The 133,374-nt window shown below is 39.6% G+C and overlaps 1 long non-coding RNA gene and 1 other non-coding gene across 2 annotated transcripts; one reads left to right on the plus strand and one right to left on the minus strand.

Annotated features, from left to right (window-relative positions):
* Window positions 1-2,191: 2,191 nt before the first annotated feature.
* On the minus strand, window positions 2,192-74,632 carry LOC136147929 (uncharacterized). Its single transcript, XR_010659415.1, has 4 exons — window positions 74,552-74,632; window positions 71,451-71,666; window positions 21,792-21,991; window positions 2,192-2,477 (listed from the first exon to the last, which is right to left on the minus strand). It is a non-coding gene; the product is annotated as an uncharacterized lncRNA (long non-coding RNA).
* Window positions 65,908-65,979, plus strand: TRNAC-ACA (transfer RNA cysteine (anticodon ACA)). Its single transcript has one exon. It is a non-coding gene; the product is annotated as a tRNA-Cys (tRNA).
* Window positions 74,633-133,374: the final 58,742 nt, after the last annotated feature.

The raw sequence follows: 133,374 nt of genomic DNA on the forward strand, positions 1-133,374 counted from the left end.
AGTGCATTTTCATGAACCTCACCCTGCCTCATCCTGTTATATCAAGTCATATTTCCAACCTGTCCACAATTGTTGACAGGCTGATGTGCCTACAGAGCACAACATTAAGTATGGTGATGGGGAAGAGGAACACAAAGGATAAAAAATTCACTAAGTTCAAAGCAGTTGGGAAGATCACTTTTTGGAACTGTTGGCAGATGGACAGCGCAATGATCTCTGGATTTTCCAGCAATTGTTTGTTAGGTCCTCAGAGCATCTGAAAAACTCCCTTCCTGACTTTGTTAGGAGCCCTCTGACTCGCTGGACCACAGATCACAGGGTCTGTATTATCCTGGCTCTCTGATGGTTGTGCTCTAGGCTCCTCTCCTCTGCTGTTTAGATAGAACGCATGCTGATGGAGGAGAGGCATGAAACATATGAAGTGGAACAAATGTCAGACTGCTTTCACGTTCCAGATTATTATTCCTGCTTTACAATGGGAACAAGCAGAGACGAGAAAGGGATTTTAAAAAGATGAATCCCTGTAATTTTATTTCACAAGGCAAATTCTTGGCAGCTTCATGTCTTTTCTTTCTTTCTGCGCCCAACTTCCTCTTGTTAAAATTTGACTGAAAAGTCGCTATGACCACCAGTTGAACACTAAAAATTATACAGCCCAGATTCACTCCAAGAATGCCAAACTCTTGTTAAATAAATATGTGAGTGGACTAGGGTTAATATTTACACTGTATTAGTGCTGTCTCTTTGAGTAGCTTGAAAGGATGAGCTGGAGTCTCAAGAATTTGTGAATTACTGTTTTAAAAAGTAGAATTCTTCTAGAATACACTTTAGTTTCAGAATTAAATGACACCTTTCTTCCATGAAAGAAAGTCAACAGGTCAGTCTCCATTCGTTGTTTTCTTACGGATACTGTGGAGATCAAACCAACACATGCAAATGTTTTTTTTTGTCTTGAATCTTTGTCACCTTTCTCAAGCCTGTGTCTCTCACTGCCATTTGACAGAGCCCTGTTCATCCTCCCTCCAATTCTAATTGTAACTAGGAAGAAAATAGAGAAAAGGACAAAGAACTTTCTGTTTCCTGAAAGTTAAGAGCCTGGTTACTTTCAAAGACTCTTATCTTGGCTTTATGATTTTCTTGTCTCAGCAACAACTTTCCTAATAATAATTTGCTGGTAGAAATTCTTGCTAATTCTAGAGTAGATTAGTTGCTTAAGTTGTGTCTGAAAGAAAGAAAGAAAGCTCCAAGCATCCAGATTCTAATTTATCAACCATTATACAAAAAGCAGTAAGAACTACATTCATGAGCTTTGTATTTGCAAATATGTTTTTAAGGTCAATCATACATACCTTATGTAAGATGCAGAATTTACTGCTAAGAGTAATTTGGTTAAAATGCATGCTAAAGTTGGACCTCCCACAGTCCACCACCCACAACACCCATCCCAGGAGGAGTAAGGGTGTGGAATTCAAATTTATGAAGATAAATAAAACATGAATAATTTTAAAAGATCATAATTAAAATTAATAAGTGATTACAGATGTCAATATGTAGAGAACTCTCACCTTAATTAATAGGTTTGATGTTATTTCTCACACCCTATTTTAGAAGAAATATACATATCTGTGGGCTTCCCTGGTGGCTCAGTGGTAAAGAATCCACCTGCAATGCAGGAGACCCGGGTTCGATCCCTGGGTCAGGAAGATTCCCCTGAAGGTGGGCATGGCAACCCACTCTAGTATTCTTGCCTAAAGAATCCCCTGGACTGAGGGGTCACACAGTCCATGGGGTCGCACAGAGTCAGACACAACGGAAGCGACTAGTCACCAGCGGCATACATATCTGTGCCCAAACATACGTACAGATGTAGTTATCAATAAATTACTGATTGAAGAGAAATCAACAGATTCTTCTCCTATGCTGAATTCTATCTCATTTGAAGTCAGTGGCTGACAAAATTTTGAATTCCTTCATGCCCTTGGAAATTTTTTTCTTCTTTGTGCCCCATGTTTTGAAACCATCTATCAATCAAAGGAATGGACTTAATTAAATAGAAATTCATTTTCTCCATTTCTGTTCATCAAGGAATATGTAAGTATCATCAGAGCTTTCATACAGCTCCTTGATAGTAGCTTATCAACATGAGTTGATATAACTGTAGCCCATAGATGAGAGACAAGCTTTATGCAGTTGCTGAAGCAGCTTTATTGTCAGTAGGCTTACGGTTTCCATAAGGTAGTTTTAAAAAATAATGAACACCGCCTGCAGGTCTTCATTACTAACTTCATAAATCCCTGAAGAGCTGAGGACACTGTTGAGAAGTGTTATTACAAAGACAGAAGAGCTGTTTTTCAAGCTTCCCACTCCAATATCCAGGAGCCACAACCCACTCATAAGTAACTATTGATCACAGTGATAGATTATAGCCACACTGTCCATGGAGAGGGATGCACCAAAATCTTGGGGAGAAAGAGGTCCTGTTGAGAGAAGAGAATGTGCAAGTTGAAAAGGTGTCATGAGTGACTCGTACAACCTTCATGTCACCCCCTGAAAACAACTGCTTTTGTTGTTGCCGTTCAGAGTTAAGTCATGTCCAACTCTTTGTGACCCCACGGGCTGCAGCACGCAAGCCTCCTCTGCCCACCACCATCTCCCAGAGTGTGCTCAAATTCACGTCTGCTGAGTCGATGGTGCTAGAAATGATATAATCTCTCAACAGAAAGGTAGTTTATATATTCAGTTATGAAAATTAAACCCTTTTTATGAATCTGCGATGAGGCTAGACTACTATGGGATTTCTCATGACCTGAAACATTTGTTTTTCTGTATTTTAGAACAACGAAATAACAACTTTTTGTCACTTCTGAAGATGAATCACTCTGAGAAGAATGCACGCTGCTCCAGAACAGAGATTGAATTTGGTGGGCAGAACATCTTTCCCATTCTCAGCACTCAAATATTACTCAACACCCTTTAAAAATACAGCAAAAGGGCCTTTGGGTACTGCAGCCAAATTTCACCACAAGTTCCTCGGCATGCTCCTTTCCTTCCAGCTCCTGGGTGGCCTTTTGCTTGGGAGGCAGCTACTTTGAATTTCAGATGCTGAGACACAACAGCGTTAGGACACACACTGAAAACGGGAGGCAAATCTTCTCTCCCCCTTCCCTGTGATTATGAAAAAGGCCTCCCAAAGTTAGCATTCCAAATGAAACTGTAAACTTGAAATCCACCAATCTATTTTGAAAATGGTAGTCTCAGATATACATGAAACTGATTTTGTTGAACTTTGATAATCTGCCAGTGTCTTCATCATATTTTCCAGGGAGCTTATTATTAGCTGTTCTCAAAGTACATGTACACCTTGAATACATTACAGTAATCCCCATAGCTTTATCTTTCAAATGGTTTTGAGCTAGAGCTTTGGCTAATTTTATTTTCCAGTGGAAGTCTAACCCTGCCAAAGACTCAAAGTTGGAAGTATTCCCAAAACCAACCTTATTTATTTTCAATACATTATCTTACTCAGCAGAGTTTTGATAAACATAAGACTTGTACAGGGTTTTAAGCTTGTAGCTTATGAAATAAGTTTCAGGTAGTCCATACTTTGCATTCAAGAGGATAAGAAAGATATAGCATAAATGGAGCTAAAACCATGCAGAAGGTAGCATAATTAAGCTGACTTCCAAATTGAACAAGTAATTAAGTTTAAATCTGAATAACAAAAGGGCTGTTATTGAAATGTTCTATGTCCACTGAACCTTTTTTACATTGGTATCCCCTGCATAGACAACATAATTATACAGAAATGCATTAGAATAATAGACTACAGGACACATATGGCACTGAAACTTCTTCATTAATCTGAAGCTGCTTTCGCACATGAGTAAACTGCTAAAACACTAGATAGTTAAATAATGGCAGATTGAGGACTTTGAGTTTGATTTCTTTCCATTTCTTTCCAATATCTAATTCCACATGAAGGTCCAAAATGCTTTTGATCTTTGATCAAAAAGTATGAGAACTGGAATTTGAAGTAGTAAATCTGGACTGGGAAGAACGTAGAAATTAATGATATAAACCGAGAACTATTTATTGTATGTGCTGTGCTTGTACTACTGTGTAACTTGTCAGCCTCCTCAGTCTGGGAAAAGGTGTTGAATTAAAGCTCATTAAAACAAAATATCAATTATCTATTGTCAATAAAAGACTGAGCCCATGTGTTATGGAATTAAAACTGACATTGCCCACTCTGAATCTACCCTCCAAAGAATGACACTTCATTAAAATATAAAAAAGAGTAAACCTAAAATACACTTTAAAGGACCCAGTACTAACTGCATTGTGCTGAAATTTTTTTTTTTTTAATTGTTGGAGTATAATTGTTTTACAATGTTGTGCTAGCTTCTGCTGTAGGACAGAGTGAATCAGCTATATGTTTGCACAGATCCCTTCCTCTAGAGTCTCCCTCCCACCCCCACCATTCCACTCCTCTAGGTCATAATAGAGCACCAAGCTAAGCTCACTGTGCTATATAGCAGCTTCCTACAAGCTAACTATTTTACACATGGTGGTGTTGAAATTGGGCTTTATTAATATCCTCTATGAGTTCCCTGAGGACCCTAACAACAGCTTATTTACTATTAACATTCACAGATCGTTGTAACTCAACAATCTTAGATCCACATAATATTAAGTATAAAAATTTGTGTTCAATTGAACTGCATTCTTTTGTTTCTAAATGGCTGCACTGGACTAGACATAGATCAGACGCATGCATTCCAATGCAGAAATGATCAGAAAAGCAAATCGAAAGGGGATCCGTTGCCATTTTCTGAGGACAGTGATGGCTCACAGGGAGTGGAATTAACTGCCCAGTAAACCTGCTCGAGTACAGACGTGACATTGAAAAGTGGCTTCACAGGCACGGATCACGTTTCCCAGCCTCCACTGCAGGTAGCTGGGAGAAGATGTTTAACCCCCACTGGATTTCTCTGTGTGTGAGAAATAGCATCTCCTGCGCTGAGCAACTGAATTTTGGTGCTTTCAATTATTGCAGCAGCTACTCTGAATCTAATAGAAACCACAAAATATAGCTGTGCCTACTGGTCTTTTTAATGAAACTTTGTACACAAACATTGTTTTCTCCTGGATACCTGAGCTGGTAAGGTTAACAGTATGTTGCTGAGGAGTTGCAACACTGCTTTTGAAGGACTGTATTATGCAACAGGATTTGCTACTTTTGGCTGAATTCACTATATCAAAGTGACTCCTCTGACTTTTCTCCTGGGGGCAGATCTTTGAAGTGCTTATTCCAATCTTTAAAAAAACATCATTATTTTTCTCTTCAATCAAGCACAGGTAGCTGTCTCCTCACTTTCCTCTCTTTCTCCTCTTTCATTCTCCTTCTGTCACCTACCCCTACTTGGATTCTCTAAACACTTATGGAAATGTCTTTTTCTAACCAAAAGCCCTAATTTTAAAAAAAGAAAATTTATTTATTTCAATTGGAGGCTAATTGCTTTACAATATTTTGGTGGTTTTGGCCATACATTGACATGAATCAGTCACGGGTGCACATGTCCCCCCCCATCCTGAACCCCACCTCCCAGCTCCTTCCCCACCCCATCCCTCTGGGTTGTCCCAGAGCACCAGCAAAAGCCCTAATTTTGACCACATTTTTTGTAATCATTGTTTTCTGTATCTGATGAATTATTGACAATTGAAGAAGCAAGAATTAGCTTGGATTTTACTTATGATTATGCTGAATTCCCCACTACATTTAAAACATAGGGGAATTTTTTTTAATTAAAAAATAAAACATAGGGAATGCAGGCCTGTCAATGATATCACCTATTGGAAAATATTACTGGGGTGCTGATCCTTTAATGAGACAGTAAGTAGGCCGCCTTTGGAAACTGGAGTCATTCTTTGATGTTATAAAGATGTACAAATCAAATTTCCTTTGTACATATTCAGCACAAGTTCAGATTTATGCCTTTAATAAAGCACAGCAGTGATCTGGTTGCATATCTGAACACTGACAATGTGCAATAGAATTTTCCCTGTGGGTGCTATTTGCCTGCAAGCCATAAGAGGAAAAGGCCGCATGGTCCCCATAGAATAAAAACATTTTCCAAAATCCTGCTGGGTAAGTCAACAGTGAAATGGACTTCTAATGAGGAATTGCGTCCTTAGAAATTCTGTGATCATTTTATCTGTAAACATTTGTTGTTGGCTAAGTGCTATCACACTTCAAAAAATGATAATATCTTTACTCTTTGAAGGAAATCTGGTTCCCTTTATACTCTGAAACTCTACCCAGTAATTCCCATCTAGCTCTTCTAATCAATGAGCTGTGCTTAGCACACACAGCTATGGTGCTAGTAGTGGGATCTAAGGCCCTGAACATCTCATGGTAGATGATAAGATTCTGGGTAATTTAGGGAAATCTTGCCTTTCTAGTTCTATCCTTCATGACACAAGCTTCCCTCCACTTTAGCGCACAGACACATGTGCACACTGCTCTCCAGCTCTGTGAGTTGTTAGCACTTACTGAATATATTCTTATATAGAATTGTGTTAGTTCCAGGTTGACTGTCCTTTCCTCCAGAAAGCTTTCTCTCACGGGCTTTGTATTCTGAGAAGAAGAATGATACAGAGGTTGCTCTGCCAGGAGATTTTTAGAGTCCTCTTAAGATCGATATATGATGGCAAAAAGGAGAAAAAAACAAGATTGGACAGAAGGGGAATTAAGTGTGTGTGTGTGTGTGTGTGTGTGTGTGTGTGTGTTCAGTAGCTCAGTCCTGTCCAACTCTTTGCAATCCCGTGGACTCTAGCCCGCCTGTCTCCTCTGTCCATGGGATCCTCCAGGCAAGGATACTGGAGTGGGTTGCCATCTCCTACTTTAGGGGATCTTCCTGACCCAGGGATTGAATCCACATTTCTTGTGTCTCCTGCACTGACAGGCAGGTTCTTTACCACTGAACCACCTGGGAAACCCAAAGGGAAGTATAGCTATGATAAAATGTCAGCAGAAACCTGAGCTGACTCCAGGGGGAGTTTTGAAGCTGACCTTTAAGTACTGCCCTGAGCTGGGAAAGGAGGTCAGGAATTTGTAGCTCAGGTCCACCAGGCACTGGCCACAGAGCACTCAAGGCAGGAGGCATAACCTTAAGTGAGACAGCTTTCAGCAGTCAAGGCAGTGTATGAGGGGTGTGTGATGCCTGGAGGACTCTCAGCAATTGATGGGACCCATAACTCCTTTTGGAAGGGTGATCAGGGAGCACATCATGACATTCACCACACACTTTCTCTTGCTCCACTCATATCCACTTCTTTAAATGAAAATACTTCATCCCAAACTTCATGGAATGCAGCTAAATCGCCATATAGAGAAAACTGTATAGTCTTAGATAAATAAGCTGAGACTCCAGAATAAGAAGTTGGAAGATAAAAAATAATTTCAAACAAAGAGAAGAGAAGATGGAAAACAAATGGAAACAAATATATAATGGAGAGGTTCTACAGCATCACAAGTCATTGAAAAAGCTGTTAAATTAGGTTGATTGAAAGAGAAAGAAATAACCAATTTCATCATGAAAAAAGCTGACATTATTACAGATTTTATAGAAAAGAAAGAGATAAATTGTAAGAGATTTATTGTAAGAGATAAATTCTTAAAACATTTTAAATAACTTGTAAAACATTTTAATATTGAATTACTCAGGTCAGTAATTTGAAACTTTCTACCACAAAAACTCCACATCCAGGTTGTTTCATTGCTGAGTTCTACTGAACACTGAGAATATATCTAATGTACATAGACTTTTCTCAGGAATTAAAAAAGTGTTGTAATTCTCAACTGATATTAATAATTAGCATTGCCTATATAGAAAATCCAAGTAATGTCAGTAAAAGAGAAGACAGTGACAGACAATCTCACTCAAAAGCAAAGATACAAAAGGTTTATAAGCAAAGATACAAAAATTTCCAAAGTTCTCAACTCAGAAGCAGCAATATTCAAAGTAATACTATATCATGACAAAAGTGGGTGTTATGTTCATCATAAATTTGGTTTACCATTGGAAAATCAGTCAATAGGAATTTTTTATGATAAATAACCAGTAAAGATATAATTCATAACTTCTAAACTAGTTGAAGCAAATGAGAGAATTTTTTGAATCTTGATATATTAAAGAGGACAGAAAAGGGTGGAGGAAGGGAAAAGCATTGGAATAAAAGAACACACAAAATAAAATTGTGGAAGTCATTTAAAATATATCAGTAGTCATTCGTTATACAAAAGCACTAACTTGCCAGGTAAAACAGAAAATTTGTCAGATTAGAAAAACTGACAAATCAAGAAATAGTAGTACCAGCATATAGTTTAAGTGTGTAGAATAGCAATAAGAACTGAAAATAAAAGCCTCTAGTTGTTGTCTTTGAACAGCTGAACTAGAACTGAGAAGCAATGGAACAAGCAATTTCCTTCCAGTTTAATTTTTTTTACTAAGTGCTTGGGAATATCTATATGTCACTACTAATATTTATGAATACTTAAGTATCATCTACTGCCGGATATTTCAACTCTTCTCATTTTAAAAGATGTTTAAAATTTGTTGTCTTCTTTTTAATGAGTTTGAGTTTTAGTCCTTCTCTATTGCCTTATAACTATGGAAACAAATTCTCCAGGGAGATTTAGAAGAAGCAAAGTTATATTCTGGCTTTCAGCATATTTTGAAATTAAATTTCCTATAATAAATTGTTGTTTTCTGGGCATACACACTGAGGAAACCAGATCTGAAAGAGACACATGCACCCCAATGTTCATCGCAGCACTGTTTATAATAGCCAGGGCATGGAAGCAACCTAGATGCCCATCAGCAGATGAATGGATAAGGAAGCTGTGGTACATATACACCATGGGATATTACTCAGCCATTAAAAAGAATTCATTTGAATCAGTTCTAATGAGATGGATGAAACTGGAGCCCATTATATAGAGTGAAGTAAGCCAGAAAGATAAAGAACATTACAGCATACTAACACATATATACGGAATTTAGAAAGATGGTAACGATGGCCCTATATGCAGGGCAGAAGAAGAGACACAGAAGTACAGAACAGACTTTTGAACTCTGTGGGAGAAGGTAAGGGTGGCATGTTTCAAAAGAACAGCATGTATATTATCTATGGTGAAACAGATCACCAACCCAGGTGGGATGCATGAGTCAAGTGCTCGGGCCTGGTGGGCTGGGAAGACCCAGAGGAATCAGGAGGAGAGGGAGATGGGAGGGGGTATCGGGAGGGGAATACGTATAACTCTATGGCTGATTCATGTCAATGAATGACAAAACCCACTGGAAAAAAAAATAACTAAATAAAATTTTTTAAAAAAAAAAAGAAAGGAAAAAAAAAAGTTTTCCTTATTTGCTGACCAGGATCATATGTCAAAGACACTGAAGTTTCTCTGGTAATTTCAGAGACTCAAGCAAAAACACAGGTTAAGGGTCTCATTCTAAGTAAGCCCAATGATAATCACTGAAGCCTTATATTTAAGTGAGTAGTTATAAATTAATTGGGTTATCTAAACATCCCATAAGAAACTTTCCAAGAAGTAGGATATAAAATGCAGAATATGAGCAGAGGGAGGATTATGTATAAAACATATACGTTTACCAGTAATTTTTCCTGAATTGTGGGCAATTGGTCAGAGAGACCTGATAAAGGAACTTTTATATTATCTTTATTTAGAAAAAAAAGTGTATATTTCTATCAATAGAACATGTTATAGATGAACTATGACACATTTTAAGCAATGATAAATAGTAAACACATATAATGCTTTCTACATGCCATATCCTCTGAGCCGAGTGATTTTATACATAATTCATTATGTATAATTATACCCATTTTATAAATTATACCCATTTTATAAATGAGTAAACTGAGAGGAGGTGTTAATAATTTTTTTCAAATTCACCCAGGTGGTAAGAGGTGAAGCCAGGTTTGAACCCAGGACTACAGCTGCAAAGTCTGTGCTCTTAGCCACTGTGGTATAAAGATAACACATAAACATTATGGAAAGCTAGAAAAGTAAAAGAAAAAGTCACCCATAATCTCTTATATAACTATTGTATATTTTGTAGTCTTTCTGTCTTTTCTATATTCATGATTTTGTAACATGATTATTATAGTACACATTCTGCACTTGGTTTTCAGCAGTTAACATATCTGAACTATTTTCAATGTTTTGTTTAATTATAATCCAGTTTGAAATTGAAAGTGTTAGTCGCTCGGTTGTGTCCAGCTCTTTGCAACCCCATGGACTATAGCCCACCAGGCTTCTCTGTCCATGGAATTCTTCAAGCAAGAATACAGGAGTGGCTAGTCATTCCCTTCTCCAGGGGATCTTCCTGACCCAGGGATCGAACCTTTGTCTCCTGTGTTGTAGGCTAATTCTTTACCATCTGAGTAAGTTTATACATTCATATTATTCAATCCTATGGATGAAATGAGGCTTTCCTGGTGGCTCAGATGGTAAAGAATCTGCCCGCAGTGAGGGAGACCTGGGTTCGATCCCTGGATTGGGAAGATCTCCTGGAGGAGGGCATGGCAACTCACTCCAGTATTCTTGCCCGGAGAATCCCCATGGACAGAGGAGCCTGGTGGGCTACAGTCCATGGGGTTGCAAAGAGTCGGACACGACTGAGTGACTAAGCACACATGGATGAAATCGTTGGACATCAGGTTGGATCCAGTACTTTCCTACTGTGTGTATATAAACCTACCTTCCGCATCTTTATGGATGCAGATTTTGCCATGCTTCTAATTATTTCACTAGGAAATATATGCAGATGTGGAATTGTTGAGTAATTAAGTGCAAATTCTATAATCTACCTTTAAAAAAATCTAAAATGTTTCGAATTTTTCTTAAGCACTCTGTGTTGCTAGGTTGTTAATTCTTAAAATCACTGATAACTAAATCCCACCATTTCCATTCTCCCTTGCAAATAGGTTACTGTCAATTTCCCAATAGCTCTGCATGGAGCTCACAGATTAGAAATCCCAATTTATAAACTTATTAAAAATTACTGATCTGAACATTTTTGAGTCTAGTAATAATGTTATCAAGTTACTTTATTTTTGGCACATAGACAGAAGAATACAATTTCTGCCAGCACAACAGAATCCTTTTGTTTTCCCAGGGAAGGTTGAAACTGATTATTTTTATCATTTTAGGAAGATTCTGTGGAGAGGTTGCCTAGCCATGGCTGGACCAAGCAAAGGTACTTTGAAACTATACCATTTTAATTGTATTTGCTCTATTCTAAAAGCTGAAAAGCTAGAACTCCAAAAACCTAGGTATGTTAACCAGGTGTTTTTTTGTTTTTTTTTTTAATGTTCTGAATTACTGAACACATACTCACACAATAAACACCTTTTTGCTCTAGATCTAGTATTTTGTGAAATTATAGGAAGACAATGTTAGAATTGGAAAAGAACTTAGAAATATTCATTTTGTCCGCTCATTTTATAGATGAAGAAAACGAAGCTCAGTAAGTTTAAAACTTTTTTTGTGTGTGGTCAGATTTACATGGGGGATTAATGGCAAAGTTAGGCTAGAACTGAATCTTCTTATTCCTGTTTCCCCTCTGTGTCTACTTTTGATATTGGAGAAATGATACAGTTAAGTTCAAAAGGATTAAATCTGGAAAAAAAGAAAAGGCCTTTAATCACAGAACTCAGGCCCTATTTATATCAAGAATATAGGATATTAAACAAACTCTTCAGTGGAGGAGAAAAGGTAGGTTAACAAATTGTTGATGTGTCCTGGTCATCATGTGGCCAAGATCACATGGCCATAATGTTAATTTAGGTCACAGATTATGGTAAGGATGATCTAGTATACAGTTAGTGTAACGGTCTTTCTCAAATTAAACTGTTTTTAAGTAATATTTTCTTCTCAAGGGAATGATTCATTAATGTAGGCATAGCTAGTCTTAATTACTTAAAGTTAGATAATACTGTCTGATGTGAAGACCTGTCTGAAAGTGTAAAGAGCCTGTGCCGTCAGCGTGATAAACTGCTGCTCGGTGTAACCTGGGGGCCGATAACATAGGCTTCACCTGGGAGCTTTTCAAAAGCACAAACATCAGCTCCACCTCGGCCAACTGCAAGTAGGGTACAAGAATTCGTGCTTTCACAAGCTCTCCGGGTGATTCTCATACATGCTAAAATTTAAGAAGCATTGTTCTAGTAAGTGTCATTTCAACCTTTTTTGCACACTGGGATGACATCGGAAACTTTAAAAATATTTATGCCAGATTCCCATCCCAGATTCATATTTAGTTGCTCTGGTGTGTAGCCTGGGTATTATCCTGGTTAGAATCAACACTCCAACAATTCATTTACAGCATTTGTGTTGCTTCTTCCTGATAAAATTAATGAAAATAGATGTCAACCTACCCAGCTCCACCAAGGTTTAGAACAGGTGTCTGCAAAGTGACTGGATACAAGTAACCACTGGAAGATAGGTGTAAAGCATTAGAACCTTTCTTAGTATTAGAAAATTTTATTGATAATATAATAACACTGTAAAATTAATAAATATCTTTACAAATATAGAGGATACATACTAAATAGCCTTAATTATCAAAGCCTTAATTATCAAATAGCCTTAATTATCATGATATATCTATATCATGATATAGAATGATGGTTTTCAAACTTCAGTATGCACAAAAATTACCTAGAGAGCTTCTGGAAATACAGATAAATTCAAATATCTTGAGTTTGAGTCCAGAAATCTAACACTATAAGCTATACCCCAGATGATTCTTATGTAAATATTCCATAGACTACTCTTTAAGAAACACTCATTTAGAGCCAGGCTTTGTTTCAATTAGAATAAAAATGGAGAGAGTTCTCTGGAAAGACAGAACACACATTCAGGGCCTCAAGGGTCATAGAACTCCAGTGGGATCATCATATTTAAAGACATGAACCTCAGTGCTGAAGGAAATCAGCAATTCAAAGGGGATAGTTTCCTGGGGCTAGCCCTGGTTACATAGATGGCTAAGTAACCAGAAATATCAATGAAGAGATTGACAATGAGAAATATAACTCTTAGGCAGACTATAGTGGTTCTTACTGGTTGTATTATAGCCCTGCAGAAAACCAGTAGCGTGAAAAATTGAGTATAAATTTGCTTCTTTAGCCTAGAATCAGAGTAGGGAGAAATAATTATAGTGTAAAGTTTTAACAGTTTCTACCTTCAAATATGATAGGTGATATACTGCCAAGAATATGGGAATAATAAAATCAAATATAAATTATATATAAACAGCAATTAAAACATAGAGATTGTCAAATTGTACATAAACAAATCCAAGTATATGCTTCCTACAGGAAACAACTTACAAATTAGAAAAATATGCAATAAGATGTAATGCATGTTAATACTAATTTAAAAAACCTGGAGTTAGACTGTTTTGGAACACTAGATTGCTATATGCAAAAAATGAGCCTATATCTTTATCAAACACCATATACATATAACTGAAAATGAATTATAGATGTAAATATAATGGATTAAATTTTTAATCTTCCAAAATACAGAAAACAAATCTTCATGATCTTGAAGCAGGAAAAGAGTTGACAGAATATAAAAAGTATGAAGTATTTTTAAATGTTAACTTATATCATTAAATTAAATATTTTTCCTCCTCAAGATACATTATTAAGAAGATGAAAAGATGAACCACAGACTTATTTTCTGTGAAAATATTTTCAAAATCTATATCTGATAAAGATTTTATGTTTTAAATATACATAGAATTATTAAAAGTTAATAACTGAAAGACATACAACCCAGTTTTTATTTTATTTTTTAATTTATTTATTTTAGTTGGAGGCTAATTACTTTACAATATTGTATTGGTTTTGCCATACATTGACATGAATCTGCCACAGGTGTACATGTGTTCCCCATCCTGAACCCCCCTCCTAACTCCCTCCTCATCCCATCTCTCTGGGTCATCCCAGTGCACCAGCCCCGAGCACCCTGTATCATGCATCAAACCTGGACTGGCGATCTGTTTCACATATGATAATATACATGTTTCAATGCTGTTCTCTCAAATCATCCCACCCTCGCCTTCTCCCACGGAGTCCAAAAGTCTGTTCTTTATATCTCTGTCTCTTTTGCTGTCTCGCATACAGGGTCATCGTTACCATCTTTCTAAATTCCATATATATGTGTTAATATACTTTATTGGTGTTTTTCTTTCTGACTTACTTCATTCTGTATAATAGGCTCCAGTTTCATCCATCTCATTAGAACTGATTCAAATGCATTCTTTTTAATAGCTGAGTAATATTCCATCGTGTATATGTACCACAACTTTCTTATCCATTCATCTGCCAATGGACATCTAGGTTGCTTCCATGTCCTGGCTATTGTAAACAGTGCTGTGATGAATGTTGGGGTACACGTGTCTCTTTCGGTTCTGGTTTCCTCAGTGTGTATGCCCAGCAGTGGGATTGCTCCACACTGTTCTCCATAGTGGCTGTACTAGTTTGCATTCCCACCAACAATCACTAGTCACTGTTTAGTAGCTAAGTTGTATATGACTCTTTGCGATCCCATGAATGGCAGCATGCCAGGCTTCCCTGTCTCCTAGAGTTTGCCCAAACACATCTCCATAGAGTTGGTGATGCCATTCAACCATCTCATCCTCTGTTGCCCCCTTCTCCTTCTGCCCTCAATCTTTCCCAGCATCAGGGTCTTTTCAAATGAATTGACTCTTCATATCAGGTGGCCAAAATATTGGAGCTTCAGCTTTGGCATCAGCTCTTCCAATAAGTATTCAGGGTTGATTTCCTTTAGGATGGACTGGTTTGATCTCCTTGCTCTCCAAGGGACTCTCAAGAGTCTTTTGCAGAACCACAATTCAAAAACATCAATTCGTAGGGTGCTCAGCCTTCTTTATGGTCCAGCTCTCACATCTGTATATGACGACTGGAAAAACCATAGATTTGACTATACACACCTTTGCCAGCAAGTGATATCTCTGCTTTCTAATATGCTGCCTAGGTTTGTCATAGCTTTTCTTCCAAGGAGCAAGCATCTTTAAGTTTCATGGCTGCAGTCACCATCTGCAGTGATTTTAGAGACCAATAAAATAAAGTCTGTCACTGTTTCCACTTTTCCCCCACATATTTGCTATGAAGTGACAGGACTGGATGCCATGATCTTCATTTTTTGAATGCTGAGGTTCAAGTCAGCTTCTTCACTCTCTTCTTACCCTGATCAAGAGGCTTGTTAGTTCCTCTTTGCTTGTAGCTGTGAGAGTGGTATTATCTGCATATCTGAAGTTGCTGATACTTCTCCCAGCAATCTTGATTCCCGTTTGTGATTCATTCAATCTGGCATTTCACATGAGGTACTCTGCATGGAAGTTAAATAAGCAGGGTGACAATATACAGCCTTGTTGTACTCCTTTCCCAATTTTGAACCAGTCCTTTGTTCCATGTCTGGTTCTAACAGTTGCTTCTTGACCTACATACAGGTTTCTCAGGAGACAGGTAAGGTGGACTGGTACTCTCATCTCTTTAAGAATTTTCCAGTTTGTTGTGATTCACTCAAAGGCTTTAGTGTAATGAAGCAAAAGGAGATGTTTTTCTGGAATTCCCTTGCTTTTTCTATGATCCAGCAGATGTTGGCAATTTGTCACTAGTCATTAGGGAAATACAAATGAAACCACAACAAGATATGTGATACACAATATAATAGCTGAAATTTAGAAAATTAACAATACCAAGTACTATGGGCAAAGATGTGCAGCAACTTATATTCTCATATATCACTGGTTAAAAGGGAAAATGGAACAACAACTTTAGAAAACAGTCCAGCAGTTTCATATAAAATTAAATATATATTATATGACCCAGAATTCTACTCTGAGTTATTTCCCTCCCCATGAAAATAACCATACATTAAACCAAGACTTGTCATGGACATTCATACTAGCTTTACTCATAATAGCCAAACACTGGATATAATTCAAACTTGTCAAATACTGATGGAAAAGCAAACTGTGCCATATCCATAGAATGGATTACCACCCAGATGTAGAAAGACAAAAATTATTGGGTTGGCCCAAAAGTTCATTTGTCTTTTTCCATAATATATTACTTACATAGGCAGCAGCATGAATTAATCTGAAAAGCATTTAGAATTCTAAATAAAATAAAGGAGACATAGAAAATTGTTTGATTTAATTCATATGAAATTCTAGAAAATGACAAAGCAGTAGTGACAAAAATATGTCACTGATGGACAGGAGCTGGGGCTGAGGACCTGACTATAAGATGCACAGAGGAACCTGCTGAGTGATGAAATGTTTTATACCTTGATTTGGCAGTGGGCAGTTTCATAATAGTATACATTTTCCAAAACTCATCAAATGGTACAATAAAATGGGTGAGTTTTATCACATGTAGATTATACTTCAGTGCAATGTAAAAGAAAAAAATCTAAAAAAATAGTTGGCATGAGACTGGCCATTTCTTATGTGCCTTTCTTCTGGCCATAGACATTATTTCATGAACTGTTCCTTTTATCTGAGACAATCTAATGAATATTGGTCCTGCCTTTATGTCACTGTGAGGGGGAGCCAGCCTGAAAAGGAAGCCATAGTCTAAGATTTCACACTTAATCCTTATAACTATCCTAAGAGATAGGTATTATTATCCCACTTTATAGATAAGAAAAATGAGGGTTAGAGAGACTCGTTTTCCCAGAGTCATGTAACTAGCAAGTGGCAAAGCATGGTCTCTGCCTCAGTTCAGTTCAGTTCAGTCGCTCAGTCATGTCTGACTCTCTGCAACCCCATGGACAGCACACCAGGCCTCTCTGTCCATCATCACCTCCCGGAGCTTACTCAAACTCATGTCCATCAAGTCGGTGATGCCATCTAACCATCTCATCCTCTGTCATCCCCTTCTCCTCCTGCCCCCAATCCCTCCCAGCATCAGGGTCTTTTCAAAAGAGTCAGCTCTTTGCATCAGGTGGCCAAAGTATTGGAGTTTCAGCTTCAACATCAGTCCCTCCAATGAACACTCAGGACTGATTTCCATTAGGATTGACTGGCTGAATCTCCTTGCAGTCCAAGGGACTCTCAAGAGTCTTTTCCAATACCACAGTTCAACAGCATCAATTCTTCTGTGCTCAGCTTTCTTTATAGTCCAACTCTCACATCCATACATGACTGCTGGAAAAACCAATACCTTGACTAGACAGACCTTTTGGCAAAGCAATGTCTCTGCTTTTTAATAAGCTGTCTAGGTTGGTCACAACTTTCCTTCCAAGGAGTATGCATCTTTTAATTTCATGACTGCAGTCACCTTCTGCAGTGATTTTGGAGCCCAGAAAAATAAAGTCAGCCACTGTTTCCACTGTTACCCCATCTATTTGCCATGAAGTGGTGGAACTGGATGCCATGATCTTAGTTTTCTGAATGTTGAGTTTTAAGCCAGTTTTTTCACTCTCCTCTTTCACTTTCATCAAGAGGCTCTTTAGTTCTTCTTCATTCTCTGCCATAAGAGTGGTGTCATCTGTATATCTGAGGTTATTGATATTTTTCCCAGCAATCTTGATTCCTGTCTGTGCTGCATCCAGCCCAGCATTTCTCATGATGTACTCTGCACAGTCAAAGGCTTTGGCATAGTCAATAAAGTGAAAATAGATGTTTTTCTGGAACTCTTTTGCTTTTTCAATGATCCAGTGGATGTTGACAATTTGACCTCTGGTTCCTCTGCCTTTTCTAAAACCAGCTTGAACATCTGGAAGTTCACAGTTCAGATACTGTTGAAGACTGGCTTAGAGAATTTTGAGCATTACTTTACTAGCATGTGAGATGAGTGCAATTGTGCAATAGTTTGAACATTCTTTAGCATTGCCTTTCTTTGGGATTGGAATGAAAACTGAGGTGCCAAATCTCATGCTTATAGCTATTACTCAAGGGAAAAAAGAACACAACATAGATTTATAATTTTAGATTTTTCATATACTATTGAAAATATGTTATTGTGACAGCCAGGACAATATCTGTATTCTCAATGTATATAATTAAAGAGAAAATTTTGAAATCACATGACACTTTGTCCTGAAACGGTACTATACATTGATAGAAATCGTTATTGTTACAGGTCATACATGCATAATTACTAAGCTGTTAAAGATCATTTAAGTTGCATCAATAATAATACAGACTGAGAAAATAGTTGCAATGGAAGTAAAAACAAATCAGGAAAGTGAATTTCTTTGTTTCACATAAGAATCTCATACACATAAACAAGCTCAAACACACAGTCATTTGAGATGCCCTGTATGGATTGTAACATGAAAAAAGTGGAAAAACAGGACCCTCCTCAGGTATGTTGAGGGAAAAAAGGATCACAGTTTGTTATATTTAGCTAAGCCTCCTGACTGAGTTAGTTTACGGCTATATTCTGAGTGGCATAATGATTTGAATGTCATTGTTGTACAAAGGAAAATGCTTTAAGTTTAGCTGTACTGTGGCCATTATGCAAATATGATCCTTCTGTATCTAGCCTAGTCTAGTTTGCAAAATTAGATATGCCTAGCCATGTTTCTGAAGCTCACTAAATCATTCTACAATAAATACAAATCCAGAATTACTGAGAGAGAAAAGCTGGAAAAAATCTAACGTCTGAAGCTGAGAAAGCAAAATATCCAATGTAGAAATACATTTTCTTTAAGAGAATGACAACACTGTAAATAATCACGACCAAAATACACATTACTTAGAATACAATACCCGGGCATATATGTGGACATATGTATTCTGATCAAAAAAACCCAAACCATTGTGTTCCCAAAGCACAGAACTTTTGTTCTTTCACATTTAAAATATTAGCATTGTTAGGAAATTCCTTCTTTAGAAACAAGGAAATCAGAAATTCCTTATTTCAGATTGAAAAACAATTTGCACTTAACCAAAGTCATTCATCTTTATATATTCAATAAAGTATCGCCAGGCTTCAACAGTACGTAAACCGTGAACATCCAGTTGTTCAAGCTGGTTTTAGAAAAGGCAGACGAATCAGAGATCAAATTGCCAACATCCATTGGATCATAGATACAGCAAAAAAATTCCAGAGAAGTGTCTACTTCTGCTTTATTGACTACGCCAAAGCATTTGACTGTGTGGATCACAACAAACTGTGGAAAATTCTTAAAGAGATGAGAATACCAGACCACCTTACCTGCCTCCTGAGAAATCTGTATGCAGGTCAAGAAGTAACATTTAGAACTGGACATGGAACAATAGACTGGTTCCAAATCAGGAAAGGATTACCTCAAGGCTGTATGTTGTTACCACACTTATTTAACTTATAAGTAGAGTACATCATGCAATATGCTGTGCTTCAGTACAGACTGGAATCAAGATTGCTGGGAGAAATATCAATAACCTCAGATATGCAGATGACACCACTCTTATGGCAGAGGGTGAAGAAGAACTAAAGAGCCTCTTGATGAAAATGAAAGAGGAGAGTGAAAAAGTTGGCTTAAAACTCAACATTCAGAAAATTAAAATAATGGCATCTGGTCCTATGACCTCATGGCAAACAGATGGGGTAACAGTGGAAACAGTGGCTGACTTTATTTTTCTGGGCTCCAAAATCACTGCAGATGGTGACTGCAGCTGTGAAATTAAAAGATGCTTGCTCCTTGGAAGAAAAGTTGTGACCAAACTAGATAGCATATTAAAAAACAGAGATATTACTTTGCCAACAAAGGTCCATTTAGTCAAGGCTATGGTTTTTCCAGTAGTCGTGTATGGATGTGAGAGTTGGAATATAAAGAAAGCTGAGTGCTGAAGAACTGATGCTTTTGAACTGTGGTGCTGAAGAAGACTCTTGAGAGTCCCTTGGACAGCAAAGATATCCAACCAGTCAATCCTAAAGAAAATCATTCTTGAATATTCATGGAAGGACTAATACTGAATCTGAAACTCCAATACTTTCACCACATGATGTGAAGAACTGACTCATCGGAAAAGACCCTGATGCTGGGAAAGACTGAGGGCAGAAAGAGAAGACAGTAACAGAGGATGAAATGGTTAGATGGCATCACTGTCTCGATGGACATGAGTTTGAGTAAGCTCTGAGGTGGTGATAGAGAAGCCTGGCGGGCTGCAGTCCATGGGGTCACAAAGAGTTGGACACAACGAGTGACTGAACTGAACTGTATGTATTGCATTTTATGCAGACCCAAATAAAACAGTTATCATTTCTTGAGCACATAGCATATTCCAGGTCTTATTCTAAGTGCTGTATGAATTCATGTAATCCTCATGATTTCCCGTATGAGTTAAATAGTATTATTATTCTCCTTTACAGATGAAGAAACTGAAGTCCAGAGAGGTTAAGCTGTCTGGAGTCACATAGCTTCAGAAGTTAAAGACAGGATTTGAGCCCAGGCAGCCTGGTTACAGACTTCCTTGGTGCCTTAGATGGTAGAGAATCCACCTGCAATGAGGGAGACTTGGATTCGATCCTTGGGTTGGGAAGATACCCTGGAGAAGGCCATGACAGCCCACTCCAGTATTCTTGCCTGGAGAACTCCGTGGACAGAGGAGATTGGCAAGTTACAGTCCATGGGGTCACAAGGAGTTGGACACAACTGAGTGACTAACACATTCACAGGCAAGTTATAGAGATTTCACAGTTTATAACTACTCTGGGCTAATTCTTCCCTAGGTATGAAATGGTGTGTGGTGCGGGTGGCGGGGGAAGGGCGTGCCTTATGGGTAAGTGGGAAGTACTTTGCTATTTCAAAAAATTTTTACATAAAATTTACCACCATAACCGTTTTCAAGTACACAGCTCAGTGGCATTAACTACATGCATACCATTGTGCGACCGTCACCACCCTCCACCTCCAGAAATCTTTTTATCTTGTGAAGCTGAAACTGCATCCATTCAATAACAACTTCTCATTCTTTTCCCCTTCCCTCCAACCCCAGGCACCACCATCCTACTCTCTTTCTATGAATGTGACCGCAGTAGGTACCTCATAGAAATGGAATGGTACAGTATGGTTGTTTTGTGACTGACTTATTTCACTTAGCATGATATCCTCAAGTCTCATCCATGTGAGAGCACGTGTCAAAATTCTTTTCTTTTTAAGGTTGAATAGTATTCCATTGTCTGTATATTCTACATTTTGCTTATCCAATCATCCATTGATGAACACTTGGGTTGCTTCCCCTTTTTGGCTATTATGACTAGTGCTGCCATGAACATGAGTGCACAGATATCTTTGAGCTTCTGTTTTAAGTTCTTTTGTATATATAACCAGAAGTCCGATTGCTGGGTCATATGGCAGTTCTATTTTTAATTATTTTGAGGAACCATGGTATTGTTTTTCATAGCAACTGCACTTATTTTACATTGCCAACTACAGTGCATAAAAGTTTCAATTTCTCTATATCCTTGCCAACACTTGCTATTTACTGGTTGTTTATTAGAAGTCATCTTAATAGGTATAAAGTAGGGTATGTTTTTAAGTTCTTGGAAGTTTCTAGATTCTGCATTTTGAGTTATGACATGTACTGCAGAGAACTCTATTTTGCTTTGAAGGTTTGCCATGACCATGTCCTCTGCTAAGAAAGAGGTAATAGACATCACACACCATAATTTGTGCCAGATGGACCTTCAGGCATGGTGATTTCATGCTTTATATATGTGATCCTGCTCACCTGGCCACAACTGATTGGACCAAAGAATGTCACTTTAGCCACAGGTGGACCAGGTGTTTTGATGCAGAAGAGGTGTTCGCAAAGGGCCTTGAACCATATCTCTTCTCTCAGTTTCCGTCCCACAGTCTGCCTCAGTGACTGTCTCCATTTACAGGATTAAACTCGCAAAACTTGAGGTTCACAGGCTCAGTTGGTCCCTCCTGGCAGGAGAAATAGAAGCAATAGTAATAGAGATGAGGTATTTGAGACACCATAGTAATGGAGCATTTATAGGCACAAGCTCTTAAAATCTGACCAACAACCAGGTCAGCCGAGCTTTTTAGTGATTTTTAGTGATTTTTCATAGACTTCAGCATCCTTTCCCCACAAACTCTGTGATCTCTGATACCCTACGCATGCCTCTCTTCTTTGCAACCTGAAAATGGCCAGTATGGAAGCTTCAAACAAAGAAATAAACATATTCATTACAACAAAAAATGCTTTGAGCTTTATGAAGGCATTCTTTTATTAGATTTACCATTATATCTTTCATTATATTTATTATTATGCATAAGGTCATTCTTGATTTTTAAGTAACTTTAAAAAAACCAATGTAAATTTATGTTTCTGTTTGGTGTTGTTTCAACGCACATCTCAAGATTTCTCTTTTTCATACCTAGGAAAATCAGAAAGAAGTTGCAAGCACAGAGTAACGGAGAAAAAAATGAAAGCAGGATTTGTAACTCTGGATTAGAATTAGCAAAAAGCAAACAGAGCATTTCCAAAATGAATACATCCACAAACACCAGCCACCATACACTTAAATGACCAAGAAAAGCATTTCTTATATTCAATTCTAAGCTCCAACTTTCAAAATATAATTTCAATAAGTCAAATTTTAAACAGAAATACTATCCAGAGATATCCAATAGCCAAGCGTGAACATGATTTGCTGTAACCACTTTTTAAATAGTGTGCCTAAAAGTTAAAATAGAGACACTTCCCCATAAATCAGACATTTCCTCCTGCTGGCACACTTGTGTAATCAGTTGCTGTAGCCCCATCCTCCTAGCTAACTTTCTCCCTTAAAATAAGGGAGTAAACATGCCATTTACTAGTGTAACAACACTAGTGACTGTTACATCCGCTAGTGTAACAACAGCAACAATGAAACAACAACAACTAGTTCTACAATAGCAGTTTTAACTGGTGGCAAGATGAGGGGAGGTCAGAGGTCAAGTTGCACAGATATTTAACTATGCAATGAACATATTGAGCTATTGGGATAAATAGGAACAAATCCATGCTGCCAACCAGAAGTTGCAGTCCACAGCTTGATTTATTAGCAGAGGTAATGTATGTCCCCTCTGGCGCAGTCTGTGAGCCACACTGACAGACAAAACATAGGTAGCCCTTTAATCCCAGTGGGGGATTAAACAAGACCACAGAAAAGTCACAAATCCGTTTCCCAACTAGGCTACAGAAGTAAAACTGTCAGCCTTACCAGGCTCAATGTGATCAAATTTAAGGTTGTGGGAGAGACATGGGAGCAAATATTGATATACAATATTGATATCATACTAACTATGATAACATCCTGGATTTAGTGGTTCTTTCTCATTAAGGAATCAGTAATAATATCAACAACCTTTTGCTGAGTAATTATTGTGCCAGCTGCTTTGTGCATGCATGCTAAGTCACTTCAATTGTGTCCAACTCTGCAACCCTATGGATTGTAGCCCGCCAGGCTCCTCTGTCCATGGGGATTCTCAAGGCAAGAATCCTGGAGCAGGTACCCGCCTCCAGGATATCTTCCCAGCCCAGAGCTCGAATCCCTGTCTCATTCATCTCCTGCACTGGCAGGCAGCTTCTTCACTACTGGCACCACCAGGGAAGATGCTTTGTACACACTCTAATTTAATACCCACAACAATCCTATGAGGTAGGAATTATGTTCTGCATTTAACACATGAAGTTCAGCTATTTGGCCAAAAACACAAAGCTAGTAATTGACAGAATAGGTATTTATGACCCGTCTTACCAAACACCAAAGCTCACATTTTTCTTTTGTATCCCTGTCCTAGTAGGTACTAAATACATAGTAATGAATAAAGAATTTAACGAACATCTGTTGAGTAAAATATGCCAAAATCTCTGGTTACAAAACATTACAGATTCAGTGAAAGATTCAATGTGTATATCTCTAGGACTTGGATTCCTGGCTTGATGTGTGCAAACAGGAATTTAAGAGGCAAATGAATTCCGTCTACCGTTGCTTAGTACATATTACTCTGTTTCCAGCATAGAGCAATTTCTTTACCTCTTTGTCTTACTTTCTTTCTAATAAACTGTTAATTCCCTTGTCTAGACCCCCGGCACTCTTTTCCTAGACAGCAATAACCTCTTTCTCGTTCCTGCCAGTCTGCTAACACCACAGCCAGAATTATTTTCCATGCATGCCACTCTCACATCCCCCTTTAATAAGAAACCCCCAAGGTTTTCAATGGCCCTGCTAATTACATTAATGGGGGCTGTTCCCTGCAAGAACTCACTCCACCCTACCTGTCTGTTCCCTCTGCTGCTATAATCCAGGTGTATTATGCATTCTGTATTATGGAGGGTGGAATATAGGCTCCATCCCAGACAATCCCTCCAGTCCTCTTTATCCTGAGAGGTCACACAAACCGCTCCAAGTCATATTTGTAGCATGGGTTGCCAAAGAAGAAAAGCATTGTTACCAAAAGGCTTTCTTGCCTTTTACAAGAACAGATCTTAGAACAGATCTACTTTACCGTTTACCTGAGAGAATACCTCTTTATAATATTATTGAACTTGGCAATCAGACAGAGGCTGAGAGGCCCTTCCAAAAGGATTTGCTAAATCAGCTTTTCTTCTGAGGTAGACAAGTGATGCTGCATTCTAGCAAGAAGAGCATTCCATTTAAAACAGAAGCTGGCCTTCGGTTTGCCCTACTCACTCTATTATTAGCATCCTTTCTTGTTTTCCAGTTTATACTACTTCAAAGGGAAGGAGCTCCAATTAAGGATGAGGAGATGGTGCTCCTTTGAGCCAGGCAATGCTTTTTTTTTTCTATTCACAGCCACCCCTTGGTCAAACCACGCTGCTCTTGTCATTTATTCTATGTGACTGCCTGTGTGACAGCCAGGGAAGTAACCTCAGATTCACCCAGCAGTTCCCCACTGAAATAACATCATGACAGGGGTTAGGACACTTGCAGTATCTCTCAGGCTCTTTTTTCTGGGACTGCAGTCTGTGAAGCCTCTATAAGCCAGAACTGCCAGGTTCCATATTTGTCACCTTGTGGAAAGGACTTGTCTAAAAAGGAACATAAAGAAGAGCCAAGAGGAGAGAGCCCTGCCAGTATCCTGCGAGCTCTTGAATTCAACCATGCCTGAAAGCAGGATTATTATCCCTTGGACTTTCTAGTGATGCAAGCTAATAAATTCCTATGCTTTTTAGCTTCAGCAAGGTTAGCTGGAATATTTTTGTCACTTGCAAATGCATGAGCTCTAAATAATAAACAGTGTGTAGCTGAGAGGAAAGATGACTGCATGAGGTATATTTCCCAACAGGAAACAGATGGTACTCTCAAATTGGAAAATTTTAGAGGATTTTTTAAAATTAAGGTTCTATTTACAAAACTGTAGGTGGAGTGGATAGGAACCACAAGGGTTCGTTAACTCAGAGTTGGGTAGAGGAGTGCTGTTATCACCTGCAGGCCTACGAGGACAAGGGAAAGACTAGTTACCAGATTATGAAAGAAAAGACTCATGTAGAAAACAGTAACCTTGAAATAAACAGTGATGTGGAGTCAAGAGACACAGCTAGTTCAAAGTGAACTCGCAAGAAAAGAGCCAAGGGAATCAACACATTGACCTCCGTCTAGTTCTGATCTATCTACAATCCCTATTGGCCTTATTAAACTGAACATCAGAGAAGCGTGTGATGTAGCCACACAAATCAATCTCCCTGGGCAGAGGTGGAAATTCAGAAGGTGGAAATTTGATCTCCAGTTTCACATGAGAGTTATTCAGCACAGCCTATATGTTTTGCCTGTTACTCATTCTTGTCCTTCATCCAGTTAAAAAATACATTTTCTCATCTCAGGAGACACATGAAACCCCATTGGCAGATGTATTTGCATGGAGTGATAATAGCTCCATCATACTGTCTTTCAAGGTTCCCACTAAGTGTGATTGTTGTGCAAAGTCTGTCCTTCAGTTGATGCCAGCAAAGCATACGGACCTATCCAAATATCAGACCCATGATTTTGCTTCCACAACTCACTAGTCATTTTGAACTCTCCATGAAGTCATAGACATGAATGAATAAAAGATAGCAAAGCAGTAGAGGCAGGTACAATATTGAGTCTGAGCCACTGACTTCTGCAGTTGATTGAATATGCTTGGGACTAGACTTGTATATACTACTCCCATTTTATAGTATAATATTATTGTTTATGTCCAATGTTAATTTATGTGGATCAAATAATACTTCAGATATAATGGAAATTTCAGATTTCATAGTCATTTTACTTTACATGGTAAAGTATTTAGTGTCTGGTAGCAAGCGAGGAGCTTCTTTTCAAATGGAAAATAGTTGTCAGTAAAGAAGGACGTGGCCTTATTCCAGAGCCCTGGGTATATAGGCTGTTGATCTTCCTATTCAATTTGCCAAAGGCTCAAAGAGCATCTCCATCTGCCATAAATTCTTCCTTTATTTATAGTGTCCCATATTATGAGGCCAGACAGCAGAGCAGCCTGCATTGCCATCTAGACTCACTACACAGTCCATTCTTCCTATAAGTTTTCCCTCTCAAAACTTGTAAGCCTAAATATTACCCATGCATGGTAATAGGATTATACCAAAACAAACGTGTTGCCTGCAAATTCCTAACTGGTTGTAGGTGTAATATCTTTTTTTAAGTGATGAGTTCCATGTAAGGTGTAGCAACTTGTTCCTTACTTCGGTAAAAAGGTCACATTAGGCCTACTGGACCAGTCATATTTCCGACTCTGAAATTTCTTAGTTTTTATTCCTGCCTTTTAGAATGCAGCCTTTTAATGATATCTAGACTGCTTGCTGCTTCTACTTACTAGACTCAGTTAACAATGTCATCTTTATGTAGTAGATGAGTGAGATGTTTAGTGAAATAGCAAGATGATCAAGGTCCACCTAGATTATTTTATAACATAGAGTATGGTCCACATAACACCTGGGCCAGATAGTAACTCTGTACTATATTCCCTGCCATGTAGATGCAACTGCTTCTGATTTTCCTCACTGATTTGAAATGGAATGATAATACAGCTGCAGATAAAATCACCACATGATTATGTTTGCTATTGCTGTTGCTGTTTAGTTGCTAAGTCATGTCCAACTCTTTGTGACCCTCTGAACTGCAGCACATAGGCGTCCCTGTCCTTCACTGTCTCCCTGAGTTTGCTCAAACTCATTCCTGTAGTTAATTATTAGTCTGCATGATATATACCAGCCAAATAGGCATGTTAAATAATACATGGTGAGTATAACTACAGTTTCATTTCTCAAAATTGTGATAGTGACACTAATCTCTATAATACCCCAGGAATGAGATACTGGTTTTGGTTAATCATCTTATTAATGGAGGCAGGGTGCCCATTTCAAGCATTTCTACTAGATCTTTTCTATCATAATATTGCCCACTTCATAGGTAAGGGTACCAATAGAGGGATTTTTTTTCTCTTCTTAAATAAATTAATTATCTTAAACTTTCTAGATAAGGAATTAAAGGTAGTATTTATCTCCAGTCTTCCAAGAACTACTATTAGATGTGAGCCAAGATTGCATCTATTAACTGGCTTCTATGAGCCCCTGCTCACTAAGACACAAAGCTATTTAGTCTTAGGGAATTTGCTTTAGTTTATAGACAATGTCTAATAACCCCCAGAAAGTGTGGGCATTTATCATCTGCTCAAGGCACAGTCACCATAGTAAATGGTTTCAGAGTTCCCAAGGAAGTCTTGGGAAGAGACTTACAGGACTGATAAGTCCATATAACAATATCTTTCCTCAAAGAGACCTGGAGGACTTCCCTGGTGGTCCAGCGCTTAAGACTACCCTTAACTGCAGGGGGTGTGGGTTTGACCCCTGGTGGGCGAATTTCCACATGCAGCATGGTTCAGCACCTGCCCCCAAAAAGGAGGAGAACCTGGACTATTCCTCAGTTAACAGACTTCAGGTGTATGAATCAGTTTAGATTTAGAACCTGGATAGGAAGGCATGAAGTTCACCTCAAAGATTCAAGTTAGGTTTCGGTACTTTGGACCAATAATTTTTCCACTTATATATGTCAAATCACCGATTAATAGAATGGTCTCTATCTTATTACCAGGAACTCCCTCAACAAATAAGTATTGTCACACACCCCTTCGGTCCAAATTCTGTGCTTATCATTCAAATCCTATAGTTTCTTATAACACTCACCTCGCCTCTGACAGTTAATTGCTATTAAACATCCTCTACAAATCTAAGATTTCCACTATTCACACTGAGATCAGTGAACTCCTTACATTGCATCATCCTCTCTGTCATCTCTTTCTTAAAAGGAGCCATCATAGAACTTCTCAAGCATTTGCTGTCCCCACATCAATGCATTTCTTACTCCTTTGGTGAATGGTGGGTCCTTTGGGTCTTCCCAAAGGGTTTGACTAAACAGACATCTGCTGATAGAGATTTGTTGACTCTTAATTTCTCTTCTTTTCTATATGCTCTTTTCTAATGCAGTCAGGTCTTGAATTTCTCAAATTGTGCTATGTTGGAAAATAACTCTCATTATATAGGTCTAGAAGGAATGAGAGTTGGTGAGGATGGATCCTAAGGGAAATCAGTATCAGGTTATGATGCAACTGTCTTAGGTTAAATCACTGAAAATTTTTTATGCAGACTATTCAGAGAGAGGAGATGGAGCAGAGACTACCTCCTCAGGCAAGAGAATTTCAAGAGAATTTAGAGGATCAGAGTCCTCGACTCATGTGAAAAGACCCCCATGCTGTGGAAGATTGAGGGCAGAAGGAGAAGGGGGCGACAGAGAATGGGATGGTTGAATGGCATCACCAACTAAATGGACATGAGTTTGAACAAATTACAAGAGATAGTTAAGGACAGGGAAGTCTGGCATGCTGCAGTCCATGGGGTCACAAAGAGTCAGAAACAAATGAATGACTTAACAACAACAAAGTCCTCAGCCCAACGTCTGCTCAAATGTCCCAGTCCCCTGCCTCAGATTTTCTACCAGCTTCTGTGCAAATAAGAAACCTGGGGACATACTTGAGAATTTGATGGATGCTGCAATCTCCCACCTTTTACAATCACATCGTGGGCTTGTGCCTTAGCCAAATAGCAACAGTGGGAGATGAGGAACTCCTTCAAAGCTTCCATTGAGGCCTTCTTGTTCTCCACACGTGTTATATAAATTTGTATCTCTTAATTTCTTTTTTCCCTAAGTAAGCCCCTGAGGAAAAGAAGTCAACTTATCCCACATGCTTTATAATCTCTGTTGTTGCCATAGTGATCTCCTACTGCAATGCTGTCCATCTGTAAATCATTCTCTGCCACCATCATGACACTCTGAGTAATAGAAATACTTTGGTACCCACTTTCCCCAAGTAGGATGATTATCCTGTGATCCATGAATTTGGGAGAAACTTAATGTCAGAATCCCACTTGGAAGGTCTATTTCCAGTGGCCACTTCCACTACCAATAAATGCAGAATGTAAAACTAATTATTGCATTACTCAGGGTCACAACAGGAAAGAGACAGCACATTCAAATTAGAATAATTCAAAGGAGGCTTATTACAAAAGGACAATTTACTAAAATGAGATTTAGGAAGAACCACAAGTGATAATGTATTTTTCCAGACTCTTGTTACCACCCATAGTCCAAAGGTGGCAATGAGGGGAGAAAGCAGTTAGCAGAATCTAAAAGTTGAAAGACAAATATACGTCACTTTGAGATGATCTAGTGAAGGAGCATTTCAGGAAAAGGCAACAAAAAATACAGAGATGGCATTATGAAGAAAGAACATGTAGCCCTATACCTAGAACAGAGGGTGAGAAATGAGAAATGAGGGCAGAGAGGTGAGGAAAGTTGCACATATTATAGGATATTGTAGGTTATTTAAGGGTTTTGTTTTAAAGTCCGTATATTGGGAAGATTCCAGAAAGTTTGATTCTGATTTACATTTTTAAAGGATCACATAGACCACACAGAATAGTGGTGACCACACAGATCACACAGAATAATCTAGATGGGAATTTCCTGGTGGTCCAGTGGCTGAGACTCTGTCCTCCCAATGCGGGGGGCCCAGGTTCTATCCCCGGTCAGAGAACTAGATCCCACATGCCTAAATTAAGACCTGCAATGAAGGTCCTGCATGCCGCAACTAAGACCCAGCCCAGTCAAAACAATTAGAAAACAATAATATAGTTGAAGGGCAATGTTGGCTTGGACCAGCTCCAAGTAGTGGTGTTAGCACAAAGTGATCAGATTTTAGAAACTTTTTTTTTTTTTTGAAGTAAATCTGATAGGAATTGCTGAGAAGTTGAATAGGGGTTGTGAAAGAAGGGAAAAAGAAGAACCCCATGTTTTTGGCTTGAGTAACTTAAGAATGACAGTGTCATCCATGAAGTTGGAAATGACTTTGAAATGAACAGGTTTAGAAGGGAAAAACAGGAATTCTATTTGGACTTGTTAGGTTTGAGATGCTTTGGAGGCATAAAGTAGGTGACTGGAAATACAGTCTGGAGTTTAGAAAAAAGGTCCAGGCCAGAGATATAAACAGGGGCGTGTGAATACACAGACAATACTTAAAACCTCAATACTAGATGAGATCACCTAGGCAGTGAATATCAATAAAGAACGGGATCATAAATTTGAAATCTGAATCAGTCACCGAGTAAATTTTATTCTAAAGTGATTGTTCTGAGGAGCTTTAATATCATGGAGGGTTGAGAGACTATCCTATCTCTCAGTGGAATTTTGTAACATTCTTATTTAAGGGTGTAAACATCATGGCTAACTTGATAAAGAAGAATATGGTTATGAGAGACATCCAGCTTCTTTAGACTTCCATTTCTTTACTCCCTCAGGTTGCACACATTTAAAATACGCCAGAAATGCCTTAGGAAAGACCTCCCAGGGTTTCCAGAAGATGAACAAGGCACAGCCAGTGCTTGGCTATGGACCTTTTGTAGGAAAACCTTATGCCTGAATTGATACCAGTTTCTCAAGCTTTTCCTCAACAATGCTTTGGAGGTCGCAGAGGGAGAATGAATATGGATCCACCTGCGGAAGTAGCTACAACCACAGCAGGTCCCCTAGGCAAATCCCCCAAGGCCCCAAAGCAGCCGGTGAGAGAGGCCCTCTACAACATCCACCTCAGTACCTTAGACTGTATCCAACTGTGGGAACCTTAACCCTTAAATCCGTCCAACCTCCTCACATGTCTATGTGAAAATTGCTCATGCACAGATTGCTTCAACTTATGTAGTGACATTACTTTGCCAACAAAGGTCCGTCTAGTCAAGGCTATGGTTTTTCCAGTGGTCATGTACGGATGTAAGAGTTGGACTGTGAAGAAAGCTGAGTGCTGAAAACTTGATGCTTTTGAACTGTGATATTGGAGAAGACTCTTGAGAGTCCCTTGGAATGCAAGGAGATCCAACCAGTCCATCCTAAAGGAGATCAGTCCTGGGTGTTCATTGGAAGGACTGATGCTGAAGCTGAAACTCCAATACTTTGTCCACCTCATGCAAAGAATTGACTCATTGGAAAAGACCCTGATGCTGGGAGGGATTGGGGGCAGGAGGAGAAGGGGATGACAGAGGATGAGATGGCTGGATGGCATCACCGACTGGATGGACATGAGTTTGAGTAAACTCTGGGAGTTGGTGATGGACAGGGAGGCCTGGCGTGCTGCAGGTCATGGAGTTGCAAAGAGTCGGACACGATTGAGCAACTGAACTGAACTGAACTGAACTGACGTAGTGACTTCTAGAAATCACAGAGCCCCATGCCACTGCTGTGCTGATATTCACCCCTGACTTGATATTCCTTATTTGAAAGATAATGAAGTATGGATATTAAAAGTCTTGTCAAGAGATGCAGAGCAAGTTAGAAGTTGGTTGTCTTCATTCCACTCCTTGATTTACCACCTGGTCTTTTCACCTCACAAGATAACACAAGATAACTTTAAAACCACGCAATCACCACCAAATGTCAGTTTTACACGGCCTAATATAATTGGGAGCAGTTCTGAAGCCAGTTTTGTTTTGAACCCTTGTTCTTAGTGACCCTATAGCCTTAACATTTTCATATTGCTCTCCCAATTTTAAAAAGATAATGGAGAAAGAGCACAGAAATAAACCCTGGCTGAAAATAAATTTTTTAAATTATATCAAGCAACACACAGCTGTGAAATCATTTGTGAGACAGCTGTCAGGAGATATACCATATATTATTTTGTGACTGTTCAGAAATAATCATTTCTCTCTGGCTGGTCTCACGGGCTGTGGCTCCTAAGAGTATAGGCAACATTGAGCTAGATGACTGCAGGGCTTCTGGGACTGCTTTCTTCCTGTGTGTAACCTCAGGTAAAACTCCGGTTTCCTCGTTAGTACAGCCAGATTGTAACGCTGACTCTGTCTACCGTACAGGTGTTTGTCAAGACCAGGTAAGGTACTGTACTACAATGTGAAAGCACAAAACAGATAAAAATAAAAGTGATAACAGACAATATTAAATAGCACTCTGCATCAGCCACTGCTCTCAGTGCTGGCCTCGCAGCTCCACAGCCGCCTTGCAATACAGGCGAGGTTTATTGGTATTGATCTATTTTGTATCGAATAATGAGAGTGTTAGGAACGGATGACTCATTGCTGTTCTTCTGGATGTTGAAACTACATCAAGATTGTCATACTGAGTGAAGTCAGTCAGAGAAAGACAAGTATCATGTGATACTGCTTATATGTGGAATCTAAAATAAGGGTAAAATGAATCTATGTGCAAAACAGAAATAGAGACACAGACATAAAAAACAAATGCATGATTGCCAAGGGCAGGAGGAGTAAAAGGATAAATTGGAAGGTTGGGATTGACATATACATACTACAATGTATAAAATAGACAGGGATCTAACTGTATAGCATAAAGAATTCTATTCAATACTCTCTAATGACTCATAAGGCAAAATAATCTGAAAAAGAGTAAATATATGTATAACTGATTAATGTTGCAGTATAGCAAAAACTAACACAATATTGTAAATCAGCTATATTCCAATAAAAATGAATTTTAAAAAATTTTAGAAAGAAAGCAATGGATAGCCACTGAAAAATTTTAAGCAGAAACTTAGCATTAAATACAAAAAAATATTTGTGTTCTATTTTTTTAAAAAAACTGCAAGATCACCTACTAAATTTTGACCCAAGCATGCATGCTAAGTTGCTTCAGCATCTGACTCTTTGTAGCCCCGTGGACTGTAGCTCGCCCGGTTCCTCTGTCCATGGGATTCCCCAGACAAGAATACTGAAGTGGGTTGCCATGCCCTTTTCCAGGGGATCTTCCCAACTCAGGGATTGAACCCATGTTTCTTACCATCTCCTGCATTGGCAAGCAGGTACTTTACCACTGGTACCACTGGTACCAAGAGGCCAAGAAATGCATTTGGAGACTCTCATCTACAAGTTGATTGTGACTAGGACTCTGGCCAACCCAGAACTGTGCATGGGGATCTAGCAATATGGTTAAGGTAGAAGCAGGCGGTACAGTGGGTTGTTAGGAAATTAGTTTAGAAGCTTTGTTTACATAACAATCACATTGCATTTGTGTCTAATGAAGAATACATGCATAATATACACATAATGTATGCAATACATATAGGGAATACTGTGTGTAGCATGCTAATTAAATGTAGCCAAATTTTCTTAAAATACTTTTATTCACACTCCACAAGAGGTGAGAAAAATCCCAATTGTCTGTGTCAAAGTAGGGTGAAGTCTATCACTGATTTTAGGGGCATATTATGCTATTTGACCCACTCCCTTCGGGTGACTCCTGGGCTGGACTTTGTTCAGGCAGGTGGTGTACAGGGATGAGCCTTCTGGTGTCCACTTACCCTCTCTGCTTTCTCCCTTCTGATCTCTTTTCTCTTCCCTCTTCTCTCTCTCATCTCCGTTTCTCTCCTCCTCTAGCTTCTCCCCTCTTCAGTTCTTTCTCCCTGCTAGCCTTGCTGTCTCTTAATTTCCCTTTTTTTGTCTCCCTTCCTGCTTTTCTCTCATTCTCTCTCCCTCCCACCACCCTTTGCTCACCTCCATCATGTGGCTTGGGCTTCTGCCTCAACCTGTTAGCCCATCCCGGTTTCCTACTGACCTGACAGCTTTCCTTCCCATTCTACCTAGATTTTGCTAGAGCCTTCCCTGCTCCAACAGCCTGTCTGGCTTCCTCACAGGACTGCATTGTTTAAGTGAAGCCACAGTACAATCCTCCTGTCTGGATTCTCCCTACATTGCCCCACTCCACACGGCACGCTGGGACTGTGTCAGCTTCCCCAAGTCCATCACTTGCCTCCTGGAGGTCCGTTTTACTGACATCTGATCTGGGGGGATGAACTGTGGTGAGAACTCATGACCAGTGAGTGAGAGGCATGGTTCTCAAGGAGACTTTCCAGATTGACAAAGACTTTAGTTAGTAATCAAAGAGCACTGTCATCCAAGGGACATTTATTGAGAATCTAATGATATCTTAGCATGTTAGGTATGCCAAGAGGAATACTTTGGTCCTTATCCTTAGGAACCTGAAAGGCTAGTAGGGTGGGAATGGGATGGGATAGAAGTAGGATCTTATTATAAATATATATACAAATAGGAAATTAGAATCCCACTTCCTATAAAAGAATAAAGGAAGAAAATCTACCTACCCTGTGGACTGGGGAAGCATTTCTAGAAGGATCAACCTGTGACTTGAGTCTTTTAAGATGTGGATGTTTTATTGGCTAAGACATCCTAGGGAGGAGCGCACTATGAGCAGAGTTCTAGAAACAAGAAGAATGTATAAAAAGGAAGCTGTTTGTTGCTAGAGGATGAGTAATCAGAGCAATTCACAAGCAGCTTTGCTAGCTAAGAAGGAGCAAGAGCCAAAGGCCAGGAGGAGAGACTGACTGGGTCAGGTTCTGAGTGGGCTCAAGCCCAACAGGAAACTACAGGGAAGATTCCCAGGGGGCAACGAAGAGGCTTGTGATCACAGGGGCACCCAGGGACCCACCCCAGGCACTTAAGGCTCAGAGGAGCAGAATAATTCCTTATACACCTGCCAAATTTTGTGCTTATTGGTGACAAGTGAGTCCACACCTTTCAGAACTACCTGCCAATCTGCTGAGCTGGGGTCTGAAGAACTGACAATAAATATTCTTCAATTGGCTAAAGAAAAATAGCCAATAGTAGAAAAATGAGATTGGAAGTAGAAGTGATTTCCATATTCTGAAAAGTCTTGCTGACCAACCTTAGAAGCTTTTTTTTTTTCTACAGACAAATGGAAGTTCATTTGCCACTGCGAGCATGCTTGCATTCTAAGTTGTTTCAGCTGTATCTGACTCTTTGCGACCCTATGGACTGTAGCCCGCCAGGCTCCTCTATCCAGGGGATTCTCCAGGCAAGAACAGTGGACTAGGTTGTCATGCCCTTCTCCAGGGGATCTTCCTGACACAGGGATTGAACCTGCTCCTTCTGCAGCTCCTGCACTGCAGGCAGATTCTTTACCACTGAGCCACTGGGGAAGCTTCATTTGTCACTGACATTTCAACAAAATCCCGAGCAGAGCCCTGGATTGAAACTTCTACTAACAATTCTAGTCTAAGAAATGTAGTTTAGGCACATCATACTTCCTTAGGCCAAGCATACATGAAGCTGAATTTTCAATTAAAAAATAAAAGGAGAAATAGTATATTTCATGAGCACTTTCACTATAGGATTTCTTTACTTTGCCAATCACTGTCACCTGCTTGATTTGCAAGCACCTGCTTAGGTGCCATTTTGCAGGAACAGAACTGTAGCATGAAGGAAGGGACCCTGTGCTCAGCCTTCTCCACCTTGTAAATAAGAAAACTACCATTTCCACTTTAAATCTCAGGGCTATTTCTAAATTAAAGGGAATGAAAAATCCAGAGTACCTTGAATTCCTCAATAGAAATGTGCTACAGGAATATGAAGTCCATAAATTTTATGTGTCTCCTTTTCTGCAGCCTGACAGCTGGTCCAGAAGGGAAAAGGTTGGTTTAGACCCAAGTTGCAGTTACCAAGGACAGCAGTGTGATCATCTGACTGGAGGTTACAGAAATCTTGCTAAAGGGGTCAGAAGGCAGCACTGCCCCCATTCATGTAGTTAACAGGATAGCAGCAGCGAATGGCAGCCATGCCTCTTTTGTTGGACTCCTGCTGGAATGCTCATGGAGAATAAGATGATGCTGTAAAAGCTTTATGACTCTGTGATGACGGAGACCATCCTAAGTGTTGGGCTGTTACTCACAGGATTGCTATAACTATGTAAATAAAACACAAGTACTTTATATACCTTATAAAAATAATTATATATTTACATACTTAATCTTTACATTTCTACAAGAAGTAATCTACATGAGAGCCAGACTCAAGTCCATATCATCAGCATTATATCCTAGTTTTCAGTATAATACCTGGTACATAATAGGTTATCAGTGAATATTGGCTGAATGATATCCTAGTGCCCTGCAATGTTATCACCTCCTCCTTCAAGAATGAACAAATGAACGAGATCATTGACTTTTATACAGTAAAATATTAAATCTTATTAAGCACCAGATCTCATTCTGTGCCCAAGTAACACCTGAAGCATAACAGACACCAGGACTAACTGAATGGTTTGACTTCTCCACTTGACTATAAACTCCATGAGATCAGGGATCACTTTTTGCTTGCAGCACTTAGCATGGCTCCCAGAATATGTAACTGCTTTCAACCTCCTGAGTCAACTCAGTCAAACATGGCAGACCTCCAAAAGTTTCAGAAGCAGTGCAGTTTGTAAGAAATAATACCAAAATAAGAATCTCAAGTCCTGGTTTAATTTCAACTCTGGCACCATAAATATAGGCATGTATTGAGACTTTCTGCCCTTCCTGTTTCCTTAACAGTCCAGAATATAATCTCTAAATTTCCCTTCTCTCCATGGCCTCCTGAAATGCCCCTACTAATCAGAATTTGTTTAGGTATCTAGTCGGAGAGACAGAAAGAAAAAGAGATTACATAACTGTTTATGTCCATACTTTGCATCACATTGCAGGCTCTACATTCCAGAAAAATGATTGCCTTTGGTAGAACTTTGTATCATATTAAATATTCTCAAGATTGCTCAGCCTAAATGCCACCCTCTCTGAGCTTCTCATTTAAAGGAGGCCTCCTAGTTTGTTCAGGGCTTCACCACAGGGCCTAGGACAGTGTCAGGGCAGTAACGACATTCAATAAATACATGTTGAATGAGAGGAAAAATGAAATACATAGAGGTGAGAGGGGGAGAAAAAGAGAGAAATGCTTTTGATTCAGGTTCTGAAAACCAGCAAAGAAGCAAATGGAACATATAAAGGGAATGCAGACTATATACTGGTAGTATCGTTTGGGATTTAAAAAAAAAATCCACTACATCACTGACTTGCTTTGCTGACAGTTAATTTTTAAGAAGGCTAAGGCTGAAAAAAGGAATGAAGAAAACCACTGGTAGATATCATTTAAAGCCAAATTTATTAAGTGATATTTAAATTGCAATGTTGTAGCCAGTGAATTTTTACTTCAAGTACAAAAGAAAAAATAATACCCTGAGGCTAGCAGAACTAAAATTTCTCTCCTCTCTTAATAGAAAAGCATTCATCCCAATGCCATTTCTTTAATGCCTCCTGTAGGTTAGATGTCATTTAGCTCTAATCTTGAGAAGTAATTATTATGCCCTCAATTTATAGGTGAAAAACTGAGGCTCAAAAAGACCAAATGACTGGTCTAAGATCATTCAGCTAAGGGCAGCATGAGATTAAAATCCAAAGCTACTGAATTTAAAGTCTAGATATCTTCCTTTATGAAATATAAAAGTATCCTGTCTCCAGGGAATAGAATTTTCTCTCAAACTATAAACCATCCTGTGAGATAGAAAAAGCCTAAAAACCTTATCAAAGTCTTACAAATAGTATTATTGAAAAGTTGCTTTCAGAATTAGATGCTTTCATTTTAATCCTATTTTGCAAGAAAATTCCACTATAACATTTGAAAGCATATTTCCATAGGAAAAAAAGAGACCTAGGCATAATAGAAACATTCTTACTCAAACAGAACTCTTACAAAGTCATGTTCCAGATAAAGTTAATGTATAAAGATAAAACATGCATGTAAACCAAGTCACCCAATTCAAACAAAACACAGAAATTTTGTGTCTGACAATGGTTCAATGGTCTAAATTAGAAAACAAAAGACAAAAGCTCACTGCCTTAAAAGTTACTCTTCTATGAAATCCCCTTGCTGAAATTTCACACGCTGATCTTGGTAGCTGATAGACCTTTGTTTCAAAGCTAATCTAGATATATGGAATTTAAAAAGATGGTAGCGATAACCCTATATGCAAAACAGAAAAAGAGACGCAGATGTACAGAACAGACTTTTAGACTCTGTGGGAGAAGGCGAGGGTGGGATGTTCTGAGAGAATAGCTTTGAAACAAGTATACTATCAAGGGTGAAACAGATCACCAGCCCAGGTTGGATGCAGGAGACAAGTGCTCAGAGCTGGTGCACTGGGAAGACCCAGAGGGATAGGGTGGGAGGGAGGCGGGAGGGGGAATCGGGATGGGGAATACATGTAAATCCATGGCTGATTCATGTCAATGTATGGCAGAAACCACTACAATATTGTAAAGTAATTAGCCTCCAACTAATAAAAATAAACAAAACAAACAAACAAAAAAGCTAATCTAGAAGCTGCTGGCTTCCAAAAATAAACAAGTAGAGCTGGGCTGCAGTGAAAGGAGACAGAAGAAATCCAGAGACTTGATTTTCAAAATAAGTTGAAAGAGGACAAAAGAGAAAATTGATTTCTAGAAATACACAGCCAAGAGCATATGAAATGTAACTGCTAAGAGTCCTCAGGCAATAGCCCAAGTTTGCTTTTTGTTTTATAAATTTATAAAACTGCTGCATTTTAATGCCCAGAGCCAAGTGAAAGTCTTCACTCTTTATTTTTGATGCAGAATAGATGTCCAGAAATGTCCAGCAACTCGTCCAGCGGAACACAGCAAGTCAAAGAGTATTTTGAGCCATTCCATGAAGGTAACTAACATAATATTGGAAAGCAACTATAACCCAATAAAAATAAATAAAGTATCTTGTGATAAGATTTGCTTTTTCAAATTACAAACTATTTCAATTTGCCTAAGCACATTGGGCAAATTAGCACATTAACAAATTAGCAAACTATAAATATTTTTTAATAATTATCTTTCAAATTGTTAACAGAAAATGCTATTTAATAAAAACAGCTTTTTGCCAACCTTTGAACTCTTTGGACTCACGATATTCGGTGATAAATTGAACAGAAAATGAAGCAGTCGAGCTTGTATTGGCAAGGTTAAATGATGGGATATAGAACAATCACCGTTATGCACAGATAGGATGGAAGAGGCTGTGGAGAATTTGAAACAGCTAGGATATTATTAGCAAAATATTTCTTTAATAGAAGTGTGCCAACTGACACAGTATACACAGGGACCAATTTGGAGTGGAAATGAGAGAGGATCAAAGTGCCTTGGGAAATAAGAGACAAGGAGGAGGGACTCAGAGGTGTCTGCCCAGCTGGGCATGTTCCCCAACCTGGCAGGCCTGCACGACCAGCAGAACACGGTTCTGCCAACAGACTTGTCCAGCAAGGGTTACTTCTACAGCTCTCCCAAGCTCCATTTAAAAAAACAAAAACAAAAACAAAAAACTTGAAACCACTATGACAATACTCTTGGGAATGTGAGGCTCCAAGAGTCAAGAAAGCACAGAGCTGAGGTTTCTGCTTCTTCCCTTTCGCTGTGTTTCCTGTACAGACCAGGCCCAGAGACACCGTTGGAAGACCACAGAGTAACCCAATATGCTTTACACGATGTTCCCTACATTTGAAAGGGTTTTTTTATAAACACCGTTGGCAGCATTTTCCATTATTATTTTAATCATTTGCAGTTTCACGTTGGATTTTACCATAAGGCCGTTTTCCATGTTTGTTGCCAGCGACAGGACTTGGTCAGCTGCCACTCGGAACTAGTTCCACACTATCTCTCCCCACTATCTGTAATGTGACCCAGTTTTGGTGAGAGAAAAAGAGTTCCTGATCCTTAATTGCTGCGGCCTGCCAGGAGCTCTTTGCTGGACATGGGAAGTTTCTGACCCTCACCAGAGCCTCACAATGTGTAGGCCAATTGTCTGGTCCTTAAGAGTGTTGGACATAGGGAAAAGTCTCTTGGAAGATCAAATTAAAAGAAAGAGCGCTGCATTTGCTGATTAGTGCTTCAGACTGGGACTGCACACCGCCCAGACACAGCTTCCTGTGCCACTGGGGGTGATTAGGAAGATAGTGGGAGCCGGAGCCTACACAATGGGACTGCCCTGGGGCCCAGTAGCACAACTCACTTGCCTTGTGAATGGGAGGGAGTTAATCTCACTGAGCCTGAATTGTAGCATGTAAATGTGGGAATAAACATTAATAAGCTAATTAGTAAACATTAACCATGTTTGTTAAAAGTATGAAAAAATCCTTTGTGATCTATACTACGACTTACGGAAATGAGTTATCAATGTTACTACGAAAAATCATTTCCTTTTATGAGTGTATACACACACACAAGATACAGAGGGAATAATTTCAGCTAATTAGGTCCTGCAATATATTTTTATTTCCTTAACTTACATAACTTGACTCTTGGTCAAGAGTTGGGCTGGCAGGGTAACGTCTGCAGAATAGAATCTAATTTAAATCAAGATGGGTTGTCTAGACCATCATACGTTTTCAGTGTTGATCCACTTACAAGGCCTTCAGAAATAAATTTTGATGGCATTAAGTCTGACCTCTCTTGTGATGACAGAGTTGGAAACTGAAGATAAGTGCAGGACCAGTTTGGAGAGTCCAGCTCATCTCCTTAATGCTGTTAAATCCATTTAAAAGGGAAAACTTACATAAAAAAAATAATACTATATCATATGATTCCACTTATATGAAGTACCCAAAATAGTCAAATTCATAGAGATGGAAAGTAAAACAGTGGTTACCCAAGGGTACCCAGATGAAGAGTTGTTTAACAGGTACACTTTTTGGTGAAGAGAAACTAAAGAGCCTCTTGATGAGGGTGAAAAAGGAGAGTGAAACAGCTGTACTGAAACTCAATATTCATAAAATTAAGATCATGGCATCTGGTCCCATTACTTTATGGCAGAGAGATGGGGGAAAGGGGGAAACAATGACAGATTTTATTTTCTTAGGCTCCAAAATCACTGTGGATGGTGACTGCAGCCATGAAATTAAAAGATGCTTAATCCTTTGAAGGAAAGCCGTGAAAAACCTAGACAGCATATTGAAAAGTAGAGACATCACTTTGCCGGCAAAGGTCTGCATAGTCAAAGCTATGGTTTATCCAGTAGTCATGTACCGATGTGAGAGTTGGGCCATAAAGAAGGCTTCACACCGAAGAATTGATGCTTTGGAATTGTGGTATTGGAGAAGACTCTTGAGAGTCCCTTGGACTGCAAGGAGATAGAACTAGTCAATCCTAAAGGAAACCAACCCTAAATATTCATTGGAAGAACTGATTCTGAAGTTGAAGCTCCAATACTTTGGCCACCTGATGCGAAGAGCTGACTCATTGCAAAAGACCCTGAGGCTGGGAAAGATTGAAGAAAGGAGGGGAAGGGGGTGACAGAGGATGAGATGGCTGGATGGCATCACCGATTTAATGGACATGAGTTTGAGCAAACTCTAAGAGATAGTGAAGGACAGGGAAGCCTAGTGTGCTGCAGTCCATGGGCTCACAAAGAGTCTGACATAACTTAGTGACTGAACAACAAGGGCTAGTAGATGCGGAGTTGTTTAACAGGTACATAGTTTCAGTTTGGGGAAACGGCAAGATTCTGGAGATAAATGGTGGTAATGATTGCACAACAATGTGAATGTACTAATTAATACTATACACTTAAAATGGCTAAAATGGTGAAGTTTGTTACAAGTATTTGATCACAATAAAAGAACAGGGAAGTTTTATTTTACATATTTGCATCACTTCATTTGAATAGTTGATTTAATGGAGGTTTTTAAGGAATTATTAAATGCACAGAACCAAAAGATGTATATCACATTCTATCACAAATCAGTATGTAAAGGAAAACAGTTATTAGGAGATCTTCCAGTTTCACTTCTGGATTGGCATGAATCCAAAGCAAATTTTTAAAAAGAAAGAGGAAGAGAGTCACACTGATTGAATTGCCCATATTTTATTAACACATGACTTTGCTACATCTAAGTATATTCTGTACCCTGAAAAAGAATGAGGACAATTTTATCAGCTATAATTGAGAGAGAATTCATGGAGAGAAAAGTCATGAATAGGATGAATAAAGCAATATGGGGCCCAGAGCAAAAAGAATACTTATATTATACCACTATATTCACCAGACAGAATTCACTGTGAAAAAGTTTGATATTCACAGTAGAAAGGAAAGCAAAGGGAATTTTTAGGTAGATATAAGGACAGTAAATATGAAGGAAATTTCAAAACCATATGTAAGTGATTAACTTTGTTTCATCTTTACTAGAAATTAGAAGGCAGATAAAAACATAGAAGACATCCTTTTTACTGTTCGAAGAGCTATGACAACTGAACTAAGTTAATACAGTCTGTGTCAAAACAGGATATTTGTGTAATCACAAGTATGGTTTTCTAACTAGAAGGGGAAAAAAACAGAGAAAATTCATTCTAATTAAGTCAATTCCTTGAGAAAGAAGTCCCTCACTATGTCCTGGAAAGCAAGACCATTCCCAACTTGTCATCACAGTAGATTTTGAGAATGACTGGAAATCTCCAATGCCCTCACTAATAAATGGAAGTGTCAGATCATTTCCTCTTGCAAAACAGAGACTCTGGCATAACTGTGATATAAGCAGTTTGTTTATCTTAATGTCAATCACTGCCTTGGAGTATTTTCTTTTTAACAAAAGATGTCTTATCCAAATACTATTGGCTTTTTTTATCTGCAAACCGGACAAGATGTTATAAATGATTTCATCTGAGCTAGCAAGCTCCTAAGGCCTCATGCCAAATTCTAAGAAGTATGACAAAACAGAAGAAAGAAATTGTATCTTTAAGCCGTTGGGGGCTTTAAAGAACCTTTGGAGGACCAAGAGTAACTAAGATGCCCCATGTCCACAGGACATGCATGCTTCGCGGCAGCCTCCCAGGGAGCAGATGGATTTGCTCCAGTTCTTCACAACGTACATGACTCTGCCATCTAATTTTTGTTTCACTAGTTATTTTTTACTGCGGCTTTAGAAACATAGCATCTTGGTCTCAGAGGAGTACAATTTCATTTCTTTTCTAATCTTTTCCCCCCGTTTACACCTTTTTCTGTTTTGTTTTAAAAATAGTTAAGCCATTTCTAGTGCTTTGGTTGTTCTCATGTTCGTTACCTTATACTAGGAATTGGACTTATTGATCCAGTGACTACCCAAAAGCCAGACAAGAAGACCCTAAAAGTTTTATCACTTTTTCATTTTCCTCTGATATTACTAGAGATTGTTTTATACTTCATTAAGAATTTAAAATTCAAAAATTCTTCTATCTTATTTTCTTACTAGTATAACATTGTCTGAAACAATTTCTGTAAATTTAATCATTTTAGTTTTCCTGATTGCTGATTATGTCACTTGGTCAAAACTAGATGTACATTGCCATATCCTAAGATACACACACCCTCATCCACACAAACACATATACATGTCCCTATTCACACACACTACACACCCTTCTTGGCTTGAGTCCTCATCATACTTTCAGGAAATTCTAGCAGGACTTTCCGTTAATACAACTCTAATAATTTATGCCTAACAAAAGACAATGTGTTAATATAAATACACATCTACAAAGCGTTATGAACTCACTTACAGGGCATTCTTCTTCATAAACAACCATATTCTGTTTTAGCATTTGTTGCTGAAATGTATAATAGTAGCAGACACAACACACAAAGCCTAAAGGAATGAGAACATTTGGCCCATGTAAAGAGTAAACAGGTTTTTGAAATACACTATTTTTCAAAGAAATAGCCTGGAATGTGAGAAATGAATGGAAAGAAGCATGGTTATTAATGCATTTTCTTTTTCAAAATCCTGAAAACCAGTCATATGTTCCACATTATGAATATGCAGATGGTCTCAATGCAGTTATTTTTCTCAAATTAAAGCCATCAGGGTAAAATAATGCAGTCATTTAGGAAGCTGATTCAGCTGGGTCTTTCTTCCCTTCTCCAGAAGGGCACCAAAACCTTTACATGTTTATATAATTTGGGTATCCTTGCTGGTAAATGAAAGAGAAGCGAGCAACCCACCAGGAAGGGTGGCTTTATGCCTCTGTGCTTTGTGGGAAATTGTGTGCTTTATGCAGAAAATGCATTTCACAGACAGATTTCTCCCAGATATTTTTGTTCAGACCCTACCTTTGGCATTTTGTAAGCAATAACTTCTCTGAATTCAGCACTCTTGCAGTGTCTGCCTTTGATCCAACAATGATGTTGAAATCAAGCATATCAAGTTAACCTGTCAGCCTTCCTGCTTGTCCCCTTAATGACAGCTCTAAGCTGAGCGTGTCATCTGGGCCTGGCCAAATTGCTCAAGGCAGAAGTCTGACTTCATTATAAGGTGCCTCTCTGATGAAGATGGTGGTTGATGATAGATGACACATATATGAACAAATATTATCCTTGTTCTTCATTTGCAAACAACTCTGACAAAACATTTCTATCCCAGACGCTCTCTCTCCCTCAAACATTAGTTGTGCCTCTGGCACTTTAGCAACAGACCTTTCCAGTTTTCAAAGTGCCATTAGGAAGGTAGCTTTATGGAGAAACGAGCCTTATGAAGGTAAGTTTAAGCTAAAATACATAGTTACCTTGCTTGACATCATCATTATGATGAAACTCTTTTGTCTTAAAACATATATACGTTGTTTTTTAAAAAGTGTATAGGGAAAGGGATGCATGGTGAAGACACCACCCTTATAGAGAGCTACGTGCATGCTAAGTCACTTCTGTCATGTCCATCTCTTTGTGACCCTGTGGGCTCTATCTCTCCAGGCTCCTCCGTCCATAGGATTCTCCAGGCATGAATACTAGGGAGGGTTGCCCTGCCCTCCTCCAGGGGATCTTCCAGATTCGGGATCGAACCCATGTCTCCTATGTCTCCTGCATTGACAGATAAGTTCTTTACCACTAGTGCCCCCTGGGACGCCCATGAAGAGCTATCACAGAACCTAATTTCCTTTCTGCCACCAAACCTATAGAGCTGAACTCCTATTGCTACAGCCTGGGCCACCAGAGTAATTTGGGAGCCATGGAACAGCTCAGTGAGATGTGGCAAGAAAAATACACACCCACTCCTTGGAGGGTGACCTTCTCATGGGAATTTTGAATCCTTTCACACAAAATTTTTTTCATTTAAAATGAAGTGATAGGAATTTCCCTGATGGTCCAGTGGTTAAGACTTCACTTTCCAATGCAGAGGGTATGGTTTCAATCCCAGGTTGGGGAGCTAAGATCTCACAAGCCTCGAGGCCAAAAAACCAAAACATAAAACAGAAGCACCATTGTAACAAATTCAATAAAGACTTTAAAAATTGGTCCATGTAAAAATCTTTAAAAAACAAATAAATAAATGACATGAAATAATAATCCTTACCTTAATTGAGCAAATTTTAAAACTGTGCCAAATGTAAACTTTATCAAATTTTACCCAATCACTGACACAAACACAACTCCAAACTAGAGAGAAGACACAGAGAGAGGTCTGATGTCTGGTGTTTACTTAAAAGTTTCCTTCCAGGAGGCACTCATAGGGAAAGTTTATATCCGGCACAGTGAGGTATTCCCTCCCCTTTTTTAACTCATGTCCATCGGAACATTTCACACATCTGAACCAGAATTATGTATCATGTAAATATCATAAAGTTCATGGGGTAAAATGAAGCTACAAATATTCTAAGTCTACTTGAAAAGGTCATGCTAGCTAAGTCTTCTGAGGGTTCATATGACCATCAGAAGATCCACCTAAACAGATCCTGGTGGGGATACTGGCAATGCCTCTGGGAGGACAGAGAGACTTTGAGACATGTTGTACATCTCTCCTGGTCTCTCACTGCTCTGCTTGTGAAAGACACTAAGCTCTCCCTCCATGTGCACCTTTTTGTACGTCATTCATGACTCTAGAATGAGGATGCTATAGGCCACCGTGGTACTTTGCCAGCTAGATGCCTGCTAAAATCTGCCTTTGGGGAAGATGCCAAGGGGAAGATGGGAAGACTGGGGAAGGGAAAGAGGCTTGCCTCTTTTTGTCTGCTTCCTGAATATCATGAATCCTTCTCCTCTTGGACTTTGGCTTTATTGGCATCACTGAGCAATACCTCTGCAAACCGTCAGTCACAATCCCTTCTAGCAGTAGGAGTCTGAAATTCTAACATTGACACAATCAGCCTCATGATGCCACCTCAGAGATTCTGACCCCACCTTGGCATTCCTTCCAAGACTCTGGTGCGAGGCAGCCAGCACCCATTCTCAGAGACTATGCTCCAGACTCTCAGGGTTTATTCTCTGAACTCAGACACCAGTGCTAAGTAGCATTTACACCTCAAAAATTTTTTGTTTCATAATCTCAGCCTCTTCCCTTTGTTTCCCCATGCCTAAAGGTGGTTGCATCTTCCTGCAGGTGAGATGAATTACATAATTTTTCAAGTCCAGTGAAAAATGAAAATGTTATATGCTTTTTCAAAAATTATTAAGAATTCCAAGATAGCAACAGGAGAGCATTAAACCAAGCATGCATGCTCTATCGCTAAGTCACGGCCAACTCTTTGCAACCCCCTGGATGCTAGCAAACCAAGCATGATGCCCTTCTAAATGAAAGACCTCATGGAAATGTAGTGGTCACACACACATGAAACCAGCCTTATGGACAGGGACTGCATTAGTGTTCATCTGGGGCATTCTTAGTTCACTAATACCAAATTAGCAATTTTTACTTAAATATTTTTGGCTGTGTGGGTCTTTGTTGCTGAGAGGGCTTTTCTCTAGCTGCAGAGAGTAGAGGCTACTCTCTAGTTACAGGACGGTTCCTCCTCATTGCAGGGGCTACTCTTGTTGCAGCTTCACAGGCTCAATAATTGCGGCCCAAGGGCTAAGTTTCTCAGAGGCATGTGGGATCTTCCCAAACCAGGGATTGAACCTGTATCCCTGGCATTGGCAGGTGGATTCTTTACCACTGAGCTACCAGGGAAGCCCAGTCAATTCTTCATGTTAAGTTTTCTCTGTTAAAATAAGCAGTTTAGTTTTTGTCTTGAAATTGGATCATAGTTAAGATCCTATTCTTCTGCTTTTCGCAGTGAAAGGGTGATGGGAGTGGTCTCCACAGTGACAGTAAGGCCTCTTTTACTGTACTCCCTCCTCACAGGAAAGACAATTCAGAATCCACGTTCTAAACTTCATTTTGAGATTCTCCGGAACAATGTTCAGAAGTCCACAGTTCAAACCCTTCCAACACATTTCATTCATGTCAGTTTCCTAGAAATATATCCACCACTGGTGTGAACATTCCGAGTCCCTGAAATATGACAGTACATATAGGTACAAGTGATCTTCCTACATATGGCATCCATTCCCCCAATCATTAATTTAAAAAGGAAAAATATATAATACATGAAACTACTTAGAAGTTTAAATTCCTCAAAGTTCTTGGCAAGTTGAAAAATTAAATCATGCAGCAGTAAGCATTATCTTTAATAATAATTTCCCAATGTAAAACATTGCATCTGCCTCTCTTACCTCTTCTAGGAGCAGAGAGGGAAATTCCTTTGGGCAGCAGAGAATAATAGAAGGGCTATCAACTATTAACTTGAGCTCCCTCAAGGAGAGAGCCCTTTAGTGGAGCATTCTCAACAGAAGACTGCAGATTGGAGCACCCTCAAATCCCAGTTATTAAAAATAAAACATACTTGACTCAGTAGTGGGCAAGAATAGCATCAAATACTCATGCCACATGAGCATTTTGTATGATTGTATGATTGAGTTCAGTTATACTATACTAGCCCACAGCTTTGTCATAGCCCAGGTTTGTGACACCACCCTGCAGCTACCATTATTGAACACTTATTATGTATCAGATCCAGATACATAATAATGGTCAAAATCATCTCATTTTAACATAGATTCTTGTTTAACCTCATAGCAACTCCAAAATTGGTATGGTTACACCTACATGACTTAGGAAGGAACCCAGGCTCAGACTGGCTAAGAAACACTCAGTCAACTTTCATAGAAAGCCCAGGTAATGAAATAAAGGTTATCCTTGACTTCTTCTAGAAATGAAAACAAATTTCTGCCAGGTATTTTTATATTATTTCCAGAGGCATTGTTAGCAAATTATTTTCTGGGAGCAGTTGTTTATCTTTTGAGATGAAATTAATTTAGTAGACCCACTCTTTAAAGTGGTAGCATCAAGGTGAGTAGGTAAGTAGAGACCACCTAATGCTAAATGCTTTTAGGTCATCCGCTGACCTTCCCATAGCTTCTTGGGTCTCACACACAGGAGACAACACTAGAGACTTTCAAGAACTAAGTTAATTATTTACAGTCCAGTTTACCCCTAAATGACATCACATGTCAGATAAAATCTAGAATACCCAGTCCATTATGCAGATATTTTCAACTGTCTGGTTATCTGATATTATGGAGACAGGATATCTGAATATTTATGTGAGGTCTTTGTTTTTTATTTAGGTGTTTGACATTTGCCTTTTTTACCCCTGTGCCTACTTGCCAGGCTCCTTAGTCATGCTATGATTTTATGATGCAAAAAAAAAAAAAAAGAAAATTATATGTATATATACATATATATAATACATATATATAAATTCCATTTCTTCTTACTCTTCTCTTGCCTTGACTGACCCTATGCATGAAGGATCCATAATTCTGTTTCTGTAAATATTAATATTAAAAATAAAAGTAAATATATAATTTGGATATATATCTATGAGTAAGCACAGAAAACATAACTGGAAAGTTTTGGTGGGTGCTAAATTATCTAGTTAAGTGCAGTAGGTAGTCTGCAGACTCCTAAATCTGCAAATCTATTTAAAACCCAAAGAGGAAAAGTCACATGTCCAATCAAGTACAGCAAGCACAATTTGGAGCATTTCTCCACTAAACACACACACTTTAGAAATATAAAAAGGGTAAGGGAAAAAACCTGCAGAGTTTCAAAACTTAGGGAAAAGGTCCATGAAGGTGAGTCTTATTATGAAGACTGATGGCAAGCAATGGGATCATTAAAACTCTCTCAGTACATGCTTGTTGTTTTCCAGAGAGCTGTATATATGATCAATCAGATGCAACTCAGTGTAAGGCTGATTCAGCGAACAATTCTCCCCATCATTCACCCATTAATTGTATATATTTGCACTTCTTTAGTATCAGCAAACCTTGCAATCTAGAATGGCTGTTTGAGATATGCAGTTCTGCTTATACTTTAACAAAACATCAAAGTTGCCTACAGTAAAGCCTATACTGTATTATCAGAACATTTCCTTAATGCGGTGACTGCATTTCTAATCACTCCTTCATATATTCTACTCCCAGTTATGAGCAGGGTCATCAACACTTCTACAGTACTCTTGATATAAGAACTTTCTCATCAGCATTAACACCTATTTTAGAGAAGTATATATGTAGTGTTCTTTGAGGTGCATATGTCTATATTTACTCATGCTCATCTCAACTACATAACTGATACTCAAGAACATACCAAAGAGCTTATCATAGAGAGAGAGGTAGGAAGAGAGAGTCAAAAAAAAAGTTCTAGATTAACAACATTTAGCACTTATATGGTATAACTAGTTCCAGGTACTGTTCTAAACAGTTAAAATATTACCTCATTTAGTCTTTACAGCAACACTAGGAGGTAAATACTATTGTTATCCCCATTGTACAATCAAGGAAATAGAGTTAAAATAACTTGCCCTTGTTCACATAATTGAGGAGTAGTGGAATTGTAGTGGAACTCAGGCAGTCTAACACCAAAGTTCATGCTCTTAATTATAACGTCATATGCTTTTTTGGTTACAAATTAACATGTACTGTTTTGAAAATTTATTTCAGAAGGACAAACAAGGTGAGTGACTAACCTTCTACTAAATTCTATAATCAAGCAAGAACCAAAATGACAGTTTTTAAACCTGCTCCTGACTATTTCTCATATAAACAGAAAGATAGATGATAGATTGACAGGTAGACAGACAGACAGACAGACAGATGATGCTGTGTTAAGTCACTCAGTTGTGTCTGACTCTTTGAGACCCCATAGACTATAACCCTACAGGCTTTTCTGTCCATGGGATTCTTCAAACAAGAATACTGAAGTGGGTTGCCATTTCCTTCTCCAAGACAGATGATAGATAGATAGATAAAATATATAATGTGTATATTTGGATACATAAAATAAACTGTTGATATCTTCATAATTCCTGGGAAAATAAAGTCAGAAACAGTAGTACAGTAAATTTTGATAGAATTTTTAAAATTAAAAAAAATTCTCTAATCAAGAAATTATATATCAATTGGAGATGCAATGCTCAAAAATAATTTCTAAAAACTAAAAACTGAGAATTCAATAAAGAACCACAGAAACAGGCTGAACAACTCAAGCTCTACATACTCAAAATTCAGGCAACATTTTTTATAGGTTCAATTCCTTGAATATCCTCATTATTTACCTGTAAATATAAAATTTCAAAATCTCATTTTTATAACATTACCATAATTGGGATTGTCTCTACTATCCATCTTATGACCCCATCATCACTTGTAATCAAAAAAAGACAAAAAGGCTATTTCTATATATTTTGCACAATTATATTTGACTAACCAGTCAGTCCTAGAGGAAATCAACACTGAATATTCACTGGAAGGACTGATGCTGAAGCTCAAGCTCCAATACTTTGACCATCTGATGTGAAGAGCTGACTCACTGGAAAAGACTCTGATGCTGGGAAAGACTGAAGCCAGGAGGAGAAGGGCGATAACAGAGGATGGCACAGTTGGATGCCATCACCAACTCACTGAACATGAGTTTGAGCAAACTCCAGGAGATGGTGAAGGACAGGGAAGCCTGGCGTGCTACAGTCCATCGAGTCACAAAGAGTCAGACACAACTTATCAGCTAAACAACCATTTGGAAGCCTGTGGTATGGGCAACCATTTTGCCTGATGTTATGAATATGACACGTTTCCAGAGCTTTCTTAGCCCTTCACAACTGAGAAGGAGAAGACAGACATAGACTAAAGAACTCTAATAAGAGGCAGGCAATCTCTAAGTACTAGTCTGGAGGAATAGCAAAAGGGACGTGAGAGCTGAGAAGGGCATCTGAAAAGCTTTGAGGAAGAGTTGAGATTTGAAATATTAAGACATCAGGGACAAAAGACATAGTAGGAGGGCATCTGGAGTAGACAAACCAGCCCCAGCCAAGACACGTGAGGTTTAGGGAGAGAGAGGGGGCCAGCACAGGATGCTGAGATGCTGGTGAGTCAGGTGGGTGAATTGTGGAGTTGTCAATAGGGCTAAAGAAATTTTAACACAGTTTCTTGTTTAACCTCATAATTCAGAATCCATTTTCTAACCCTCATCTTGGGATTCTTTGGAACAATGTTCAGAAGTCTATAGTTCAAACTCTCCTGACACATTTCATTCATGTCAGTTTCCTATCGATATATCCACCACTGTTCTGATCATTCCAAGCCCCTGAAACATGGCAATACATACAGGCTTAAGTGACTTACCTAGGACAAGACTGACTAGAAGAACCTGAGTTCTTAGCTAAGGAAGCTAATTCAGTTCAGTTCTGTCGCTCAGTCCTGTCCAACTCTTTGCAACCCCGTGAACCGCAGCACCCCAGGCCTCCCTGTCCATAACCAACTCCACCCAAACCTATGTCCGTCGAGTTGGTGATGCTATCCAACCATCTCATCTTCTGTCGTCCCCTTCTCCTCCTGCCCTCAATCTTTCCCAGCATCAGGGTCTTTTCAAATGAGTCAGCTCTTCACATCAGGTGGCCAAAGTATTGGAGCTTCAGCTTCAACATCAGTCCTTTCAATGAACACTCAGGACTGATCTCCTTTAGGATGGACTGGTTGGATCTCCTAGGAGTCCAAGGGACTCTCAAGAGTCGTCTCCAACACCACAGTTTAAAAGCATCAATTCTTCGGCCCTCAGTTTTCTTTATAGTCCAACTCTCACATCCATATATGACTACTGGAAAAACCATAGCCTTAACTAGACAGATCTTTGTTGGCAAAGTAATGTCTCTGCTTTTTAATATGCTATCTAGGTTGATCATAACTTTTCTTCCAAGGAGTATGTGTCTTTTAATCTCATGGCTGCACTCACCATCTGCAGTGATTTTGGAGCCCCCAAAAATAAAGTCAGCCACTGTTTCCACCGTTTCCCCATCTATTTCCCATGAAGTGATGGGACTGGATGCCATGATCTTAGTTTTCTGAATGTTGAGCTTTAAGTCAACTTTTTCACTCTCTTCTTTCACTTTCATCATTAGGCTCTTAGTTCTTCATCACTTCCTGCCATAAGGGTGGTGTCACCAGCATATCTGAGGTTATTAATATTTCTCCCGGCAATCTTGATTCCAGCTTGTGCTTCCTCCAGTCCAGCGTTTTTCATGATGTACTCTGCATATAAGTTAAATAAGCAGGGTGACAATGTACAGCCTTGACGTACTCCTTTACCTATTTGTAAGTAAGCTAGACTTCTGCCCAAAACCTGAAGAAAAGGCCCAGTTGCAAAAGCATGTGGTTTCTTTTAGTGATTCAACTCCTTGAAACAGAAAGATCTACACAAAAGCAACAGCAATAAGCATGCAATCCTTTCTTCACCGATTCCACATAATTCAACAGGGGAAAAACTGATTCCTAGAATGTGATTTAATGGACCTGGAGTCAGTAGAACCAAGTTCTAACTGTAATTACTTAAATTATGTACAAGGTGACCCTGGACTACTCACCCCAGGGCTCCTCTGAGCCTTGGCTTCCTAATGTCAGGCAGATGTATTTGCAAGTGATCCTGCTAACTGTCTTCAATTCTATGAAGTGACTCAGGGGAGGTTAAGAAGGCAAGGCCTTCCCCCCACCCTCATACAGGAAAGCTTTCCTCTGTATACTGGGCTTCTGCATCAACTTTCAATTGAAAAAAAATATCCTGCTGTTTAAAAACATTTGAGAAACATCTGACAGTATCACCTAAAAGGTTCCTTTGACTTTTACGTCCTAACACTCTTTGGTAGCTCTTTGTCTGTATCATTTAAGAGTTCTCAATAATATCCAAACTTGTCCCATAAATACGTCCACATGCTTTCATGAATGCATTTGGTAGGTTCTGACATGGGTTCCAATTTTGTTCCTTTGTAGATGGGCTTTATGATATATTTTCTTACATGTGTTGATAGGCATATATAGTAGGCAGATATATGCAGAGCACAACGAGTGATATAAAATAATGCAAACCAAGTAGAACTCTATGGAAAATGGACTTCTTGTTGTCCCAGCAGTTCTCCATATCCTGGGAAATACAGAAGAATATCCAACCTGCTAGGAGCCAAATTTGCCAAATCTTCTGTTTTGCTCAACGTCCTGAGGATCACTGTTCATAGAAAGTTGCCTTGTTACTAAAATGGCCAGCATACAGTGAGTGAACCATAAACATTAACTGATAAGGATAAGTAATTCTGCTTGACTTCCTGAGCATTTAAGCCACTTGGGTAAGGTCTAAAGGGGGAATCACTGGATTCTCTAATTAGAAGATTTGATGTCAAGTAGCAGAAGTGGAGTTGCCTCTCCAGACAGCTGAGACAGTCCTCCTGGGCCCATTTTTCTTTAGAAGTACTATATACATTTATACATCCCCTCTTCTCAGGGCCAAATCCAGCCAACCCAGGTTCATTTGCTTAGGACTGTCCTCTCCTAGCTTTCAGGCAGGAAATGTGACCAATTTATCTGTGTCTAGCTTTAAGGTATTAGTTGAATCTTGTAGTATATCCAGGAAGGAATTAACCTGGCTAAGACAGCATCATGTGAAATGTTCCACCAACTAGTTCTGCCCACCCTGGAGACATCAGAATCTTAACAGACAGCATGGCATTAATAAGATCTGGAAATTTTATGTTGGACTTAGTGAGTAAGAAAATCAAAATGGATCAGTCCAAAGAGATTGAACCGAAACTAGAATTAGATATATAGTTATCTTATTATACAGTTAATTTAGACATAATGAATTTAAAAATTACAAAAGATTCACAGTAGGGATTTTGATGTAAATTTCTAGTTCCTCCTCACCACAATATGATGACAGTTATTTGGTAGATAGAGCTGAGAGAATGGGTTCTGTTCTAATTTGGTCTAAATTTACCTTCACCTTGTATTGTCACATTCTGTTAATCCTCTGGCCAAGGCAACCTGTTCCTGTTCTACACCACCCTGCCATGGAAAGGGCTGCCTTCAGATATCAGTGCTTCCCAGGTGGCGCTAGTGGTAAAGAACCTGCTTGCCAATGCAGGTAACAAGAGACCTTGGTTCGATCCTGGGTTAGGAAGATCCCCTGGAGAAGGAAATGGTAATCCACTCTAGTATTTTTGCTTGGAGAATCGCATGGACAGAGGAGCGTGGCAGGCTTACAGCCCATAGGGTTGCAAAGAGTCAGACACGAATGAAGCCACTTAGCACCACCAGCCCCATTACTAGACATAGTCTCTGCTGCTGCTGCTAAGTCGCTTCAGTCGTGTCCGACTCTGTGTGACCCCATAGACGGCAGCCCACCAGGCTCCTCCATCCCTAGGATTCTCCAGGCAAGAACACTGGAGTGGGTTGCCATTTCCTTCTCCAATGCATGCATGCATGCTAAGTCGCTTCAGTCGTGTCCGACTCTTTGAGACCCTATGGACAGCAGCCCAGCAGGCCTCTCTGTCTATGGGATTCTCTAGGCAAGAATTCTGGACTGGGTTGCCATTTCCTTCTCCAATGCATGCATGCATGCTAAGTCGCTTCAGTCGTGTCTGACTCTTTGAGACCCTATGGACAGCAGCCCACCAGGCCTCTCTGTCTACGGGATTCTCTAGGCAAGAATGCTGGAGTGGGTTGCCATTTCCTTCTCCCAACACAGTTGGAAGACTATGTTTGCTCAAAGTTCCAATTTAATAGCTTGAAGTTCCAATTTTAATAGCAATCTCCTTGTTAAGAGGTTTTGTTGACTTCCAGTATACAATCCTCACTGTTACTTACTTTTCCCACGAATGGCATAGTTTGATTACAGTGCATGCACACAATCTGCATATTTCATTTCCCAACTGCCTGCAGCTTGCTTCCTCTGTGATCTTCCTGGTTAATATTACTGCCACCCTGAGGTGGTGGTGGGAATTAGAATTGACTTGTTTTGATAAAACACAAACTTGCGATGTCAAGGCATGCTTTTGAAAAACTGGATTCTCCTCTGGAGCAGAAATGATGAAACCACAAAAATTTTATTATGATGATGTGAAAACTCACTGTCTAGAAGCTTCTGTTTAACATGGGCGACCCCTGAGCTCCTGATTCCGTGTACAGTTGCCTCCTTAAGACTCCAGATGGATAGTTAAAGAAACTCAGACTCACAGTTCAAACAAAAGTTCTTGAATTTCATCTCATTTATCAAGACTGATTCCTCCCTCAGTCCTTCCCCATCTCTGTAAAATGACACAAACGTTCAAAGAGTGACTAAAGTAAAAAATCTAGGAGTATCTCAGTTTCCTTTCTTTCCCATTTGCCACATCGAATCCATCGGTGAGTTGTAGGCTCAAACTCCAAAATATTTCCCACCCTACTCCTTTCTCTCCATACGGAGCCACCATCCTGGTTCCAGCAGCTGTCACCTCTGACCAGAACTGAGCTATGACCTCCTGGCTATTTTCCCTCCTCCTACACCTACAACAACTACAAATCATCCTTATTAAAATAGAGTGATGTTTATAAACAATAAGCCCTTTGACGACCCTGTGACAAACTTTTCCCACTGCACTTAGAATAAATTCAAACTCTTACTGTTACATGTAAAGCATGGCCTTTCTGCTTTTTCAGTTGTTCAACTCTTCCCCAAACTCCAGGCACAAAGAGTGAGCTCCTCCCCGTTCCCTGCCCAAGTCACTTTCTTCTTTTCTAACTCGCTGCGCTGTGGGCTATGCTCAGTCGCTCAGTCAAGTCCAACTCTTTGCAACCCCATGGGCTGTAGCCCACCAGGCTTCTCTGTCCTTGGAATTTCCCAGGCAAGAATACTGGAGTAGGTTGCCGTTTCCTACTCCAGGGAATATTCCTGACCCAGGGATTGAACCTGTGTCTCTTGCATCTCCTGCATTGGCAGATGGATTCTTTATGACTGTGCCACCTGAGAACCCCCCTCCACCTTTTTTTAAATCAGTTTATTATAATATTATCTAACTGAGGAATAGTCAGATGGAAGAGACACATAGGGCAAGGTCTAGGGCGAGGTGTAGAGAAAGGGGGCAGAGCTTCCATAGAACTTTTGCAGGCACTGCTTTCTCATTCTTTAAATCTCACTTCAGCTGTCACTGACTTCTCAGTCATACTATCTAGAAGTAGTCACAGGCCTCCCTTGACCTAGTCAGACTTCATTATATTATACTAGCTGTTAGCTTTCTTGCTTTTATTATTGTCTGATTTATGATATTTATTTACTGGTGTACAGCCTGTCATTCACTTCTTGAATAAAAGCTCCATAAAGACAGAAACTCTTCCAATTCACCTATTTCTCTATCTCCTAACACATGGCAGTAGAGAGCGTAGACCCATAATAAGTATTTGATGACATTGGGTGGTTACTGGATTGGGATACTGGCTCTGCCAGTTACTAACTCTGTCATCTTTGTAAAGTTACTTAAACTACATTTGCCTCAGTGTCCTCATCTATAAAATGGGGAAAACAATAGTGTCTGGAATCTAAAAAGTACAGCAAGCTTGTGAATAGAACAAAAAAGAAGTTGTCGCACATACCAGTGGGGAGGATGGAGAAAGGCAACGCAGGGGTGAGGGAATGGGAGGTACAAACAACTAGGTGTATGGATGTATTGTACAACATGGGAAATACAGCCAATATTTTGTAATAACTAAATGAAAGCAACATGCAAAAATTGTATTAATTTTTTTTTTTTAAATAAATGGGGCAAACAGAGAATGCCTGACGCAACCCACTTTTCTACTATAAGAGCTAGATGAGATTCACTTCAACCTATACAAAAATACAGAGCTCCATAAAGACTAGCAGGAAGTAGGCTTGGCAGTGGGTCTTTCCATTTCTCCTCCACTAAATTCCTTCTAGGCTAAATCCCAGGAAAGTACTACATGCTGAAGACACCAAGGGGCATGGGGAATAAAACATAGCATTGCTCTCAGAGACCAGAGCATGTGGGAAAAAATGACCCTGTAAACAAAGGGAGCAAAGTGATGACTCCACGGGGGGAGGTAAGCAAAGCTTGCAGAGATGGGCAGGCTGGACTGGGGGCAATCATGAACTCCATCTGGAGTGGGTGGGAGGTTTGCTGAGGAGGGCTTCCTGATCTCATCTGCTCTGACCCACAGACTGGTCTTGTGGTCAGGAGCACTTCCAGGAGATCAGGAGAGCTCTGAAACTAATCTAGGGTTTTGGATATTTCAGAGGTACGCGTAAGCTGACCTCGACACACGCAAACCTCAAAGAAACTCAAACCCCATGTGTTATCTTCCAACTGGTAAATTGACCCTAAGCCTGCCTGTGCTTCTCGGAAGTCATCTAAATTGGAGATCTAGAGCCAGAATAAACCACTAGGTTTTCTTGGAATGTCCATTGCCCTTGCAATCACTTTTTATCTGCTTGCAGAAATGCATACCTCATTCAAGGCCCAGCCCAAGTATCCTCTCCCCTAAGAATCCTTCCAGCCCCCTCTGCTAATCACACTCTGCCCTGGATGCATTTTTTTAAGTCACAAAATCCATCACATTTTTCTCGTGCTAATTATTTATGTTGTCACATTTTACTTCTCACAATATAGGCTACTATAACAGAGCTATGTTCTTTTTAAAAAATGTTTTATTGTTTCATTTTTCTTTTGCATAGAGTAGCTCTACTCATTCTACACTTACATTTTGAAGAGCAAAAAAAAAAAAAAGATCCTAAAATGAAATTAAGGCAGTATTTAAAAAGGGATATATTTTGTGTTTAGAAGAAAGGACAAAAGTGGAAAGGACACAGATACGTCTCTATAGGACGATTATATACCTAAGAAAGGATTTCTCATGTGCCATGTCAAGTGGCCTGATGGTCCCTATGCCCCAGACTCTACATGGAAGGAGTATATATAGCTGCTGGAGCCAGCGGGTCAGGCAAAGGGACAAGATGCATCAAGATGGCAAGTCATAGGAGCAAGTGACCACATCCCAACAGGATAATGGATATCTCACAACTGCCTAATTGAGGGATGTATACAGGTGACCTTAAGCAACCAGTTGGACACCGAAACCCCTGAATAGACTGAGATCAAGTTACGAGACCTTCATGGAGTGGAATCTAGAGATAAAATTAGTTGCTGTATAAAAATGGAAAGCTTTATGGTTGTACACCTTAGCTTGTGACCTGACATTCATATCTACTTTGTTTGTTCCACAACCAGTTCTTAGATGCCAGAAGTGCTTCCCCATCATCTGAGCTGTTCCTGAACCCCCTTTTTCCAATTTAAATTCCTGCACTTTTGTTAAGCTTCAGTATCACTAGAAAGATTTTTTTTTTTTAAGGGAAAATCAAATCACTACAAATTTTGCTTTTATTATTTTGAACCTGTGTCCTGCTGTGAAGTGGCCTCCATTTGATAAGCTGCAAAAAAGATTAAAAGGACAGCAATTATGATGCTTCTCAGATGCAGGAACTGAGCTGGGGCCCCCAGCGACTAGAAATCTCTGCATCCTGGTGCTGGCGGAGCTTTTAGCAGTTCTGCCTGGAGTCCCTCTTTGAAGTGTGTCCAAGTGAGACTTTGAATCGCAAACACTATCCGCTCTACACTTCTCAACAAGACTGAGAAACATACTTTTGTTTGATGGCATTTCATCTAAGTTGGCTTTTAGCTTTCAAACAAGAGAGATTACTCAAGCTTCAAAGCTAGTTGTTTCTTGGCAAAGGGTAACACAATTCTTGGAGGAAGGGAATGATGAAAATTCAGTTTCCCTCAATTCCTTCTCGGGTCCCCTTTTTAGGATACTTTCACCAATTAGCTCCTAAAGATCCTTGCTGACAGCAATTTATAGATGAAAATCCAAACCAAATGAGCCCCAGCTGTGGGGCAAAGGCTTCCAGGGTAAAGAAGGGAACAGATTAGAATCTGGCTCAAAAAATACACTAAGTGTGGGAATTTAGCTCAGGAACCCTGAGGAGGTTTGGGCTCCAGAGAATAAGTTCTGAGTCAGTCCAGCTATTTCCCATCTCTATGTGATCAGTCGCTCAGTCTGCATTCGGCTGACTGTATTCGACCCCATGGACTATAGCCTGCCAGGCTCCTCTGTCATGGAATTTTTCAGGCAAGAATACAGGAGTGGGTTGCCATTTCCTACTCTAGGTCCCATCTTTACACTTTTATTTATTAAGTACCGCATGGCCCCATCCTGGACACTGGCTTCACTTTCTGCATGATACATTGAGTCTACCTTGGCCTTGAGGACTGGGTGTGGGTTTAAGATTTTAAGGCCCACTCCTGGGTCTGTTTCTACCAACCTCCCACCATCTGGATGAGTACACTACAATTTTGTCCTTATAAAAAGGAGATGGAGAACGTTACAGGCAGAACTTGGAAGGAAAATTCACATAAATAGAACAATAAGTGATAATAAAGGAGAAGTGCTTTCAGAGTGTGTCCCAGGAAAGGTTATGCATTGTTTGGGAAGAACAGATTTTTAATAGGCAGAATGTTGTACTCTACATGCTTTTCAAAATGACTGGTTAACCCTGTGATAGCCAGCTTTTTGCTCAAGAGAGAAGAATCATGTTCTTCACATGAATTTGCTAGTACTTAATTCTCATAGAAATAATACCATGCCCAGGGTATCTGAGAGTAGACCCAAATATTCTCCCTAAACAACAAAGGGACTAGAAGGTAACTGCAGTGCCTATAAAACATTACGAGAAGGGAGGGTTAGGAAAACAAAAATATAATCCTTATACCCAGTCTGTATAAGTCTGTTTTGGCTTCCATAGCACAATACCATAGACTGAGTGGCTTAAACAACTGAAACCTTTTTCTTACAATGGTGAAAACCAAAAGTCTAAGATAAAGACATCTAAAGGCTTGGTTTCTTCTGGGGTCCCTTTCCTTGACTGGCAGAGGAACCCTTTGTCCCTGGGCCCCCTCTCGGGCTTTTGTCTGTACTCACATCACTGGTGTCTCTTTGTATCAGAAGCTCCTTTTCCTATAAGGACACCAATCAGATTGGATTGGGGGCACTCTGAAGACCCAACTTTAACTTAATCATGCCCTTAAAGGCCTTACCTCCAAGTACAGTCACATTCCAAGATAAGGGGGAGTCATGCGGGGGAACACAATTTGGCTCATGAAGTGAAATGAAAGTTGCTCAGTCATGTCCGACTCTTTGCAACCCCATGGACTATATAGTCCATGTAATTCTCCAGGCCAGAATACTGGAGTGAGTAGCCTTTCCCTTCTTAGGGGATCTTCCCAACCCAGGGATGAAACCCAGGTCTCCCACATTGCAGGTGGATTCTTTACCAGCTGAGCCACAAGAGAAGCCCAAAAATACTGGAGTATGTTAGCCTATCCCTTCTCCAGCAATCTTCCCAAGCCAGGATCCGAACCAGAGTCTCCTGCATTTCAGACTGATTCTTTACCAACTGAGCTATTAGGGAAGCCCTGGCTCATAATACACTAATATTTAATATTGCTGAACATTATAGGAGAAATCTGCATGTTTGAATCTTGAAAGAAAGTGGGACACATAGGTAATAACTTTCATCTAATGAATAACTATAATTTTATTGATGTTATTAAATATATTTCCCCTTGTATACCACAGAGTGTACTCTTATTCACCACCACCACCCAACACACTAAAATCTGTGTCTCCCAACTAGCCGACTCTGTTTCCCTTTGGTGAAAGTTCTCTGACGTCTCTTCTTATAAGGACACTAATCCTATCAGATCAGGGCCTTACCCTATGACATCAGTTAACTTTACTTCCTTAGAAGCCCTCTCTCCAAACAGAGCAACGTTGGGAGGTTAGGGCTTCAATATGTGAATTTGGGGAGGACACAAACATTCAGTTAGTAAGAGATGCCTTCTAAGCAGGAGATATTTTTTTTCCCCCTCAGAGGTAAAAGAAAAAATAGAGAGGTGGATTGCACCGTGGCAAGGCCCAGAATTGCTGCATAACTGAGTACAGTGCCTGGGACAGAGGAGGAGCTCCATGAATTTTATTGAGTGAAAGAATAGTGAATAATTCTATTACCTTTAGGTTGAGGCTTCAAAGTACAAAAATAGATGCTTCTAGGAGAAGGCAATGGCACCCCACTCCAGTACTCTTGCCTGGAAAATCCCGTGGATGGAGGAGCCTGGTAGGCTGCAGTCCATAGAGTCGCTAAGAGTCGGACACGACTGAGGGACTTCACTTTCACTTTTCACTTTCATGCATTGGAGAAGGAAATGGCAACCCACTCCAGTGTTCCTGCCTGGAGAATCCCAGGGACGGGGGAGCCTGGTGGGCTGCCGTCTATGGGGTCGCACAGAGTCGGACACGACTGAAGTGACTTAGCAGCAGCAGCAGCAGCAAGACAGTTTTATGGGCAATATCCTCTCTCAGGGAAGGATAGCTAAACTGATTCTCTTTGAAATAGGCCACCTAAGAGTTCATCGAGGAAGTCACCTGTGATTATAAGAATGTGCAAATATATAGAAATATGTAAAATGTACATGCATGCATGCTAAGTCATGTCCAACTCTTTGTGACCCCTTGAATCGCAGCCCACCAGGCTCCTCTGTCCATGAAATTCTCCAAGCAAGAATACTGGAGTGGGTTGCCATTTCCTACTTCAAGGGACCTTCCCAGACCAGGGATTGAACCCACGTCTCCTATGTCTCCTGCACTAGCAGGCAGATTCTTTACCACTGAGCCAGCTAGGAAGACTCCTTGTAAGATGTACACTAGGTGCTAGTATGAAGTATCTGGAGCAAAAGTGAATGGACAGTGTGAATGGAGGAGAAGGGATGAGGAAAGAAAAGAGTCAAGTAAACTAGCAAAAGAAAGATGACACTAAAATTTGTATGATAAGATTTCATATATGCATTCATAGAAAAGAACATATTCAAATTTAAATGACAAGGACCACTCATCTGGAAGAAGTATATGAACATTTCTTTCCACATATAAGTCACAAAATAAACAGAGGTAAAATGTCACTGTGATGGAGATGATCAAATCTTCAAATTGGAGATAGCAAACCTGACTGCAAGACAGAATTAATCAAAGACGGCTTGCGAGCTCATATAAAGAGCTCCCCAAGAACCTACATGGGCTTATCTAACAAAACTATGCCAAAGTGGTCTCATTTTCTCTTTTGGTCAAAATGCTAGACTGGAAAATCAACAGAATCTTATAGGCACAGTACATTTGACTTTCAGCAAAACATCTGAAAAATTATTTAGTAACAATTTTGTGGGTAAGATTAAGAAATAGCTGGCTTAAACCTATATATCCGGAATACTAAATAGATCCTGTTATTATGGAAATAAAGGTTTCTAATAGTTTGGCATAGGTTTTCCCAAGAACTCTGTCCAGGACATTTTATCAACACCTTAAAAAAAATTTTTTTTAACTGTCAGATTTCCAAAGATGAAAAGTTGGGACTGTTCACTAAGATATTGAATTATGATCTTGATAGGTTAGGATAATGACTCTAAACTGAAAAGAGAAATTTAATAGAAAAAAATATGAAAGCCATACACATAGTTTAAAAGAATAAAGTTAAGCAGATTTTGTTGAAGTATGTTTTGTGTGAAAGAATAAACAAAAGTAACTTGTGGGTTTGGTTGACCGCAGGCTCATTCTGAGTCATGTGTCATTCAAACCTGGGAAATTAAAGATCTCTTTAACTACATTGCTGAACGTATAGGTTCAGACAAGATAATATTAATGGGATGCTGGTTTGAGTGTATCTGAAATACTGTTTCATTTTGGGCATCATATGTTTAAAAGAGATTCCAACAAACTGAAGTATATGCAAAGAAGAAAATTAAGTAGTAGAGATTCTGGAAGTCACAGCCCATGGAGAATGGTGAAGAAATTGGGTTTTCAGTCCTGCATGGTAACTTTCATCAGTCAAACCCACCTCTACAATGCAAGACAAAGCCTTCCAGTTTAGGTCTGTCTTGGTCCTCATCCTGTTTTTCACTTTCCCTCCTCCACTTTCTAATTTTCCCAGCTTCTGACCTAATGGTAGCCCTTGTCCTTAGGAAAGGAATTGCTTATGCATTTATTAACTTAACATATTTGATCATCTACTATATGCCAAGAAACTTTTCTAAGAATTTCAAGCATCAGTGAACCAAACAGACAATAATCTGAGTCCTGTGTGGGGCTAAAGTTCTAGAAAGGGACAAACAGTAAACAACAGATATCATAAATGAGCAAATTATAAGGTAAACTGAGAGTTGATAAATTCTATGGAAAGAAAAGAAGGAATAGAACAGTGTAAAGGGGTTAAGTGTACTGAGAATAAGGCGAAAGCAGCGACACTGTTCAGTGGTGTCGTCAGGACGTTGGGAGCTCAATCAGAAAGTGGCGTTTGAATAAATCTTGAAGGAGTGAAGGAGATAGCCACAGGGATACATGGGGGAAAAAACTGTTCCAGTGCAAAAGCCCTAAGGATGGTTTGCCTAGAAGGGAATAAGACAAGGAGGGGTGGCAGGAAATAAGCTATGAAGGTAATGGTGCAGGTAAAGACTTTAGGTTTTCCTTTAATTAAATTGGGAATCCACTGGAGGGTTTTGAGCAGGGGAGCAACATGATCTGACTTATATTTCTAAAGGATTTCTCTAGCTGCCTTGTGAAGGACAGATTCTAGAGGAAAAATATAGGAGCTGAGATACCACTTAAAAGTCTATTGCAATCGTCCAGGTGAGTAATGATTCAGTTACATCAGCATTATGGCAATATAGGGGGCAAGAAGGTAGGGCAAACAATACATCTTGCATGTTTAGATGTGAAATGAACAAGAGAGGGGTTTAGACTAAATAGGGTTTCAGCCTGAGTACCTTGAAGGATGAAGCTGCCATGGACTGAATTAGACTGGGGAAAAGGTGAAGGTAGAACAGCTTTTAGGAGAAAGATCAAAAGTTCAGTTTTTGGATACACAAAGGTGTAGATGTCTATTCGAAGTTCACATGGAGATTTCAAGTAGAAAGTTTAATATAAGAGAGATGGATGTCACATATAAATGCAAAAGTCTTTGGAAAGTAGGTGGCATTTTAAGTCATGAGCCTAAGTTAGAGCATCAAGGAAGTAAGCATAGATAGAGAAGAGGATCAAGATTGAACTCTAGGGCTCTCTGATTGTGGGAGGTCAAGGATAAGAGAAAAAAGCTAAAAAGCAGGAAAGGAGAGTCTAGTATGTTAGAAAAACTACTAGGAGGGTATGGTGCCTCAGAAGCCAAGTGAAGAAGATGTTTCAGACAGATGAGTGTGGTCAACTGTATCAACTGCTCCTGACAGGTTAAAATGAGACTCCATCCTGGGCATTAGCACCACGAAGATGTTAATGACCTTGACAAGAGCAGTTTCAGTCTGGGAAAGTCAAATTGGAGTGGGTTGAAAAAGGAATAGGAAAAAGGGAATTTAAAATGCTTGCTACAAAGGGGCAGTAGCTAAAATAAGAAGTGAAGTCAAGGGGAGATTATTTTTAGAGATGTGGGCAATAATAGAAAGTGTGATTGCTGCTAGGAATCAGAAGACAGTAAAAACTTGATAACAGTGAGAAGAAAGAATGATAGCAGTGATGTCCTTTGGTAGATAGTTGATGGGATCTCGTAAAAAAGTAGAGAAATTACTTTTAATTGTGGGCACAGAAGTGTATCTATGGAAGAGGTGGGGAGGAAGCCTATGACAGTACAGATGCTCTTCATGGTCAGATGGGTCGTGGAGTCTGAGAAAGTTCTCTTTGGATTATTTCAGTTTTCCTCAGACAGCTTTGCTTTATTCCTAGACCATGACACCGATCTCTCAACCTGAGTGCCGTTAGCATCACAAGCAAACACCTCACTCAGCCAGCTCATCTGCACACTTAGGACCTCCCTGGGAACCCTGTGGTGCAACATCCTGGCCCAGTCCACCCCAGCCACCACCAGAGGGACCCAGAACACACACACAGCCAAGAACAGAGGAGGCACAGCAGGAGAATCTCTAGCTGCATTTTAGTATCTACGGCACTGCTATTATCTGCAATTATAACAAAACAGATTAACTGTGGAAAGCCCCAACTGTGACGTTAAAGACTACATTGCTCAAACTCTCCTTCCTTTCTGTGAGAATTTGGGTAAGTTAACCTATTCAGTACTCTTTTTTCATCTGTGGATAGTAGGAGTCTACACTTCTCTCTGTCCTTTCTGGCTTCCAAAATATGGAGATTTGAGCTCCTCTTCTAGTCCATTGGGGCTTCCCTGGTAGCTCAGATGGTAAAGCGTCTGCCTACAATGCAGGAGACCCGGGTTCGATCCCTGGGTTGGGAAGATCCCCTGGAGAAGGAAATGGCAACCCACTCCAGAATTCTTGCCTGGAAAATCCCATGGACTGAGGATCCTGGTAAGCTACAGTCCATGGGGTCGCAAAGAGTCGGACACGACTGAACGACTTCACTTCTAGTCCGTTAGATATCCAAAGATACTCAGGGCTTGGGTATTGCAAGGATGCATGCTCGTGGGGGAAACTCAGGAGGTCTCAAAGCATCAGCAAAGAGCAGATCTCCTCCAATAATGAAGCAGCCAGACACGGAGTCACTCAGGGCTCCTGCATCCAGCCGCCGTATTGGATGTTTTCACCACAGCCCATTTCCTAGGCCTTAGCTCCAGCTACTTCCTAGCCTAAGAGCAATTCTTGAATGGTTTCAGGAGGGGCACACCCATTTGATATCTGAACCAAAGCCCCTTCACTTTTCTCTTCCTCATCTCCCTTAGTTTTCCCTGGTTTAATTTAAGCACAAGAGTGGTATATCCCTCCACCACCACCCACAAACTTGCCGTATGGTCCCTACTGTGCTGCCAGGGCAGAGAAGCAGAGCAGTGACAACTAAGCAAATCGCAAAGTTAGAGATTCCACTCTCCTCACCAAGACCTGCCCTGATGCTTCTCCTTGTCCATCTTCATTGAGACTTGTGAATTATTTGCTGTCTTCTGAAAGGCTTTTTTAAAAAAATTAATTAATTTATTTTAATTGGAGGCTAATTACTTTACAATATTGTGGTGGTTTTTGCCATACATTGACATGAATCAGCCACGGGTATACATGTGTCCCCATCCTGAACCCCTGTCCCACCTCCCTCCCCATCCCATCCCTCTGGGTTGCCCCAGTGCACCAGCCCTGAGTGCCCTGTTTCATGCATCGAACTTGGACTGGTGATCTGTTTCACATATGGTAATATACATTTTTCAATGCTAGTCTACTGTGAACTATAATGGAACATTTTGAATCTGCTTAAAGCTAAATCATCTGATTACTCCTAATCAATAATTAATATGCAAGAATGTTAATCACAGGGTCTGGCTTTCTCTCTGCTCAACCCACATCAAAATGGTATTCAGCTATTCTTTACACATACAGAGTGGAGAAGCAAAGTCACTGATCACTAAAGTAGTGTAATTAAAAGGAGATCTAAAGGCTTCTCAAAAAAATACCTCCTCTGTTTTCCTGAACATTGTTTTGTTAATGACAGCTATATGGGTTAAGGCTTTATAGCTCCAGAAGAGTGTTAGTTGCTCAGTCTTGTCCGACTCTTTGCAACCCCATGGACTGTAGCCCACCAGGCTCCTCTGTCCATGGGGGCTCTTCAGGCAAGAATACTGGAGTGGGTTGCCCTCCTGTATTGCAGGCAGACTGTTTATCATCTGAGCCACCAGGGAAGCCCATATCTCCAGAAGGTCTGTATTAACAGGAAAATGCAACCCTGGAATAAAGCCCATTGAGATGCCATCTCCCAGTAATCTATCCCAGTTAATTAACCAATAAAATCAAAACTTTCAAAGGGTTGGAAAAGAAAGATCAGAAACATGAAGTGAAATATGGGTTGTGCAGTGGGCACGTGAGGATGCTGGGCTCCTGATAAAGGTTATATCTCGAAGACTTGGAAACACGAGGCTCCCAAACTTAACTCCATAATTCCAATTCACTGTGTGATGACAGAGGGTGCTTCACTGATGATGATGGTGATGATGATGATAAGATAGCTTTAGCACAGAAAATGGAATTTCAAACCACCTTCTCTGGTGTAAACTACAGAATCCCCAAAGAACTAGCCTTAATTACTTGATAAGTGCCTGAGAGAGAACTATGTACTAAACTCTCTATATCTGAGAAAGGCCCTAAACTTTTATTTACAGTAAACACCAAGTGACAGAATGATTAGGCTGAGAAATGAAAGGAAATGGTTATTTATTATTCTGGATGAAATCACTCAGGTTAGTGCTGCTTTCCGAAGAAGGCAGGTTCGATCTTCTCAGCAGCTTGCTTCACGCTTTTGCTCCCTGGGCAATCTCATCCATCCCTGTGACTTCTCTCAAGCTCTCTGTCTGTAATTCCTGCAGTCACCAGCAGGTTGGTGGTGGACCATTGGGTGAGATTTCTCTGCCATGATGTCCCAGGACCCTAACATACTGAAGTGTGAAGCCAGAGGAAAAGAAATAGATAAACCCATTCCTAAGAAATTTAGCATAACACCAACCTATTTTATCCATCCAGCAAAATGTCAAAACTAAAGGATGCATTGCCTGCGAACTCTGGAGGGAGTGGAGAAGGGCATGTTAAAAAAGTTCAGCCCTTCAGTTATGGCTATGAACATCTGCTAGTTAGTTTGCCCTTAAACATGAAAACTGAGAAGGAAGATTAAGGTGTCATAATCAAATGAAGAATATTTTTACTTAAAAATATAACCAATACTTAAACAAACTGGTAGGTACAACAAAGACATAGCAATTAAAGTTTAAAATTATAAATTTCCAATATAAGTCAAGAATTTTTTTTTCAAGTAAGTGCTATTGTTATTTCTAGTTTTCATTCTTACACTGAAGAAAACGTAAAACTTACACATTTTACAAACTTCAAACATTCATTATGAGTGCTTATAAATTCCTGGCCTTATAACTGTGTACTATTTTTTTTTCTCCAAAACGTAACTGCTTCAGAATAATAGCATAGGCATCTGACCACTTATTTGCAGTTAATTGGGCTTCCCAGGTGGCACTAGCGGTAAAGAACCCGCCTGCCAACGCAGGAGATTGAGACACAGGTCCGGTCCCTGGGTTGGGAAGATTCCCTGGAGGAGGGCATGGGAACCTACACCGGAGTATGCACTAATTTGCCTCCTTACACTCTTACCTCTGCAAGCACCTCACACAGCTCCTTACCAGCCAGCCGTGGCAGCATTTTCTACTTAGATATCTGACATTCCTCCCATCAGGTTTATTTTTCCCAACCCCCTACTCCCTTTTCCCTAAGTTCCTCTTTCAGTTCTAGCCACTATCCCTAGACAATATTGTCCGAATTGCATCCTTATACAAGGATGATGCCCAGATATGTAAATCACACCAGGATTCCTGCTGTCCAGATCCTCACTGCCAACTGCCTGTGAACTGCTCCCACTAGACAAGCCCATCCCAAGTTAAATAAGCTCTGGTAGGAATTTATCCTATTCATCTCAAAAGGTGTTCTTGTGTGATACCTATTTCCAAGATACTCTCTCAAAATCTTGATATCATCTTTAAATCATCTTCTCATTGTCCATGATAAATACATTTTCATGCCCTTTAATTTTTTTCTTTCTCAATCACTCTTCATAATCCTCTAACTTTTCATTTACATGAACCCTGCCCATATTCAGACTCTTGCTTCTCAACTGTTATGATAGTCAAACTGATTTCCTGCCCCCTGTACGTGTCCCTTTCTGAATGACCTTTCCCTCTGATCTCAAAATTAATTTCCTTTCTCACTCTTACTAAACTTCCCATGCATAAAATTAAAACCTACCCTTTGTCATCTAGCATACCTTGGCTCCAGTCTTTTCTTCTAGGTTATTCTCCTACCACAACCCCACTCATTGTCATTTGTTGAAATAATAACTACATCTGTATTAGCCAGAAAGGACAAAATTATGCTACAGTAACAATCTCAAAACCTCACTAGCTTTCCACAAGGGTTTAGGTCTTGCTTATGACTTCAGTCTTTGGAGGACACTGCATCTTACTCCATGCTGTCTTTATTTAAGTAAGTGTTAGTCGCTCAGTCATGTCTGACTCTTTGTGATTCCATGGACTGTAGCGTGCCAGGATCTTCTGTCCATGGAATTCTCCAGGCAACTGGAGTGGGTTGCTGTTCCATTCTCCAGGGGATCTTCCCAACCCAGGGATCGAACCCAGGTCTCCTGCATTGCAGGCAAATTCTTTACCATCTGGGCTTCCCTCATAGCTCAGTTGGTAAAGAATCCGCCTGCAGGGCAGGAGACCCTGGTTCAATTCCTGGGTCAGGAAGATCCTCTGGAGAAGGGACAAGATACCCACTCCAGTATTCTTGGGCTTCCATTATAGCTCAGCTGGTAAAGAATCCACCTGCAAAGTAAGAGACCTGGGTTTGATCGTTAGGTTAGGAAGATACTCTGGAGAAGAGAAAGGCTACCCACTCCAGTATTCTGGCCTGGAGAATTTCAGAGAATTCCTAGGATTGTATAATCTATGGGGTTGCAAAGAGTCAGACAGGACTTTCACTTTCACTTTTCTTTACCATCTGAGCCACCAAGGAAGCCTATCTTTATTTAAGCTTCCGGATAAAGGAGCTCTGCCTGGAACTTGACAGTCTTAGGACAGAGCGAAAAAAGGGATGGCTGTTTAAGTTTCTCCCCATATTTCACTGGTCAAGGCAAGTCAAATGGCTGTGCCTGGTATTAATGAGAGAAGAGTTATAATTCTCCCACATGGAAGGTCCCAACAGAGAGTGTCAGCAAATATTTTGGACAAATAATACAATCTACCACACCATCATTAAAGCACAACATAAATCCCACCATGTTTTCAGTGTTTTTCTTCTTCTAGGCCACAGTATTTCAACAGCACCACTATTAACAAATTTGGGCCAGATAATTCTTAGTTGTGGGATTTGTCTGATCATTGTAGAATGTTTAGCAGCATGCCTAGCCTCAACCTACTTCAAAAGTGAAAGTGTTAGTCGCTCAACCATGTCCAACTCTTTGCAACCCCATGGACTGCAGCCCTCCAGGCTCCTGTCCATGGGTTTCACAAGACAAGAATACTGGAGTGGGTAGTGATTCCCTTCTCCCGGGCATCTTCCTGCATTGCATGCAGATTCTTCATTGTTTGAGCCACCAGGGAAGGGGAAGCCCCAACCTATTCTAAACCTAGCTCCAAACATGTTCACCCACCATGCCAATCAAAAACAGCTCCAGACCTTCAGAAATGTTCCCTGGAGGGGTGAAATCACCAGCACTCAGTAATCACTGGTCTAGTCTATGAGTCTCTAAGGAACAGGACTGTATCTTAGTTGTAACTTAGCATCCTCATGGCACTAACTCCTATGATACATGTCTAATCACTGTCAAAATAGAATTGCAATTTCAGGACAAGATTTTCTTTATTAAAAAATCAAAAGCAGTATTTGTCTCTCAGGTTTCTTTAGGGAAAAAAAAACATAAATTTTAGAGACAGGAAGGCCAAAGCTTCTGGCTTCAACACTCCATAAGATTCTGGGAATGCTGCTTAACCTCAGTTTCTTCATCTTCAAAATGGGCACAGCAGCATTCCCCTTGCAGTTTTGTGATGATGACTGGATGCAAATTGCTTGGTGTTTGGTGTCTTGCTCAGTAAATGGCAGCTATCATCACCATCACCGTCAGCACAGCATCCCTTCCTCCATAACACCCTTGAATATGAGATGTTTAAAAACCTATTTGCCCTCTTGCGTAGAAATGCCAAATGTTACTCACAGAAAGAGAACAGCATGGTCCCACAAAATACCGCCTATGTTTGTTTCTCCATAAATAAGACTTGTTGTCAAGAAACTTGAGCTCAGTGCTCGTGGCTCTGCCACGAAACACATAAGCTTGGATATGAGCAACAGGTTTTTTTGCAGCACTTTCCTGGATGTCAGCAGAATCTCACAAATCAGGCAAGAAAAGTCCAAAACATATGCCCTCAGCAACCTGCCAAAAACCAATAAAAAGAACTGTGAGTAGAGCCAAAATCAAGGAGGCAGGCAGCAGTGTGGGGCTGCAAACCCCAATACATTCACATGGAAATGGATTTCCTTTCAGTAAAAACCTTTCCAACTGATGAAAAGAACCTTCATGCAGCTACCTATTATATAGGCAGGAGCTTCAAAATGACAAATGTCTTCTGGACTTTTAAAAAAAATACAACCATTTGGAACAAGATATGTTGACAACTAGTGGTTTTGTGGATAGTAAGTATAACTCAGCATGGAAGAACTGGCCTGTTATAATGAAGTAACATTGTGATGTTATCAAGACTTAGGCATTTTCATATCAAGTGAAAAATATCTCTTGTTTTCTGGTTAAGAAATGAACGCATGGCATGGCAATCAACACAAGTTTAAAATACAGAAAAAAATAGCAGAAGTCTCAATTTATAAAAGATAGGCTGTGTATTCTTTTTTCAGAAGACTATGATCCCCTGGCTGGCCAAATGAAATGTAAAGGGATGGCGGCTTTGTGTGTTCGATTTTTTTTTTAAACTATTGTGAGCTGGTAGTATTTCAACCGAAGGCCCTGGAGACTTAAACGCTTGAATTCCCAGCATTAGGAGCAAACGCTGCGGCAGCATCAACAGGGAAAGCTCCTGTGCCATTAGAGCTGGGATTTCAATCCAGAGGCTGTTGTGATTCAGCCTGTTTCTTTGGTGAAGCTGGGGTCAGCCGGCTTCAAAGATTAAGCTTGTTTGACCCTGCACATCAACACTCAGAACCACGCTGTCTTGGCCGCGGGGTCGCAGCGTCCTAGCCCCTGCTGGCTGTAAGCGGATCCTTGCCGCCTGCCCCTCCTCGCCCAGCACCGCATCTCCTCCTCCGCCCCGGGTACCAGACTGCCCTCTGGCCCAAGGCCGCACTCTCCTTTCGAGCAGAACTGTAGTAACCAAAGGACTTTTCGGCAACAGCCTGCTGCACTCAAAAATGTGTTTCCTTCACTTGCAACACTCAACCTTGCTGATTTAATGAGCCCCAAAGGGCAGCCTCTGCATAACTTACTAAATTCTAATTAGATAATTAAACTAGATAGCAAAAAATCTTTACTTTTGTAGGGATGAAACGTAGGCTGTTTTATTGTGTGCAACTAACATTCCACAAGCAAAGCATTCCCAAACCGTTATCAAAATAAATAAACATTCAGTTCCAAACTCAAAAATTAATACTTGCTTTCCTCAAGGTTCTAGGACTGTCATATGATATATTTTTTTAAAGGACTGAGAAAGAATAAATACAGAAATCTTCATACATGCAGGCATTTAGTCAGTAAGTATTTATTATTCAACATCACTGTGCCAGCCACTGTTCTGAGCTTCCAATAGCGATAAACTTCTAAGGTCTCCTTTATGTAGTGATTTAAATATAAACTAATGATAACCACAATAAACATTTATGTCCATAATTTAGGCTAAAAATAGAAACATTTCAGCCTTTATTTTCCACATTCATTTACCTCAGCCTTACTATTCCAACGTGAGTAACGAGCCACTCACATGTACTGCCTTATGTACTTTTCCTTTTATATACTTTATGACTCTTCCAACTGTGGACGATTTGCAAAGTAAATGAAAAGTATTCCTCAGGAAGTAGTTTGGACATAAAAACAAAAGTGAAGGCCTAACAATATGGCTCTTTCTTCAGTGCTAATGCACTTGCATAAGGAAATGGTTTTAACTGAAAGTAAAAATTACTGACAGGAACTCATTGCAATTCTATTCTGGAAGACTTTGAAGGAGAATGAGACAACTTTCAGTTGTCAAAAACTTGGGAGGGAGTAGAGCATTGAGACAAAAAGACTTAAGGAAAGCATTTTTAAAGAGGGAAAACCTGGCTTATTCTTTTTTCTCCTTTCTTCCATCCACCCTAAAAAAATAAAGAACTTTATTATTCAGTTTTCCATTGGTTTTGTACAAATGTTTAAAAGATTGCTCAAATTACCCTATATGTTTTTAATTTTCCCTTATTTTCTTTCTTAGTTTGCAAATCCATGTTGCTTGTTCTTTTTGGGAAGAGGACTAACAACATTTTTGCTGAGAAAGTAAGTCAGAATTAGATATTACCTTTTTTCCTTCTTTCTCCATTCCTAATTGATTTCTTCAGGAAATTAGTGGACCCTATTGATATTCTCAAAGCAAAATTTTGACCAGTCAGTGCTAACCAAAAGTATCACAGAATAACTCTAGGCTGTTCTGCACGATGGCAGACACCAGGTGGAAACGCAAAACATCCAAGCATCTGAAAATTTCCCAAATAATTGTTTCACATGAACAAATTCTATGAATTATTAGATATGAACTTTTCACTTTTAACCTGAAGGTGTGTTTTTATAACAGTTGTAGGACTAGAAATAAAATTTTGATGATCCTACAATGACTTCTTGAGTTTAGCTTTCTCCAAAAGGAAGACATAAATTAACTACGGTTGACTGAGACAATGACATCATAACATGGACTATTTTGATGTCTTCCACTGTGGCAGGCTCGAAAGAAAAGTGGGATCCAAGAACAAATGTGATCAAGTCCCCCTTTCTGGGCCATTCTACCATGTTTCCTCTTCTCTAGATATCATTAGCCATTTTAGACTGTCTCTCTCTCTCTCTCCCTCTCTCTCTCTCTCTCTCACACACACACACAGCCCTCAGAGATGTGTTTAAGTCAGTTGTCAAGAACAGAACATTATCTTATTTTATTTAGTGACAATTTCCACTATAGAATTTACCAAACCATCTTTTGAACTGTATATTGGCCTAAATGGGGCAACTTTTGCTTTAGAATATAAACAGTAACTCTCCTTTCAACACTTAATTTGATTGACATCAAAACTCACTCGAATGATGATGAGAATCCGCACCGAGAAGCTCTCCCTCCACGGAGGACCCTGTATCCAACTCTCAGAATCTGAGAGTCAGAGCGAACACAGCACAGGCCTGAGACAGGCCAGGGCTGAAACCTGAGCCCTGAGTCACAGATCTGCACGCTGAGCAGGGTCATGTAAGTGATATAGGAAGCCAGGTGCAGTCCGGGAGAAAGGGGCTGATAGAGACAAAACTCAGGAAAGTGGGTTGCAAAGTAGGGTTAAAATTCAGACCTAGAAGGGAAATGCAATGAGAATGAGAAACCCAGGCAAAGGCAAGTGAGGCAGACACTGTGAACACTGGATAATTAGGCTGTGACAGGAGGCAAACGTCCCATGGGCGGCAGGCGCTGCATTCAAACCGAACACCAGACATGTCTGTTTCAAACTGTTTCCAGACTCCACTCACTGATGAGAACGCAGCCCCTGGGGTCCTGCCAGCCCAACTCATCAATGGGTCAAAGAGCAGGCAGGGGTCTAACTGCAGCAGCAGACCCTCAGTGCGGCCCCACGGCCTCCTATCTAAAACCTTTGAGCTCTATGTGTTTTGCAGTTTAGAATTTTTCAGATATTAGAAAGCATGAAACAACTTGTGTGGATCTCCAAAGGAATTATGCTGAGTGAACAAAGCCAATCATCAAAGACCACATAATGTACAATTCTATTTATTTAGCATTTTAGCAATGACAAACTTGTAGAGGTGGAAAACATACAAATGGTTGCCAAGGACTAGGGAGAGGGCTGGTGAAGGAGGTGTCTGTGTCTATAATAGGGTAGTGCGAGAGATCCTTAGGATGAGCTGTGTTGCATCTGACCGTGGTGGTAGCCACACAAATCTATACATGATAGAATCACAAGGAACTAAAGGGAATATATGCAAAACTGAAGAAATCCATATAAAGCCCATATGTGCTCAGTCGCTCAGTCGTGTCTGATTCTTTGCAGCCCCATGGACTGTAGCCTGCCAAGCTCCTCTGTCCATGGAATTTTCCAAGCAAGAATAATGCAGTGAGGTACCATTTCCTACTCCAGGGGATCTTCTCCACTTAGGGGTCAAACTCGTGTCTCTTGCATCTCCTGCATTGGCAGGCAGATTCTTTACACCCAAAGCCACCTGGGAAGCCCAATAAAGTCCATGGATTATATCAAAGTCAGTCTCCTGGTTGTGATGTTTTACTCCAGTTACAAACGTGACCATTGGGGGAAATTAGGTGAAGAGTATATAAAATGTATTCTTTCATACAACATACAAAAGTCTCAAAATTAAAAAAAAATTAAACATTAAGAAAGCAATAAAGTACATATTCAGAATATTAGGTAACACTCCAAACAATGTCAAACACATGAATATTTCTGCAGAAAAGCGTGTGACTATTCACACCAAGTGAAATGCAGGTTATAAATAGACTTCAGTCAGCTGAGGTCAGGTTTTATGACCACATGAGTTTGGTCAGGTACTGCTGCCAAATCAGCCATGAAAACACTTTGGTTTTTCAGAGCTATTTGGATTTGGAGCCACAGATAAAGAATTATAACTGCAAGTGCCACTCTGGTCTCATGGAGAAAGGCAATGATGGATACCACTGACTGGTCTGTTTTTTAAGCCTGTTTCCCTTCCTCATTTCATGTTCTGCAGAGAAGAATTGGGGGGATTGAAAATTTTAATATAATACTTCAATCACAGAAGGTTTGAGAAAAAGCTATTTTGTTGTATCCTTTTGAGAAGGCAGTCAGCAATTCCCAGAATTGAATATGAGGGATGGAGCTATGTGGGAAAGGCAAGATCAGCATGGAATAGAACATTGCTGAACCTGTCCTAGGATGTCTCCTTAGCACCACATTGTCATCTGTTTGGCAATGAATTTTCAAGACTTTAGAAGTTCCTAAATTCAAAAATAGCATACATATAATCAATACGCACACGTGTAGAATTAACTGTTGCTGCTGCTGCTTAGTCGCTCAGTTGTGTCTGACTCTTTGTGACCCCATGGACTGCAGCCCACCAGGCTCCTCCATCCCTGAGATCCTCCAGGCAAGAATACTGGAGTGGGTGGCCATGCCCCCCTCCAGGGGATCTTTCAACCCAGGGACTCATGTCTCCTGCACTGCAGGCAGATTCTTTACTTCTGAGCCACCAGGGAAGCCTGTAGAATTAACTAATTGACATTATTTACCACTTTGTATTTACATTTCTCTGCTCCTTCACTATGTTCCTTCATTCTGTTCACTCACTAGGGTGGAAAAGAGAGATCTGACCCTATCTGAAATGTTTGACCACATGTAGATGCTTCATAGGTATGCAGCTTTTCAACATTAAATAATGATAGGCATTCAAATTTTGTAGTGGATCGCATTCCAATTAAATTGGAATTCAAACAGTATGGCAGAAACCTAATTCATTCATCTTAACCCAAGTCTTCAGATGTTACTCTGCTCTGTGCTATCCTCCACACTATGGTCACTTTATTCTGTGAAAATACAAGGGCAACTACAGTGCTGTCTTTGGGGCCCTTTCTGCTTACAGAACAGTGTCTGAGCTCCCTAGGGTGAAAACAGAAACCCTTGATGACCTGGTGCCAGTGGGTCAGTCTAGAGTCATATCTCCCTGTCCTGCTTGTTCCAGATTGTGCCTCTTCCACATTAAGGATTCCCATTTCCTGAATAAGCCACACTTCCTCACCCTTTTGCTTTTGCACATGTTCCTCTCCCCTTGAAAGAAAACATTTTTTAAATGAAGTATAGTTAATTAACAATGTTGTGCTAGTTTCCAGTGTAGAGCAAAAAGATTCATTTATACATATATATATCAGATTCTTTTCCATTATAGATTATTAAAGATATTGAGTATAGTTCCTTGTACTATACGATAAGTTCTTGTTGGTTATCTATTATATATATATATATAATTATATCTATTATATATTATTATTATATCTATTATATATATTAGATATATATAATATATATATATAGTAGTGTGTCTATGTTAATACCAAACTCCTAATTTATCCCTCCCTCTACTCTTCCTCTTTGGTAACCATAAGATTGTTTTCTATGTCTATAAGTCTGTTTCTGTTTTGTAAGCAAGTTCATTTGTATCATTTTTTTTTAGATTCCACAAATAAGTAACGTCATAAATTTGTCTTTCTCTGGATATTCTTCTTTTGAACCGTTCTTCCCATTTATCTGACCAACTCTGTCTAGAAAGGTGCCATTTTCTCCTGGAAGCCTGTGAAATATCCCTTTTCCTCTCCATCCAACCTCGTCTGGATGAAGAGCCCAGATGCACCTCTATATCAAAGCACTCTTCATGCTACATGGATCGTTATGCACTTCAATATGGGGAACTGAATATTTTTTCTTCCACAGAACTTAGCCTAGTGCCTGACACTGAGTAACTATTCAATCACTCAAGTAAGCAATCAACAAACAGCAATTTTTGTTTACTATTTTTGTTTATTCATTTACTAATGGATAACCATTGGCCTGCCAGGCTGCTCTGTCCATGGGATTCCCCAGGCAAGAATATTGGAGTTGAGATTTCCTTCTCCAGGGGATCTTCCTGACTCAGGGATCAAACCTGCTTTTCCTGCACTGAAAGGCAGATTCTTTACTACTGAGCCACCAGGGAAGCCCCTTAGTAAATGTACACATCACCAAAAAACATCAAATAAAATGCCATATAGCTTGTTTAGCTTTATGACTAGCAAGCTACTTAAGTTTTCTGTGACTCAGTTTCTTTAGCTATACAACAAGAATAACATGGTTTTCTTCCATCAGTTAGATTAAATTTGTTAGCGCATATAAAACAATGATAACTCAGCTGATCCTGTAGGAAGCACTCAGCAAATATGAAAGTTACAAAGTGCAGGAGTACATTGTGGAAAACTTTAAATATGCTTTCTATTCTCTAAGCCAGGGTGAGTGTAATTAAACGGTAATACATTAAAGAAGCTCTATTATTATAACTATGATATACAAATGTCAGCATCAAATTTCTTACAAATTGTAAGACGTCAAAGGACATTGTGTTTTACTGTCAAGTATTATTATTTTCTTATTTTACAAAACCTATAACCCCATATAGTTTTATTGGTCCTCAGGTAAGAAGAATTTTCCATTAATCATTGAGAGACTGGCTCTCTGGAAATTGTGTGATTGCTTGGCTTCCCCAGTGGCTCAGTGGTAAAGAATCTGCCGGCCAATTCAGGAGCTGCAGGAGACAGGTTCAGTCCCTGGGTGGGGACGATCCCTTGGGGGAGGAAATGGCAACCCACTCCAGTATTCTTGTCTGAAAAATCCCTTGGACAGAGGAACCTGGTGGGCTGCAGTCCATGGGGTCACAAAGAGTTGGATACAACTGAGCACACACACACCAAATTCTTTTTAATATTTTATGCCTTGTAGTTGAACAAAGTTTGTGTCATTATTCATTCATTCACACATCATATTTTTTGATCGAACAACTAAGTGTCAGGCAATGTTCTAGACACCGAGTCACTGGTGAGTGCCTGTGCTCACATTGCCTGTCCTCATGGAACTTACAGTCTGAGAGTTGCATGAATGTAAGAGTCCTTCCTGGGTGAAGAGTGAGGTCTCACCTGGATAAGCATGTCAGAAAAGAATCAGGGAGAAATTAGAGCTGAAGAACCCATATTTTTCTAGGAATTGAATTCAGCTGCAAACCATAGAAACCAGACTATAGTGGCTTAGACATATTAGGGTTTTATTCTTTCACATAAAATAATGCCCAAAAGTAGGCAATCCAGAACTCAAAGAGTAGCTCCACTAGGTTCAACAGGGACCCAGTTTCCATCTATCTTTCTGCTTTGCCATCATGACTTCCAGCCTCAAAGTCACAAGATGATTTCTGAAATTCCAGCCATCACATCCACTTTCTAGCAAGAAGTCCTGAAAGGGCAAAATGTATGAAAATCCCCACCCAATAGCCACTTACTGGCCACCCCTGATAAGAAAGAAAGGGAAACGGGTGTTGGATAAATAGCTAAGGTACCACAGCTCAAGAACTGAGGGTCAGATTATTCACTGCCCCTCAATAGGCATCATGATTCTGTCAGTACAATAAGATTGGGATTAAAGGATGTATCTCAAAAGAGAAAGAGGAAAAAAAAAGAGGGATAATGGTTTGGGGTGGCTCAAGTCATGAAAATTTGGGGGTTTTAGAAGAAAGGGTGCTTGATTCTTGTCCAGCAGCAAAGCAAAATTCATTAATAGACCTGGTTCTTGGGTGAGGAAGTCAAATGATGATGGAAAACCATGTGGCAGAAGGATAAGCTTTGAGATGAGGGAGACTAATCAAGATGCTTACGAGACTGCATCTGCCCTTCTTGAGTAGAGAAAGGCTAGCAAGGTTGCTGACTGTACTCCCACGCTCCTGGCAGCCCTGCTAATTGCATAGCACAGCACTTAGTAAGTATGTGTTGAATGAATTAGTCATGGCACACTTTCTCTCTGATGCCAATCATGCCCTCAGAATGCCTCTCACACATGCCTCCAGGCAGCCACGACCAATGGATCAGAGATATGATCAGAAACAAACTTGCCATCCTCACGCTGACGTGAACCTGGGCTCAACAGCCTGGCTGTTCCTTCTGAACTTTGGTATGTATTTATCTCAGTTCTTACTTTTTCCTTAGAATATGCTTTTTAGGGTGAAAATATCAACAAGGCTAACAGTAAATAAAAGAAGGGAATTTTTCCCTCTTGGCATAAAGAGGGAGTGTGGGTAGTTAATGCCTCAGAACTAAGTACGGTACAGGAAACAGGTTTCCTTCTGTGAGAAAATCCCAAATTAAATTAAAACTTCAGGAACTATGAAAACATCTGCCTTCCCCATATGTGCTTTCCTCCTTGTAGAGTCTGTGTGTATGCATGTGTGTATGTGCGCGTGTGTGTGTGTTCATGTGTGTGTGCATGTGTAGTTTGAGATCAAATTTTCTTTACAATCAGAAAGTTTCATTTGCCACTTGTTCTAGATAAATGACGGTCTACTGAAGATGAAGACTGAAGACTCTCTGAGAAGAGAAAAAAGAACCAAGTCACCCACAACATCAGGAATACAGGGAGAATATTCGTTCAATTAAGATTTATTAAGGCTTCATATATGTGCAATACAAGTGTGCAGTTTCTGTGATAAGCAAAGCTGTCATGGCCTTTGCCCAATAGCAAAATAGGAGAGGCCATTAATCAAATTACCATATTTATGATTATATAATTATAAACTGAATTAAGTACTCTGAAGGTACCATGAGATACTGGAATAACAACAATAATAAAACTGATTTTATGTGAATAGAGTATTCATTTGGAGGTACAAATGAAAGGTGTCCCAGGAAGGGAGGAAGAGATGTGAGATATTGAATGTGGGAGTAGCATGTCCAAGGGCCCTGAGGCAGGAAGCAGTGTAGCAGCTCCCACAAACTAGAATGCCTATGTGGCTGGAGTGAGGACAGAGGGCAAGCAGTTCTAAATGAGGCTGATAAACAAGCAGAGGGCAATAGCAGGGACTTGAAGGCCATGGAAAGATTTAAATTTTCATCTTAACAGCCATACGTGTATGCTGTCACTTCAGTTGTGTCCAACTCTGTGTGGTCCCTATTAACTGTAGCCCACCAGGCTCTTCCATCCATAGGATTCCCCAGGCAAGCATACTAGAATGAGTTTCCATGCCCTTCTCCTTAACTGTCATAGGAATCCATTAAATCATCTTAAGAAGTGAAGTAATTATGTTTATGCTTCCCAGGTGGCTCAGTGGTAAAGAATCTGCCTGCCATTTAAAGAGATGGGACATTCCTGTTGGTCCAGTGGTTAGCACTCTGTGCTTCCAACACAGGGGGCCTGGGTCCAACCCCTAGTCACGGAACTAAGATTCCACATGCCTGTGACACAGCTGAAAATGTATAGGGCTTCCCTTGTATCAGTGAAGAATCTGCCTGCAATGTCAGAGACCCAGGTTCGATCCCTGGGTTGGGAAGGTCCTCTGGAGAAGGAAACAGTAACCCACTCCAGTATTCTTGCCTGTAGAATCCCATGGACAGAGGAGCCTGGCAGGTTATAGTACATGGGGTCACAAGAGTTGGACATGACTTAATGTCTAAACCACCAGGAGATTCCAGTTCAATACCTGGGTCAGGAAGATCCCCTGGAGATGGAAATGACAACCTACTCCAGCATTCTTGCCTGGGGAAATTCCATGGACAGAAGAGCTCGGCAGGCTCCATTCCATAGGATTGCAAAGAGTCATATACAACTGAACATACACACACACAATTGTGTCTGTGCTGCATAGATACCTGTGTGGCTTGATGCTAAGAGGCCACTGGAGCATTAATGTGGTAAACTGGGCTTTCTGTTGTTTGCCTGACTCTTTGTGACACCATGGACTCTTCTGATCTCTGCTATCTCCCAGAGTTTGTTCAAATTCATGTCTATTGAGTCAGTGATGCTATCTAACCATCTCATCTTCTGCCACCCCCTTCTCCTTATGCCTTCCCTCTTTCCCAGTATCAGGGTCTTTTCCAGTGAGTTGGCTCTTCACATCAGGTGGTCAAAGTATTAGAGTTTCAACTTTAGCATCAGCCCTTCCAATGAATATTCAGGATTGATTTCCTTTAGGATTGATTGGGTGATCTCCCTGGAGTCCAAGGGACTTCTTCAACACCACAGTTTGAAACCATCAATTCTTTGGCACTCAACTTTCTTTATGGTTTGACTCTTATATTTGTACATGACTACTGGAAAAACCATAGCTTTAACTATACAGATATTTATCAGCAAAGTAATATTTCTGTTTTTAAGTATGCTGTCTAGGTTCATCATAGCTTTCCTTACAAGGAGCAAGTATCTTTAATTTCATGGCTGCAGTTACCATCTGCAGTGATTTTGGAGTCCAAGAAAATAAAATCTGTCATTGCTTCCACTTTTCCCCCCATCTATTTTCCATGAAGTGATAAGGCCAGATGCTATGATTGTAGGTTTTTGAATGTTGAGTTTTAAACCAGCTTTTTCTCTTTCCCTTTCTCCCCCATCAAGAGGCTCTTTAGTTCCTCTTTACTTTCTCCATTAAAGTGATATTATCTGCATATCTGAGGTTGTTGATGTTTCTTCTGGCAATCTTGATTCCAGCTTGTGACTGATTCATCCAGCCTAGCATTTCACATGATGTACTATGCATATCAGTTAAATAAGCAGGGTGACAATATACAGTCTTGACATACTCTTTTCCCAATTTTGAACCAGTTCATTGTTCCATGTCCAGTTCTAACCTGCTTCTTAACCCACATACAGGTTTCTCAGGAGACAGGTCTGGTATTCCCATCTGTTCAAGTATTTTTCATAGTTTATTGTAATCTCAAAGGCTTTAGCATAGTCAGTGAAGCAGACATTGATGTTTTTCTGGAACTCCTTTGCTTTCTCTATGATCCAAAGAATGTTGGCAATTTGGCCTTTGGTTCCTCTGCTTTTCCCCATTACTGTGATTTGCATTCTCCCTTGGCTACCTTGACTTTGGCCTCAGGATGTTTTAGTTAGCCAAACCCCTCAGGCACAACATATGAACACATCTGGAGTTCACTCAGCCTCTGAGTGAAAGCCCTCTCCTTTTGGGTAATTTTGAATGATTTCATATCACCTTGTTTCTCTGATCCTGTTTAAAATGAAAACGTGATTAGATGTCAGTGTCTGTATGTCTTAACTTCTGAATAATTTTCAATCTTCAAAAAAATTTTTTGGCTTAAATACCACCAAATAAAATCCTGGGTCATGCATTTTCAAGTCAATTAAGGCCTAGGGTAAGTTGAAGGTTAATACACATCACATTTCTCTAAACTTTCAACTTGAATAAAGGTAAATGAAAAATGAAGACTTCTTTGCAATCTGGTAAAGCGTTCATGGTGAGCCACCCAGAATAATAATGGATGAACCCAGTTATAAGGGTTATATGAAATTACTTGGTGTTTTAAGGACTAGGTAGGCTCAAAGTAGATAGTATTCAGAAGACTCTTTCGTTCCCACTGAGATTCCAAAGGAGATCTTAAAACAGATGGGGGGGGGGGGGGAAGCTCTTCATGCAAGAAAAGGCAAGACTGCTTTTAAAGGTTCAAATTATCTAGTTTCATTCCTATTCTCTCCTTTCCCCTACCACCCATATTCAGAGTGCAGCAAATAGGTATCATTTGCCTTTTTAATAGCCTGAATCTTAACAATGAACACTCTGAAGAAATGACCACATGGTCTTCTCTGTATTCAGTTAAGAATAAGTATTCTGCTGATTTGCAATTTTGCAGAACAACCAACCAGCTGTTTGACTGCATTTTTCATTAACAACCAGTGAATCTGGAGTTGTAAAAACACATCTTAAGGCTGCATTCAGTGAAGCAATTATCTAAGGCAACATGGCTATTCAGAGGTGAATATAGTAACAAATCATGCTTGGAATTTGGGTTTAAATCCTTAATTAATTTTAAATTATAATATAATAATTTCATAGATGAAAATAGACCTAAATAAAAATGTTCTAAATATTAAAAATATCTGAAAATAAAGGTGAGAAATTGAATTGGCAAGAAGGAAATTTCATGCTTAGTGGAAAGTTCCTCCACGTTTCCCTGTAAATCAAGATTGAAAAGCAAGGTATACTATCTACAGCAATAAATGCCAGATAATTGCTCCTGAGGCCATATTTTCTCCAACAGAAAGATCCTCTCAGTAAATAAATAAACTTTAGACAAAGTTGTGGTTTTTTTAAACTAGCATTTGTCTTTCAACAAACAGCAAGCTAATTGCTAGGAATTCAGAGTTCACTGGCTCAGTGCAACCTCCTAAATGGGAGGCCTTTCTGGGCCAGAATTAAGACTCTCTACTGCCAAGATAGCTTGCTGCTTTCAAAAGGGAAGGATCTCATACTCCCCATGATCCCAACTCCTAAGAAGATACATGGACTTCTTATCTCTTTTGCATTATTAGTACAAATTCTGACCTTCCCTAAACTGAATTTTCAAAAGTGAATGGTGGAATTGAGAAAACAGAAAGTCAAGCTATGGACATTCTATCAAAGGAGCTCCTAAACAAGGAGGACTTTGGGGTAAAGAGGAAGACTTCCCTTGTGGTTCAGCTGGTAAAGAACCCACCTGCAATGCAGGAGACCTGGGTTCAATCCCTGGGTTGGAAGATCCCCTGGAGAAGGGAAAGCTACCTACTCTGGTATTCTGGCCTGGAGAATTCCAACGACTATACAGTCCACAGGGTGACAAAGAGTTGGACACAATTGGGCAACTTTCACTTTCATTTTCTGGGAAAAGGCAGGGGTGCTGTGTGCTAAGTCGCTTCAGTAGTGTCCAACTCTTTGCAACGCTATGGACTGTAGCCTTGCCAGGCTTCTCTGTCCATGGGATTCTCCAGGCAATACTGGAATGGGTTGTCATGCCCTCCTCCAGGGGACCTTCCCCACCCAGGGATAGAATCCACATCTCCTGCAGCTCCTGCACTGTAGGGGAATTCTTCTCTGCTGAGCCACAAGGGAAGCCCAAAGGGCAGGGGGATGGAAGGAGTTGGGAAACTGGGATTAGCACATAAATACTATTGACAATATGTATAAAATAGATAACTAATAAGAACATATTGTATAGCACAGGGAACTCTACTTAATGGACTGTGGCAACCTGAATGGGAAGGAAGTCCAAAAGAGAGAGGGGATAGAGGGAGGAGCCAAGATGGCGGAGGAGTAGGACGGGGAGACCACTTTCTCTCCTAGAAATTCATCAAAAGAATAACTGTACACAGAGCAAACTTCACAAAACAACTTCTGATCGCTAGCAGAGGTCACCAGGCGCCCAGAAAAGCAGCCCATTGTCTTCGAAAGGAGGTAGGACAAAATATAAAAGATAAAAAGTGAGACAAAAGAGCTAAGGACGGAGATCCATCCCGGGAAGGGTCTTAATAGAGGACGTTCCCAGACACCGGGGAACCCTCGACCTGGCGGGCCTGGGGGAAGTGTTTGAATCTCAGAGGGCAACCTGACTGGGAAAGAAACAATAATAAAACCCACAGATTACGAGCCTAAAAGCAACTCCCAGCAGGAAAGTACCCCAGACACCCGCATCCGCCACCAGCAAGTGGGAGCAGAACGGAGAGGAGCGAGCCGCATTATTTGGGGCAGGGTCCGGGCCTGAGAGCCCTGTGGACAATCGGAGGGAGCTTTTGTGAGTTCCCAGCTTGAACTGTGGGAGAGCGAGAGAGAAAATTAACCGGCCAGAACACGCTACCTGCGGTTCGCAGAGCAAAGGGACCGAGATTCTAGATGGTCGACATCCACCGGGAGGGTCGCGGCGAGACAAAGGGCACAGGCACCCGACCGGCGCAGGCGGGGACTGGGGCTAGGGACGCGGCGGGCAGAGGGCGCACGCACCGGACTGGCGCCGGCGGAATCTGAGACTGGGACCGCGGAAGGGAGTGGGCGCGCGCACCCGGGGAGAGTGCGCCCGTCAAGCTTCAAGCCCCTGGCTGCCTGGACCGCTCTGACGGGGAGGACACAGGGAGCAGGCGCAGATCTCAGTTCCGACCCTTGGCGGAACACCCGCGGGCTGGAACTGCGCGCAGCGCCGCTCCATATAACAGCTGGGAGCCTGAGCAGCTCCGGAGCCCGAGCAACTCTAGCCCCTCCCTGCAGCGCGACGGAACTAGCTACCTGAATAAGAGTCCACCTCCGCCCGCTTGGGTCAGGGCGGAAATGAGGCCCTGAAGAGCCTGGCAAACAGAAGCCAAACCGCTTCAGAAGGAACTGGTGCAACAGATTAAAATCCCTGTAGGAAACACTGACCACACCACAAGGGTCCTGTAGATATCAAGAAGTGTAAGCTGGAACGAGGAGCTATCTGAAACTGAGCCGAACCCACACTGACCGCAACAGCTCCAGAGAACTTCCTACATATATTTTTACTTTTTTTTTCTTTCTTTCTTTCTTTCTTTTTTTTTTTTAAGCAGGGAGAAGAAGGAAAAGAAGAAAAAAAAAGAAAAATTTTTTTTTTTAGTTTTATTTTTTCTTTTTAATTTTTTCTCTTTTATTTTCCTTTAGAATTCCCTATTACTCCCCCATTACTCCTTAACATTCATTTTCATAAATTCTTACGATTTTTGTAGTTAGGGAAAATTTTTTTTCCCTCTTTTTTTCTCTTCTTCTTTTTTTTTTTTTCCCCTTCTCCTCCTCTATTTTTTATTTTTCTTCTTCTCTTATTTCTTTTAAAGTCCTCTAGTACTCCTCTACTACTCCTTAATTATTCATTTTCAATACACTATAACCTTACAAAGAGGAGAGGGAAAAAGGAAAAAAAAGAAGAGAAGCCTTATTTTTAAACCGAACCTCATATATATTTCTAAAATTTTTTGGGGGGTGTTTTTGTTTTTGTTTTTAATATAGTATTTTTATGAGTCTAACCTATACTCTAGATTTTTAATTTTTGTTCTTCAGTATATGATATAAACTGTAAACATTTAAGAATCCAATATTCAGTTTCCATTTTTATTCAGGAGTATGGTGATTATTCTCTCCCAATCTTGACTCTCTGTTTTCTACCTCAGAACACCTCTATTTCCTCCTTTCCCCTTCTCTTCCCAATTCAATTCTGTGAATCTTTGCTGGTGTCTGGGCTACGGAGAACACTCTAGGAACAGACGACTACATAGATCTGTCTCTCTCCTCTTGAGTCCCCCTTTTTCTCCTCCTGCTCATCTCTATTTCCCTCTTCCCTGTCCTCTTCTTCATGTAACTCTGTGAACCTCTCTGGGAGCCCCTAACAGGGGAGAATCTTTTCGCCATTAACCTAGAAGTTTTATTATCAGTGCTGTATAGGTGGAGAAGTCCTGAGACTACAGGAAGAATAAAACTGAAATCCAGAGGCAGGAGATTTAAGCCCAAAACCTGAGAACACCAGAAAACTCCTGACTACATGGAACTTTAAGTAATAAGAGACCGTCCAAAAGCCTTCATACCTACACTGAAACCAACCAACACCCAGGAGCCAACAAGTTTTAGAGCAAGACATATCACACAAATTCCCCAGCAACACAGGAACATAGCCCTGAAAGTCAACATACAGACTGCCCAAAGTCACACCTAACACATAGACCCATCTCAAAACTCATTACTGGGCACACCATTGCTCTTCAAAGAGAAGAAATCAAGTTCCACGCTCCAGAATACTGAAACAAGCTTCCCTAACCAGGAAACCTTGACAAGTCAACCGTCCAACCCCACCCACCGGGTAAAAACTCCACAATAAAAAGAAATCACAGACCTCCAGAATACAGAAAACCCACTCCAGACACAGCAATCTAAACAAGATGAAAAGGCAGAGAAATACCCAACAGGTAAAGGAACATGACAAGTGCCCACCAAGTCAAACAAAAGAGGAGGAGATAGGGAATCTATCTGAAAAAGAATTTAGAATAATGATAATAAAAATGATCCAAAATCTTGAAAACAAAATGGAGTTACAGATAAATAGCCTGGAGACAAAGATTGAAAAGATGCAAGAAATGTTTAATAAAGACCTAGAAGAAATAAAAGAGAGTCAATTAAAAATGAATAATACAATGAATGAGATCAAAAACACTTTGGAGGGAACCAAGAGTAGAATAACGGAGACAGAAGATAGGATAAGTGAGGTAGAAGATAGAATGGTGGAAATAAATGAAGCAGAGAGGAAAAAAGAAAAAAGGATCAAAAGAAATGAGGACAACCTCAGGGACCTCTGGGACAATGTGAAACGCCCCAACATTCGAATCATAGGAGTCCCAGAAGAAGAAGACAAAAAGAAAGGCCACGAGAAAATACTCGAGGAGATAATAGCTGAAAACTTCCCTAAAATGGGGAAGGAAATAGCCACCCAAGTCCAAGAAACCCAGAGAGTCCCAAACAGGATAAACCCAAGGCGAAACACTCCAAGACACATAGTAATCAAATTAACAAAGATCAAACACAAAGAACAAATACTAAAAGCAGCAAGGGAGAAACAACAAATAACACACAAAGGGATTCCCATAAGGATAACAGCTGATCTATCAATAGAAACCCTCCAGGCCAGAAGGGAATGGCAGGACTTAATGAAAGTAATGAAAGAGAATAATCTACAACCTAGATTACTGTACCCAGCAAGGATCTCATTCAGATATGAAGGAGAATTCAAAAGCTTTACAGACAAGCAAAAGCTGAGAGAATTCAGCACCACCAAACCAGCTCTTCAACAAATGCTAAAGGATCTTCTCTAGACAGGAAATGCAGAAAGGTTGTATAAACGTGAACCCAAAACAACAAAGTAAATGGCAACGGGACCACACCTATCAATAATTACCTTAAATGTAAATGGGTTGAATGCCCCAACCAAAAGACAAAGATTGGCTGAATGGATACAAAAACAAGACCCCTATATATGCTGCCTACAAGAGACCCACCTCAAAACCAGAGACACATACAGACTAAAAGTGAAGGGCTGGAAAAAAATATTTCATGCAAATGGAGACCAAAAGAAAGCAGGAGTCGCAATACTCATATCAGATAAAATAGACTTTCAAATAAAGGATGTGAAGAGAGACAAAGAAGGACACTACATAATGATCAAAGGATCAATCCAAGAAGAAGATATAACAATTATAAACATATATGCACCCAACATAGGAGCACCGCAATATGTACGGCAAACACTAATGAGTATGAAAGAGGAAATTAATAGCAACACAATAATAGTGGGAGACTTTAATACCCCACTCACAACTATGGATAGATCAACTAAACAGAAAATCAACAAGGAAACACAAACCTTAAATGATACAATGGACCAGCTAGACCTAATTGATATCTATAGGACATTTCACCCCAAAACAATCAATTTCACCTTTTTCTCAAGTGCACACGGAACCTTCTCCAGAATAGATCACATCCTGGGCCATAAATCTGGTCTTGGAAAATTCAGAAAAATTGAAATCATTCCAGTCATCTTTTCTGATCACAGTGCAGTAAGATTAGATCTCAATTCCAGGAAAAAAATTGTTAAAAATTCAAACATATGGAGGCTAAATAACACGCTTCTGAATAACCAACAAATCATAGAAGAAATCAAAAAAGAAATCAAAATATGTATAGAAATGAATGAAAATGAAAACACAGCAACCCAAAACCTATGGGACACTGTAAAAGCAGTGCTAAGGGGAAGGTTCATAGCATTACAGGCTTACATCAAGAAACAAGAAAAAAGCCAAATAAATAACCTAACTCTACACCTAAAGCAGTTAGAGAAGGAAGAAATGAAGAACTCCAGGGTCAGCAGAAGGAAAGAAATCTTAAAAATTAGGGCAGAAATAAATGCAAAAGAAACTAAAGAGACCATAGCAAAAATCAACAAAGCTAAAAGCTGGTTTTTTGAAAAAATAAACAAAATTGACAAACCATTAGCAAGACTCATTAAGAAACAAAGAGAGAAGAACCAAATTAACAAAATAAGAAATGAAAAGGGTGAGATCACAACAGACAACACTGAAATACAAAGGATCATAAGAGACTACTACCAGTAGCTCTATGCCAATAAAATGGACAACTTGGATGAAATGGACAAATTCTTAGAAAAGTATAACTTTCCAAAACTGAACCAGGAAGAAATAGAAGATCTTAACAGAACCATCACAAGCAAGGAAATCGAAACTGTAATCAAAAATCTTCCAGGAAACAAAAGCCCAGGACCAGATGGCTTCACAGCTGAATTCTACCAAAAATTTAGAGAAGAGCTAACACCTATCTTACTCAAACTCTTCCAGAAAATTGCAGAAGGTAAGCTTCCAAACTCATTCTATGAGGCCACCATCACCCTAATTCCAAAACCAGACAAAGATGCCACAAAAAAAGAAAACTACAGGCCAATATCACTGATGAACATAGATGCAAAAATCCTTAACAAAATTCTAGCAAACAGAATCTAACAACATATTAAAAAAATCATACACCATGACCAAGTGGGCTTTATCCCAGGAATGCAAGGATTCTTTAATATCCGCAAGTCAATCAATGTAATACACCACATTAACAAATTGAAAGATAAAAACCATATGATTATCTCAATAGATGCAGAGAAAGCCTTTGACAAAATTCAACACCCATTTATGATTAAAACTCTCCAGAAAGCAGGAATAGAGGGAACATACCTCAACATAATAAAAGCTATATATGACAAACCCACAGCAAGCATCACCCTCAATGGTGAAAAGTTGAAAGCATTTCCCCTGAAATCAGGAACAAGACAGGGGTGCCCACTCTCACCACTACTATTCAACATAGTCTTGGAAGTTTTGGCCACAGCAATCAGAGCAGAAAAAGAAGTAAAAGGAATCCAGATAGGAAAAGAAGAAGTGAAACTCTCGCTGTTTGCAGATGACATGATCCTCTACATAGCAAACCGTAAAGACTCTACCAGAAAATTACTAGAGCTAATCAACGAATATAGTAAAGTTGCAGGATATAAAATTAACACACAGAAATCCCTTGCATTTCTATACACTAACAATGAGAAAACAGAAAGAGAAATTAAGGAAACAATACCATTCACCATTGCAACAAAAAGAATAAAATACTTAGGAGTATATCTACCTAAAGAAACAAAAGACCTATACATAGAAAACTATAATACACTGATGAAAGAAATCAAAGAGGACACAAACAGATGGAGAAACATACCGTGTTCATGGATTGGAAGAATCAATATTGTCAAAATGGCTATTCTACCCAAAGCAATCTATAGATTCAATGCAATCCCTATCAAGCTACCAACGGTATTTTTCACAGAACTAGAACAAATAATTTCACAATTTGTATGGAAATACAGAAAACCATGAATAGCCAAAGTAATCTTGAGAAAGAAGAATGGAACTGGAGGAATCACCCTCCCTGACTTCAGACTCTACTACAAAGCCACAGTCATCAAGACAGTATGGTACTGGCACAAAGACAGAAATATAGATCAATGGAACAGAATAGAAAGCCCAGAGATAAATCCACGAACCTATGGACACCTCATCTTTGACAAAGGAGGCAAGGATATACAATGGAAAAAAGACAATCTCTTTAACAAGTGGTGCTGGGAAAACTGGTCAACCACTTGTAAAAGAATGAAACTAGAACACTTTCTAACACCATACACAAAAATAAACTCAAAATGGATTAAAGATCTAAATGTAAGACCAGAAACTATAAAACTCCTAGAGGAGAACATAGGCAAAACACTCTTTGACATAAATCTCAGCAGGATCCTCTATGACCCACCTCCCAGAATATTGGAATTAAAAGCAAGAATAAACAAATGGGACCTAATGAAACTTAAAAGCTTTTGCACTACAAAGGAAACTATAAGTAAGGTGAAAAGACAGCCCTCAGATTGGGAGAAAATAATAGCAAATGAAGAAACAGACAAAGGATTAATCTCAAAAATATACAAGCAACTCCTGAAGCTCAATTCCAGAAAAATAAATGACCCAATCAAAAAATGGGCCAAAGAACTAAACAGACATTTCTCCAAAGAAGACATACAGATGGCTAACAAACACACGAAAAGATGGTCAACATCACTAATTATTAGAGAAATGCAAATCAAAACCACAATGAGATACCATTACACGCCAGTCAGAATGGCTGCTATCCAAAAGTCTACAAGCAATAAATGCTGGAGAGGGTGTGGAGAAAAGGGAACCCTCTTACACTGTTGGTGGGAATGCAAACTAGTACAGCCACTATGGAAAACAGTGTGGAGATTTCTTAAAAAACTGGAAATAGAACTGCCATATGACCCAGCAATACCACTTCTGGGCATACACACCAAGGAAACCAGATCTGAAAGAGACACGTGCACCCCAATGTTCATCGCAGCACTGTTTATAATAGCCAGGACATGGAAGCAGCCTAGATGCCCATCCGCAGATGAATGGATAAGGAAGCTGTGGTACATATACACCATGGAATATTACTCAGCCGTTAAAAAGAATTCATTTGAATCAGTTCTAATGAGATGGACGAAACTGGAGCCCATTATACAGAGTGAAGTAAGCCAGAAAGATAAAGACCATTACAGCATACTAACACATATATATGGAATTTAGAAAGATGGTAACGATAACCCTATATGCAAAACAGAAAAAGAAACACAGAAGTACAGAACAGACTTTTGAACTCCGTGGGAGAAGGTGAGGGTGGGATGTTTCAAGAGAACAGCATGTATATTATCTATGGTGAACCAGATCACTAGCCCAGGTGAGATGCATGAGACGAGTGCTCAGGCCTGGTGCACTGGGAGGACCCAGAGGAGTCGGGTGGAGAGGGAGGTGGGAGGGGGGATCGGGATGGGGAATACGTGTAACTCAATGGCTGATTCGTGTCAATGTATGACAAAACCCACTGAAATGTTGTGAAGTAATTGGCCTCCAACTAATAAAATATTTAAAAAAAAAAAAAAAGAGAGAGAGAGAGAGAGAGAGGGGATATATGTATATGTATAGCTGATTCATTTTGCTGCCCAATAGAAAGTAACACAACATTAAAAAGCAATGATATTCCAAAAAAAATTAACTTTGAAAACAGAGGAAGGCTTCTGACTGGTGTTCTCCTTCACATTCTAAATCTGAATATTTGAGGATTGTATATGCAAAATTTGCCTTTAAGAATTTTCTACCCAAGTTCCTAAATTTTCTTTCAAGTCACCAGGTCTGTGTCATCCACCAATTCGAATAAATATTGACAACCAAAATGCCTGAGGTCACCAATGATCATTCTATCAGACTCCCTCCTCTCAGAGGTGAACTATAAGTCCCGAGTCATATAGTGAGTTTGTTGGTGACATATTCAAAACCAGAGTTGGGGCTCACTAAGTGATTTTGATCCTTTCTCCCAGTTCTTTCGAAAAGCAATTTTTCCTCCCCAGTGTGCTGAAAGCATAGAAGCCACCAGAGGGATTAGTTCTTCATCTCCAAACCCTTCCAGACCAGTTCGGCTGGCTGGTTCTCCCAGCTTCCTTAACCTAACTTTTTCTCCCCTCATTTGGTTCCTAAGAATGCTTTTTCACCGGGGCCTTTGCATCTTTTCCAGGATGTGATTGTTCTGTGTTGCTCCCTCTGGAGCAAAAACATACACTGTAGTGGTGTGGCAGAGCCACCCCCATGCTTCCAAAGTCCCAACAGGGCTCTGTTCCAGAAAAGCTGTGACCCCCTGCCCCCTGCCCGTCTTGCTCCTTTCGGCTTCCTGTTAAAACACTTGTAACTGAACAAAACCAAATATGAGGCTTTAGTTTTACCACACAGTTTTGACAAAAATAATGGATACGTTTTATGTTTTCATACCAGAAAATTGAGATTATCAGCCATCGTGCTGAAAGCTGAGCGCTCTCCGCTTTGCAGACATTTTGCCTATAAAACAGGAGTTCTCCTCTGGCTTCCTGTGCGTGAATGAAATGCCAGTGAGGTCATGACAGAAGCCAGAAAGGACTCTTAGAAACCAAAGCCACTACATCAATAACACCATTGCTGAAGTGAGTGGGGGAAATTATACAAAATCCAATAAAAAAATAACTCAGATGGACTGTCATGCCTGTAAAGAGGAATGCCTCAGGGAAAAAATAACACGCACGCGCACACACACACACACACACACACACACACACTCTCTCTCTCTCTCTCTCTCTCTCTCTCTCACAAACAGTCCAGGCTTAATTAAAGTTCATTCTTGCAGACAAGCATTATGTCTCTAAAGTTTCCACTTCACACAGAGCAGAATGACCTGAAGTGTCTTTTCTCATTTTCATGTAATTTCTTTCAGCTTTTCAGTCAATAAGAAAACTGGGTTTTCAATCTGTTCACCCTCCCACAGCCTGACCAACTGAAGTCAAAATAAAACTTTACTACTCCCACCCCTACCATTTTCCTCCTCTGTGCAATGAACCTCACATTGGTTCTTGTCTTGACAAATGTCCCTCAATAGCCTACGTCAGTCAGTCAGTTCAGTTGCTCAGTCATGTCCGATTCTTTGTGATTCCATGAATTGCAGCATGTCAGGCCTCCCTGTCCATCACAAACTCTCAGAGTTTACTCAAACACATGTCCATCAAGTCGGTGATGCCATCCAGCCATCTCATCCTCTGTCGTCCCCTTCTCCTCCTGCCCCCAATCCCTCCCAGCATCAGGGTCTTTTCCAATGAGTCAACTCTTCACATGAGGTGGACAAAGTATTGGAGTTTCAGCTTCAGCATCAGTCCTTCCAGTGGACACCCAAGACTGATCTGCTTTAGGATGGACTGGTTGGATCTCCTTGCAGTTCAAGGGACTCTCAAGAGTCGTCTCCAACACCATAATTCGAAAGTATCAATTCTTTGATGCTCAGTTTTCTTTATAGTCCAACTCTCACATCCATACATGACCATTGGAAAAACCATTGCTTCGACTAGACAGACTTTTGTTGGCAAAGTAATGTCTCTGCTTTTTAATGTGCTATCTAGGTTGGTCATAATTTTCCTTCCAAGCAGTAAGTGTCTTTTAATTTCATGGCTACAATCACCATCTGCAGTGATTTGGGAGCCCAAAAACTAAAGTCTGTCACTGTTTCCACTGTTTCCCCATCTATTTCACATGAAGTGATGGGATCAGATGCCATGATCTTAGTTTTCTGAATGCTGAGCTTTAAGCCAACTTTTTCACTCTCCTCTTTCACTTTCATCAAGAGACTGTTTAGTTTCTCTTCACTTTCTTCCATAAGGATGGTGTCATCTGCATATCTGAGGTTATTGATATTTCTCCCAGCAGTCTTGATCCCAGCTTGTGCTTCATCTAGCCCAGCATTTCTCATGATGTACTCTGAATATAAGTTAAATAAGCAGGGTGACAATATATAGCCTTGACGTACTCCTTTTCCTATTTGGAACCAGTCTGTTGTTCCATGTCCAGTTCTAACTGTTGCTTTCCTGACCTGCATATGGGTTTCTCAAGAGGCAGGTCAGATGGTCTGGTATTCCCATCTCTTTCAGAATTTTCTACAGTTTACTGTGATCCACACAGTCAAAGGCTTTGGCATAGTCAATAAAGCAGAAATATACATTTTTCTGGAGCTCTCTTGCTTTTTTGATGATCCAGTGGATTTTGGCAGTTTGATCTCTCGTTCCTCTGCCTTTTCTAAAACTAGCTTGAACATCTGGGAGTTCATGGTTCATGTATTGCTGAAGCCTGGCTTGGAGAATTTTGAGCATTACTTTACTAGCATGTGAGATGAGTGCAATTGTTCAGTAGTTTGAGCATTCTTTGGGATTGCCTTTCTTTGGGATTGGAATGAAAACTGACCTTTTTGAGTCCTGTGGCCACTGCTGAGTTTTCCAAATTTGCTGGCATATTGCGTGCAGCACTTTCACAGCATCATCCTTTAGGATTTGAAATAGCTCAACTGGAATTCCATCACCTCCACTAGCTTTGTTCATAGTGATGCTTTCTAAGGCACACTTCACATTCCAGGATGTCTGGCTCTAGGTGAGTGCTCACACCATCGTGATTACCTAGATCATGAAGATCTTTTTTGTACAGTTCTTCTGTGTATTCTTGCCACCTCTTCTTAATATCTTCTGCTTCTGTCAGGTCCATACCATTTCTATCCTTATTTGAACCCATCTTTGCATGAAATGTTCCCTTGGTATCTCTAATTTTCTTGAAGAGATCTCTAATCTTTCCTATTCTGTGTTTTCCTCTATTTCTTTGCATTGATCGCTGAGGAAGGCTTTATTATCTCTCCTTGCTAGTCTTTGGAACTCTGCATTCAAATGGGAATATCTTTCCTTTTCTCTTTTGCTTTTTGCTTTTCTTCTTTTCACAGCTATTTGTAAGGCCTCCTCAGACAACAATTTTGCTTTTTACATTTCTTTTCCGTGGGAATGGTCTTGATCCCTGTCTCCTGTACAATGTCACGAACCTCCGCCCATAGTTCATCAGGCACTCTGTCTATCAAATCTGGTCCCTTAAATCTATTTCTCACTTCCACTGTATAGTCATAAGTGATTTGATTTAGGTCATACTTGAATGATCTAGTGGTTTTCCCTATTTCCTTCAGTTTAAGTCTGAATTTGGCAATAAAGAGTTCATGCTCTGAGCCACAGTCAGCTCCTGGTCTTGTTTTTGCTGACTGTATAGAGCTTCTCCATCTTTTACTGCAAAGAATATAATCAATCTGATTTCGGTGTTGACCATCTGGTGATGTCCATGTGTAGAGTCTTCTCTTGTGTTGTTGGAAGAGGGTGTTTGCTATGACCAGTGTGTTCTCTTGGCAAAACTCTATTAGCCTTTGCCCTGCTTAATTCTGTACTCCAAGGCCAAATTTGCCTGTTACTCCAGGTGTTTCTTGACTTCCTACTTTTGCATTCTAGTCCCCTATAATGAAAAGGACACCTTTTTTGGGTATTATTTCTAAAAGGTCTTGTAGATCTTGATAGAATTGTTCAACTTCAGCTTCTTCAGTATTACTGGTTGGGGCATAGGCTTGGATTACTGTGATATTGGGTGGTTTGCCTTGGAAACGAACAGAGATCATTCTGTCATTTTTGAGATTGCATCCAAGTACTGCATTTTGGACTCTTTTGTTGACCATGATAATCTGATCACACAGACCACAGTCTTATCTAACTCAATGAAACTAAACCATGCCATGTGGGGCCACCCAAGATGGTCGGGTCATGGTGGAGAGTTCTGACAGAATGTGGTCCACTGGAGAAGAGAATGGTAAACCACTTCAGCATTCTCGCCTTAAGAACCCCGTGAACAGCATGAAAAGGCAAAGTGATAGGATACTGAAAGATGAACTCCCCAGGTCTGTAGGTGCCCAATATGCTACTGGAGATCAGTGGAGAAATAACTCCAGAAAGAATGAAGGGATGGAGCCAAAGCAAAAACAATACCCCGTTGTGGATATGACTGGTGATAGAACCAAGGTTTGATACTGTAAAGAGCAATATTGTACAGGAACCTGGAATGTTAGGTCCATGAATCAAGGCAAATTGGAAGTGGTCAAACAGGAGATGGCAAGAGTGAATGTCGACATTCTAGGACTCAGAGAACTAAAATGGACTGGAATGGGTGAATTTAACTCAGATGACCATTCTATCTACTACTGTGGGCAGGAATCCCTTAGAAGAAATGGAGTAGCCATCATGGTCAACAAAAGAGTCCGAAATGCAGTACTTGGATGCAATCTCAAAGATGACAGCCTACATACCAACCTTTAAAAGAATTCAGTCATTCTGTCCTTTAGGAATCCTAAGTTATCCAGACTTTGTTCATTTTCAAGTGATTCCCAACTACTTTGCTCTCATCTTCCTCCTTCCCCAAACTAAAAACTCAAGGTTATTACAAAATATGCACAATGCTGCTACCAAATGTGACAACGACTCTGAATGGCTCTAGAAAGAATAACCATGTTCGTCTACAGATATAGAACACAAAATCATAATGTGTTGTGTTAAATAGCCTTTATTTAGTGACTAGGGTAAATATTACTAATAACAATTAGTACCTTTAAGAACAACTAAATGGCTCTAAAATGCTTTCTTTATGAAAGTGAAAGTTGCTCTGTCATGTCTGACTCTTTGCAACCCCATGGATGATACAGTCCATGGAATTCTCCAGGCCAGAATACTGGAGTGGGTAGCTAGCTGTTCCCTTCTCCAGTGGATCTTCCCAACCCAGTGATTGAGCCCAGGTCTCCCACATTGCAGGCGGATTCTTTACCAGCTGAGCCACCAGGGAAGCCCTTTTGTTTATAAAGCCTGCTATAAATTACAATAAGCTTTTTTTTGTTTGGTCAACTAAAACATCATCTACTGTAGAGAATCCCCCATGTGAAATACTAAAATTTTACCCAAAAATGTGGTAAATAAACAGCTACCGTTTACTTAGCTCCTGCTATATATAAAAACCAAGCAACATAAACTCATTTTTTCCCTTACATTCATCCAATAAAACAGGAGTTATTGACTGTATTTTATATGACTCAGATAGATTAAGATGTGGCCAAAGGTCACAAAGCTAGTAAATGACTTGAAGGAAATGTGAATCTGGTTCTTTCAGATGTTAAGTTCAGGTTTTCCAACTAAGCTTACTACTTCTCAGAGGTGCCTGGCATCTTTGAACAGAAGAAGAGGAAGTTTTAAAGGAGAAATGACATTAAGATATTGATGTGTGCTTAATCATGCAGTCATGTCTGACTTTTTGTGACCCCATGGTCTGTAGCCCGCCAGGCTCCTCTGTCCATGGGATTCTCCAGGCAAGAACACTGGAGTGGGTTACCATCTCCTTCTTCAGGGGATTTTCCCAACCCAGGATCAAACTAGGGTCTTCTGCATTGTAGGTGGATTTTTTTTGCCACTGAGCCACCAGTGAAGCCCTTAGGACATCTGCCTCTTCCTTATAAGTAGCATTAAATCCTACATCAGAGCCCTGAAATCCTAAAAGTTTACAAATTTAGTATGATTGAACCTTCCTGCTCAAACTGCTTTAGGAATTTGCTGTGTAAAGATTTAGTGTGCATCTCTGCCAAACCCAAAAATATGTGTTGCATGGCTTAAAGAAGTTATCATACTTCAACTATGGTAGCTATAAATGATTGATACAGAACTCAAGGTATCAGTCTGGTAGATAAAATAAATGTGTCTCAGTTAAAGCCCAAGATGTTTCAATTCTACAGAGTCCATTTTCTTGACTGTATGTAGACGTTTTTGGCTAAGAAAGATGTACACGTTTATCAAACCCTGGAGAAAAGCAACACTCACTCTGGAAAATGTGTATAGGGGCATTTGAGGGATGAGCTGGATGAATGGAAGGAAGGGTCAAGCAATCAGTGTGTAAAGCAAGTTAACTCAGAAGAGTTGCCACTTTATGTATAACACCGATTTTTGCAACAGAGACAAAAGAAAGTCCTGACTGATAGAAAAGTATCTGGCCTAATGGACCATGAAGAGGAGCTGAATTTTATCTCTGGGGAGCTCTATGTTTTTTGTTGACTTATCTTGCACTCTTAGGAGTGAGACTACTGAATTTGAAAGGCTAATTTTGTCTTCAGTCTCTAGGAGCTCACTATAGACACACTTTTTTTCTCTCCTTGAATCCTGAATTTGTATTTAGAGGTAGAATTGTTACCACAACCTTATAAAAATGTCCCATCCAGGGAAAGCAAAAACATGTTTATGCAATAGCTTCCTCTGGATCTTAAAAAATTAAAGGTGATTTGAAACTAAACATCTTTAGTAAGAATTAGAATTTCTCTCATGAAATTACTTACCATTTTCTTAGTTGAATGTATTTACCCTAGTATGTCAAGTCCTGTGTTTGAATGGTTTCCTGTGACTCTTCAGAGGGAATGCTTTAATAACAAGACCCTGTGTGTACCACTTTATATTTGGTGAGAGGATTGCTCTGGCTCTAATTATATTATAAATGGGACAGCTTCATTAACCAAAGTGGCAGAAATAACAAAAGCATCTAATACTTATTCCACCTGGACATTTCACAAAGCTGAATGACGCTTCCCTATTCAAAAATGCCTCTCTAGTGCATTTATTAAAATGAGCTTTCAACAAAACCATTGACTAGAGGGAGAAGATAGCCTCAGCTGTGCTAAAACTTGATTTCCTCTGAGTACCAAATAGCTTCATAAATATTTCAGTACAGAGAGCAGGGGAAAGCATTTAGAAATTAGAAAGTATGGCAGTGTTTGCAGATTTAGGAATAGCCAAAAATGATTCGTGTCAGCTCCGACTTAAAGACCACCTACTACATACTAGGCCGTGATCAATGCCAGTGATGCAAAAACAAATGAGAATGGTTTAAAGAGTCCATGGAGCTTAAGGGTTAAATAAACATTTAAATAAAAATTTAAAGATAGAATGGCAGGTATTCTGAGAGAAACATGGAAATAAAAGCAGCTTCAGCATCCCTCTTCTGAGCCTCTGCCTTCTGTCCGTGTGCTGTGTTGTCATCCATGTTATCTCGTTTAATCCTCACAACTAATGATGTGATCAGGTCTTATGAGGTACTGGGGATTTATTCACTCAACAAGGATTTATTGAGTACTTACTTTGGACTGAGCACTATTCTATGCACTGGATAACAGGGAACAAAACAAAAATCCCTACTTTCATGGAGTTTCCACTGTCTTGGGAAGAAACAGAAAATAGAAAAATCACTAAATGTATATAACATTTTAAAAGGTGATAAGTTCTATGGAGAAAATGAAAACAAAATAGGAAAAGGAGGATGATGAATACAGTGATAAATGAAGTGGATTTCAGGAGGCTTCACTGAGAAAAACACATTTAAGCAAAATCCTAAAGAAAGTGCGGTAGCGAGCCACAGTGAGAAGCAGGAAGGAAGGAAGTTAGCCATGCCAGTGAGGCAAAGAACTGGCTATGCTGATAAAGGGAGGAAGACGGCCATACTCACCTCTGAAGAAGGGCATTGCAGACAACTGTGAGGTACATGTAAACACCTTAAGGAAATGCAAGCCTCTCAGCAGATTTAGCGAAAGCAAGGAATGCATGAAATAATGCCACTTCTGTAAAAGTATGTGGTGTATATTCAAGGAGATATATGAAAAAATGTTCAGAGACAGCAATGGAAATTTATCTGAGTGGTAGCGTGTCAGTTACTTGTCTTCAAATTTTCTGATTTGTGTAAATGTTTTCCAATAGAAGTATATTATTCTGTCATCAGGGAGGGAAAAATGATTTTTTTTCTTTTTGAAAAAAAAAATTGTATTGGCCTACATTAACTCTTGAATTTAGTGACTCAAAAGAGATGGTTAAATCCATCTCTACCCACTTTTTCTAAGTAATAAACTTTCTGATTTCAGGGCTCATTAACAACTAATTTAGCCACAACCATTCTCCCCAGACTTTTCTCTAACTATCCATGGCCATATGAGTAGGTTTACCCTATGGGCTATGCATGAAAGAAGTTGGGATGATTCTAAAGAAGTGGCCTTAAAAGAAGGGGCATCGTGGACTTCTTCAGCTCTTCTTCCTCCTGCCGGCCTGAAACCAGACATAATTTCTGATGCACATTTTCTTGGAATATAGGAATAATTTTCTTGATGTCACAGATGACTTCATAAACCACACAACCAGCCCTTGACTCCCACCTTCAGACTTCATAGCAAGAATAAAATTAGGAGTTTGGGATTAACACACCACAATATATAAAGTAGATAACCAATAAGGACCTACTGTACATCACAGCAAATTATACTCATTATTTTTCAATAACCTAAAAGGGAAAAGAATCTGAAAAAGATGACCCAGCAATCCCACTTCTGGGCATACACACTGAGAAAACCAGATCTGAAAGAGATGCGTGCACCCCAATGTTCATCGCAGCACTGTTTATAATAGCCAGAACATGGAAGCAACCTAGATGCCCATCAGCAGACTAATGGATAAGGAAGCTGTGGTACATATACACTATGGAATATTACTCAGCCATTAAAAAGAAATCATTTGAATCAGTTCTAATGAGATGGATGAAACTGGAGCCCATTATACAGAGTGAAGTAAGCCAGAAAGATAAAGACCATTACAGTATATTAACACATATATATGGAATTTAGAAAGATGGTAATGATAACCCTATATGCAAAACAGAAAAAGAGACACAGATGTACACAACAGACTTTTGGACCTTGTGGGAGAAGGCAAGGGTGGGATGTTTTGAGAGAACAGCATCAAAACATGTATATAATCAAGGGTGAAACAGATCACCAGCCCAGGTTGGATGCATGAGACAAGTGCTCGGGGCTGGTGCACTGGGAAGACCCAGAGGGATGGGATGGAGAGGGAAGTGGGAGGGGGGATTGGGGTGGGGAATACATGTAAATCCATGGCTGATTCATGTCAATGTATGACAAAACCCACTACAATAAGTAATTAGCCTCCAACTAATAAAAATAAATGGGAAAAAAAAACATTCTTTACAGATGTAAAACGGAATCACTTTGTTGGACATCTGAAACTAGCACAATGTTGTAAATCAACTATATTTCAATTAAAAAGTCATCTTGTAATGTTTAAACCACTCCACGTTTTCTGATATGTGGACCTGTACCCAACCCTAGCTGATACGGCGTATAAAGCAGAGTCCAGTTCCTGTGTGATCAGCGCACCTTCTGTGCTCATTTTGTTATAACACAACTCCCCCCTTGCATAAGGGAAGGAGTTTTGAAGACAACTGAGCCGAGTCTTGTGGGTTGAGTCAGAACTTGAGGCAGTCATATACTGCCATGAGCTAGAAGAAATCTTCAATAGAATATGGATAAATTAGAAGCAATTGGATCTAATAGAGTTTATTAACAAGATAACTTAAGCTAAAATATCACAAAACCAAAGCTTTCCTTTATACCAAGAATATCTAACCAGAAAAAAAAAATCTCAGTAATAAGAGCAACAAAATGGATTTAAAAACACATAAAAATAAATAAGAGGGGGGCTTCCCTGGTAGTCCAGTGGTTAAAACTTCACCATCCAATGTAGAGGGTTCAGGTTTGATCCCTGGTTAGGAAGCTAAGATCCCACATTCTTCAGGGCCAAAAAACCAAAACACAAACCAGAAGCAATGTTGTAACAAATTCAGTAAAAACTTTAAAAATGGTCCATATCAAAAAAATCTTTTAAAATAAATAAGCAAAAAAAAAAAATAAAATAAAATAAATAAGCAAACTCTAGGAGTATTAATGAAATAATAAATAAATAAATAGGATGTAAATAATAAATAAATAAGAAATTTGATTTCTTATAAATCAAATTTATAAGAAAATACACAACTTTAACAAACATAAAAGATGACCTAAACAGATGTTCTAAATAAATGCCCCTTACTTGAAAAATAATCACCATAGAAAACACTTGAATGTTATGAAAAATAAGAATAATAAAAATTATTTCATTAGTTATAATAAACATATTTTATTTATTAATAATAAAAATATATTTTTATTATTCTTCCCTACAGTAACAAAACATATATACAGGTTACAGTACTTATTGATGCACAGTTCTGATGCAGAAATTAATAAGAAAATACAGTCTTGAAACTTATCCCTAAATACATGGATATTTAGTATATAATAAAAGCAGAATTTCAAATTAGTGGGAAAAGAATAGACTATTCAATGATATTTAATGGCAATAGGAAAAATATCCAAATGGAAGAAAATAAAACTAGATGCTCAACTCACTCCAAATAGTCAGATAAACTTCATATTGCTTAAAGTTCTAAATGTTAAAAAAAAAAAAAACCACTAGAAATAGATACAGGAAAAAAAATTACAGCTAGAGGACTTTCCAAGTAAAATGGATTTCCAAACAAGACAATAAAAGGCATATAAGGAAAGTCATTAATGAAAAAATTGCAAACAAGACTATATAATCCTTAATTCTCTATGTCAAAGTTGTCATAAATGTAGTTAAAGGAAAAAAAGCAAACTGATGAAAATATTTTAAAACTGAAATTGACAAAAGCTAACTTCCCTAATATATGTAGTTTCTTCAAATCAATATGGAAAAAACAAAAGTAAAGAACGTAAGCATAATTTTCTCAGAAACAGAAATTCTCGAACTTACTAGTAAATACACAAGACATGAAAATTAAACAATACAACAATGTTTACCTATCAAATAGGCAAAATGTGAAATTATAGGAGCTATATTCGTCCAGTTTTCAGATCCCTTTCCAAGGGAATTATTCCCTGTGCCATTGTAGACTTATTGTGTCTATGGAAACAGGTGAGTTCAGGACCTTCCTCCATCTTCAACCCTCTCATTTTTAAAAAACTTTTTAATTGCTAATATTGGTGTTGTGTAAGCTTGGTTTCAAGCCACTCTAACTCTCAATGTCACTTCTAATCACAGAGCATTTATTGACTCGGCCTCCAACCACAAAGGATCCCATACAATTGTCATTTCACTGGCAGATCACAAAGATACAGTCCTGACTAAAGTGAGAACAGCACAGATCCTTCTACCAGGCTCTCAAATTCAGATCCTAGTCATGTATGCTCATTAAACTTTCCTAAAACCTATTTTTCTTTTATGTATAATAGGGATGTATTCATTCTTGACTTTATATTTCTATTTTACTATTCACACTCTTGCTTTAATCAACTTCAAATCCCTATGGAATTATTGATGAGTATAAGAGAGAGGTGTAGAAATAGAAGTGATAAGTAGAAGGTAGGGGACAGCAAAAAAAAGATGGATGTTTAAGTCAAAATTTCTTGATTTCTTCTGAAATACTAACCTAAGGAATTAAATATTAAATGATAAAAATAATTTTGTTATCAACTTATGACCTCTCCCCAAAAGTATACTCATGTGAAACAGGAACACATCTACAATTTAGAGCTTAAAAATAACCCTTTTCTGGAGTCAAAAGATGGAAAACCATCTATGTCTTCTATACAAACTATGCTAAGTTAATACTTTTGACTTGAATCATCTCCTATAAAAATATTTTTTGCAAAATAAATACATACATTTTATTGATGCTGATGCTAAGACTTTTGGCTATTGTAGGCATCAAAAGCAAGAAAATGTATATACATGTATACACACACATATTTATAATCAATTGTACTGCATCAATAACTAAAAAGTCAAAGAACCCCTCTTCTTTACCCACTCTGAATATGTGTAACCAAACTCTGGCTTTGACTGAAGTCATTGTTCCATGGTTATGTATTATTCAGTTTCTGTCTAAGTCTGTCTCAGAATCTGCTATCTTGGACTACACAACAACTTTGGCAAAAAAAAGAGGCCTGTCCTACCATTCCTCATGCAAGTGATAAAGATCTGCTTCTGTTGCGCACTGCTTGAAGTTTTGCTTAAGGAAGAAAGCCCTTGAGGTGCTGTTTTTATGTAATTCATCCTGGGGATAATCCTCCAGGAAATGTCTGGATAGCTTCACCGGGTTATGGGAAATGAAAATCCTATGTTGTTTTAGCTGAGTATGTCTTAGACCTTATTGTTGGAAGTGAGCCTTACTTGACATTTGATATTAATCACAGACATTGGAGAAACACCTCAGGGAGCTGGAATTGTCATCTGTGACCAATCAAGCCTCATTGGACAACACTCACTGCTCAGTGTTGCTTCAACTTACTGTACTGAGATGTCACACCTGTCAGCCAGCTTGCACATCTTCCCAAGGATTTGTTAGGCTTAGTTTTCTCCCTGTCTATAAATGCAACATAAGTTAGCAACATTCACTGACGGATTTCAGCAGTATTTTTCCTCTAGTTGAGCTGTTAGCTGAATTGTGAAGTACAGGAATTTCTTTTCAGTCTTCAAAGAATTCAGAACCACAATCAGAACTAGGGGGAAACAGCAAAGCAGATTGACAGCATATCCATCAAGATAGTCTTGCAATTGCTTAGCTGTTTGCCAACACTGCCGGCCCTCTTTTCACCTCTCCAGCAAGTGGAACACTGAAGAAATATACCTGGAATTTTCAGATATAGACAACTGGAAAACACCAATATAGATGTGGCTCAGTGGTAAAAAAAAAAAATCCACTTCCAATGCAGGAGATGCAAGAGATGAGAGTTTGATATCTGGGTAAGGAAGATCCCCCAGAGCAGGAAATAGCAACCCACTCCAGTATTCTTGCCTGGGAAAATTCCATGGACAGAAGAGCCTGGCGGGCTACAGTTCATAAGGTTGCAAAGAGCTGGATGCGACTGAGCACAGATGCACATTCATTCAGTACAGATGAAGTAGTGGTTAAATCAAAGTTAATTTTAGATTGCTCAAATAATTGGGACTTATAATTCTTTTGGTTTATACATATCCTCTTCATGAGCCCCACCACATGCCTGGGCTCTTTCTAAGAGACCACAAAGATTGGTTGGTGAGCAGAGGCAGCATAAAACCAAGAACCAGATGGAGTTTGGAGGTGCTCCCTAAGAAGCCTTCTTCAATTTATTAAAGTCACATAGAGCAATATAAGCAATGGTAGAGAAAACTGTACTTAAGCATAGATAGAAAATTTTAAAGTTCAAGAGGTTTTTATTTTTGAAGAAAATTGTGGAAAAAATGGAGTGAGAGAAATCAGGGGTTGGGTAAAATTTAGTTGTTAAATATTTAAAGTCACAAATGCAGGACATGAGGCTGAATATTATTTTTAAGTGTTTCCTAACACATTTCCTTGAAACAGTTTCTTCAACCTAGATGTATACAGTGTTCAAAACAATTACAGCTATGGCAAAGGAAAGGAGACAAATTATCCAGGGGCTCCAGCAGAAATACTGTCCAAAATGGATAATTTTAATTACAAGCTCTTTATTAAAGAGGCATTTCTATATTTATGAGAAAATGAGACCATGTCTGGTGAAGTCAAGGTCTCTCATTATCCAGAGCAGTGTTGACTTCTGTAGTCCCGGCCATGACCGTGGCCAAATGGGAATGAAATTCAAACCTTTGTTCATCAGGATCTGTTTCAGGCTTCCCTCTGAGGCTGCAATTTACACTTTTAAAAAAATAACACTAACCATGTTGAAGACCTTTTGAGGTTCCACCTGTGTTAAATCAAAAGCAGCAAAAAGACTTAACACTTTCTTCCCCATCTCAAGCAAGCCAGAAATGCTCACTCTAAAGTACTACACATTGCTAATCATGTCATGTCCTGTATGTGGCAGATTTACTCCCAATGGAAAATTCTGACAATTTTTTCTTTTTTATAAAAATATTAAAGTAAAATAGATAAGATTAATAAAGAGGAATTTTTTAATATAAGAAACATCTTATGTAATTTACCTCTTGGGTTAAACCAAGGGATGAAATCCTTCATGCAACATCATTTTAAATAAAATTGTTATTGATTCATATAGCTGGCAAAAAATTGGACATGAATTACAGCACATTATGCTGGGTGCTTCGAGGAGCATAGTAACTTCATAAATCTCTGCTGCCGCATTTGCTTCATGTCCCTTGTATTTTGTACACTCATCTACTATTAACACTTACCTGAAATAGAAGGAGTAAAGTTGATCTCTCGGTGAATGACTGCATTGGCCCAAATTCCCTGGGATCCTGTATCTGGCCAGTTCTTGAGGCCACATGCCCTCAGCCTAGTCATACCTGGCAGGCTAACAGAGCATATTTCTTCGGCACAGGGCATAACTACAAACCCTCAAGGACAGCAAAGCCCACTCCAGTTTCAGCCTTACCTCTGAAACGTATCCATTACTGGAGAATGAGTGCAGCATGACTAATGGTGATTAGGAGGTCACGTGGTATGATGGAAAAAGAACTGAGCTTGGAATCAGAAGGCAAGTGCTCCTGTTTCAGTGCTAACCCTTACTAACTGGGTGACTTAAGGCAAATCTTTTTAAATCTCTGTCCTCAGTTTCTCCTTTGTAAACATGGGCAAGGATAATTTACTATATCAGGTTGTTTGTAAATTACATGTGAAAACATTTTGCAAATATTATACATGTAAAAAATTACATGTATTAATTCAGTTCAGTTCAGTTGCTCAGTTGTGTCCAACTCTCTGCAACCCCACTGACTGCAGCACTCCAGGCCTCCCTGTCCATCACCAACTCCTGGAGTTTACTCAAACTCATGTCCATTGAGTCAGTGATGCCATCCAGCCATCACATCCTCTGTTGTCCCCTTCTCCTCCCGCCTTCAATCTTTCCCAGCATCAGAGTCTTTTCCAATGAGTCAGTTCTTCACATCAAGTAGCCAAAGTATTGGAGTTTCAGCTTCAACATCAGTGTTTCCAATGAACACCCAGGACTGATCTCCTTTAGGATGGACTGGTTGGACCTCCTTGCAATCCAAGGGACTCTCAAAAGTCTTCTCCATCACCACAGTTCAAAAGCATCAATTCTTCAGCGCTCAGTTTTCTTTATAGCCCAACTCTCACATCCATACATGACCACTGGAAAAGCCATAGCCTTGACTAGAGACCTTTGCTGGTAAAGTAATGTCTCTGCTTTTTAACATGCTGTCTAGGTTGATCATAACTTTTCTTCTAAGGAGTAAGCGTCTTTTAATTTCATGGCTGCAATCACCATCTGCAGTGATTTTGGAGCCCCCCAAAATAAAGTCTGACACTATTTCCCCATCTATTTGCTATGAAGTGATGGGACTGGATGCCATGACCTTAGTTTTCTGAATGTTGAGTTTTAAGCCAATTTTTTCACTCTTCTCTTTCACTTTCATCAAGAGGCTCTTCAATTCCTCTTCACTTTCTTCCATCAGAGTGGTGTCATCTGCATATCTGAGGTTATTGTTATTTCTCCCGGGAATCTTGATTCCAGCTTGTGCTTCATCCAGTCCAGGGTTTCACATGATGTACTCTGCATATAAGTTAAATAAGCAGGGTGACAATATACAGCCTTGACGTACTTCTTTCCTGATTTAGAACCAGTCTGTTGTTCCATGTCTGGTTCTTACTGTTGCTCTTTGACCTGCATACAGCTTTCTCAGAAGGCAGGTCAGGTGGGCTAGTATTCCCATCTCTTGAAGAATTTTTCAGTTTGTTGTGATCCACATAGTCAAAGGCTTTAACATAGTCAATGAAGCAGAAATAGATGTTTTTCTGGAACTCTCTTGCTTTTTTGATGATCCAACGGATGCTGGCAATTTGATCTCTGGTTCCTCTGCCTTTTCTAAATCCAGCTTGAACATCTGGAAGTTCTCAGTTTACATACAGTTGAAGCCTGACTTGGAGAATTTAAGCATTACTTTGCTAGCGTGTGAGATGAGTGCAATTGTGTGGTAGTTTGAACATTCTTTGGCATTGCTTTTCTTTGGGACTGGAATAAAAATGGACTGTGGCCACTGCTGAGTTTTGTTTATTCTTCTAACATGGCTGTAATTTTCTCAAGTCTCCAGTGTACACTTCAGTCATGTAATACTGTCAAGGTTTTGCCTCTACATTCATTTGTCTATATTTATGTATTTCTCATGGCCAGGTAAGAAGAATAAATAACAAAAAATTAAATACTGCTTCCTTCACATTTTCTGGTTTCAGAAGCACCTTTCAGGCCACATTTAATTGTAGGCAATGAATCTCAGAACAAAGATCTTTTACCTCACCTTCCCCTGTAAAATACGTGAAAAATAATGATCGTTAAGGCTCAAATATAAACTTGGCTAAAGCTAAGGTGGGAAGATTTTAGACAAGGAGACAGAAGACTGGTGTGCTGAACTCAGCTATGCTAAAAGCAAATGTCACATCAACATGACATATAACCTCTGTGTAATTTGTTTATCCTTCAATAAAATGGAGGAAAGAGGGGGATTACAGTTAAGTTATTCTTCACTCTTTTGTGTCATGGGTCTCTTTAAATATTTTTATATATTTTAATATTTAAATACCAAAAATCACAAACATCATATGAGGTGGTATTAATATTATCTTCACCGTATCATTATCATCCAATTCAATACTAATCAAACATAAGAATGGAGTAGGTAAGCACATTTTCAGATACCCAAGTTTTCCAAAAATGTTGCTTCTATACACCCTTTTTAAAAAAAAAAAAAAAAAAAAAGGAGATTGCTAGATGTTATGCTCCATTGGAACAAAGAATTAAGCCAAAAAGATCAAGGCATGATATCCAAAAAATGGAAGCTGCACCACATGAGATCTCCTTGCATGACAGCAAAGACAAGTCCCACGACTGTAACTAAGAAGGAAGGAAAATGTGTAGAAAAAGAATTGAAAGCTATTTTTCAGAGTTTCTGTTAAAGGATGCAGGGAATCTTAATCATAAACTTGAAAAAAGCTGAGTAAAATAAAGAAAAAAGCAACTAATTCACAGCAAAAATAAAAGTTTGCAGAAGTATACTTAGCAGTGAACACTTACAAATACAAAATAATGAAAAGTCCTGAGTATGGACTTAGCCATAAAGGTATTCTGCAGGTTTCCAGGAAGAATAAATATGTCTGTATGAAGAGGGGTGTAAGAAAGCAAAATTTTCATCTTCTATAGTCAATAGGTAACATCTAAAACATAAAGTATGATAGACTAGTAATGGAATTGTGCCAGTAAAGATACATGGGTGATTATTGGATGCAATAGCTGAAAAAGTTGAGAATGATCAGACCCAAAAAGTATAAAATGAGATGGTGAGAAGGAAAACAAACTTTAATATTATTTGACTTTAAAGACTGTGTACAATAGATACATCAATATAAATAAAAATTAAACATTAACAAGATACTAGAGGAGTCTATACAATAGACTACAGTCACATCATTTTGGTGACAAAGGTCCATATAGTCAAAGCTATGGTTTTTCCAGTAGTCATGTACGGATGTGAGAGTTGGACCACAAAGAAGGATGAATGCCAAAGAATTGATACTTTCAAACTGTGGTGCTGGAGAAGACTCTTGAGAGTCCTTTGGACAGTAAGGAGATCAAACCAGTCAATCCTAAAGAAAATCAACTCTGAATATTCATTGGAAGGACTCCTTTGGCCACCTTATGGGAAGAGCCGACTCATTGGAAAAGGCCCTGATGCTGGGAAAGATTGAGGGCAGGTGGAAGAAAGGAGGGAACAGAGGATGAGATGATTGGATGGCATCACCGAGTCCATGGACATGAGTCTGAACAAACTCTAGGAGATGGTGAACCATAGGAAAACCTGGCGTGCTGCAGTCCATGGGGTCACAAAGATTTGGACATGACATAGCGACTGAAGAACAGCACAAACCTGCCTTGATCTGAAAGGAGTGAAATGCTGCCCCTGCTCTTCCCTTTGGATTCTGACAAAGCACCGTCCCCACCCTAAGTCATCCTTACATAACCTTTTTCTCAATCCCATAGTACATTCCAGACAGTACTGAAACTACAACCACTTCAGAGTCTTCTTATTTCTTTTCAGTTGTGATTAAGAAATGACATGGAAGCTTCTGGTGAAAAGATGTTATCGTGTTTTAGGTGTCATTTTGAGTAAATGATTCAAAGCAATGTTACTGCAATGTTGCTGATCAAGATCAGTTGTGGGAAGCCCTGCTTTTACCTTCTCAAGTTCAATACGGTCAGTTTCAAAAGCCATCACCTGTTGTAATACTGCTATGTTACCTGGCAAGCAATTCACACAACTTCTGAATTTATGCACTCTAAACAAAAAGCAAAATGGCATACCAGTCTTAAAATCCTGCCTGGAGATACATAGATAATGTGGAGTATCCCCGAGGTAGTCGATTGCTAAAAGGAAATGTCCTGAGTCACTACTGCCTACTCAGGGTTTGAAAGCACCTCAGATGTGCCAACAATTTCTTCTTTCACCTTTGCCATCCTGGTGGAAGATTTCCACTCCAGAAAGGATAATGAAAAGCACGCATTCAGAGTAGGTCACTTAGTATGAACACAGCTTTTGCCCACTCTGTCCATCCAGCAACTGCAATAGAAAATGGACTTGGGCATGTAACACATGAAATTAGAGTAACAGACTTTGTTCTAGGAGATATCGCTTAGGTTTTTCCAACCTCCATGGCAAGCATCTCAGGAGTTCACACCTCTGACCACTCAGGAAACTGAGAAGACAAGGTCTGTTGTTTACTCTCATGTTACTAGGAAAATGGCTTGCAGTGTAAATTCTATTAAAATGGATGAGTTTCCAGATCAATTTTCTCTGGTCTACAAAGTGTGTTTATATACATATTTCACTGCTGAAAGGAATTTTTAGAGCTAGCCCATCGTGTACCTAATGCATACTTCCCACTCGATCTCTGCCAATTATGCAACACCTCTAAAGGCAGGCTGTCGCTTCTTCTAAAAGCAAATCTCCTCTGTGTACCACTGAGAGCTAGGGAGATCTTTCTTTGTTCTATGGCTCAGTGACTGCCACCCCAAAAGCCTTTTATTCCTCTGGAGTCAGAAAACAAGAAACAAATAGAAGCTCTTTTCCACATTATAACCCTTAAAATGTTTGATGGCAGCTTCCATTTCTCCCACCACAAGTTTTCTTCTTGCCTCTACTCTTTCTGCCACATCTGCCCAACAGCTTCTATAGCCTTTTCTCATATACCACAGCCCTAATTCCTCTCATTGGCCATGGGACTCTGTAGAGCAGCGTCACGTGGGGCTTTAAGCAGGGGCATCAGACTCCGAAAAACCAGGGTTTTAATCTTGCATTGCAAAAGAGTCAGTCATTACTTAGCAATTAAATGACAATAATCTTTCATCTACAGTATAGGTACATGACTTTGACCAAGTAAGGTGTCTAAAACTCAGTCTCTCAATCCATAAAAAAGTGGCAAGAATAATACTTATCTCTTAATGACATAGTATAGGTAAAGTCTGATCAAGTTGCTGGAACACAGTAGATTTCAAGAAAATGCTACATTAGCATTGTTTGGTCCAGTGTGCAAGTGTTGTGAACTGTCCATTCTCTGCAAAGGGATGTGCTCACGTCTCAACAGATTATTCTGAGCAGGATCCAGCCAGTGTTGAGCAGTGTCATGATCTTGGGCACAGCTTTCATGATTGGCAGGTTGCTGTCACTTAATTACTCACCGCTGCATCTTTAAAAAGGTATTAATTTCAACTCAGACCACAGAGCAACCTCATCCTCTGCAACTCTCCATGTCTGGCACTGAACAAGAATATGCTGGAATCAAGGAAATGCTGGAATATGTGTGTTTTCTATTCTAAAGGATCTCTCCTTAGAGTACAAAGGGGAAAATGGTAGTGCAAGAAGGTAGAAGGGAGAGGGAATAATAAAAACTGTCAGAATCCCTTTTGGGGTTCTGTTCTAGCAATTTAGATGCCAAAATAACCCTGAAAATAAGACTCTGGATATCCAAGATGAAGCAGTTATAGATTAGACAGCAGTGCTATTGACACCTGGACATCAGAGGAAATCTGTTAAAAGAAGAATTCCTGGCTATCTTGGAAAAATAAACAGTTTGAATTGAGTTCAGTTCAATTTTAGGAAAAAAGTTTCAATAACTACGTGAGACCAAACAAATAAATCAATGAATGTGTCCGGGGGTTCTTTTTGCATTCTATGGAAATAGCTCTCAGGGAAGAGAAATTCATGAGGTTCTTGAGTTTGGGAAGGAAGAAACCACAGTAGAAGACAGCAGGGCTAAAAGCAGGATTGTTTAATAAGGACAAACATTAGTGATATATAAATTGTGTGAAATGCATATTCATTGTTTTTTGTAAAACAGAGACTATTGAATTTTTTTTATTTTTTCTTTTGCAGAACAATTAGAAAACACAGAGAGGCAAAAATTAAAATAAAAACTAAAAACATGAAAACATCTCCCATAATGCTACACCAGTGAAAAGTGAAAGTGAAAGTCACTTAGTTGTGTCCGACTCTGCAACTTCATGGACTGTTCATGGCATTCTTCAGGCCAAAACACTGGAGTGGGTAGCTGTTGCCTTCCCCAGGGGATCTTCCCAACCCAGAGATCGAACCCAGGTCTCCCGTATTGCATGCATATTCTTTACCAGCTGAGCCATAAGGGAAGCCCAGGAACACTGGAGTGGGTAGCCTATCCCTTCTGAGATACTTAATATTTTAAAACTCTATGTATTCAAAGCACTTTTATGCCATTTTCAAAAGGAAGCATTTTGAAAAATTGAATCTTCTAAGGCTAGCTTCTTTCTGACTGTCACTGAGGAAGTATAGATATAGCAGAAAAGTCACCTCTAGAATCTAGTAGCTAGAGCACTAAACATGGACTTACTGGAAAAGATTCTAATGCTGGGAAATATTGAAGGCAAAAGGGGAAGAGGGTGGCAGAGGATGAGATGGTTAGATAGCATCACCAACTCAATAGATATGAATTTGAGCAAATTCCAGGAGGTAGGGGAAGACTGAAATGCTGCAGTTCATGGGGTCGCAAAGAGGTGAACACCACTTAGTAACTGAACAACAATAATTGCATAATGTCAATGATCCAGAAAAAAGAAAAACAAATTTTTTCAGGATGTTTCTAGACACAACTCTAATAAGCATAGCTTTGTAGAAATCAGGGAAACCCATTTTAGTCTTCCCTTTGTGTTTAAATAAAAGAGTCATGAGGTTAACCTGAGAGTAAAATTCTAATTATTGAATAGTGGAATGGTTCTGGAGAAAGGGGGAAAGGAAGTGACCAGTTTCTTGCAAAAGAAACTTTCTGGTAAACTCATGTTTTAAAGGGGTTTCCCTGCTAGCTCAGTTGGTGAAGAATCCACTTGCAATGCAGGAGACTCCGGTTCGATTCCTGGGTCAGGCAGATCCGCTGGAGAAAGGATAGGCTACCCACTCCAGTGTTCTTGGGCCTCCCTTGTGGCTCAGCTGGTAAGGAATCTGCATGCAATACGGGAGACCTGGGTTCAATCCCTGGGTTGGGAAGATCCCCTGGAGAAGGGAACAGCTACCCGCTCCAGTATTCTGGCCTGGAGAATTCCATGGACTGTATAGTCCATGGGGTTGCAAAGAGTCAGACACGACTAAGAGGCTTTCACTTTCAAGTTTTTAAAGTGATCAAAAGATAAATGTGTACCCAAAGAAAAATACAATTAAAAAACAATGCATTTCCACATGCAATGCTATGCTAAGTCACTTCAGTCGTGTCCGACTCTGTGCGACCCCACAGACGGCAACCCACCAGGCTCCCCCGTCCCTGGGATTCTCCAGGCAAGAACACTGGAGTGGGTTGCCGTTTCCTTCTCCAGCGCATGAAAGTGAAAAGTGAGAGTGCTAGAAGAGTCAAATTCATAGAGTCAGAAAGTACATTGGCAGATGCTATGGGTGGGATGCAAGAAGGGAAGACAGGGGGACTTAGGGTTTAATAGGGACAAAGTTTCAGTTTAGAAAAGAGAAAAATTCAGGAAATGGATGATGGTCAGAATCGAATAACACTGAGAATGTACTTAGTACCACTGAACTGTACAGTTTGTATATTCTCAGTTCCTCAGTCGTGTCTGACTCTTCTCACCCAATGGACTGTAGCCTGCCAGACTCCTCTGTCCTTGGAATTTTTCCAGGCAGGAATACTGGAGTGGGTTGCCATTTCCTTCTTCAAGGGATCTTCCCGACCCAGGGATCAAACCCATACCTCCTGTCTCCTGCATTGGCAGGCAGATTCTTTCACCACTGTGCCACATATGTGATTTTTATTGCAAAAAAAAAAAAAAAAAAGATAATAATAAAAGCAAAATAATGTCATAGAAGCTAAAATTCTAAAGTCAAAAGAACTAAAATAAAAGGGACCTTGAAAGTTAGGCCTAAAGCAGATAAAATCAGGAAGATAAAATATCCCTGATTGTAGAAGATGGTGTTATGTTAACAGATGCTTGAATGAAGATAGAAGTCTTTCTTTTACACTCTTTTCCCCAAAGGAGAAGAGAATGTTCTTTATATTAGCAAGCATAGATGATGAGTCCAGTCCCTTCTAATTTGAACAGAAGGGTTTTAGGGATGTTTCACTTTAGCAGATTGCTGAAGTTTGGGGTAAATACCACCAGACACATGATTTCAGACCCAAAAAGCCTCTGTAAGTTTCATAACTAAGGGGCAGCTTTTCACAGAATAATGTATTTGATATCAAAAGATTGAGAACATTATATTAGGAATATGGGTATGTACCTATAATATGACCCACATATGCAAAGAATTGCAGTGCTACCTACAGCTAAAAACAAAACCTTATCTTTGGAAGGCTAATATTAAGGAGTACAACCTTTAAAAGCATTTCAACACCGGCCATTCTTGTTTCTCAGATTTCTAAAATCAGATTGTTTAAATACATATCACTGATTTCATTTTTCAGAATATTTACCTAAAAGTAAAGAAATTCAGATAATGTTTTGAGCTGCATTCAGATTATGTTCTGAGTTGCATTCAGAAGGGTAAGTCAAATTTCTTTTCCACTCAAAATATTATCAGTGATTTTCCATATAAGTCATCATGCTATGATCACTCCCCTACTGTTTCCCTAGAATTAAATGACAAGCAAACATTGAATTTGTGCAAGATACCAAGACAAATGTAAAGATAATTTAACTCATGTTACGAAGAAACAGCTTACAGTTTTCAAACAACATGTTAATGGATGTTAATGGCTGTATTCATGGCTTCATGAAGTTGTTTTTAAATTGGCTATTTCTTATACAATTCTCAGAGCTGTAAATAGAATACGACATCCATGTTCTTTTTTCATCAGTCAAGTAAAGAACAAACAAAAAAAAACTTTTAAAATAAATAATTAAAAAACTAAATATATGGGTATGCCCTTTTATCAGTTCAGTTCAGTTCAGTTGCTCAGTAGTGTCCAACTCTCTGCAACCCCATGGACTGCAGCACGCCAGGCCTCCCTCTGCATCACCAACTCCCCGAGTTTGCTCAAACTCATGTCCATTGAGTTGGTGATGCCATCCAATCATCTCATCCTCTGTCTTTCCCTTCTCCTCCCACCTTCAATCTTCTCCAGCATCAGGCTCTTTTCCAATGAGCCAGTTCTTTGCATCAGGTGGCCAAAGTATTGAAGTTTCAGGTTCAGCATCAGTCCTTCCAATGAATATTCAGGACTGATTTCCTTTAGGATGACTGATTGAAGCTCCTTGCAGTCCAAGGGACTCTCAAGAGTCTTCTCCAATAACACAGTTAAAAAACATCAATTCTTTAGCTCTCAGCTTTGTTTATAGTCCAACTTTCAAATCCATACATGACTACTGGAAAAACCATAGCTTTGACTAGACGGACCTTTGTTGGCAAAGTAATGTTTCTGCTTTTTAATATGCTGTCTAGGTTGGTCATAACTTTTCTTCCAAGGAGTAAGCGTCTTTTAATTTCATGGCTACAGTCACCATCTGCAGTGATTTTGGAGCCCAAAAGAATGAAGTCTGCCACTGTTTCCCCACCTGTTTGCCATGAAGTGATAGGACCAGATGCCATGATCTTAGTTTCCTGAATGTTGAACTTTAAGCCAACTTTTTCACTCTCCTTTTTCACTTTCATCAAGAAGCTCTTTAGTTCTTCTTCATTTTCTGCCATAAGAGTGGTGTCATCTGCATGACTGAGGTTATTGATATTTCTCTCAGCAATCTTGATTCTAGCTTGTGCTTCATCCAGCCTGGAATTTTGCATGATGTACTCTGCATATAAGTTAAATCAGCGGGGTGACAATATACAGCCTTGACATACTCCTTTCCTGATTTGGAACCAGTCTGTTGTTCCATGTCCAGTTCTAACTGTTGCTTCCTGACCTGCATACAGGTTTCTCAAGAGGCAGGTCAGGTGGTCAGGTATTCCCATCTCTTTCAGAATTTTCCACAGTTTGTTGTAATCCACACAGTCAAAGTCTTTAGTGTATTCAATAAAGCAGAAGTAGATGTTTTTCTGAAATTCTCTTGTTTTATCAATGATCGAACAGATGTTGGCAATTTAACTTCTGGTTCCTCTGCCTTTTCTAAATCCAGCTTGAACATCTGGAAGTTCTCAGTTCAGATACTGTTGAAGACTGGCTTAGAGAATTTTGAGCATTACTTTGCTAGCATGTGAGATGAGTTCAACTGTGTGGTAGTTTTAGTGTTCTTTGGCATTGCCTTTCTTTGGGATTGGAATGAAAACTGACCTTGTCCAGTCCTGTGGACTTTGCCCCAGAGGGGAGAAGAGCTTTCTAACACTGAGGCAAACCAAGGTCAAAGACAGGCTACTGTCCCCACTCCCTCTGAAGATCCAGGTTAGAGATGACCCGTTTCAACATCTAACAGGTGCATGGCCACTTCAAATTGTGAGGAAAGTGTAGACAGTGGGAATGGAGAGCTGAAAATTCTCCTTTTCCAAATCACCCTTGGTGACCACAGGGCACATTCAGGTGTTGAGAGTCTGGGGTGAGGGGAATGGTAGGTGCTTGACAGCAGACTCCCCACAAAGGATTCCATAGCAAGAGCTATATAGCAGACCCCCAAATTCAAGGCCAAATGTGACTTCTCATCAGATCTGAGAGTTAGGTGATTGATAACAAGCCAGCCTCATCTTCAAGGCTGCAGGAACTCAAGCCACGTGAGAGTTATACTGGTCACAAACTTTAGTTGTGTGTGACAGTGGGTCAACCAGGAACATCTAGCATGAAGTTCCTGAATCTTCCCCACCTCCCCAAAGCCATGGAAGTCACGACCCTTCCATGCACCTAAGGAAACAAAGCAGAACAAAAGGAGTGAGGGATGCTTCTGTTGTTAATGGGCATTTTTATCCAAGAAAGGCTATTTTCTCAATAGACTATTTAAATTCCCAGATCCAATGCAGCTTTAAACCACATAGAACATTTGAATGCTTTTCCTGATAATTAGTAAATAGGGATTTTGGAGGAAGGCCAATTAGTTATGACTATAATAAACAAATTACATTTTTACTGTATATTTTAATTGTGAGGTGAATTAGATTTGTGAATCTGCTACCTCTAGTTCTGCCCACTCATGAAAATCTTAATTCAAATCATCAGCAAATTCCATCTCCACAGTGGGTTCTTTATATTAAGATTTTGTGGTTACAACCTAAGAAGTGCTGAAAAAAGAGTAAATCTATGCACTGCAAAAATAACAGCAGAATTGCCTTAGGTATAAATGTATAAAAACATCTACAGAGGATACAGAATTAAGTCCTCACACTTCCTTTTCTCCTCCAAAGGAAGCAGGGAAAAACATCTAGCTATGGCTCTTGGGCTTCTCTCTCTTCTCTAGTCTCGCCCCTTCTTCTTATGTTGCCTGAGCTTCTCCTCTGCACCATCCGGGTTTTCTTGTCTCATGTCCTAGATGTTGCTTTTTCAGGACCTTTTGTTATTGCTTCTCTAACATACTTGGTCTACGTACCCCCAAATGAAAGTGAAAGTGTTAGTCGCTCAGTTATGTCCGACTGTTTGTGATCCCATATACTGTAGCCCTCCAGGCTCCTCTGTCTATGAAAGTCTCCAGGCAAGAATACTGGACTGGGTAGCCATTCCCTTCTCCAGAGGATCTTCCTGACCCAGGTATCGAATCTGGGTCTCAAGCATTGCAGGCAGATTTTTTCCTTTCTGAGACACCAGGGAAGCCCTAGGCCCCCCAAGTACCCTCATGGGTACACTCTATTCATTAAATCTTGGTAGAATGATCTCTACTAATGAATCTCTACCAAGGTTTTCTGCTTCACACATGTACCAACACACTGTGCCTTCCTGCTTTGTAATCCTGAGTTTGCCTTGAGTCACTTGCCAAGTCCTAGAAGTTCTCTTTCTAGCAGTAATGCTCTCTGTCCTACTCTCTGCATGAGTAAACTGGGCATGAAAAACATCTTCAAGAGTTATTGAAAATGGTTCTCATCAGAGTCAAGCCCAAGGATGCTATGAGAATTTCTCTGCAACATCATTAATCACTCCAGACGCAGTAGTATATAGTATAGAATTTACCATTAAAAGGTATGTTAAACATTGCATCGTTCCTGTACATTTTCCTCTGAATTTATGCTTACAGCTACATTTTTGGCAGCAGTAGTTTTCACATTTATCACTTGCTGTTTTGGATGAATTGCTTGAATTTTTAGTTTTTTTTCTTACTACTCTTCTTCTGAATGTCTTAAACTTTTGTAGTTACATGAGTACATTGCCTTTGGTTAGTGAAATTAGAGTTTAGAACTTAAAGAAGTTATATTTAATGAGACTGTAAGAAAGTTTTGCTTGGAGACATTTCACAGTCTAATAATTACAATATGTATTCCTCTGTGAAATCAAATGATAATCTCTCTCTAATGCAATCAGTTTGTCATAAAAAAATAGAAGCATCTTCTTTTCTGTTCTGCTCATATATAAACACATTTTTTAAAATCCAGGTATTAAATGGATAATAGGAAAATAAATATTTCATTTCCATGAGATGGGCACTGAAACCAACAAGCAGCATGTTGAGGAGATCAAAATGAACTGTGTTTTCTTGTCTCGTGTCCTAGATGTGGCTCCCTTTTATCAGGACCCTTATTGGCAAGCCTCTGGCCAGTTTAACATAGACATAGGAGAGAGAGAGCCCAAGACTTGCCCCTCCATGTGGGACCTGCTACTTCTGGAATCTGGGGTGAAAGAAAGCAGTGCGAAATGGAGGGGGTGCAACTGGCTAATGTGAGAGAATATTCCCTAAGATATTATCTGTACGCACGCACTCCAGAAATCATTGAACTCCTATTTTATACCAGGTATTGAACTGTGTTTTCTAGAGTAAATAAGGACAGAGTTTCCACTTTCCGGGAGTTCATAGCCTAGTAGGGAAGATAAGATATACACAAATGATCCTAGTAATCAGGAAGAGAGAAAGGCTGCAGTAGATACAGTACCAGCCAGAATGCTGAAGAAGTGCAGAGGGAGAAAGAGACAGGTGTTTGGGAAAGGCTTCAAGCAGAAGATGGCTTTCAAGCTGAGCCTTGAAGTTCATGGGTACGATTTCCCAAGGTAGGCATGAGGACTCTGGCTTTCCCAGGGGCGGAGAGGTAAGACTAAATGTAGAGAGAGAGAAACCACAGGTCTATTCATGGCATAGAGGTGAACAAAAGAGCAGAAATAGGACCAGGATGACAGAGGAAAGGGCAGCCACTGAAAGAAGAAAGCAAATTTGTTTCATAAAGGAGGAAAGGCAGGAGATTCTTAAGGCTTTTCTCCAAACCCCTCTCTAGATTCCCAAGGCGCTGACAGGAAATCAGAACCATTTTCAAAGACTGCATAACTAAGGGAGATAGGTTTGTTCAACAAACAGTTAAAGTAGGCTATTGGAGTGCATAATCCCCTAGAACTGGAAGGGTTGGCTGTGTTAGGGAGCATCGCCTTTCTGCTGGATTATTAGTTCCAGTTGGCTGATTTAAGAATCGGTGCCTCATTAGAAGTAAAACTGTAAACCAGATCAAACAAAATTTACATGAAATGTTTTATTCAGCTGAGTTTTCCCTGAAATTCAAATTAGCTAGATAAAAACAAAAACAGTGGAAGACAGTGAACAAAGTCAAATTTTCCTAAGATCTCTGTATATTTCAGGCATAATTTTGCAGTAAGGCTGGCACTAGAATAGGAGACCATTTGCTTATATTCCATCAGAACAACTCCATCTAGAACAGAGATATTCTGTGACCCATTAAACTTTTAGCAGGATTATTCTAAGAAATTTGGAGAATTCCATACATAATCATCTAGAAGTCTGTCATTAATGTGAAAGCAAAAGAAAATCTTCTGTCAAATAAAGAGAATACAAAATTTTCATTTATTAAAAATGAACTCACTCTACGATCCTATTTTATGTTTCTGAAGACACAACTCTCAAAGAAACAATTGAGGGCATTAGATGTGCAATTTCAAACTGTCCAGTGAGTTGTTGCTGCTGTGTGGCTGTTGCTTATGTTCATTATTCACAAAACAGTTCTTTGTGAATGTGTCCTTTAATCTGGGGAAGGATCCAAGCAACATGATGATTCTAGAATCATCACCATTTAATATGAATTAAGAGGCTTTCAAAGGAAGACACTATATAAAACAGTTAATCATATATAGCCAATAACACCTTGATATCTAAAGGAAAGGGGCAGAACCAAAGACAGCAAAGGGGAGAAAGCAGCCACATAGCTTACCTGGACTTTGCAAATCTTCCTCATTTTTCTGTGCTATCTGACTTAATGCAAGACTGAACCAACCATTTTCCTCAATAAATCTAGTTTAAACAGCTGCTTAGAAAGAAAACGTAACTAGGTCAGTGCACATTAAAAAGATGACCTAAATTTTTCTCCTAATGATTTAATAAATGCTTGACTAGAAACAGGAAAAACTAGATTTTTAAGGGAAAAGATGAAGTAACAGCTTATCTTAGTTCAGCAAATTTACACTCTGAGGGAAAACACCTATCTTATTTTCTATAAAGGTGCTTAGTCAAATACAAAATTACTATACACACAATCTAAGTAGAGACTAAGAAAATGAACATCTTACCAAAATGATGCCAATAAAAAAAGCCCACGTCACCACCTGCCTTTAGAAAAACTAATGACTGATTTTAAAAGTACTCTAACCATTAATCCTACATACTAACTTAAAATAACACAGGTCAGCATGGAACAACAGGAGAATGAATCCTTTTGATTTTAGGTGAGGGTGGCAGTTTGCTAATAATTCAACCGCCAAAAATTGCAAATTTGGAAAGGCTGGGAAGTTTGTTTTAAAGACAAAATAATCAGTTGTTTTGATTGACACAACCAATCAGGTCAACCATCAGTTCTTGGGGTATTTGGATGATTGGGCTTATCTGTCTTCTCTAGTCTCGCTTCTTCTATGTTGTCTGAGCTTCTCCTCTGCACCATCCAGGTTTTCTTGTCTCATGTCCTAGGTGTTACTGAAAATTCAGGATTATAGAACACTTACTACTTCTCAGACATTGTATAGACCACACAGAATTTGGTGAAACAAAATTGAGAAAGACACAGTCTCTATCCTTAGTTCACTTAGTATCACTTAGACACTAAGTCGTGTCTGACTTTTTGTGACCCCATGGACTGTACCACGCCAGGCCTCCCTATCCATCACCAACACCCATAGTTTACTCAAACTCATGTCCATTGAGTCAGTGATGTCATTCAACCATCTCATTCTCTGCCGTTCCCTTCTCCTCCCATCTTCAATCTTTCCCAGCATCAGGTCTTTTCAAATGCGTCAGTTTTCCATATCAGGTGACCAAAGTGTTGGAGTTTCAGCTTCAGCATCAGAGCCTCCAATGACTATTCAGGACTGATTTCTTTTAGGATGACTGGTTGGATCTCCTTGCAATCCAAGGGACTCTCAAGAGTCTTCTCCAACACCACAGTTCAAAAACATCAATTCTTCAGCACTCAGCTTTCTTTATAGTCCAACTCTCATCCATACATGACCACTGGAAAAAACATAGCCTTGACTAGAAGGACCTTTGTTGGTAAAGTAATGTCTCTACTTTTTAATAGGCTGTCTAGGTTGGTCATAACTTTTCTTCCAAGCAGTAAGCATCTTTTAATTTCATGGCTGCAGTCACCATCTGCAGTGATTTTGGAGCCCTCCCCCCAAAAAAACAGTCTGTCACTGTTTCCACTGTTTCCCCATCTATTTGCCATGAAGTGATGGGACCAGATGCCATGATTTTAGTTTCCTGAATGTTGAGCTTTAAGCCAATTTTTTCACTCTCCTCTTTCACCTTCATCAAGAGGCTCTTTAGTTCTTCTTTGCTTTCTGCCATAAGGGTGGTGTCATCTGCATAACTGAGGTGATTGATATTTCTCCCAGCAATCTTGATTCCAGTTTGTGCTTTTTCCAGTCCTGTGTTTCTCATGATGTACTCTGCATATAAGTTAAATAAGCAGGGTGACAATATACAGCCTTGACGTACTCCTTTTCCTATTTGGAACCAGTCTGTTGTTCCATGTCCAGTTCTATCTGTTGCTTCCTGACCTGCATATAGGTTTCTCAGGAGACAGGTCAGATGGTCTGGTATTCTCATCTCTTTCAGAAGTTTCCAGTTTGCTGTGATCCACACAATTAAAGGCTTTAGTGTAGTCAATAAAGCAGAAGTAGATGTTTTTCTGGAACTCCCTTGCTTTATCAATGATCCAGCGGATGTTGGCAATTTGACTTCTGGTTTCTCTGCCTTTTCTAAATCCAGCTTGATCATCTAAAAGGTAATGGTTCACGTACTGTTGAAACCTGGCTTGGAGAATTTTGAGCATTACTTTGCTAGAGTGTGAGATGAGTGCAATTGTGCGGTAGTTTGAGTGTTCTTTGGCATTGCCTTTCTTTGGGATTGGAGTGAAAACTGATCTTTTCCAGTCCTGTGGCCACTGCTGAGTTTTCCAAATTTGCTGGCATATTGAGTGCAGCACTTTCACAGCATCTATCCTTAAAGAACTCTGTACCTAAAGGTGAGGGGAAGGAGACCAGATATAAATAGAAAAATTAAAATACAATATGGCAAGTGCTATTTTTAAAAGTATGGAGTAAGCACTAGTAAGATCTAGATGTCAGAAAACCTAGGTCTGCTACTTTTTCCTCCTTCTTAAGTCAAAACCCTTAAAATTCTTCTCTTACCCACCACCCTTCAAGGGCGACCAAAATGTAATCCTGGGTACTCTGAAAAATACCAACCAACATGAAAAGCAAATCTTTTCATTTAAAAGAAAGAAGCAAGTCAGAGCATCCCACTCCAAAGTAGGGATGTAAGAATATCAGTCTTTGCTAGCATTGTTTCAACTTCCCACAGGAAAGGTCATATTCCTGCAAAGTGTCTTTTCCAAGAAATGGGTCTTCAAACAGCCTGTATCCATTCCATCACTAGGGCCATAGGCAGGTTACTTAACCTCTCTGAGCCTCAGTTTCTCCACCTGTAACATAGTCAGAATTATAATCCCTACCTCACACAGTTGCTGTCAGAATTAAATAAGGTAGCAATGATTTAAAAAAAAAAAAAAAAGTGTGTGTTTGGGGAGGAGGGAGTAGGCAAGTAAAGTGCCTGAGTTCTTTAATTAATGCTCTATAAGTAGTTACTCTGATTAAATAAATCAGCTCCTGAAGATGCTGCCTATTGTATATGCATGAGTTCCCAAAAGGCTTTTTACAGCTATGGGGCAGGCAGCATAACGGATTTCATTTGCATCTGGGGAATATACTTTGCTCCATGTACATTGTCTCAAAGCTACATTGCCAACATTAGGTTTTTAAATGTAATTGCCTTACTGCACCATAGTTTTCAGTCTTTTGAGTTAATACATAATTTCCTCTTTAACAGTTATGATAAAGCTCAACACTGAAAAAGACTGGCAGAGCTGTAGGACAGAAAAGGGATGATATTGGTAATGCATGATATCCAGAAGGAATGGGAGGGGAAAATTCGAGCAGCAAGTTTTTCAATGGGGAGGGTTCACTGAAATGTAGCTTTTCTGGCTTCAGAAGCCTGAGTGCCTCAAATGACGGTTTCACGCAGGTGAAGTTTTTCAACTGGTCAAAGGTTTTCAAGTGGAAAACTTAAGCACAAATTTAAAAAATATCATGAAGAAAACCTAGCCTTCCAAAGCAGTGCCGTAACCTTTCCAATGGGCTGCACCACACTTCAAAACTGAATTGTTCAGATGTGTGATCTGAACCCATCTGGCTCTTAAGAGTTTTAAGCAATCCTTTGCAAAAACCTGCTTGTGCTCACAGAATGCACACTTAATCTGCAGCTTCCAAAACACTTTTTGTCAGCATTCCATCCCTACTGCTTGCCTCTTACTCTTTCTAGGCTAGGAAGCTCCCCAGTCCATCTCCCCTTTCTGCCTGTTTTAACCATATTCAATAAGTAAGACTTATTCAAAGGACATCTTTTCCAGGGAGTACCCTCAGCATCTTTGGTTGTGATTTTTTTTTCTTGATCCTCTGTATTTTTATGTCATTTGATTTTTGTCTTGATCACACGTAACTACACACTAGGGAGAAGTATGACCCAAGTCCACCTCTTCTAGATGTGAACTCTTTAAGTTTCAGGACTCTGACTTCCACATCTTTGTACACAGTGCAAATACCTACAGCCTAAGTTATTTGAAAATCTCTCTGAGCTAATTGACAAAACAAAGAATACGCGGCTTAAAGTTACAAAGTATGCTATTTATGACTTCATAGCAAGAGTAATAGCAGATAATGTGCTGGCCAAAAAGTCATCTTTTTCTGGAAAACCGCCTTCATTCACTCTCAGTAATAGCATAGCGGCCTCAAGAAATTATTGAACCATAATCCAACGCCTGGGCTTCCAGATTACCTACATTTTAAGCTTAAGACCAGTGAACCATTTCATAAATTGAACTGGCAGAACTTTTACAAACATGCTCCTGGGATTCAACCTTTCTTGGAAGAGAATTGCCTGGGTAGACTTGGGATTATTGGACTCATCACTGTATTTGGAGCTCCTTTTACCAAAGGTTAGCATTTGGAGGGAAAATAAGAATATATATGACCATTTCCTCCTTGTCTCCCTTACCTTCATCCTCTTTTTTTGTTTGTTTGTTTTTTTAACAAAGTGATAACACTTTAAAAAAATTACTTTTATGTATTACATATTGATTGGTTATTGTCTATCTTCCTCACTAGAATGCAATCTCCACAAGAAGTCTTTGTTTTGTTCAGATGTACTGATGGATCCAAAGAGTATCTAACAATGCTTTGTACACAGCAGGCCCTCAATAAATTCATTGGAGAAATGGATAAATAAGTGAATAACAGACTACATCCTAACAAGTATTTCTTTGCTGATAAGATAGGCAAAGGGCCAGGGGTGGAAGTGTTGAAGATATAGGAAGATTGAAGAGATTTAATATGCCAAGGAAAAGGGGAATATATATGAGTGTGTGTGTGTGTGTGTGTGTGTGTGTGTTTACAGATAGAGTCTCAGGTAAAGAATGTGGGGAGAAAAACCTAATGCTGAAACCTTAGCTATGGCCACAATGTCTGAAAAGTGAAAGTGTTAGTCACTCAGTTGTGTCCAACTCTTTGCAACCCCATGGACTGTAGCAAGCCAGACTCCTCTGTCCGTGGAATTCTCCAGGCAAGAATATTGGAGTGGGTTGCCATGCCCTCCTCCAGGGGATCTTCCTGAGCCAGGGATTGGACTCAGGTCTCCTGCATTGCAGGCAGATTCTTTACCAGCTGACCTGCAATGTCTAGGAGAGTCAAAAGTATAGCTACCAGGAAGAAAATAATGTGCCATCAGCTGGTTTTGTGTGAGTGTGCAGAGGGTGCTCAAAACATTACTCTTTCCCACTGAGTCCCTCCTCAGATGGTTCTGAGCAGGTTTTTCAGCTCTGTTGACATCTGGGGCTGGCTGAGTCTCTGTCGGGGGGCTGTCCCATACATCACAGGGCAGCTAGCAGCACCTGGCCTTCCTCACTAGACACCAGCATCACCTAACCCCAAGTTGCAAGTAGCCATATATGACTCTAGAAGAGGTTGAATGCTTGCCAGATGAAACTGGGGCAACTTACCCTTGCTGAAAAGCACTGGCTATGAGTCTTTCTGGGGTGAGTCTTACAGACCTTTCCTCTCTGGTCTGTTCTGCTCTTCTCTCCTCCCTCTGACTTCCATATCAGCATTTTCATCTCCTCTGGCCTCTCCCCAAAGCCCCAGCTCCATCCTGGAGGCTTTTCAAATTCAGACTGGCCACCATTCCTGGTTTTGTCCTGAAAACCTGGTGATCCTTTCTGGCCATTGCAGAAGTTTACATCGTCATGCTTCATAACCAAGCATCTATAAAAAGCAAACATACGGAAAGGAAGCAAATTCACCTCACTAATGACAATCACCTTTCAGAACATAATTTCTGAGCACTGTTAGAAAAAGCACTATTATACCTCTCCCAGAGGAAAGAGAAGGGAAGAGGAGGAAGAAGAGAACCTTCTTTGCTACACAACTATTCTCACACCCTGTTTATCTCAGAAGTGGGGGTAAATGTGTTCCACACAAAAACTACAATCTTTTCAGTAATAGATTTAAGTCAGACTGACTTTTGCTTCTGGTAACTAAGAGAGAGGCTAAAATTTATACCCTCCCCTAGTGATATGGGAGTAAGATTCTGTATTCCATTAGTTCTGATGTTTTTTCAGTTAATTCTTAAGCATCAAAATTCACGTCAGAGTCCAGCAGAAGCCAGGAGGGGTAGGTAGAGAGAGGTATTTAGAAATAGTTTAGCCTTCAGTCTTGATTTGTGCCTAAAAGAATGTTTTTTACAAGGATGCTTTAGCCTTTAAATAGTTTTGCAAGTCACATTTCATGACAACACTGTCTAGAAAAAATGCACTGTGAGCCCAAGGCACCAGCACAGAATCAAAACATCCACTATAAATATCATGGTGAATCAGATTCCACTGGGAGAAATAAACTCCCCAGGAGCAAGTTTGAGATTTTCCAGGAAGACTTGATTCTTTCAGGGCATTATAGGGATCATTTAAAGTGCAAAAATTTATGAGATCTCTAAACACACAACTACACAGTGCACATCCAAAGTACAATTAAACTGGGAGCTCATTTTCCTGAATTCACAGCAAGGATATAAAAAGCAGAGACAGAAGGTTGATCTAAATTAGATACTGTTTCCTCCAAACCTTTAAAAACCTTGTGCATTTTTTTCTCCCTTACAACCAGCTTTCCATACCTCCAGCCTATTTACTTACAGATTTTTAGCTTTGACTGTGGTATAACTAAAAAGATACAAGTCTCCCTTAGGCCATATCTTCCAAAAGACCAGCTGAAGGTGTTTTCAATTGCAATCAGCCCTGAGAATGTTTGGTCTAATCTCCACTACACCTTTTGCTTTCAAACTACAGTGGCCCAGAAGAAAGAAGGCTGAGGGAACAGGTTGGGAAAAGGAGAAACATCAAAAGCATTGACATCAGCATTTCAGAGCATCCTTTGGGTGCTGTGAGTGAAAAGAGAATAGTTATTTTGGGGGAAAATCAGACAAACAAACTAGACACAGTAGCTTTCTTTTTAAATAAATGAATGGACTCTATAGTTAAACATACCGAAAACATTTTCCTAAAAGCTGATGCAATGTAAGAAGCTGAAGTTGAACGGTTCTCTGAATACCTACAAGACCTTCCAGAACTAACATCCAAAAAAGATGTCCTTTTCATTATAGGGGACTAGAATGCAAAAGTAGGAAGTCAAGAAACACCTGCAGTAACAGGCAAATTTGGCCTTGGAGTACAGAATAAAGCAGGGCAAAGGCTAATAGAGTTTTGCCAAGAGAACGCACTGGTCATAGCAAACACCCTCTTCCAACAACACAAGAGAAGGCTCTACACATGGACATCATCAGATGGTCAATACCAAAATCAGATTGATTATATTCTTTGCAGCCAAAGATAGAGAAGCTCTATACAGTCAGCAAAAACAAGACCAGGAGCTGACTGTGGCTCAGATCATGAACTCCTTATTGCCAAATTCAGACTTAAATTGAAGAAAGTAGGGAAAACCAGTAGATCATTCAGGTATGACCTAAATCAAATCCCTTATGAATATACAGTGGAAGTGAGAAATAGATTTAAGGGACTAGATCTGATAGAGTGCCTGATGAACTATGGACGGAGGTTTGTGACATTGTACAGGAGACTGGGATCAAAACCATCCCCATGGAAAAGAAATGCAAAAAAGCAAAATGGCTGTCTGAGGAGGGCTTACAAATAGCTATGAAAAAAAGAGAAGCAAAAAGCAAAGGAGAAAAGGAAGGATATTCCCATTTGAATGTAGAGTTCCAAAGAATAGCAAGGAGAGATAAGAAAGCCTTCCTCAGTGATCAATGCAAAGAAATAGAGGAAAACAATAGAATGGGAAAGACTAAAGATCTCTTCAAGAAAATTAGAGATACCAAGGGAACATTTCATGCAAAGATGGATTCAATAAAGGAGAGAAGTGGTATGGACCTAACAAAAGCAGAAGATATTAAGAAGAGGTGGCAAGAATACACAGAACTGTTCAAAAAAGACCTTCACGACACAGATAATCACGATGGTGTGATCACTCACCTAGAGTCAGACATCCTGAATGTGAAGTCAAGTGGGCTTTAGAAAGCATCTCTATGGACAAAGCTAGTGGAGGTGATGGAATTCCAATTGAGCTATTCCAAATCCTAAAAGATGATGTTGTGAAAGTACTTTACTCAATATGCCAGCAAATTTGGAAAACTCAGCAGTGGCCACAGGACTGGAAAAGGTCAGTTTTCATTCCAATCCCAAAGAAAGGCAATCCCAAAGAATGCTCAAACTACCGCACAATTGCACTCATCTCACATGCTAGTAAAGTAATGCTCAAAATTCTCCAAGCCAGACTTCAGCAATTCATGAACCATGAACTTCCAGATGTTCAAGCTAGTTTTAGAAAAGGCAGAGGAACCAGAGATGAAATTACCAACATCCGCTGGATCATCAAAAAAACAAGAGAGTTCCAGAAAAACATCTATTTCTGCTTTATTGACTATGCCAAAGCCTTTGACTCTGGATCACAATAAATTGTGGAAAATTCTGAAAGAGATGAAAATACCAGACCACCTGACCTGCCTCTTGAGAAATCTGTATGCAGTTCAGGAAACAACAGTCACAACTGTTGGAACAACAGTTGTGGAACAACAGACTGACTCCAAATCGGGAAAGGAGTACATCAAGGCTGTATATTGTCACCATGCTTATTTAACTTATATGCTGAGTACATCATGAGAAATGCTGTGCTGGATGGAGCACAAGCTGGAATCAAGATTGCCTGGAGAAATATCAATCACCTCAGACATGCAGATGACACCATCCTTATGACAGAAAGCAAAGAAGAACTAAAGAGCCTCTTAATGAATGTGAAAGAGGAGAGTGAAAAAGTTGGCTTAAAGCTCAACATTCAGAAAACTAAGATAATGGCATCCAGTCCCATCACTTCATGGCAAATAGATGGGGAAACAGTGGCAGACTTTATTTTCTGAGCTCCAAAATCAATGTAGATGGTGACTGCAGCCATGAAATTAAAAGATGCTTACTCCTTGGAAGCAAAGTTATGACCAACCTAGACAGCATATTAAAAAGCAGAGACATTACTTTGCCAACAAATGTCCATTTAGTCAAGGCTATGGTTTTTCCAGTGGTCATGTATGAATGTGGGAGTCAGCCTATATAGAAAGCTGAGTGCCAAAGAATTGATGCTTTTGACCTGTGGTGTTGGACAAGACTCTTGAGAGTCCCTTGGGCTGCAAGGAGATCCAACCAGTCATCCTAAAGGAAATCAGTCCTGAATATTCATTGGAAGGACTGATGTTGAAGCTGAAACTCCAATACTTTGGTCACCTGGTGTGAAGAACTGACTCATTTGAAAAGACCCTGATGCTGGGAAAGATTGACGGTGGGAGGAGAAGGGGACAACAGAGGATGAAATGGCTGGGTGGCATCACCAACTCATTGGACATGAGTTTGAGTAAACTCTGGGTGTTGGTGATGGACAGGGTGACCTGGTGTGCTGCAGTCCATAGTGTCTCAAAGAGTCAGACACGACTGAGCGACTAAACCGAACTGAACTTAATGTCAAATACCATAAGTTTGGAGTAAGATAATCTCATGCATTTTATTCCAGGAAGGTGAATTTGTGTTAGATTTGAAAGAAAATTAGAAATGGAACTTATGAAGAAGAATGGGAGAGAATGATGTTTTAAAAATTATCTTTATAATAGGACATATAAAGCCCCAGTATTTATAATAAATATTTAAAGCTATTGCTCATCTTTATTGAAATAAAATATGTCATATCAATTATATTAAAAGTTAGGTTCTGGTTCCCATTCTGTCAATAATCAATCTCTGTGACCTTATATATATTTCCCTTCTCTTTACCCCTGTTTCCCAGCTTTTTAAGTCAGACAATTAGACTAGATTATGTCTTGTATGTGTACGTACTAAGTCACGTCAGTCGTGTCTGACTCTTTGTGACCCTATGTACTGTAGCCCGCCAGTCTCCTCTGTTCATGGGATTCTCCAGGCAAGAATACTGGAGTGGGTTGCCATGCCCTCCGCCAGGGGATCTTCCCAACCCAAGGACCAAATCCACGTCTCTTAGGTCTTCTGTATGGGCAGGCAGGTTCTTTACTGCTAGAGCCACCTGGGAAGACCCCAGATTATGTCTTAAAATTAGTAACGTGAATAGACAAAATTTGTGTAGTTTTTGGGATTCTTCTAGTCCTGAAGACTTATCTGGAAAATATGTAAAGGTAATACAACACTTTTTTTCCTTTGCTCTTTATTTTGAAAACTCCCAAACAGCCTTAGTTGCTCAGAACTGTCTTCAAGAACAAGGAACATCAATATACCCATAAAATGAATTCTAGGTATTTGTGGAATAGGCAGTAATTGAAAGAATGTGGAATAAATGGCCTATAAAGGCCATTCCCACTCATCTGTTGAACTGTTCTAATTGTTTACCTTTTAAACTAGACTGAGAATTATATTATCCAAGAGAGAAAAATATAAGCAATCTAATGCATTAAAAGGAATTACAGAATATCCCATGGGTTGTGGCCATCCATTATTGCCTAAAAATAAGAGCACTTAGTGATTGGAACTGAGCCAAGTAGTTTTTGAAGGGGGATTAAGGGACAGGGGAAAAGCCTGGAGTATGAGGCATGGCAGAGGAGGGCAAACTTGACCGACAATGAAGAAGCCAGGGTTTTCAGCTAAGTATCTGGGAAAGCCCAACTGTGCTGCAGGAGCTGGCCGGAAGTGGGTAAAAATGGTCAGGTTGGAAGGAGAGGAAGGGAGGCTGGTCATTAAAAGTAAAATTCCCTGCTTCATAGTTTTACCAAGGGCTCTTCTTGTCCAGTGGAGAAGGAAATGGCAACCCATTCCACTATTTTTGCCAGGAAAATCCCATGGACAGAGAAGCCTGGTGGGTTACAGTCCACTGTGTCTCAAGAGTTGGACACGACTGAACACAGCACAGCTCCTTGTCCAGGTACAAAGTATTTGTTTAAGAATGTTGCCATATGCAAAGAGATGATTGAGCAGGTCTCTTTATCCCCAAATGAACAAGTACCAGATAAGAGTATTGGCCAACTCTTCCACTTCTCACGATTTCAAGGTTTGTGTGAGGAGACCTATCATACCGCACCAGACCAAAGCTCCCCAGCTAGAAGAGCCAAAGTCCAAGGGGACTACCTACTTTTACCAATTAATTTCTAGAAAAACTATTTATCACACACGGGATTTCTTCCAGAA

This window comes from Muntiacus reevesi, chromosome 16, assembly GCF_963930625.1.
Source record: "Muntiacus reevesi chromosome 16, mMunRee1.1, whole genome shotgun sequence".
NCBI classification, from domain to species: domain Eukaryota; kingdom Metazoa; phylum Chordata; class Mammalia; order Artiodactyla; family Cervidae; genus Muntiacus; species Muntiacus reevesi.